The 144,179-nt window shown below is 47.5% G+C and overlaps 2 protein-coding genes and 2 long non-coding RNA genes across 4 annotated transcripts; 1 reads left to right on the plus strand and 3 right to left on the minus strand.

Annotated features, from left to right (window-relative positions):
• The first annotated feature begins 25,888 nt into the window (after window positions 1-25,888).
• On the plus strand, window positions 25,889-41,205 carry LOC128331794 (uncharacterized). Its single transcript, XR_008310430.1, has 3 exons — window positions 25,889-26,008; window positions 34,203-34,287; window positions 40,934-41,205. It is a non-coding gene; the product is annotated as an uncharacterized LOC128331794 (long non-coding RNA).
• Window positions 41,206-51,329: 10,124 nt separating this feature from the next.
• Window positions 51,330-65,338, minus strand: LOC128330775 (uncharacterized). The gene is made up of 5 exons (XM_053264094.1): window positions 65,304-65,338; window positions 64,031-64,167; window positions 62,571-62,660; window positions 58,244-58,514; window positions 51,330-51,507 (listed from the first exon to the last, which is right to left on the minus strand). Coding segments are annotated over exons 3-5 (330 nt in total). The 5' UTR covers window positions 62,573-62,660; window positions 64,031-64,167; window positions 65,304-65,338; the 3' UTR covers window positions 51,330-51,450.
• Window positions 65,339-66,137: 799 nt separating this feature from the next.
• LOC128331342 (leucine-rich repeat-containing protein 37A3-like) lies at window positions 66,138-68,723 on the minus strand. Its single transcript, XM_053264684.1, has 3 exons — window positions 68,238-68,723; window positions 66,704-66,808; window positions 66,138-66,191 (listed from the first exon to the last, which is right to left on the minus strand). Exons 1-3 carry the CDS (start codon window positions 68,715-68,717, stop codon window positions 66,138-66,140), a joined length of 639 nt encoding a protein of 212 aa, XP_053120659.1. The 5' UTR covers window positions 68,718-68,723.
• A 57,520-nt stretch (window positions 68,724-126,243) lies between these two features.
• On the minus strand, window positions 126,244-130,030 carry LOC128329006 (uncharacterized). Its single transcript, XR_008309499.1, has 2 exons — window positions 129,766-130,030; window positions 126,244-126,446 (listed from the first exon to the last, which is right to left on the minus strand). It is a non-coding gene; the product is annotated as an uncharacterized LOC128329006 (long non-coding RNA).
• Between the last annotated feature and the right edge of the window lie 14,149 nt (window positions 130,031-144,179).

Here is a 144,179-nt window from a genome sequence, read left to right on the forward strand (position 1 = left end):
GAGACCTCTTCTCATGGTGTGGGGTGGGGTGGGGGAAAGGACAGGACAGGTGCAATTCACTGTGTCTGTGCGCGTGTGGGGGAATTCCCCCCACCCCCAATGAAGATTGGGTCATATTGTGAGTTGTCAGCATTTTAATTCAAAGATTGCTTGCCTCTACATAGTTGTGCATTGCACAGTGATCACATGCCACTGGTTGCGGAAAAGAAATGTGCCAAAAACGTGCGTGCTGCCATTGTTGTCTGCCATCATCATCAATGCATCACTCTTCAAAGTTGTGTGGGCACTGGGCGCTGGAAGGGGGCAACATGCCAAGCCTTGCTGCTCCACTTGCAGAATGTTGTTTTGCGTCCTCCTCAACGGATGCGTGCTCTTTGCTGTGCCTCTCTGTTGACTGTGGTGGACAAAAAAAGTTTGGAAGAGGGTCAGGGCAGGACACTGTTGTTGGACTTAGGGCCTAGCTCATCTTCTGCTCTACTGCTGCATCTGCGTGACATCATCATGCTTACTGTTGGAATGGAAACCTTTTTGGTGAATTCCTGAAGTGTTGGTGTGTGTCTTGGTGGCAGAAAGTGGGATCTGGGGCAGAAGGGTGGGGTGGTAGTGCCCAATGGGTGGAGGCTATCACCCCAATTGCAGAGTGATTGGGCAGAGGGCTGATTTTTGGTGATTTTTTTAGAGTTTTAGTGTCTATGGGGCAGATTGGGGGCAGAAAGTGGGATCTGGGGCAGAAGAGTGGGGTGGGGTGGTAGTGTCCAATAGGTGGAGGCTACCATTTGGGCAGAAGGCTGATTTTTGGTGATTTCATTTGTTGGAGTTTTGTTGCTTCTGAGGCGTTCTGAGTGTGCATTCTGTGATAGCAAATGAGATTTTCAATGACACACCATGAATCCACTCTCATCTGCTATCATAGACTCTACTCCATTACACCTTATGAGGAAAAACCTAAAAGAAGTGTAAACTTCAGAAATTCACCAAAAATCAGCCCTCTGCCCAAATCCTTTGAAAAAATTCAGCTAGCTTCCTTGCCCTGACCCCGCACTACCACCAAACCCACACCTCTCTAGGCCACCCCTTTCCCCCGACGTGAAGCGATACACCCTCCATTATACCTAATGGGGAAAAACCTTAAAAACACGTAAAATTCAGAAATTCACCAAAAATCAGCCCTCTGCCCAATCACTCTGCAATTGGGGTGATAGCCTCCACCCATTGGGCACTACCGCCCCGCCCCACTCTTCTGCCCCAGATCCCACTTTCCGCCCCCAATCTGCCCCAAAGACACTAAAACTTCAAAAATTCACCAAAAATCAGCCCTCTGCCCAATCCCCCTGAAATTTGGGTGGTAGCCTCCACCCATTGGGCACTACCACCACACCCCACTCTTTTGACCCAAGGACCTGTTTTTTAATCCGAATCGATTTGGATTCGGGTTAATTCAGATCCGAATTGAATCAGGGGTGAATCGGATGGGCCCTATTCAGATACAAAACAGAACAGGGGTGTTTCGGTTCAGATCCTAATCGAAACACTGAAAATCCAAATTGCACACCCTTAGTTTAAATCACCACCCATCACCACAAATGCATTAGGAATGGAGAGGAGGAGATCTGCTATGTAGTTTTCCAGTTCAGTCCACATTGATCTGACCTGAGGCTTCCTCCGTATCGGAGAGAGATAGATGTTAATTTTCAGCAGACTGCAGCAGCCAAAATGAATCAAAACTGCCATAGCATATTGTTTGAGCGGTGGAAGCAGCTTCGAGGATGCGTGTAGAGAGGTAGCAACAAGCACACCCAGGCCACCTTTGCATCTGCCACAGCCTGCCCCAGGTACAGCTCCAACTGTATAAGAGTGAAAGCCATTGAGTAATATCTCCCCGGATGAGTCTGAATAGCAAGTCCTGGGGACAAACAACAGGGCAGGCCTGCGGTCTTAATGTCCTGCTTGTGGGCTTTCATGAATCATCTGGCTGACCACTGTTGGAAACAGGATGCTGGACTAGATGCATCTATGCAATCCAGCAAAGCAATTCTTATATTTGTGTTAAGATGATGAAAATGGTCTCTTTATCATTTGGCCACCTGCCTCTCTACCTAGTCTACAATTTCAAATTACAGAAAATTTAATCTACAATCCAATCTTCAGATGCAAAACAAAAGTACTTAAAAACAGAAATAACACCAGCATCCCTGCCAGCCTCTACTATTCAGCACCCCCAGTTTCCTACCCACACTTCTGAGATTTCACCAGGTACTAGACACACCTTTCAAGAACATCATTACAGCCTTGGGGACTATAGATCTTCTTTTAGACAAAAACGTCTCAGGACGTTGAATTTCTTTCAAAATACTGAGCGATTGGCCTGCTGGATCCAAACACAGCTTTGATGTGATGCCTCATATGACCTCTGTAGCACAAGATGGAGCCACACTCCAGTAGCTCCAATCAAGCAATCATGCATGCCCAAGCACACCCACATCCATGCCATGTTCCAGGCAGGATTGAAGCTCACCTTCCATCCCCACCCCTGAGAGAAGAGGTTTGTGCAAATCCTGTGCAAATACAGGATTCCCAACCTTTTTTAAAACAAGTATAGCCTTTCTGCTCACAGACCAGACCTTCAATTCAGATACCCAGTAGAGATTGTGTGTGTGTGTGGATTGATTGATTGATTAAGTGCCGTCAAGTCGGTGTCAGCTCTTAGCAACCACATAGATAGATTCTCTCCAGGGTGATCGCTCAGGTCTCTCAGTGATGCATTCATTGCTGTCATAATCGAGTCCATTCACCTTGTTGCTGGCTGTCCTCTTCTCTTTCCTTCAACTTCCCCCAGAATTATGGCCTTCTCAAGGGAGCTGGGTCTTCGCGTAATCTGTCTGTAGTACGATAGTTCGAGTCTGGTCATTTGTGCCTCGAGTGAAAATTCTGGATTGATTTGTTCTATGATCCATTGGTTTGTTTTCCTGGCTGACCATCGTATCCTCAAGAGTCTACTCCCGCACCAAAGTTCAAAAGCGTCAATGCTTTTTCTATCTTGTTTCTTCAAAGTCCGCCTTTCACATCCATAGAATGCCATGGGGGAAACCATTGTCCAAACGATTCTAATCTTTCTAGGTGTAGACTCCTCACGGCATCTAAATATCCTTTCTGAGGCCTTCATTGCAACCCTACCAAGTGCTTGTCTGCAGCGTATTTCTTGACTGCTGGATCCTTTACTGTTGACAGTCGATCCTAAAAGGGAGAAGCTATCCATCACTTCAGTGTCTTCAGTATCTATTCTGAGGCTGGTTGCTGTACCCCTTTCTTGTCTTTAGTTTATTCTTCTTTACATGTAATTGTAGTCCCATTTTTTCACTGTGCTCCTTCACTTTCATTACTAGAGCCACATTCTCAGCTCTCAGAGTGGTGTCATCAGTGTAGCGCAGCTTATTGTGTATCTATGCACACACAAATCTAAAAGTTACAGTGATGAAACAGCTTACTCCAGTCACTGGCTTACATCCAGACTCAGTTACTCAAGAGTACTCCCACTGAATTAATCAACTTGTCCCACTAATTTCAAGAAGACTGCTGATGACTAACTTTCTCTGGATGTAGGTCTGTGGCTGGAGTAGCCTGCCTCATGACTGTAGCATTAAAACCTGGCACTAATATTCCGTCGGTCAGAATGAGGGAAGGAGTACGCTGAGCTTCCGCACGTCGCCAGCCAGTCAGAAGCACAGGGAGAGAGGCTTCACCCTCCTCCCTCCCCTTCTACAATAGATACATCACTGAGAAAATGTTGGCTTCCAGCCGGCAGTCCTCAAATGAGGAACACATCGCGTGGCAGGAGGTCTCTGCATACCCCCGGGAGCCCTTCAAGTACCACTAGGGGTACTAGTACCCCCTGTTGGGAACCCCTGTTCCATATACAGAGAGTTCTTTTTTAATTCATATCCAGGTTTCCATCTGTACCAGAGAGAGTCCCTTTCCACAGCAAGTCTGCACAGCTACCAATGGCAAAACGTAACCAATCACTATCTTGGCTTCAAATTGTATATAACAAATGTGTTATATATATATATATATATATATATATATATATATATATATATATAAAAATATATATATCCCCCACAATGCACTACATGCACAATGCAAAGGGGGATTTGCCTGTCAGATTCTGTATCTCCTAGGGCTGAGCCCAACGAGACACACAATAACCGGCAGCCAGGTTAAGGGTGCGCTTGCAAAATCTTAGCTAACAGCCGGGTTGGTTTGAAGGGTCAGGGGCATATCTAGGGTAGGGCAGGCAGGGAACGTGCCCCGGGCGCCACTTGAAGGGGGGGCGCCATTTTGTAAAAAAAAAAATTTTTTTTTAAAAATTGCTGCCGAAAACAAAATTGCCACCGTGCATGCTCAAATGGCCTCTGTGAGGCTCTAGGCCATGCCAGTCCTTGCAGAGGCCATTTGAGCATGCATGGTGGCCATTTTGTTTTCAGAGGGCATTATTTTTTAAAAAATATTAATTTTAAAAATGGCTACCGCCAGCGGGGTAGGGAAAACCTTTGCAGACCCACCATGCCCCCATGGCCTTTAGAAAGCCCCGTGAAGGGGCTACAGGTAAAAAGTTTTTTTTATTTAAAAAAATTAATATAATATAAGACACTGTACACATATTCAAATTGGCACTATGTACAGAGAATCATGGCTTGTGAATACTGAGCTGAAGCTTATGAGTTAGGATTGTATTCATTTGCTCTTGTGATAAGTGAGTTAAATGTGATGTCTTAAGAATATGGCTATTAATGGTGAGTTTGTCTTTGAATCAGTGTGAAATCCTTAGTATTAAGGCCCACTGGGAGTTTCATGCTCTCTTTCTCTCATTTTAACTGTCTTTCTGAAATACTAGAATATATTCCAAGTAGTGACACAGTTTACTCTGCATATCCTTTAATTATTTTCAGAGTATCTGGGAAAAGTCCAATTCTCAATTTAATTTTAAAACTTATGTAATAGTGATGCTACAATGCATAGTAGAGAATTAGACAGGCACTTCTGTTTAGTTTTCCAAGTACACCTCCACATAGTATTTGGGTATTTCATGAGCCCCAGCATACTGAAATTTGTAGTTTTCTAGCATTTTTTGGTCTGGCTACATCCACTGCTGAATAGTTTTTGAAATATTAAAAGATTAACGAGCTTGACTTGCATTTTTGAGCTGATATTATGATAAAGTTATCTGAAAGATGAGTGTCAGATGTTTGGACAGGGGGCGCAATTTCAGTGTTCGCCCTAGGCGCTATTTTCACTAGATTCGCCTAAGTAGGCGAGAAGCATCGGGATCCACGGGGATCCTGCCCTAACATCAGCTGGGCTGCCCTTGCCCGCGTTAGGCTGGTCATGAGAACAGTCCCATTGATTCTCAGGCCCAAGATACAGCATTCTTTAGACATTCACCCAGCTAGCATTGATTATTAGCTCAATCATTTTCAGCAACAAATTGACATGCCTAGATCTTCCTGTCCAGTCTTCTAGATTCTTGGCTCGGTTAGGATGTTGGATAACAGCTATCTTTATATGCATTGACAGTAATAAACTCAACTCAACTAAAACTAAGACATGCCTATATATCTCAGACCAATCTCTTTTTCTTATAACAGAAAGATATTGTCTTTCAGAGTTTCTTATGGCCGCCAAGAGAGCCCAGAAGCTTGCAGCACATTAAGCACTCTTGGACGCATTTCAAAAGATCCTGCTTGTTGTTCTAGGCAAGGCCTTTTCCTTTAAAAAATAAAAACACATTTTTAAAATCCTGCTTCTCTCCCACTCCTACCTGGGGTTCCAAGTGGTTTCCATCCACAGGATGGATCAGATCCTCACCTGCTTAGCTGAGTTTCTCCCAGACCATTTTCTGAGTCCTAGGTGGAAGAGCAGAGACACAAGTTACTGGCTTTAAAGCTTTGGATCTTCTCCAACGATGGTGAGAATTGTGGAGGAGGAGACTCGCCATCCAGAAATGCATGGTGACGAAGGCCAAGGGCAGCAAAGAGTGGGCTAAGGCATTCTTCATCCAGATGAGATGGCTCCCCCATGAGGCAAGGTGAGGTGACAGTCTCAGGTGGCACTTATGCCCTAGGATGGCAAGTGTAGGCAACCTGCCCCCATGCAGGTGTAGTCTCACCTGCCTGCTACCACCGCCTCCCACCAGCTCCTCTACACTCTGTCACCCTTCTTTCAGGTGTCCTCCCCTTTATCCTGGCCCTGCTCCTGATGCAGACAGTGTTCTCGACTTCTTCTCCATTGCCCAGCTGCCTTATTTTTTTAAAATTTATTTAATCTATTTTAATTGATTTTGACATTTAGATCCCGCTCTTCCTCCAAGCAGCTTAGCGTGGTGTACATGCCTTTTTTTATCCTCACGACAACCCTGTGAGGTAGTTTAGGCTGAGAGATACAGGTGAAACTCGGAAAATTAGAATATCGTGCAAAAGTCCATTAATTTCAGTAATGCAAATTAAAAGGTGAAACTGATATATGAGACAGACGCATTACATGCAAAGTGAGATAAGTCAATCCTTAATTTGTTATAATTGTGATGATCATGGCGTACAGCTCATGAAAACCCCAAATCCACAATCTCAGAAAATTAGAATATTACATGGAACCAAGAAGACAAGGATTGTAGAATAGAACAATATCGGACCTCTGAAAAGTATAAGCATGCATATGTATTCAGTACTTGGTTTGGGCCCCTTTTGCAGCAATTACTGCCTCAATGCGGCATGGCATGGATGCTATCAGCCTGTGGCACTAATGAGGTGTTATGGAAGACCAGGATGCTTCATTAGTGGCCTTCAGCTCTTCTGCATTGTTTGGTCTCATGTCTCTCATCCTTCTCTTGGCAATGCCTCATAGATTCTCTATGGGGTCAGGTCAGGCGAGTTTGCTGACCAATCAAGCACGGTACACTGTATACTTTTCGGAGGTCCGATATTGTTCTATTCTACAATCCTTGTCTTCTTGGTTCCATGTAATATTCTAATTTTCTGGGATTGTGGATTTGGGGTTTTCATGAGCTGTACGCCATGATCATCACAATTATTTACACAAAAATTAAGGATTGACTTATCTCGCTTTGCATGTAATGCGTCTGTCTCATATATCAGTTTCACCTTTTAATTTGCATTACTGAAATTAATGGACTTTTGCACGATATTCTAATTTTCCGAGTTTCACCTGTATATGACTGGCCCAGAGTCACCCAGTGAGTTTCATGGTGGAAAGGGGATTCGAACTCGGGTCTTCCTGGTCCTAGTCCAACACTCTAAACACTACACTATGCTGGCTCTTCTGGGCATGTCACTGTATGAAATTGCAAGTCAGCGGTGGAGTACAATGACTTATAGCAATAGCAATAGCACTTACATGTATATACCGCTCTATAGCTGAAGCTGTCTAAGCAGCTTACAATGATTTTAGCATATTGCCCCCAACATTCTGGGTACTCATTTTACTGACCTCGGAAGGATGGAAGGCTGAGTCCACCTTGAGCCCCTGGTCAGGATCGAACTTGTAACCTTCTGGTTACTGGGCGGCAGTTTTACCACTGCGCCACCAGGGGCTCTTTTGTTGTATCTTCTCATGGATTTTTCACATTTAGCTGTTTTTGCAGGGTAAAAAATTAAAAATAAAATAAAAATAAAAACAAGCCTAGGGCTACAGTAATGCAAAGATGTTCCCGTCAAGATTTCTACAAGTTGCAGCTGTTAAAAGGCAGAGGACTCCTGCCGGGGGTGGGGGGACAAAACACACGGCAGGTAGGGGTGTGCATTTCGGGTTTTCGGTGATTCAGCTCGGGACCCGAGCCGAATGACCCTTGTTCTGTTCTGTGTCCGAATTTTGCTGACCCGAATCACCCCCGATTCGTTTCGGATTCGGATTTAATCCGAATCCGAATCGATTCGGATCAGCAAAAAGGACCCTGGAGCCAAAAGAGTGGGGAGGGGTGGTAGTGCCTAATGGGTGTAGGCTGCCACCCCAATTTCAGGGGGGGGGACAAAGGGCTGATTTTTTGTGAATTTCTGAGGGTTTTCTTGGGCGCAGAGTGCTAGATTCATTCATTCATTCATCAAGCAGCATAGTACTCTCAACTCTAAATGACCCTAACACTCTCACTTTCTCTCACTCTCTCCTTTATTACTATGACGAGTATGGGAATGAATCAATCTAGCACTCTGCTGCACCCAAGAAAACCCTCAGAAATTCACAAAAAATCAGCCCTTTGTCCGATCCCCCTGAAATTGGGGTGGCCGCCTACACCCATTAGGCACTACCACCCCACCCCACTCTTTTGTGGCAGATCCACTTTCTGCCCCCCCATCTGCCCCAAAGACACAAAACTTCAGAAATTCACAAAAAATCAGCCCTCTGGTCCACCCCCCTGAAATTGGGGTGGCAGCCTACACCCATTAGGCACCACCACCCCACCCCACTCTTTTGGGGCAGATCCACTTTCTGCCCCCCATCTGCCCCAAAGACACAAAAACTTCAGAAATTCACAAAAAATCAGCCCTCTGTCCCATCCCCCTGAAATTGGGGTGGCAGCCTACACCCATTATGTACTACCACCCCACCCCACTCTTTTGGGGCAGATCCACTTTCTGCCCCCCATCTGCCCCAAAGACACAAAAACTTCAGAAATTCACAAAAAATCAGCCCTCTGTCCCATCCCCCTGAAATTGGGGTGGCATCCTACACACATTATGCACTACCACCCCACCCCACTCTTTTGGGGCAGATCCACTTTCTGCCCCCCATCTGCCCCAAAGACACAAAAACTTCAGAAATTCACAAAAAATCAGCCCTCTGTCCCACCCCCCTGAAATTGGGGTGGCAGCCTACACCCATTAGGCACCACCACCCCACCCCACTCTTTTGGGGCAGATCCCCTTTCTGCCCCCCCATCTGCCCCAAAGACACAAAAACTTCAGAAATTCACAAAAAATCAGCCCTCTGTTCCACCCCCCTGAAATTGGGGTGGCAGCCTACACCCATTAGGCACTACCACCCCACCCCACCCCACTCTGCTGCCCCATATCCCACTCCAAGTCCAGCAACAGTGCCCTGCCCTGAACCTCACCTCATCCAAACTTTTTTGGCCCACTACAGTAAACAGACAGGCACAGCCAGGAGGGAACACGCATAGCATGTGGAGGACGCACGCAAGACAACAACACTCCGCAAGTTGAGCAGCAAGGCTTGGCATGTTGTTGTTGCCCCCTCCTAGCCCACACAGCTTTGAAGAGTAACGGATGATGATGGCAGATAAGAAGAGAATGGCAGCATGCACGTGTCTCTGGACATTTCTTTTCCTGTCTGACTCTGTGGCATGAGATCGCCGCATCTATGTATGGGCAAGCACAATCTTCAAAGAAAATGCTGTCAATCAACTCTCAAACATGACCCGATCTTCATTTGGAAACATAATACATCTCCCCACACACACGCACAGGCACAGTGTATTGCACCTGTCCTGTCCTTTACCGGGCCCCACGCGACCACACCACACCACATCACACAACAACACCACACACCACGAAGAGGTCTCTGCAACAAAGCAAGCTAGAATTTGCAGGCTTTTTCGGATTGCATCCCAATGCATACCGCAGATACTGGGCAGAAAGACTGTGTGCAATCACATGATACAACATTACCACTAGTTTGGAGTCTAGATGCCTTTATTCCCCTGTGTGTGTGCACTGTGCGGGTGTGCTGCTCACTCACTCTGCAAGAGGGTTAGGGCTGAAAGGGCTGTGTCGCCTCAGGTTGCAATGTGTGCTCTCTCTGTCTGCGTGAGACAGACATTTGTGTGAGGGCTGCACCAGCATCAAGCTCATCATTGGCGACACAGCTTTTGGGGGGGAGGGGAGGGGGGTGCGTGTGTGTGTGTGTGCTGCTTCAGGCACAGCAGTAGTACTACTCCCATTGTGGCCAGAAAAAGCAGGCAGCAGCAGAGCAGACCATCTAACTCGCTGGCGGCGGCGGCGACAACCTATAGCTCAGTAGACCAAGGCAAACCACATATTTGGATTTGAACAGAGGAGAGCATGAAGATTAAGAAAGAACATCACCTGACCAGCAAGCCAAAATCAGAAATAAGCACATCACATTGAGAAACGCAGCAGACAGACCTTTTTTAGATTTCAGCTTCAATGCAATTGTTCATGGGAGGAAGCAATGATGACAGTTTTAGCAGGCAAGCAAAAGCTAGCAATTAGCAGCAAGCCCTCTCAGTGACAGTGTGTGTGCCCCCTTCGCCAGGAGGCACAGGCCCATTGCACAGAGGCACTACTCTCCCCCAGGGATGTCCCTTCCAATCCTGACTGTGCCCCCCCCCCACACACACACGCACACGCAGCAGCCTGTCTCTTAGGTTGTGGATGGATGGTGCGCTGCCCTACGGCCCAGCCTTCAGCACTGGGCAAGTGGGTGCTCCCAGCATCGGGGGGGGGGGGGGCCACCACAGATTTCTTCTGCAGAGACAGCGACTACAGCTCCCATTGTCCCTAGTCTTGATGGTGGCCAGCCATCGAGACAGTGGGAAATGGGAGTTGTAGTGGGAGCCACATATGTGGTAACCCCTCCCTCATGCTGGGAGCACTCACCTGGCAGTCCACCATCCCAGGCTGACAGTGCAGCGGTGCCTGTGTATGCATGCGTGTCTGGATGTGCCGGCAGCACTAAGGGGCATGTTTTAGTGGCAGGGTGGTCTTAGAGGGATGGACTGTGACACATCTTCTGGCCGGGATGAACTGCCGTGGCGTGGGAGGCGCTGCATGGGGGGGTGACGCGAGTCACTTGCCCTCCACGGCCAGTTCGGGGTAGCCCAGCAGGGGGAGGTTGGCCTTCAAGAAGACGAGCTGCTCGACCAACTCAGCATCCAGGCGTGAGCGCAGAGGAGTCACCACGTCCCCGGCCATGGAGAACAACCTCTCGCTCGAGACGCTGGTTGGCGGGCAAGAGAGAAACCGGACAGCAACGGACACCAAGTCCGGCCAGACTTTGCGACGCGTTGCCCAAAAGGGGAACGGCTCACTCTCCTCGTCTTCCGTCGCCTCCTGCAGGTACTGCAGAACAGTCTGCTCAGCACGGCTGGGGCGAGGGACAGGCTCCTCCCGTCTCCCCAGCATGAGACTAGCATAGCCCCTGAGCCACCGGGTGGTCGTTCGAGGTCGCACTGGCTGCTCTGCTGGTCCCACTGCCGGAGAAACCACGCCGCTGGACTGGGAAGAAGTGGGGGGGGGGTGGCAGTGCTGCTGCTGCTGCTGGGGGTGGGATGCGCAGTGCCAGCCTGCGACCAAGACCCCTCCTCCTGGTCGTCTGCTGCATCACCTATCCCTAGCCTCCTTTCCTCTTCACGCTTCACATGTTCGACCAGGAGGTCCCTCCACCTGGGCAGCTCGCCAGGAGGCACAGCGCTGCCCTTCATCCTTGGGTCACAAATGCATGCCAGGACATGCCATGCAGATGCGGCCCATGGTGTCTTGAGCCGCTCAACTACCCCAGTCCTCAACCGACCTGCCAGGGCAATCGCAACCCCAGTGGTCAGAGTGGTCTGGAGATCGCTCATTGCCTTCTCCAGGAGAATAGCAGTGGGCAAAGCCAGGCTCAGCGTGGCGGTCTGAGTACACAAGTTGTTCGTAGCAGAATAGAACAGCTCTAGTACTAAGACCAGCTCGCGGATCACCGGCCAGTCATCATAGAGAGACTTGCACAGATCCAAGCAACCACGCGTCCCCAGGCTGTTGAGTGCTCCCTCTTGCTCATGCATGAGCCGGAGCAAGAGAAAAGTCGAGTTCCACCGGGTAGGAACATCCTGGGGGATTTGGTGTTCAGGCAGGCCCAGCTCGATCTGTCTGGCCTTGAGCTGGCGCCTTGCCTTTTCACTCCGGTGGAAATGGCCCGCTACCTGGCAGCAACGCTCCACCAGGGCGGCCACGGGAGCAGCAGGATCCTGACCTAAACTACTAGAAGAGCCCCGAACACGCTGGTGCTCCTTGGCCTTCTTCGGCGCCTCCTTGAGGCCAAGCGCACCCTTCACTACGAGGTTCAAGGTGTGTGCAGCGCAAGCGATGTTCACACTGTAAACTCGCCTAGCAGCCTTGGTGATGTTGGCACCATGAAGTGATGTCCGTCACCATGAAGCCTCGGCGGAGGGTTGGCTCCCCGGCCAGCCACGCCCCCACCTGCCGCTCCATGACGGCAGCCCACTCATCTGAAGTGTGGTCTGTGTCCATCGCCTCCACATGCAACACTTCCCAAGAAGGCGTGCATGCATGGGAGGAGCTGGATACAGCACCAGCAGCGCCAGATGTCCCCTCACCCCCATGCCCCCACCAATGGGCTGTCAGGGACATGAAGGCAGTGTGCAGCCCACTGCAGTTAGTCCAGATATCCGCAGTGAAATGCACACTGGTGTTTGGCCCAGCTGCACGCAGCTTGGCCAACACGGCCCCCCTGCACACACGGTACAGGGAGGGGACCACCCTCCTGCTGAAAGTGGTCCTTGAGGGGATCTTGTACTCCGGAGAAAGCAGCTGGAGCAGACGCCGGAAGCCGACATTGTCGACAATGGAGAACGGCTGGTCATCAAGAGCGATCATCTCACCAATGGCCCGAGTCACGAGATGAGGCTTTGGACGATCAGACCGCTTCCCAAGAGATTGCACCCACTGATGATCGGTCAGCTTTTCCTGCCTGTGGGCAGGAGCCGCTGGCCGCTTGCTGCTGCTGCTGTCACTACTACTGCTTCTGCTACCAGGTGAGGCACCGGGCCTACTGCCAGTGCCAGCAGAGGTCTCCACACCTGGGTGCCGCCGACGCATGTGCGACCACAGCCCCGAGGTTGTGAAGTGCATAGGGTCCCTGCCTCTGCTGACCAGTGCCTTGCAGTGGGTGCACACAGCATGGGTGGGATCACCAGGGCTAAGCTCAAAGTGATCCCAGACCACACTGCCAGACTCCCCAGCAACACGAGGTCGCTTTGTTGGTGGAACTTTTGCTGGTTCCTTCTTGGGCATACCACCACCGATGCCCTCAGTGCTGGCATGGGAAGGCCCAGGGGCAGGAGAAGATCTTCCCTCCTCCTGAGCCCCCTCAGATGCCAGACTGAGCCCCCACCAACCCCCATAGTGACCGTTTGGGGGGTCCGCAAGGTGGATCTGGCTGGACTGCCAACCTCCTCCACCAGCACCACCTCCTCAGCTGCCACAGGAAGATCTTCTTCCCTGGCAATCTGGGAGCCCCCCCCCCAAATCCTGCCTGGCCGCAGGCCCTGGCATAGGGCCAGGCTGACCCGAGAAGAAGTCAAGCCTGCGCGCCGAAGCAGGGCTGGGGGTGACTTGGGGAGTAGGCCCCTCTTGCTGCCCCCTGCCACGACCAGCTGTAGGGAAGACAAGCCTCCCACTTACTTGCGCCCTCCCTTTTCCTGCTGTCCTCCCAACCATTGCTTTTTAAAACATTTTTAAAATTTTCAAAATGTGAAGAAGGGGTAGTTGTCTCAGGGGGCAGCAGGTATACTAGAGGGCCAGAAAAACAGTGGATGTGCTGCGGCGCCGGTGACTTTACAATGCCTCCTTGCTTAAGGCTTGTTGTTGTTGGCACAAATGCTGTTGCTGCAAGATCCCAGTCAGAAGTTGCCGTGCAATGAATGTATCACGACACAGTCAGTCACAGAGGGACTGGGAGACAGTGGGAGTTACTTGATGCGCGATACAACAGAAGCAGGCTGTGCAACAAAAAAATATAAAAATTAAAAATTAAAATATTAGCTCAGCTGCTGTGCAGTGCACAGGTGCAGGAGGAGTTATTTAAGGCTGGAGCCTTGCGCACACAGTGTGCAGTGCACTTAGTCAGTAGAAGTGAAAGTAAGTTTAGTTATATTATCTTTCTCTGACTGTTGGTCACTTTGAATGGAATGGACTGGAGAATTTATTTGTTGCAAGTAACTTGTGTTGTTGTTACTAATGTATCGAACGCACTCCACCACAGGGGAAAGTTACTCTCTCTGTGGTCTGAAAGTAACACACAGTTACAAAAATGTTTCAAAAATTATCTCTGTGTCAATTTCACAGGCAAACACGATGGAAAAGTAACTGTGGGCAGATTAGGCCCTTAAAAAATATTTCTGCAAAATACACGAAAGCAGCAACAGAAATATAAAGTTGCAGCACTACTAGGCCAGGCCACTCTTACAGTCTACTGCTACTCTACAGTTGAACCTCCTCCTAATAGCTAGCTACCGGGGAAGGCTACACACAAATCCTAGTTATTTAAAACCCTATTTATTTAAAACCCTATTTATTTAAAACACTATTTATTTAAAACCCAATCTTACAACTATCACACAACACTTATAGAGAAAAGTGAAAACCCCAAAAACCTAAAAACAGGGAAAAATTAATAAACCCCAAACGCACAGTTAAAGGAACGGAACACTACAGATTAGAACGCCGTGTGTGACGTGCGTGTGTCTGTGTGTTGTGTGTGTGTGTGTAAAATATAAATGGCTGGGCCAATCTCACTCAGGTGTAGGCTTCTCCAACGCCGGGTCTCTGGCGTCCACCTCTGAGGGTCTGGTCTGGTGGTCACACAGGCGGGCCTGGAGTGCAGGCAGGCAGGCAGGGACAGGCAGCAGTGACTCTCCGCAGAAAAAAATTGCCAAAAAAGTGGTTTGGCAAAAAATAGGGTGGGGGGATTCAAAAGGAGAAAAAAACCCCTCCTTTCCCACCAAGGGCTGCAGGCTGGCAATGCTTGCAGCCAGTCAGATGTTTAAAAAAAAAATCTAAAATCTATTCCTCTTCTCTTCACAAAAAAGGATTTAAAAGAATGAGAAGAGGTTTGTCCTGCAAGGAAGAGGTTTCCTTTCCTTAAAAAAAATCTCCCCCTCTTCTAGCCCCAACAAGGATTAAAAAATGAGCAGAGGGTTTGCCTCTGCAAGGCAGAGGTTTAAAAAAAAAAATCTCACCCTCTTTTAATCCAAAAATGGATTAAAAATTGAAAACCGGTTTGCCCCTGAAAGGAAGAGGTTTCCTTTAAAAAAAAAAAAAAATTCTCCCCCTCTTCTAGCCCCAACAAGGATTTAAAAATGAGCAGTGGGAAACCTCTGCAAGGCAGAGGTTTCTTTAAAAAAAATTTCCACCCTCTTCTCTCTTTATTTAAAAAATTGCTTAAATAAAGCAGAAAACCAACCAACAAGGCAGAGCACTGGCGTAAATGCAGAAAAACAGCACCCACAAAAATCCAAAATCAAAATGGAGGCAAGACTTACTAAGCAAGGCAGCAGATCTCTCTCTTGTGTCTCTTCTCCCACACAAGGCAGCAGAAAGGAAGAAAATGGCTACTGGTGGCCCCTTAAATACCCTCCTGCAAAGCCCTCCAAAAATCACCCCCACACTTGACCCTACCTCCACCTGTACCTGGCCAATGGGAGGGTGTGATTTACTATCCAAACCTTATTTGGTCATTTTCCTCTGCAGGTAGGAACTTTTATTTTCAATGGAGGTGAATGGGGAAAATTTTTTGCATTGAAGTCAATGGAGAAAAAAAGGCGGGAAATTCAAAGAGCTGTCAGAATGAAAATGGAGGGGGAAGAAGAAGGCAATTCTGCAGCCACAAAATGGAGGCTGCAGACATGCCCAGGGAGGTCCGAATCACCCGAATCTTTTTTCACGAAATCGGGGTGATTCGGATCGGGCACCGAAAATTTCGGGGGTCCTCAGGGGTGATTCGGATCGGCTCCGAATCACCCGAAATTCGTTGTTTCGGGCACAGAACGATCTGTGCCCGAAACGAAATGCACATCCCTAACGGCAACCCTACTCTGCAGCCTCCCCAAAGTTCTGCAAAGGTTGCCTGGTTTCTCTGTGCTGGTCAGGATAGGGGGTGCCAGAGAGCCTAAGCGACACACGGAGCAGCAGCACCAGCTCCATCGGTTGTCATTCCAGGCAGGGCAAGGCAGGACATCTTGATGTGGCAGAGTATTCGGGGTCATGCTGCTCTCACTCTGTGCAGGAGGCTGGCCACCTCAGAAACAATGCAAGAGCCCTGGTTTGTACACTTCTTCCTGTGCAGGCACAATGCAAGTCGTGCTGCTCTAGGTGCATAGGCAGTACCGGGGGGGGGGGGGGGCAAGCAGGGCAGGTGCCCTGGGTGCCACTGAGGTGGGGGCGCCACACCAGTTCCTGCCAACCCCACCCCATTGCCCACCTGCCCAGCCCCAGGGCCCCCCAGCCACTTGCCTCCAGCTCCGGCCTAGGATCGGCAAGGCCTGCCAACTGCAGAGCTCTTCTCTCCCCGCCTCTCAGCTGATCGGCGGGTGGGCGGGGCTTCCAGAGAGGCCTCCCAGTAGACCTCCCTGAAGCCTGAACTCGGCAGGCCCCAAGCAAGGAAGGAAGGAAGGAAGGAAGGAAGGAAGCAGGCAGGCAGAGCTCTCTGCAGCAGCAGCAGCCCCCCTGCCCAGACCATCCAGAACAGCTATTGCTAGGTAGGCTGTGAATTCCTTTTTGGGGTCCCCCCACCCCTATAGGAATCTGCTTGCCATAGGGCTTTGATATGGGGGTGGGTGGGGCGAGACTGAGAAGTCTCTGAATATTTAATTGAAAACAGACTGGAAAATGTGCTGGCTTTAAAAACAAAAACTATCTAAAAGGGCCTATAAGTGGCTTGTTTCAGGGCAGAAAATTACAAAAACTTCTGGAACAAGTATATTTTATTTATTTTCATGCATTCATTCATAAATGCACTTATGTTCAAGTTGTTTTGCAACCCAGAAGGTCTGAGTGAGAACTGTGAAGCATGTGCTGTGGTTTTATTTTATTTTTCTTGTGTGTGAACTGCTCCCCAATAAATTGCAGGGACTTCAGGGTAAATCTGGCCAACATGTGAATGCAGCACCTCTATTCCAGAGGAGATGTGTGTTAAAGGGCTTTAAAAGCCTTCTGTGAAAAACCTCCTGAAATCAAACTTTTCTGAATGTGTTCAGAATTCTGAGAAAACAAACATTGGCTCACCCTGCAGGGTTGAAAGTCTCCTTTGCTAATCTGCAGCGAGGGGGCCATTTTAATCATTAGCATTGCTAGTGTGTTCTAGGCATTAAAAGTAGCACAAATATCTAGTACTCGATGTATATCACTATATACTGTGAAGTGTGCATGTGTGTATTCAGTGAAATGTATTTCCAGGCAGCATACGTATTTTGAAATATCCGACTTAAATCCTTGGGGGCCTGTGGTGTGTGGAGGCCCTGGACTTTGAGGGGCTCTGGGCCCATTTTAAAATCTCACCTTGGCCCATTCCAACCTTGCTATGCCTCTGAATGGCTCATGTTTTCAGGTTTGGATCAACAAACATATCTAGATGGTACAGTGTTCCTTTTAACAGGGATTTCCAGATATTGTTGACTACAAGTCCCATCATTCCTGTTTGGACAGGGGCGCAATTTCAGTGCTTGCCCTAGGTGCCATTTTCCCTGGTTAGGCCTCTGGGCCTGGGGGTGGGGTGTGTGTGGAAATTCTCTCTCACCAGCTCCTCAGTGAAAGTACACACTCCAGAGCTGCCTGGCTACCAACTTTCTAGCCTGCTGCTACCAGTCTGTGTGGAGAATAGTTAGAAGGATGGATTGGACCAATGGGCTGACTCGGGAAAAGGCAGCTTACTAGAAGGTTGCTAGATCTCTTGTATGCCTTTTCTTCGGTCTTCAGCACAGACAAGTGAGAGCATCAGAGCCCAGGGCAAGAGGGAAGGGGGGAGCTGGCAGGCTCAGGGCAATACACATGCCTCAGGCAAAGAATCTACATTTCCTCTGGCTCTGCTGGCTTTAAACAAAGATCAGCAGCTCTTTTCCTGTTGCACCCTGCTGGCTTTTCTGGTTTCTTTTTGTTTCTGGCTTCTAGCTAAGCTCAGTCTCTGACTAGTTTTACAATATGTGTTTAAACAAATGAGCACATGCAAAGTGCAACTCTCTCTCTCTCAAATCCCCTGGGAGAAGGTAGGAACATCCTTAATTAAACAGAGAGAGACAACAACAGACCTCCTTTGGAGAAAAAGTACTGAAGAAGAGTCTCCCTGTCTCTGGCCAGCAGCCCCACTCCCCAGGCTCCAGCAGCAGTCTCCGTCTCCAGCAGCTCTCCTCCTCCTCCTCCTCCTCCTCTCGCCTCCTGCCGGCTGCCTGCCTGCTTGCGCACCCCAATGTGATCACACCAGGCAGGCAGAGCGGTGTGGGCAGTCGCACGCACCCCCAACTGACTGAGTGGCTGTGAGAGAGAAGGGGAGGCAGAGCAGAGCAGCCCCCGTGTGCGTCCCAAACAACTCACCAGGCCAGGCAGGCTGAGCCAGAAGCCCCGGCGGTGGCTGCTGCTGCTGAGTGAGGGGAGAGCAGGCTGCTCTTGCCGCTCCGCTCACCTCGACCCCCCACCTGCCCAAGGTGTTTGTTTATGCAGATTTACACACACACATATACCCCACGGAGGGAGGAGAGAGAGAGAAAAATAAAATAAAACAAAGGTAGTACCACAAAGTCATTACAGACAAAGTTGGAAGGGGAAATCGCATTTGTCTATTTCCCCCTTCTGACCAAAGGCAACCCCCCCCCCACCTGCACACAATCTTCTTCTCTCGCGATCATCCTGCTGCCAAAAGCTCTGAGGGAAGGAGCCAAAGGGGAAAGAGTCACATGCTGTGGTGCAGGGCTAGGGTTCCCTAGTCATTTATGTTCCCAATTCCCCCCCCCCGCGAAGTTTATGTTAGCCATGGGGGTGCTCGGCAAAAGAAGGGTCTCATTTCTTCCCCCCCCCCACCTGCCCACCCACGTCTCCCTGTACAAGCAGCCTTGAGAACTGCTCCTGCTGAGAGGTGGCCGACTCCCTCCGCTCCAAATCTGCTTTTAGAGCCGCTCTGCACTGCAGGGTAGGGAGCGGAAGTAACTGAGGGACAGGAGTATTCTTCCTGCCGTAGAGATAAGCACGGTGCACAGGTCTCCCCATTTCAGAGCAGGAACCATAATGCTCTACAAAACCTCCGAAGCTTCCAAATGTTGTTCTGTACATAAGCAGAACACTTGCTGCAGAGACCATGGAGGAGGAGAAGAGGTGTGTCTTTCAGAAGTATGTATTTAATAATAATAATAGTAGTAACAGCAGCAATAGCAATAATAATAATATAGCACTATTTACAAAAATCACAAAGGTTGTTATTCTTCAGTTCCACTTCCTCCCCGCTCAGTTTCTCTTCTTCCATCTTCGCTTCCTCTCCCCTCACTTCCTGCACCCGAACTTCTGAAAAAATGATGTAGATAAAATAATTAAATTAAAATGCTCTCAGTAAATTGGGTTTCCCCCAGTGAATCGGGGAGACATTTCTTTGTTGCCATTACAATGGCAAACTAGAAACTCTGGGCTGGTTTTCACAATTGCTTTTCCATAACCTTCAAACCTTGCTTTGTGGTTTGCCAGCACAGCCCAATTCTGGCTCTCACAGATCTTTGACAGGATTGCAGGTACACATACAAGGTGTCTTGCAGCATTCCCACTCTAAACCTGGTCTCCTGCGGACTGAAATGGTTGCAAAACCATAATTCCTCATAGTGGGCTGGTTTATACAATTCTAATGAGAGTAGGAGACGGGTCCTACCCAGGTTTGGGAGCTGTGTGCGCTCCTGTTTCCCTTCATAACTAAAGACATGTCAGAAAAATGTTTTGCAAAAGCAGATGTCTTCTTCAGATCCCTTCCTAGATCTGGTGCTCAGGTCTGAAAAACGGAAGGCTGTTCAGGTGCTAGAAATGCAGCTCTGGATTCCACCCCACAAATTTTGTTTGAGAAGGAAATGGAGTAGGGGGGACTGCCCCTCGGCCATGGGCCCCACCCGGGTGCAGCCTCCCCCCAGGGAACCCTCCCCCCCAACTGCTACCTGATGCTACACCTGTCTCCTTCCCTGTTGTGACTTGGCCCCAGAGGCGTAGCTAGGGCAAATAGCGCCTAGGGCAAGCACTGAAATTGCTCCCCAGCCACCCCGCAAATATCTGACACTCCTCTTTCAGATTACTTCACCATAATATCACCTCAAAAATAAAAGTCAAGCTTGTTCATCTTTGAATTAACAAATGATGGCACTAACTGAACATTAAAACTGCACCTTACATGCTTTCACTGATGCAAATTGCTGAGGCAGCACAGATACAGCCTTCTTCAGAAAGCAGGAATCACCACACCTATCAGCTATTCAGAGAGGGACTGGAGACTGGATGGAGTCCTTACATTCCCTGATCAGCATGTTCATTGCATTCCAAATCCAGCAGTGTGTATTAGCAACCCCCCTGCCCTCCCCCCCCCGCCAGCTGCTATCTGCCACCAAGCAGCACCATTCACATTTTTTCTATCCCGCTCTACCTCCAAAGAGCCCAGAGCAGTGTACATACTTCAGTTTCTCCTCAAAGCAACCCTGTGGAGTAGGTTAGGCTGAGAGAGAAGTGAATGGCCCAGAGTCACCCAGCACGTCTCATGGCTGAATGGGGACTTGAACTCGCGTCTCCCCAGTCCTGGTCCAGCACTCTAACCACTATCAAGGCAGTGTGCGCACACCTGCATTCAGAGTGGGGCGTTACAGCCCCAGTGTCTCCTCCAAAACACAAGTCAGCGTACATGCACATACAGCTACAACATGCAATAAAACAAACAAAAACCCCACTCCATCTTCAGAGTAAGATACACAAAATGAGCAGGCAGGGCTATCGCTGGGGAATCTCAAGGTTAGGGCAAGGAAGAGAGAGAAACTAATACATTAATTCATAAGGGGTACACTTAGGAACAATTCTGGAATGTTAATCAAACTGTCCCCTCCTTTCCCCTTCCTATCAATCAGAGCAAACAGCATAGGAAGAGAGATTTTGTTCATCCATGTGCCCATTTTTTAAAATTTATATTTACACTTATATCCCGCTCTTCTTCCAAGGAGCTCAGAGTGGTGTACATCCGCCTCATTGAAGCGGTCTCTGCATATTAAGCTTTTTCAGGTTTCTTTTGGTGACTGCATTGTTTATGCACCTTAATACAAGTCTGTTTCTACATTGGTGTGCATGCCTGGCAGTAAATGAAAAACTTATTGTAAATTCTAGAAAGTGTCTTCAACTTTCAGATGTAGAACAACCTTTTCCACTTACATTTACAATTACAACCCTTTTTCAATTACACATGATTTACTGCACATTTTAATAGTCAACTCTGTTAAAAGACAAGACTTAAATCACAAATTCCATTTTTAACAAACTAAAAATGCTAACGTTAGCTTCCAGCATATTTCCTTTTTATGACCTTTATATTTAAATATATTTATTCTTCTCAACTTAACCATATTTTGATTTTGCATTTATTTTCATAAACATGCACCACCACAGGCTACTGCCAATTACTGAATAAGCCTCCCCTCCTTGATTGAATGGGGGCTGCCTTAATAAAGCACATAAAGGAATGAAGTTGCAGACAAGGTGCAGAACCCCAGAAAGCCATCTGTAGTCCATATGCCCCCCTCAGGGGCGTAACTACTATTAGGCAAGGGTAGGCAGCTGCCTGGGGGCCCCCACGCCTCGAGGGGCGCCCCAGAGGCAAGTCACATGACTATCTATTGTGAAGTGTGTGTGTGTGTGTGTGTATCAGTGAGGGGCCCATTTCAAAATGTTATCTCTGGGCCCACTCCAGCCTTCTTACGCCCCTGGCCCCCCTCATGGTTTTACCTTGTAGGAGAAGCCTTAGTCCTTTCTAATTGCCTCATAGAACTGGTGGAGTGGTAAACTACCCACTCAACACCCCCTGGAGTGTTGGGGCACATGTACCCCAACCTTAGACTCAGAGGTACCAACCCAAAAGTCTATGGAATTCAGGCCTGTGTCTGATTTCATTTTATATTAAGAGTTCAATTAAATGCCTGAACTTGAGGTGAACATGATGCCCAGATCTCATGACTGCCAGGTAAATGATTTGTAAAGGCAGGGGTAATCTAGCATTGGTTATCAGTGTTTGTGGAACTCACAAGAGACTCAATGGGTCAGGCTTAATGACCAGTCTCACACTGCTGAAATTATCCCTTTTCCTCACTGACAGGATGCTTCTGCCTCAGTCAAATGTATTGATTAACTCGTCTCACACATGTACCCCTTTTTATGTTACTTTAAATATTCTCTTGTTATAATGACACACTAGATAGAGGTACACAAGAAATAATGTCATTGCTGTCTCACACAAATAGAACTAATTCTCTCACTAACTCCTGACCTTTAACACCTTTTGGGATCAGGCTAGCAAATCTGGGACAAGAGAAGGGGCCCATTTGCAACTCAGAGATGCAGATTTGCTTTGGGCAATGTCCCCTCCTCAAGATAGCAGCTAACAGAAGATGAGCTTGAATGTGCAGAACCCCAGAAAGCCATCCATATTCTCCCATCATGATTTTACCGTGTAGGAGAAGCCTTAGCCCTTTCTAATTGCCTCATAGATCTTGTGGAATGGTAAACTACCCACTCAACACCCCCTGGAGAAAGCAGAACACAGTGCTACAATCCAAAAGGAAAAAAGAAAGCGTTGCAGAGCATCTATAAGTGTCAACAGTTGCACGCTGAGAACGGTTAGTTGCACTAACAGCACTACAGTGGAACAGTGAGGCAAATCAACATTATGCAATAGATGCAGGTACCAGTCCCCAGTCACCTCAACTGTTTTGCTTTTTAATTAAAATCAGCTAGTGAAAAACTATACATCTGAGCAAAGGGACAAAAAGCAAAGGATCATGATATTTCCCCCCAGCAGTTATTTTTTTCCTCCTTAATGTTGCCCTCTCAAGGCTCCTTTTCCATCCATGTGAGAAAAAAGCAGCCAGAGGTAAAAAAAAAAACACTCCACCCATCTCTCTGCTGAAACTCGCAACTGCCAGTGGCCATATGTAATTCGAATCACAACCACCCACACCCAAGAAAGTATTACATGTGTCTGTTGTAGAAGGCACATCTTAGCCCTGAGACAGCTTCTACAGCTAATCTGTGGAATGAAGATGAAAAAAGCCCTCTAGCATGTCACCATCAACTGTTGACTGTCTGGACACACACAGCATAAAACCCAGTGCAGACAACTTAATACAGTTTTATAATACATCACTAAAGATGAACCATGACCACTACTGGCATAAGAGTTATGCCTTCTACAAAATAATTCAAAGCAATTTATTTTTGCAAATCCCTATTCCACGAAAGCAGACAGCAAAGCCATTACTCATGAGCTGCTGGAAGGGCAAACCAGCACAGCTAAGGACCTACCCTCTTCCGCACCCCTCCCCTCTAACCCCCTCCAACAACTGAGCACAGAGAAAAGCCCACCCAAAGAAAGGAAGATTGGATTTGAGCTGGATGGGGAGAGGGGTTGCCTGCAAAATTTTGTTTACTGAATAAGGAGCACACCTTGGAGTGAAGAGGTGATTTCACGCAGCAAGCCTACCCTGAAATGTGACTGAAGAGCTCCCTCCGGCTCTTTAGAGCTCTAGGCCACGCCCTTTTGCATGTGAAGTATCACATGATGACATCACATGCAAAGGGGTGTGGCCTTGAGCTCTAAAGAACTGAAGCGAGCTCTTCAGTCTCATTTCAGGGCAGGCTTGCTGCCTGCAAGCATCTATTTTCCCTTTCTCTTCCTCTCTGGAGGGAGAGAAAGGGGAATAGACGCTTTCAGGCTGCAAATGCTTCCTGAAAATAGTTGGAAAGTCAGTGCTCAGGCAGGCTCTCCGCTGGGACTCAGATCTCTGTTGTGCGACTTATGCAGACACATAATCAGGGTGGGGCAGGCAGGGCACGTGCCCTAGGTGCCAGTTGCAGGGGGCGCCAAGTGCCTGCCATGCCCCACCCCCAACCACCACAGTTATGTTTTTTTTCCCCCAGGGTTGGTAAAAGGTTGTGCAAATTAGCTACCTTTAAAAAAATGTATCTGACAATCCTACTTTGTACTAGGCTGTCTTACAGACCAGCTCTAATATGACGAGGTTAATGAAAGGAAGAAGCAGGTCCAGATTACTCTACATTTCCTTACCCCATGTACAGACGGAGGTGCAGGCAGAGGTGCAGATGGAGGTACGCAGGGGCGTAACCACTTTAGGGCAGGCAGGGCACGTGCCCTAGGCGCCGTGGAGCAGGGGCGCAAAAGTGCCTGTCAGCCCCGCCCCCCACCCAAAACAAAACTGCCACAATTTTTTTAAAATTTTTATTATTATTATTATTTTCCCCTGCCACAAAGTCGTCCCAGCCAGCCTACCAGGGAGGACGGTGTTCCGTTCATAGAGCTGCGGCCGCAGGCCTGCACCCCACCCAGTTGCTGCTGTGCTGAATGCTCTCTGCTCTGCCTCAGCGCGCCGCCGCTGCGTGTACCAAACCCCGCCCCTCGCACAGGCTGAGCCTGAGGCACGTCGTCCACGAGTGAGTCCGAGTCCTCGTGAGATCTCTGGGTGGGCCTCGCGTTTGGGAAGCATCGCGGGGCCAAACAGCAGGCCTCAGCGTTGCTCTGAGATATCTGCCATGAGGGGAGGACATACACACACCCACACTCATCCCCGGGGCGTGTGGTGGCGTTGTTAAAAGTAATGGCAGTGATATTGCGAGGAGGAGGTGGGAGCAGGAGGCAGTGGCAGCAAGCCGCCCCACAAGGGAGCTTGGTGGCGGCGGGCCCTGGCAGAGAGGGAGCAGCTGAAAATGGCAGGGAGCCCGGCGGGCAGCAAAAGCGAGAAAAGTAACGGCAGTGGTGTGGGGAGGAGGAGGAGGCGGCAGCAAAAGCAGCCCCACAAGGGAGCTCGGCGGCAGCGGCAGGTTCTGACAGAGAGGGAGCAGGCAAAAATGGCAGGGAGCCTGGCCAGGAGCAAAAGCGTTGCCAGGGGACGGGGACTGCCTTTTGGTATGAGAAGCACGTTGATTTAAAGCACAGCAGAGTGGGGTGTGGGGAAGAACTTTTTTCCGCACAAGCAGTTGAAGGGTGTAATGTTTGCGCCTCTCCATCCCACCCCCGCAACAGCAAGAGTAAACCAGCTTTAAAGGGCAGCTGGGCGGGAGAAGTTCCTGGAGAAGGCTGATTCCATTGCTAAAGATATTGCTTTCGCTTTCTTCTCTGCACAGGAATCTCGCCGTCCACGATCCTTCCCCTAAAGCCCCCGCCATCCCCCACCCTGTATTTTATATGGTTCTCCTAGAACTGTGTGTCCTTCAAAAACAACCCCACCCTTTCCCTGCCACCTCCTTTCCCAGGGCTGGGGTTTTTGTTTAATTCAAGCGCTTGGATTCTGCAAGTCACGGCAGCTCTCCCTCCCTCCCTCCCTCCCTCCCTCCCCAGATAGCTACAGGAGATAAGTGGGTGGGAAGGAGGCTGAATTGTGCCTAAACTGGGGGCAGGAAGGAAAAACTGCAGCCAAAATCAAACCCTGAGCAATCAAGGGATAGTGCCATTTCCTCCGCCAAGAATCGTGCTGCTTGTCTTCCCTTTTGTATGCCTCCCACCTCCTCCTCTTCTTTACCAGCAACTAAAGAGCGCTGGCCCCCTCTCCAGGTAGCTCATCAAAAAATGGGGGGGACAGACGAACAGATTGTCCATCGCTGCCTCGCTTGGACGCCACACATGCTCCTTATCCAGATTGCAAAGTATTGTTAAGCACACCGGGAGCGAGTAGTAAGAACATAACAGATAGCTTTTTGCAAAGGGGTCTCACCTTCAGACCCTACCCCTTTTATTTATCCTATAATAAAGATAACTTAATTGCCAGAGAGCTGGTCCTTCTTTGCGCAAACTTTAAAAGTTTTTAAAAACACACAAGAGAGTGAGAACAAAATAAATAAAAGCAGTGTACCTTTAAGAGGAAAAAGAAAGCCGGAAGTAGCTCGAACGCGGCAAGAGACGTCTCTCACACAGTTTAGTGGATCGATGATTGAAGAGAGCTTGGAAGGAGATTGTTGAGGTATTGTGTTTTTGGGCAAGGTCACTTATATGCTCATTTGGTATCTAGTGCTGTTGGGAGGGAATTAGTGGTGGTTGTTTTTCAAGGAACTACCAAATTTAAGGGGAGCTCCTTTACTCTCCTCTAGATAGAACTACTGGTGCATTGGCAACTTCGTTAGCTTTACATTGCCATGCCTGTGGAAATTGTCCAAAGATAAGCTGAGGCTGCAATCCTAAACACACTTACTAGAGAGTAAGGCTCAGTGGGACTTACTTCTGAGTAAACATGCTTAGGATTGCACTGTGAATGATTTGTGCATTTCCTCCTTTTGTGGGTAGTGGTGCAAGTGCATAACTATTATGTTGTGATGTTTTAGGTTCCTTCCTGTAGGATGCTTTTGGATGCTTTACCGTGTGTGTAAAGATAAAAAAAGTACAAAAGTGGATGTGTTTCAGGGCCAGCAGGTACAATATGAAGCATTTGCTAAATTCATTTAATGGGATGGTGAGGATGTGTGTTAGCAATTGCTAACTTAAATGTCACACTCCTTGGTAATGTCACAACTTAACAATGAATGTTCACTTGCAATCCTTTTCCTGCTTCTAATCATTCTTCCTATATTAAGCATGTTAGTGTAATTTAGATTAAAAGAGGCTGTGCCTCCTGCCAAAAGATTGTCATTTGGATACTTCTGTTGCAAGGAAGGTGCTAATGCACCTCATCATAATCACATTCATTTGCAGTGCACCAAGTATTTTTAATTAATATAAATCCGCCTTCCTGTTGGGCTTGCACAAGAGGCTAAACATATTCTTAATATTATTTGTCAAATGGCCCTTTTAATGTGATGGCTGCTGGGATCCAATATGATCTGCACACATTGGAATCAAACATCCACTGTTGTGTGCTAAAATTGCTAATAGGTTCAGATTTCTCAAAGTACAGAATTCCTGAGAACCTTTTAATGTATACATTCAGAGTTTTGTTCCCCACCCCCTTTCTCTATGTGAAAATAACTCCAAAGGAGAACCCACAGTCAAGAGCCAATTACTCCTAGTGTACTTCTAGAGTAGTGTGAATGATAGAGCTTCTGCAACTCTGTGAGTGAGAGAGAGAGAGAGAGAGAGAGAGAGAGAGAGAGAGAGAGAGAGAGAGAGAGAGAGAGAGAGAGGTGTGAAACAGGGGCGCAATTTCAGTGCTTGCCCTAGGTGCTATTTTCCCTAGATATGCCTCTGGAGGTACGGATTGATGTACGGATGGAGGTGAGGATGGAGGAGCGGCTGGAGTTACGTATGGAGGTACAGATGGAGGTGCAGACATATTGAACCAGGATCTGACAGCGGGAGACCAGTGAGTCCTTTCTCTGTGGCTCCAAGCATCTAACATTCAGCCCAGCTATCTCTGGCTATCTTCAGTCTACCCGCCCATGAGGAACCTGTCCAACCTTGGTCTAAGCACCTGACGGGAGAGGAGAGCTGGTCTTCTGGTAGCAAGCATGACTTGTCTTCATAGCTAAGCAGGGTCTGCCCTGGTTGCATCTGAATGGGAGACTAGAAGTGTAAAGCACTGTAAGGTATTCCCCTCCGGGGATGAAGCCGCTCTGGGAAGAGCATAAGGTTTCAAGTTCCCTCCCTGGCTTCTCCAAGATAGGGCTGAGAGAGACTCCTGCCTGTAACCTTGGAGAAGCCACTGCCAGTCTGTGAAGACAATACTGAGATAGATAGACCAATGGTCTGACTCAGTATATGGCAGTTTCCTATGTTTCCTATGTTTCCTATAAACATACAGGTAGCCCATTGAATTTAAAAGTCCATGCATTGAAATGAGAGAGAATGCTCATTCCCTATTCACTCCTCCCAACTCATGAAGCTAAGATGTTCCAGAGCTGAGCTTGCTAGATCATAGCAACATGAGGCTCATCTGCGAATGATGAGATGAGGCTTAATTTACCTGGATGAGACCTTTCAGTTCCTCTTCTGTTAAACAGTCAATGGGGTCTTCCTGGGGAGAGCTATACTCCACTGCTACTTTCCCATTCTCTGAAACAGACAAGTTAACAAGGCCAAGTTTTAACAAATGAATAATTAGAAGTAAAATCCTTTTGTCTATTATTTTGTGACATTCCTCACCTTTATTAAAGGTTTGGAATGAAATGATGATTTTAATGTTAGTCTTTCTAAAGAGTCCATAACAGCTATTTGGTGTTCTACATGCAGCAAAAAGAAGACACGCGCCCTGATCTCAGGCTTACAATCCAGAGTCCAACTAGACAGGACACAAGAGATCTGGCAGCAGGAACTCCTATATCACATCTGGCTTGGCCCTCGGGAAGGCTAGGCACACAAGGGAAGGGGAGTAGAGGAGGGCAAAGGCAAATGTGCAACATCCATTACAAAATGTTGGTGTAGAAAAGAGTTTTTATTAGGAAGAAGGGCAGTCAGGAGGGCAGGAGTTTGAATAATAGGGTAGAACACAAGTTGATGGGCAGAGTCCTAGGAACATAGGGAGCTGCCTCTACCCGACCATTCTCCATCTAGCTCAGTATTTTCTACACTGACTTGCAGCCACTTTCCAAGGTTCCAGGCAGGAGTCTTTCCCAACTCTACCTGGAGATGCCAGGGATTCAACTTGAGAACTTGTACGTTTAAATTCTTCCTTTAAATGGGAAAGCATTTCTACATGCCAGCAGATGCTCTGTAGAGACGTAGACAGATGATCTACCACAGGACTACAGCCCCAACCCAAAGGGGAGTATTTGACCCTTACTAGGAAGCTGCCATATACTGGGTCAGACCATTGGTCTATCTAGCTCATTGTTGTCTTCGCAGTCTGGCAGCCTGCAGGCAGGAATCTCTCTCAGACCTATCTTGGAGAAGCCAGGGAGGGAACTGGGAACCTTCTGCTCTTCCCAGAGCGGCTCCATCCCCTGAGGGGAATATTTTACAGTGCTCACACTTCTAGTCTCCCATCCATATGCAAACAGGGTGGACCCTGCTTAGCTAAGGGGACAAGTCATGCTTGCTATCGGTTCAGCTCTCATAATGCTCACTCATCCAAATACAAACCAAGGTCAACCCTGCTTAGCAAACAGGACCATTCATGCATGCTACCACAGGACCAGCTTTCTACCCCAAAGAGTTGGGACATGGGGGATTTTATGGAGACTGAAGGTATCAGATGAGTGAAGAGAGCATGGAGGGAGAACAAGCAACTGAAGGCATCTGAAAGTCAAGTCAATGGAAGAAGTTTGGTATCATCTGCAAATCTGGTCACCTCATTGTTTACCCCTACTTCTAGATCATTTATGAATCAATTAAAAAGCCCCAGTCCCAGTACAGATCCCCAGGGGACCCCACTTCTTACTTCCCTCCATTGTGAAAACTCTCCATTTATACTTACCCTGTTTCCCATCCATCAACCAGTTAGCAATCCACAGATCTACTTGTCCCCTTATCCCATGACTGCTAAGATTTTTCAAGAGTCTTTGATGGGGAGCTTTGTCAAAAGCTTTTTGGAAGTCCAGGTATACTATGTCAACTGGACACTCTCAAAGAATTCCAAAAGGTTTGTGAGGCAAGATTTCCCTTTGCAGAAGCCATGCTGGTTCTCTCCAAACTGGGCCTCTTCTTCTATGTGCTTTACAATTTGATCCTTGAGGATGCTTTCCATCGAATTGCCTGGAACGGATGTTAAGCTAACCAGCCTGTAATTGCCAGGATCACCCTTGGATCCCTTTGTGAAAATCGGTGTTACGTTGGCGACTTTCCAATCCTCCGGTACAGAGCCCGATTGCTGGGATAAGTTATATATGTTAGCAAGGAGGTGGGCAATTTCACATTTGAGTTCTTTGAGGACTCTTGGATGGATGCCATCCAGCCCTGGCAATTTGTTCGTTTTTTGTTTTTCCAGTCAGTTTAGAACATCATCTCTTGTCACTTCTATCTGACTCAGTTCTTTTGCCTCCATCCCCGAAAAGCCTGGTTCAAGAACAGCTATATGCTCAGTATCCTCTGCCATGAAGACGGACGCAAAGAACTCATTGAGCTTCTCTGAAACCTCCATATCCTCCTTAATAATCCCTCTCACTCCCTCATTGTCTAATGGGCCAACCGCCTCCCTGGCAGGTTTCCCGCTTCTGAGATATTGAAAGACATTTTTCCTATCCCCCTTGATACTTCTAGCTAAATGTTCCTCAAACTCTCTTTTTGCCTCCCTTATTGTCACCTTGCATCTCTTTTGCCAGAGTTTGTGTTCCTTTCTGTCCTCTTCGTTTAGACAGGCCTTCCAATTTCAAAAGGAAGTCTTCTTCCCTTTGATGGCTTCCTTGACGGTACCTGTTAGCCATGCTGGCATCCTCCTGGACATACTCCTCATTTGGGAGAAGTTTCCTCTTCTGAAATGCAAAATGTCTGTGTTAGACTTCCTTGGTGATTCTCTCCCGGCACATAGGCTGAATTTGATGGCACTATGGTCACTGTTCCCTAAAGGATCGATGACACTGACATCACACACCAGGTGCTGCGTGCCACTCAGGATTAAGTCCAAGGTCGCCTTCTCTCTGATTGGTTTCAAGACCAACTGTTCTAGGGCACAGTCATTGAGTGTATCTAGAAATTTGACCTCTCTGTCATTACCTGACTGAATTTAGCCAATCTATGTGTGGGTAATTGAAGTCACCCTTTATTACAGCCCCGCCTCTCCTTGACGCCCCCCGGATTTCCTCCAGCAACTCCCAGTCACTGTCAGCATTTTGATCCGGAGGGCAATAGCATGTCCCCAGTAGCACGTTTCTTTTCAGGCCTTGTATTGTCACCCACAGGGTTTTTGTGGAGGACTCCAGTCCACCTCGGGTTTCTAGCTTGTTAGATTCTATCCCTAACATACAGTGCTACTCCACCTCCAAGGCATCCCTCCCTGTCCTTTCTATGGAGGACGGGATGGCATTTGCCGAACCAGATACTGCCCAGCTCCCGTCAGCATCATGCTGTGTGATGTACGCAACCTTCACACCAGGCAGGCAAGTCACCGTGCAGTCAACACGTGGTCAAAAACCCATCTATCTATCCCTCTAATGATTGACTCACCCACTACAAAGAGGCCCCCGCCCCGCAGGAGTATCCCCTGTGCGAAAGGATATGAGTTCATGTTCCAATGAAGGGGGTCCCTCCTAAAGGAGCATTTCCCTCTTCCTCAGACCAATGTCTTCCTTGCCAGAGACCTTCATTCTCCCTGACAGCAGAGGAGCTATCAGCCCTGGAGTGGGATGCCTCTACCGCGTCCCTGAAGGTCTCGTCCGCATGCCTCTCTGTCTCTCGGAGCTTCTCCAGATTCACCACCTTGGTCTCAAGGGAACAAATTTGTTCCCTGAGAGCCAGGAGCTCATTGCACCGAGCACACACCCATGACTTCGGCCCATGGGGCAAATAGTCATACATGTGGCACTCTGTGCAATACACTGGAAAGTGCCCCCTCCCCTGCTGACCTTCTGTCTCCATACCGCTTTTGTTGGCTGTTTGCAGTGTTTAGAGATAGTTTATTAGGATAGGTCTCAGCAGTACTAGTGGTCAGCTATTTAACTGTCCAAACAGCCTTTCTCAAGAATATGATGGAGGGATTCGTACTTACATTCTCTTCTCCTCTGCGCTCCTTGTGATCACAGGAGCTTGTTCTTTTTTGGGGGGGCGTATACTTTTTATTCAATTTTCACAACACCAAAAGACAAACACAAATAGTACAAACACTCACAAACACACACAATAAGGACTTCCATCTCATCCTTGGAACAAGTGTTGTTAACAATAACCGGATCTTGCCTATAGGTTAATCATTCTCTCCCCAATAGTTCATATAATGATATCTTTAATTGTTATCAACACGTCTGCATTGGCCCAAATCACATCTATTCTCATATGCGTTTTATGTCTATCTAAAAAGAAAGTATACTCCCTCGCATCTAAGTTTTGATTCTCCATATGTCATGTAAACCAAAGTGCTCAACCATATTGAAGAAAAACTCTTGGTGATTTCCCATCATTTCCCCTCAAATCTATTGTATCTCTATCACCCTGCGTTGAGACAATTCCATTAAAGTCTCCCATTAATATAATCTGTTGCCAATCTTATCTCTGTTAGTTGTTTTTCCAATTTTCTTTAGAATTCTGCTTTTGCCTCATTGGGGGCATACATGCCCACTACTATGTACTTTGGATATCCAACCTTCATTTCTACCACCAATACTCTTCCATAATCATCTTTATATAACAATTTTGGCTCTAAAAGGTCTTTTGTATAAGAGACTACGCCCCTTCTTTTTCTTAATATCTAGGGTTTCGAATTGCTAACCTAGTGCTTTATTTTGTAAATACTTTCTATCTCTCCTTCTTATATGCACTTCATCAAATCCAGTTTTCTTTTTCTCAAATCGTGAAATATTTTTGGTGTTTTGTTTTTATGTTTAAACCATTTACATTTAAAGAAAAAAGTTTTAATTCCATACTATTTGTTTATATTGCTAATTCCTCCCTTATTTAATGCCTTATGTCTTTTGGACGTCCTCTGAGATCTGAAGATCATTCCTATTCCTACGAAGAAATTGTTTTACTTTTAGGTCTTCGGTTAGTCTATGTTTCTTATCTTTAAAAGTAAAGACAACCCCTTGAGGGAACTCCCATCTAAAGGGGATTTTGTTTTGTTTTAAAATATCAGTCAAATCTTTGTAATCTTTTCGTTTCATAAGAAATCTCCTTGGGATTTCGTTCATCACCATTATAATTTGACCGTTAATTTTCCATTTATCTTGAAAATGGGCTTGTATAATACGATCTCGAGTAGATTTGGAATTGAGTTGGATTATGGAGTCTCTGGACACTTTATGGGAGACTGCAAAAGCGTTATTTACTCTGTAGGTAGGCATCTTCAACCAGTCCTTCTATGTTAGATATATCCACCTGCAAAATGCCAACGTCCTGTTTGCTATCCCTGTTCACTATGCTCTGTTCGCTATGTTCTTGGGCCTTCACCTCTTATGTCGGGAGTAGGCTTCCAACTGAGACACAGGATGTGGGTCAAAGAAATGTCAAAGGAATGTGGGGTCTCTTACAGCCCTAGCTGACTGTGCCCCCTCCAGGTAGGGACAAACAAAAACACTGGACAAGTGCTAGCTCTGGCAAATCACACACACACATACACACACACACACTAATTCCTTAAATAGAAACCAGCCCCTCAAAATCTCCCCTCCACCTGTTAGTTGGTTTGAAGGGGGGAAGGCTAGTTGTTCTGTTTAGAAAAGCCTGCTCACCTCCTCAAGCTGTGTCTGCTCCTCACAGAGTAGGCTTCTGACTTTTTGTTGCCACTGCTTCTCTTGCTCCAGTAGCTGGATCTGTTTCCTTCTTGTTCTCTTCTTCCTATGCACAAGTCTCCCCTGCTGATGGGGTTGGGGGTAGAGAACCAGCTACTGTAGCTAGCAAAGCAGAAGCAATGAGGAGAGGCCACCACTCTATGCTAGAAGCACCATTTTCTTTGTCTCCACTGCTGACTTGCAGTTTCATACAGTGACATGCCCAGAAGAGCCAGCAGAGTGTAGTGTTTAGAGTGTTGGACTAGGACCAGGAAGACCCGAGTTTGAATCCCCTTTCCACCATGAAACTCACTGGGTGACTCTGGGCCGTTCATATATCTCTCAGCCTAAACTACCTCACAGGGTTGTCGTGAGGATAAAAAAAAGGCATGTACACCACGCTGAGCTGCTTGGAGGAGGAGCGGGATCTAAATGTCAAAAACAATTAAAATAGATTAAATAAATTTTCAAAAGATAAGGCAGCTGGGCAATGGAGAGGAGGTCAAGACCACTGTCTGCATCAGGAGCGGGGCCAGGATAAAGGGGAGGACACCTAAAAGGAGGGTGACAGAGTGTAGAGGAGCTGGTGGGAGGCGGTGGTAGCAGGCAGGTGAGACTACACCTGCAGGGGGGCAGGGTGCCTACACTTGCCATCCTAGGGCATAAGTGCCGCCTGAGACTGTCACCTCACCTTGCCTCATGGGGGAGCCATCTCATCTGGATGAAGAATGCCTTAGCCCACTCTTTGCTGCCCTTGACCTTCGTCACTATGCATTTCTGGATGGCGAGTCTCCTCCTCCACAATTCCCACCATCGTTGGAGAAGATCCCAAGCTTTAAAGCCAGTAACTTGTGTCTCTGCTCTTCCACCTAGGACTCAGAAAATGGTCTGGGAGAAACTCAGCTAAGCAGGTGAGGATCTGATCCGTCCTGTGGATGGAAACCACTTGGAACCCCAGGTAAGAGTGGGATAGAAGCAGGATTTTTAGAATGTGTTTTTATTTTTAAAAGCAAAAGGCCTTGCCTAGAACAACAAGCAGGATCTTTTGAAATGCATCCAAGAGTGCTTGATGTGCTGCAAGCTTCTGGGCTCTCTTGGCGGCCATAAGAAACTCTGAAAGACAATATCTTTCTGTTAAAAGAAAAAGAGATTGGTTTGAGATATACAGGTGAAACTCGAAAAATTAGAATATCGTGCAAAAGTTCATTAATTTCAGTAATGCAAATAATGAACTTTTGCACGATATTCTAATTTTTCGAGTTTCACCTGTATAGGTATGTCTTAGTTTTAGTTGAGTTGAGTTTATTACTGTCAATGCATATAAAGATAGCTGTTATCCAACATCCTAACCGAGCCAAGAATCTAGAAGACTGGACAGGAAGATCTAGGCATGTCAATTTGTTGCTGAAAATGATTGAGCTAATAATCAATGCTAGCTGGGTGAATGTCTAAAGAATGCTGTATCTTGGGCCTGAGAATCAATGGGACTGTTCTCATGACCAGCCTAACGCGGGCAAGGGCAGCCCAGCTGATGTTAGGGCAGGATCCCCGTGGATCCCGATGCTTCTCGCCTACTTAACCCAGAGGCGAATCTAGTGAAAATAGCCCCTAGGGCGAACACTGAAATTGCGCCCCCTGTCCAAACATCTGACACTCATCTTTCAGATAACTTTATCATAATATCAGCTCAAAAATGCAAGTCAAGCTCGTTAATCTTTTAATATTTCAAAAACTATTCAGCAGTGGATGTAGCCAGACCTAAAAATGCTAGAAAATTACAAATTTCAGTATGCTGGGGCTCATGAAATACCCAAATACTATGTGGAGGTGTACTTGGAAAACTAAACAGAAGTGCCTGTCTAATTCTCTACTATGCATTGTAGCATCACTATTACATAAGTTTTAAAATTAAATTGAGAATTGGACTTTTCCCAGATACTCTGAAAATAATTAAAGGATATGCAGAGTAAACTGTGTCACTGCTTGGAATATATTCTAGTATTTCAGAAAGACAGTTAAAATGAGAGAAAGAGAGCATGAAACTCCCAGTGGGCCTTAATACTAAGGATTTCACACTGATTCAAAGACAAACTCACCATTAATAGCCATATTGTTAAGACATCACATTTAACTCACTTATCACAAGAGCAAATGAATACAATCCTAACTCATAAGCTTCAGCTCAGTATTCACAAGCCATGATTCTCTGTACATAGTGCCAATTTGAATATGTGTACAGTGTCTTATATTATATTAATTTTTTTAAAAAAAAACTTTTTACCTGTAGCCCCTTCAGGGGGCTTTCTAAAGGCCATGGGGGCATGGTGGGTCTGCAAAGGTTTTCCCTACCCCGCTGGCGGTAGCCATTTTTAAAATTAATATTTTTTAAAAAATAATGCCCTCTGAAAACAAAATGGCCACCATGCATGCTCAAATGGCCTCTGCAAGGACTGGCATGGCCTAGAGCCTCACAGAGGCCATTTGAGCATGCACGGTGGCCATTTTGTTTTCGGCAGCAATTTTTTTTAAAAAAAAATTTTTTTACAAAATGGCGCCCCCCTTCAAGTGGCGCCCGGGGCACGTTCCCTGCCTGCCCTACCCTAGATATGCCCCTGACCCTTCAAACCAACCCGGCTGTTAGCTAAGATTTTGCAAGCGCACCCTTAACCTGGCTGCCGGTTATTGTGTGTCTCGTTGGGCTCAGCCCTAGGAGATACAGAATCTGACAGGCAAATCCCCCTTTGCATTGTGCATGTAGTGCATTGTGGGATATATATACACACACACACACACACACATTTGTGTTAAATAGCACAGATTCTTCAGACATTGGCTTCTGAGTGAAGACCTCAGATCCTCCTCTTTGTTCTCCTCCTCTTCAAAACTAGATATTTTCTGAAACTGTTCAAATTGGGATTTTGAGAGCAATAGAGGGAAAGGCAGAGCCAGCATGGTGTAGTGGTTAGAGTGCTGGACTAGAACCGGGGAGACCTGAGTTCAAATCCCCATTAAGCCATGAAACTAGCTGGGTGACTCTGGGCCAGTCACTTCTCTCTCAGCCTAACCTACTTCACAGGGCTGTTGTGAAAGAGAAACTCAAGTATGTAGTACACCGCTCTGGGCTCCTTGGAGGAAGAGCGGGATATAAGTGTAATAATAATAATAATAATAATAATAATAATAATAATAGAAGTCCCACTACTTCCATCCATCCCATGCTTCCTTTCCCACCCTCATCCCCCTCAAGGTACTCTGTGAGGCAGTTCACATGGCTCTGATTAGAACAGACATATGTTTCTTCCTGCCTGGGTAAACTGCTGGGTATGCGAGCAGGGTAGGAAGGCACTCTCTGGCTCAGCTCCTCTCCCCCAGAAATCACTTCTCTCTCTCCAGCCTTTCCCTTGCACACAATCCTAAAACAGGAGCATTGTGTGAACTGCCTTTATATCTCAACGTTTTGCAGGTCACCATGAGTGACTAGGAATGTTTCCGGCAACAATACTGTAGGCGAGCACAAAATGAGAGACTCCTCTCAACTCCTGAGTTCTCCACACACTGGGAATTGGGAGGGAGGAGGAGTCTGGCTTTGTGTCGGGCAAGCAGACATCCCTGGGGAGGAAGTTGGCAACTATGAAGAGCTGGCTACCAAAGCCACTCCACATCTGTAGACCCAGTACATTTACAGTGGACAGCTTCTTACATATTAGATCAAACTAGTTCATCACTTCTCCGAGGTAGTGAATTCCCAGACCATTTGGTTTTAGAAGTGATTAGCAATTGGCAGACTTCTGTCTACGCTCAGCACACAATAGCTACTGGTTTGCTCTCTCACCTACCCATGGAGGGAAGTCAGGACACTTAAATGAAGCATACCTGCAGACTTGGTATGAAAGCTTCTTCTCACTGAAATGACCGTGAAAACAGCAGGTCATCCTTACCGTGATGAGGCAACTAGACAAGCCATTGAAGCCAAGATAGTGATTGGTTACGTTTTGCCATTGGTAGCTGTGCAGACTTGCTGTGGAAAGGGCCTCTCTCTGGTACAGATGGAGACCTGGATATGAATTAAAAAAGAACTCTCTGTATATGGAACAGGGGTTCCCAACAGGGGGTACTAGTACCCCTAGTGGTACTTGAAGGGCTCCCGGGGGTATGCAGAGACCTCCTGCCACGCGATGTGTTCCTCATCTGAGGACTGCCGGCTGGAAGCCAACCTGTTCTCAGCGATGTATCTATTGTAGAAGGGGAGGGAGGAGGGTGAAGGCTCTCTCCCTGTGCTTCTGACTGGCTGGCTACGTGCAGAAGCTCAGCGTACTCCTTCCCTCATCCTGACCGACGGAATATGAGCGCCAAGTTTTAATGCTACAGTCATGAGGCAGGCTACTCCAGCCACAGACTTACATCCAGAGAAAGTTAGTCATCAGCAGTCTTCTTGAAATTAGTGGGACAAGTTGATTAATTTCAGTGGGAGTACTCTTGAGTAACTGAGTCTGGATGTAAGCCAGTGACTGGAGTAAGCTGTTTCATCACTGTAACTTTTAGATTTGTGTGTGCATAGATACACGATAAGCTGCGCTACACTGATGACACCACTCTGAGAGCTGAGAATGTGGCTCTAGTAATGAAAGTGAAGGAGCACAGTGAAAAAATGGGACTACAATTACATGTAAAGAAGAATAAACTAAAGACAAGAAAGGGGTACAGCAACCAGCCTCAGAATAGATACTGAAGACACTGAAGTGATGGATAGCTTCTCCCTTTTAGGATCGACTGTCAACAGTAAAGGATCCAGCAGTCAAGAAATACGCTGCAGACAAGCACTTGGTAGGGTTGCAATGAAGGCCTCAGAAAGGATATTTAGATGCCGTGAGGAGTCTACACCTAGAAAGATTAGAATCGTTTGGACAATGGTTTCCCCCATGGCATTCTATGGATGTGAAAGGCAGACTTTGAAGAAACAAGATAGAAAAAGCATTGACGCTTTTGAACTTTGGTGCGGGAGTAGACTCTTGAGGATACGATGGTCAGCCAGGAAAACAAACCAATGGATCATAGAACAAATCAATCCAGAATTTTCACTCGAGGCACAAATGACCAGACTCGAACTATCGTACTACAGACAGATTACGCGAAGACCCAGCTCCCTTGAGAAGGCCATAATTCTGGGGGAAGTTGAAGGAAAGAGAAGAGGACAGCCAGCAACAAGGTGAATGGACTCGATTATGACAGCAATGAATGCATCACTGAGAGACCTGAGCGATCACCCTGGAGAGAATCTATCTATGTGGTTGCTAAGAGCTGACACCGACTTGACGGCACTTAATCAATCAATCAATCCACACACACACACAATCTCTACTGGGTATCTGAATTGAAGGTCTGGTCTGTGAGCAGAAAGGGTATACTTGTTTTAAAAAAGGTTGGGAATCCTGTATTTGCACAGGATTTGCACAAACCTCTTCTCTCAGGGGTGGGGATGGAAGGTGAGCTTCAATCCTGCCTGGAACATGGCATGGATGTGGGTGTGCTTGGGCATGCATGATTGCTTGATTGGAGCTACTGGAGTGTGGCTCCATCTTGTGCTACAGAGGTCATATGAGGCATCACATCAAAGCTGTGTTTGGATCCAGCAGGCCAATCGCTCAGTATTTTGAAAGAAATTCAACGTCCTGAGACGTTTTTGTCTAAAAGAAGATCTATAGTCCCCAAGGCTGTAATGATGTTCTTGAAAGGTGTGTCTAGTACCTGGTGAAATCTCAGAAGTGTGGGTAGGAAACTGGGGGTGCTGAATAGTAGAGGCTGGCAGGGATGCTGGTGTTATTTCTGTTTTTAAGTACTTTTGTTTTGCATCTGAAGATTGGATTGTAGATTAAATTTTCTGTAATTTGAAATTGTAGACTAGGTAGAGAGGCAGGTGGCCAAATGATAAAGAGACCATTTTCATCATCTTAACACAAATATAAGAATTGCTTTGCTGGATTGCATAGATGCATCTAGTCCAGCATCCTGTTTCCAACAGTGGTCAGCCAGATGATTCATGAAAGCCCACAAGCAGGACATTAAGACCGCAGGCCTGCCCTGTTGTTTGTCCCCAGGACTTGCTATTCAGACTCATCCGGGGAGATATTACTCAATGGCTTTCACTCTTATACAGTTGGAGCTGTACCTGGGGCAGGCTGTGGCAGATGCAAAGGTGGCCTGGGTGTGCTTGTTGCTACCTCTCTACACGCATCCTCGAAGCTGCTTCCACCGCTCAAACAATATGCTATGGCAGTTTTGATTCATTTTGGCTGCTGCAGTCTGCTGAAAATTAACATCTATCTCTCTCCGATACGGAGGAAGCCTCAGGTCAGATCAATGTGGACTGAACTGGAAAACTACATAGCAGATCTCCTCCTCTCCATTCCTAATGCATTTGTGGTGATGGGTGGTGATTTAAACTAAGGGTGTGCAATTTGGATTTTCAGTGTTTCGATTAGGATCTGAACCGAAACACCCCTGTTCTGTTTTGTATCTGAATAGGGCCCATCCGATTCACCCCTGATTCAATTCGGATCTGAATTAACCCGAATCCAAATCGATTCGGATTAAAAAACAGGTCCTTGGGTCAAAAGAGTGGGGTGTGGTGGTAGTGCCCAATGGGTGGAGGCTACCACCCAAATTTCAGGGGGATTGGGCAGAGGGCTGATTTTTGGTGAATTTTTGAAGTTTTAGTGTCTTTGGGGCAGATTGGGGGCGGAAAGTGGGATCTGGGGCAGAAGAGTGGGGCGGGGCGGTAGTGCCCAATGGGTGGAGGCTATCACCCCAATTGCAGAGTGATTGGGCAGAGGGCTGATTTTTGGTGAATTTCTGAATTTTACGTGTTTTTAAGGTTTTTCCCCATTAGGTATAATGGAGGGTGTATCGCTTCACGTCGGGGGAAAGGGGTGGCCTAGAGAGGTGTGGGTTTGGTGGTAGTGCGGGGTCAGGGCAAGGAAGCTAGCTGAATTTTTTCAAAGGATTTGGGCAGAGGGCTGATTTTTGGTGAATTTCTGAAGTTTACACTTCTTTTAGGTTTTTCCTCATAAGGTGTAATGGAGTAGAGTCTATGATAGCAGATGAGAGTGGATTCATGGTGTGTCATTGAAAATCTCATTTGCTATCACAGAATGCACACTCAGAACGCCTCAGAAGCAACAAAACTCCAACAAATGAAATCACCAAAAATCAGCCTTCTGCCCAAATGGTAGCCTCCACCTATTGGACACTACCACCCCACCCCACTCTTCTGCCCCAGATCCCACTTTCTGCCCCCAATCTGCCCCATAGACACTAAAACTCTAAAAAAATCACCAAAAATCAGCCCTCTGCCCAATCACTCTGCAATTGGGGTGATAGCCTCCACCCATTGGGCACTACCACCCCACCCTTCTGCCCCAGATCCCACTTTCTGCCACCAAGACACACACCAACACTTCAGGAATTCACCAAAAAGGTTTCCATTCCAACAGTAAGCATGATGATGTCACGCAGATGCAGCAGTAGAGCAGAAGATGAGCTAGGCCCTAAGTCCAACAACAGTGTCCTGCCCTGACCCTCTTCCAAACTTTTTTTGTCCACCACAGTCAACAGAGAGGCACAGCAAAGAGCACGCATCCGTTGAGGAGGACGCAAAACAACATTCTGCAAGTGGAGCAGCAAGGCTTGGCATGTTGCCCCCTTCCAGCGCCCAGTGCCCACACAACTTTGAAGAGTGATGCATTGATGATGATGGCAGACAACAATGGCAGCACGCACGTTTTTGGCACATTTCTTTTCCGCAACCAGTGGCATGTGATCACTGTGCAATGCACAACTATGTAGAGGCAAGCAATCTTTGAATTAAAATGCTGACAACTCACAATATGACCCAATCTTCATTGGGGGTGGGGGGAATTCCCCCACACGCGCACAGACACAGTGAATTGCACCTGTCCTGTCCTTTCCCCCACCCCACCCCACACCATGAGAAGAGGTCTCTCCAAAAAAGCCAACTAGAAATGGCAGGCATTTTGGGATTGCATTCCAATGCATACTGCTTGGACTGGAGAGAAAGACTGTGCAGTCACATGACACTTTACTACTAGTATACCATATTATTTATTACCTGTGTGTGCGGGTGTGCTCGCTCTGCGAGAGGGCTAGTGGATTCAGGGCAGAAAAATAGGCTGTGTCACCTCAGGTTGCAATGTGTGCTCTCTCTGTCTGCGTGAGACAGACATTTGTGAGGGCTGCACCAGCATCAAGCTCATCATTGGCAACACAGCTTTTGGAGAGTGTTGGGGGGTGCGTGTGTGTATGTGCTGCTGCTTCAGTCACAGTACTCCTCATGGGCAGAAAAAACAAGCAAAACATATAAGCAATTAAAGTCTCAGACAGCAGCAGAGCAGACAATGTTACTGACAACTTAGTTAAGTAATCCAAGCCACATTTTTTAATTTGAACAGAGAAAAGCATGAAGAACACCAGCAAATCAAAATCAGAATCACATTACATTGAGAAATGCATCAGACAGACATTTAGAATTCAGCTTCAATTCAATTGTTCACAGTAGTTGGGAGGAAGCAATTGGCAGTTTGGGGACAAGCACAAGAAGCAGGCAAGCAAAGCTAGCAATTAGCAAACCCTCTCTGTGACAGTGTTCCCCCACCCACCCATATGTGTGTGTGTAAGAGAGATGTAATCCACACATATGAGCGCATGCCATTGCACACAGGTACTCTTTATACTATAGACTCCCAGGGATGTTCCTGACTGGGCCCCCCACACACGCAGCAGCAGCCTGTCTCTGAGACGGATGGTGTGCCGCCTTCTGGCCCTCGTCAGGACCGGGCAAGTGGGTGCTCCTGCCAAAGGGAGGGGGTCCACCACAGATTTCTTCTGCAGAGACAGCGACTATAGCTCCAATTGTCCCTAGTCTCGATGGTGGCCAGCCGTCGCAACAGTGGGAAATGGGGGTTGTAGTTTCTCTCAGCAACATCTGTGAGAACCCCTCCCTGATGCAGGGAGCACTCACGTGCCCTTGCCCTGATTGCCAGGACAGAAGCAGTCCACCATCCCAGGCTGACAGTGCAGCGGTGCCTGTGTGTGCATGCGTGTCTGGATGTGCCAGCAGCACTAAGGGGCAGGGAGGGATGGACTGTGACACATCTTCTGGCCGGGATGAACCGCCGTGGCGTGGGAGGCGCTGCATGGGGGGGGGGTGACGCGAGTCACTCGCCCTCCACGGCCAGCTCGGGGTAGCCCAGCAGGGGGAGGTTCGCCTTCAAGAAGACGAGCTGCTCGACCAACTCAGCATCCAGGCATGAGCGCAGAAGAGTCACCACATCCCCGGCCATGGAGAACAACCTCTCGCTCGAGACGCTGGTTGGCGGGCAAGAGAGGCACCGCACAGCAACGGTCGCGAAGTCCGGCCAGACTTTGCGACGTGTTGCCCAAAAGAGGAACGGCTCACTCTCCTCGTCTTCTGCCGCCTCCTCCAGGTACTGCAGAACACTCTGCTCAGCACGGCTGGAGCGAGGGGCAGGCTCCTCCCATCTCCCCGACAGGATACCAGAAAAGCCCCTGAACCACCGGGTGATGGTTCGAGGTCGCACTGGATGCTGCGCTACTGCCACTGCCAGAGAAACCACGCCGCTGGACTGGGAAGAAGTTGGGGGGGGAGGTGGCAGTGCTGCTGGGGGTGGGATGTGCACTGTCAGGCTGCGACCCATCCCCCTCCTCCTGGTCGCCTGCCAGCAGAGGTCTCCACACCTGGGTGCCGCCGGCGCAGGTGCGACCACAGACCGGAGGTAGTGAAGTGCTTAGGGTCCTTGCCTCTGCTGACCAGTGCCTTGCAGTGGGTGCACTCGGCATGGGTGGGATCACCAGGGTGAAGCTCAAAGTGATCCCAGACCACACTGCTGGACTCCCCTGCGACACGAGGTCGCTTGGTTGGTGGCAGCTTTGCTGGTTCCTTCTCGGGTATACCACCACCACCGCCCTCAGAGCTGGCCTGGGAAGGCCCAGGGACAGGAGATCTTCCCTCCTCCTGAGCCTCCTCAGATGCAACCCTGGGGCCCCCACCCCCCACAGGGACCGGTGGGGAGGGCGGCAAGATGGATCTGGCTGGACTGCCAGCCTCCTCCACCAGCACCATCTCCTCAGCTGCCACAGGAAGATCTTCTTCCCTGGCAAGCTGGGAGCCCCCCCCCCGCTAAATTCTGCCCGGCCACAGGCCCTGGCATAGGGCCAGGTTGACTTGAGAAGTCTAGCCTGCGCGCAAGAAGCAGGGCCGGGGGTGACTCGGGGAGTAGGCCCCTCTGGCCGCCCCCTGCCACGACCAGCAGGGAAGAAAAGCCTCCCCCTTCCTTGCACCCTCCCTCTTTCTGCTGCTCTACCAGTCCTCCCAGCCATCGTTTTGGGGCTTCTTTTTAAAACGTTTAAAAGGGTGGGGGGGCGGAGTTGTCTCAGGGGGCAGGTAGACTCAGAGGGCCAAAAACAGGGGCTGCTGTGCTGTGATGACTTGTGGAATGTGGACTGGAGTGGAGTGCCTCCTTGCTTAAGGCTTGTTGACACAAATACTGTGGCTGGCTAAATCTCAGAAGTTGCCGTGTAATGTATCACACAGAGTTTAGCTAGAGGGACTGGGAGTTAGGGGTGTGCACGGAACCGTGGAGCTGCGGTCCGGCACTGGGGTGGGGGGTTCCAACAAGAAATGGGGGGGGGGGCGTTACTCACCCCGGAGACAACCACACCGTAATTCACTGAGCAATCGGGCGGCAGGATATCTCCCTGCCACCCGCTTCATTCCCCGCTCGGCGGCTCCGTCCTCATGTACTCTAAAGAATCCTCCTCCTTAAGCATTTAGACCCTTCAAAGCCCCGCTGGCGCTCGGCTGGCGGCCGCCCCAAGAGGACCCCTGCTGCCCCCAAGAGGACCCCTGCCACCCCCATCCTTAAGAAATAACCTCCCATTGCAAGGGGACGGCAGGAGAGCTGCCTGCCGTCTCCTTCCGCTTTGCCGGTCTGGCTGCAAAGGGCTTCTAAAAAGCCTTTCACGCACGCGCGCAAAGGGCTTCTTAGAAGCCATTTGCAGCCAGACCGGCAAAGCGGACGGTAGGGAGTTCTTCTCCCGCCGCCCGACTTAAAAATCGCGTGCGCGAAAGGCTTCTTAGAAGCCCTTTGCAGCCAGACCGGCAAAGCGGAAGGAGACGGCAGGCAGCTCTCCTGCCGTCCCCTTGCAATGGGAGGTTATTTCTTAAGGATGGGGGTGGCAGGGGTCCTCTTGGGGGCAGCAGGGGTCCTCTTGGGGCGGCCGCCAGCCGAGCGCCCGCCAGCCGAGCGCCAGCGGGGCTTTGAAGGGTCTAAATGCTTAAGGAGGAGGATTCTTTAGAGTACATGAGGACGGAGCCGCCGAGCGGGGAATGAAGCGGGCGGCAGGGAGATATCCTGCCGCCCGATTGCTCAGTGAATTACGGTGTGGTTGTCTCCGGGGTGAGTAACGCCCCCCCCATTTCTTGTTGGAACCCCCCACCCTATCCTCCCGAACCAAAACCACCCCGTGTCCGGACCGGTCTGGAGGCCTTTAGAATGGCCTCCGAACCGGTCCGTGCACATGACTATTGGGAGTTAGGGGTGTGTGTGATACAACAGAAGCAGGCTGCCACAGAACAAGAAATAAAAAAATAATGCCACTTAGCTTGTGGCGCTGCTGCGCACAGCTGCACAGTGCAGTGACTGTGTGGAGGAGTTCTTCAAGGCTGGCACAGTGCAGTGCACTCACCAAGAATAACAGGGAATTACAGTTATTCTCTGTCTGTGGTTCTTGGAATGGAAGTTAGTTACAAATGTATCAAAATCTAATTACATAGATTAGGATGTCTGTCAATGTCACAGGGACAGAAGAGGAAAAAACTAAGTAACTGAATTGTACACACAAGTCAATCAAACAATGTGAGTTTCAATTCACAAATGATGGGCAAAGAAATGACTGGGTGGGCACTGGGCAGGCTAGGGGCTTTCAATATTTTTGAAAAAGCAGCAACAACAAAGTTTAATATGCGCAGGACTCAGGATAGGAGGAGTCAGTGCTGAGACAGCTGAATAATATCCTATCCTTTATTTGCGCAAGCACTGGAACAGGCTCAGGCTCCTTTCCTCTTTGAAAAGAATTTATTGGGAGGGGAAAAAGAATAATTTATTGAAAGCACTACTAGGCTATGCTTCCAGTCTACTCTACAGTTGAACCACCACCTACTACCTAGCTAATGGGGATCCAGCCTATAGACTCTAAGGCTACACACACTGAAGAACCCCTATTTAAAACCCAATCTTCCAAATATCACAAAACTTTTAGAGATCAGTTAGACCCCAAAACCTTGACCTCCCTCCAAACAGGGATAAACTAATAGACCCCAAATACACCATTCAAGGGAGACTAGAGAAAGCCGTGTGTGACACGTGTGTGTGTGTGTGTGTGTGTGTGTGTGTGTGTGTGTGTGTGATGGTGTGGTGTGTGTGTGTGTGTAAAATATAAATGGCTGGGCCACTCTCACTCAGTTGAAGGCTTCTCCAACGCTGGGTCTCTGTAGTCCACCTCTGAGGGTCTGGTCACAGGAGGATGGCACACTGGGCCTGGAGTGCAGGCAGGCAGTGTAGGCACAGGCCACAGTGATGATGATGGATGATTTTCTCTCTCCACAGCAGGAAGAAGTTACAAAAAATCAGGGGGGGGGATTTAAAAGGAGGAAAAAAACCCCTCATTTTCTACCAATATTCTCTCTTGCTCAATTTTTTAAAAAGGCAGAAAATGCAGGAGAGAGAGAATGGCTGCAGGCTGGCGTTGCAGCAAGGCAGAGGTTGTTTAAAAACAACAACTCCTCCTCTTCTCTTTTTCTCAAAAAAAAGGATGAAAAAGGCAAGGCTGGCAAAGCAGATTTTTTTTTTAAAAAAATCTCCTCCTCTTCTCCTTTTCTCAAAAAAAGGGCTGAAATCAAGCAGGAAAGGCAGGCAACCGGCAAGGCAGAGCAATGGCATAAATGCTAAACAATAGCACCCACACGAATTGCTGAGCAAAATGGAGGCAAGGCTGAGTAAGCAGGGCAATAGAGCTCTCTCTTCTCCCACACAAGGCAGCAGAAAGGAAGAAAATGGCTACCGGTGGCCCTTTAAATACCCTCCTGCAAAGCCCTCCAAAAATTGCCCCCACCCTTGACCCTTCCTCCACCTCCCCCGGCCAATGGGAGGGTGTTATTTACTAATCAACACCCTATATGATCATTTCTCTGCAGGTCGGACCTTTTCAATTAAAGTGAATGGGAAGCCATTTTTGCATTGAAATCAATGGAGGCAAAAAGGCAGGAAATTCAAATAGACGTCATTCTGAAAATGGAGGGGGAAGAAGAAGGCAAGGCTGGCACTTTCTGGGACACAAAATAGAGGTCCGAAACACCCGAATACTTCAGATCTGAAACAGGGGTGATTCGTTTTGGATTCGAAATTTTTTGGGGTTCATCGGGGGTGATTCGGTTCGGCTCCAAATCACCTGAAATTGGTCGTTTCGGGTACAGATCGTTCTGTACCCGAAACGTTTCGCACATCCCTAATTTAAACGCTAGGCTGGGCCCTGATGACCATACTTCATACACTCCACAGAGGGCTTATCCACCCAGTCCCGAGGCAGACGGGCTCCCTCTTATCCGTCATTCAAAGGACCAAAGGTCAAGTTATGCAGGTCTCTGCTTGAGTCTAATGACCACCAGACTTAATCTCTTCATTCTGAAGGACTCGCTTGAAAACGACCATCCTGCCAACTTCACCTATCTGGCCGGCTCTGGGATGTGTCTGATTGACTACTTTATCGCCTCAGGGAACCTTCTCCCTCTGGTGGAGAGTTTTGAGGTTGTCCCCAAATTTGACAGTGATCATCTCCCCATCTCGCTCCTTCTAAAGCCTTTCATCTACCAGTCCCTTATGGAGAACCATGATCATCCCACCATATCCTTGGCGGGAGGAGCATATTGCCATGCTAAATGGTCTCCACAACTGCATCAAGCACTAAGTGAGCTACTCGCCTCTGACCACCTGCAGCATATTCAATCATCCTCACTAACTAACGACCCTACTTCTGCACCTTTGGAGTCCTACAATGCCCTCGTCCAGGAATAACAGCAGCTCCTCTCTCGCAAGATCTGTGAGCTATGTGCACAGTGCCAACAGGCCTCCAGGCATTGGTTGCATAAGGACTGTGCTAAAGCCCCCAAAGCCCATCCCTACACCTATCAAGTCTATAAAGCTAGTTCTGGACAGTTGGCTGCACAGAATCTCCTTCTGCAGAAAAGACAGCACAAACTTCTGCTGCTTCGTAAGAAAAGAGATGCCATGAAAGATGCCTGGATGGGTTTCATTCAGGCCATTAGAGCCAATGATTCTGCCATGTTCTGGCATCTTTACAAAGCACTCTCCCACTTATGATCCAAATCACCTGGACTGTCATCTTCATCCAGAGATCTGGGAGAACGATTTTCATGACCTATAAAAAGAGCCTGCTGCTGTTTGCAGAAGCTCCACCTGTGCCATTGAAGACACTCCAGCGTGGACACCAGTGTCAACCTCAGAGATTCACCGTCTAGTCACCCAATTAAGACTGGGGAAGGCTCCAGGCGAGGACCTTATTCCACCAGAGGCTGTTAAAAATAATCTAGACTGGTGGGCCCCTGTCCTGGCTTCACACTTCGCCTATGTTGACACGAGTGGCCAAATTCCCAGGGACTGGGGGGGCAGTGATCATTGCCTTATATTTAAAAGGGGCAAGAAGGATGACCCTGCCAATTACAGACCCGTCACTTTGCTCAATACCATCAGCAAACTTAATGAGAGACACCTATCCGGGAAGCTTAAAGATGGATTGGAACAGGAAAATCTTCTTCTTGAGGAACAAGCGGGCTTCAAGGAAGGGCGCTGCACTTTTGACCAGTCCCTAGTTCTACAGCACCTTATGGGGAAATACTCTTCCTGCCGGGTGACCTCCCTCTATGCCGCCTTCATCGACCTTAAGGCAGCATTCGACTCCATCTCACGAGTCAAATGAAGGGAGAAGCTGGAAGCCTCCTCCATTGAACGGCGCCTTCTTTAACTTCATCGCACCCTGCACGCGAACACATCACTCCAGGTGAGATGTAGCCCCCAAGCCCACCTCACAAGAGCTGAAGGGCATCAAACAAGGATGCATTCTGGCTCTATTCCCCTTCAACTTCTACATTAACTCTATGATGGGCCAGCTCAGCAACCCAGATTTCCACCCTCCAAAGCGCGCTGGGAGATACATTGCCATCCTGTTATACGTGGCTGATGCAGCCATCCTCTCAAGGACCCCCATTGGCCTTAGAATAAGACTGAGGGCCCTGACCCTGCACTGCAGGGAGAAGTGCCTGGAAATCAATGATCACAAAACTAAAATGATGGCCTTTGTCAGGAGGCCCAAGATCCACTCTTGGCACATTGAGGGGCATAAGATTGAGCAAGCTGCACGCTTCAAAGACTTGGGAGTAGTTTTCCATTCTGGTGGCTCTAGGAAAGGCCATGAAGAACACCTGGATTTAAATGTCCAGAGAAGTGCCTCTGCCATTCTCAAATGCCTGCCGACAAGAGGAGGCCATTCTGTATCCACAGCCCTTGAAGTGTTCACAGCCAAGTCACTAGCTAGCTTCTCGATGGTGCCCAGTTGGGCCCCTTCCCCAACATTGTGGCTCTGGAACTTGTACAATCTAAATTCCTGCGGGCAGCGCTCCAAGTACCGAGATGTGTCTCCAGTGCCACTCTGTTATGCTCCAGTTAGTCACTCAGCAGGCCAGAAACTGGGAAGAAACAAAGCCCTGGTAACAGACAGTCTATTACTGACTTGGCATGATGAAGTCCTATCCAACTAGCACGAGAAAGCATGTTTCATGTTTAGCATGTGCCAGACTCTCCTTTTGATCCTGTGGCAGCAGGGCGGGTCAAGGCATGGCTCTATGGGATAACTCTGAGGGACAAATTACTCGGCCAGTGGTCAGAGGTGTTGTGAACACTTGATACCTCTAAGGCAGACCTGCTCAACTGAGGCCCCCCAGCTGTTTTGGGATGACAACTCTCATAATCCCCTGGCACAGTAGCCAATAGACAGGGATTATGGGAGTTGAAAGCCAACTTCTACAGGAGGACCAGAGTTGAGCATCCCTGATCTAAACTCAGCTTACTCTTCCGGGACTTTCTCCCTGCCAAGTAGGAGCAGACCCAGGTTCTTGTTCACCTGAGGAAAGCTATGACAGCCTCACACCCTCCACAGCATTTAAAGGGGCACAGGTTGAGGAGACCGTTTCCTAGTTGGCAGCCTTTTCTCATTACCTTGGCCACCTTTCTGTTGGAAGTGAAGGACTTTGCACAGTCTCTTGTCTCAAAGACAGTGGAGGACAAACTAGTGAGTCAGAGGGCTAGAGGGTCAAGACACTGGTCATCCCTTCTCTACTGCTCTGACACTATCCCATTGGAATGTAGATTGCTACTCTCAGGGACACTTCTTTCCTTCCAGCCACTTCCTTTCTCTCCCCCTTCTCTTCCTTTTCCTTCTACCTTGCAACATGCAAGCTCTTCTCCCTGCTCCATGTGTGCAGAGATGCAGAATCCATCTGTATCCAGCTAGCTAGCTAGATTAGAGATCCTAACCCCTCACTTTCCTATCTAGAATGGAGTTCGTTAATAAATGCCATATATATTGACTTGAAACTATGAACTGGCTCCAAGTTACTTTATTCTCAGCATACACGCATGCCTAACCAAATTCCGCTGTGTTGTGCCTCTGTGCACTCTGCTGTAATGAAAAAGGGATTCTCTTACCAGAGAGAATTCCCAACACTTTCAAGACTGGCCACTGGGGGCTGGGCAATGAGAAACTGCTGCCACCAAGCAGCCTCCTCTCCTTAAGCCCGTACACCAAAGCCTTTCACAGGTTACGTGGGGGTCTCCCCACTGGATCTTCGCAAGGTGCTGGAAGTGCGCTGCTAAGGAGGGGAAGCTGCTATCAGCCTTCTCTTCCTTCATGGTGCCTCTCTCTAGACACTGCGCAAAGGTCCCTATGGGACCTTTGCAAAGCTCTGCAAAGACTCCCCCTGAGGAGGGAGGATTGGCAGCCCCCACCATATCACACCTTTGCAAACGGCTTTGCAAAGTTGGGATGGGAAGCTCCCAATCAGAGCCTTACCAAGCCTTTTGTAAAGGCACCCCGCACAGAGGGAGGGTTGCCAGCACCGCCCCCACATCTCATAGTGCCTTTCGGAGGCTTGGATGGGAAGTGTCAGCAGCCGGTCCGGCCGGCCGGCGTTGGAGTCTAGCTGGCACCGTGCAAAGCGGGTTCAGGATCCATCAGCCCTATTAAGGAGACGTTTGCTCCTTCTCCAGCTGGTGTTAGCGTCTTGTAATTCTCCTTTGTAGTGGAGTCAGAGGGGCTTCCCCGTGGCCACGATCACTGCCACCACAGCCCGCCCACCTGCCACTGGCCTCTGCTCACCACTACAGTCGCAGCCACTTTCCTTTCCTTCGCTGGCTGTAACATGATATCACTCTGGTATGAGCCCATCTCAGGGATAACAGGTGCTGGGCAGTGACATTATTATACTGTGTTGCAGCTGGCAAAGAGAAGCCAGCAAGCCTTAACAGTGGCAGTGAGCAGAGGTCACAAAGGCCAGTGGCGGGTGGGGGCCTGCAGCAGAGGCAGCGAATGGTGGGTGAGCAAGTCCTCAGGCGGATCTGCCCCTGCTGCTGCTAGAGTTATGCTGCTAGAGTTATGATTGTCAAGTAACTGAGGGACAGGAGTATTCTTCCTGCCCTAGAGGCACGCATGGTGCACAGGTCTCCCCATTTCAGAGCAGGAACCAGAATGCTCTACAAAACCTCCGAAGCTTCCAAATGTTGTTCTGTACATAAGCAGAACTCTTGCTGCAGAGACCATGGAGGAGAAGAAGAGGTGTGTCTTTCAGAAGTATGTATTTTTAATTATAATAATAACAACAATAACAGTAACAACAACAACAATAATAATTTACAAAAATAACAAAGGTTGGTCTTTTCAATATCTACTTTCTCCCTCCTCAGTTGCGCTTCTTCCACCTTCGTTTCCTCCCGCCTCGCTTCCTGCACCCAAACTTCTGAAAATATGAAGTAGATAAAATCATTAAATTAAAATGCACTCAGTAAATTGGGTTTCCCCCAGTGAATCGGGGAGACATTTCTTTGTTGCCATTACAATGGCAAACTAGAAACTGTGGGCTGGTTTTCACAATTGCTTTTCCATAACCTTCAAACCTTGCTTTGTGGTTTGCCAGCACAGCCCAATTCTGGCTCTCACAGATTTTGACAGGATTGCAGGTACACATACAAGGTGTATTGCAGCATTCCCGCTCTAAACCTGGTCTCCTGCAGACTGAAATGGTTGCAAAACCATAATTCCTCATAGTGGGCTGGTTTATACAATTCTAATTCGAGTAGGAGACGGGTCCTACCCAGGTTTGGGAGCTGTGTGCGCTCCCGTTTCCCTTCATAACTAAAGATATGTCAGAAAAATGTTTTGCAAAAGCAGATGTCTTCTTCAGATCCCTTCCTAGATCTGGTGCTCAGGTCTGAAAAACGGAAGGCTGTTCAGGTGCTAGAAATGCAGTTCTGGATTCCACCCCACAAATTTTGTTTGAGAAGGAAATGGAGTAGGGGGGACTGCCCCTCGGCCGTGGGCCCCACCCGGGTGCAGCCTCCCCCCAGGGAACCCTCCCCCCCCACTACCTGATGCTGCACCTGTCTCCTTCCCTGTTGTGACTTGGCCCCAGAGGCGTAGCTAGGGCAAATAGCGCCTAAGGCAAGCACTGAAATTGCGCCCCCCACCCCCCAAATATCTGACACTCCTCTTTCAGATTACTTCACCATAATATCACCTCAAAAAATAAAAGTCAAGCTTGTTCATCTTTGAATTAACAAATGATGGCACTAACTGAACATTAAAACTGCACCTTACATGCTTTCAGTGAAGCAAATTGCTGACGCAGCACAGATACAGCCTTCTTCAGAAAGCAGGAATCACCACACCTATCAACTATTCAGAAAGGGACTGGAGACTGGATGGAGTCCTTACATTCCCTGATCAGCATGTTCATTGCATTCCAAATCCAGCAGTGTGTATTAGCAACCCCCCTCCCCCCCCCCCCCGCCAGCTGCTATCTGCCACCAAGCAGCAGCATTCACATTTTTTCTATCCGGCTCTTCCTCCAAAGAGCCCAGAGCAGTGTACATACTTCAGTTTCTCCTCACAGCAACCCTGTGGAGTAGGTTAGGCTGAGAGAGAAGTGAATGGCCCAGAATCACCCAGCAAGTCTCATGGCTGAATGGGGACTTGAACCCGGGGCTCCCCAGTCCTGCTCCAGCACTCTAACCACTATCGAGGCAGTGTGCGCACACCTGCATTCAGAGTGGGGCCTTACAGCCTCAGTGCCTCCTCCAAAACACAAGTCAGCCTACATGCACATACAGCTACAACACGCAATAAAACAAACAAAACAAACCACTCCATCTTCAGAGTAAGATACACAAAATGAGCAGGCAGGGCTATTGCTGGGGAATCTCAAGGTTAGGGCAAGGAAGAGAGAGAAACTAATACATTAATTCATAAGGGGTACACTTAGGAACAATTCTGGAATGTTAATCAAACTGTCCCCTCCTTTCCCCTTCCAATCAATCAGAGCAAACAGCATAGGAAGAGAGATTTTGTTCATCCATGTGCCCATTTTTTAAATTTATATTTACACTTATATCCCGCTCTTCTTCCAAGGAGCTCAGAGTGGTGTACATGGGGTTTTTTTTTATCCTCACATCAGCCCTGTGAGGTAGGTTAGGCCGAGAGATACATGACTGGTCCAAAGTCACCCAGTGAGATTCATGGTTGAATGAGGATTCAAACTCAGGTCTTCCCAGGCCTAGTCCAACACTCTAACCACTACACTATGCTAGCTCTCAGGAAAAGTCACAAAGAAATCCATCAATTACACCTGTATTCATCCGGCTCATAGAAGCGGTCTCTGCATATTAAGCTTTTTCAGGTTTCTTTTGGTGACTGCATTGTTTATGCACCTTAATACAAGTCTGTTTCTACATTGGTGTGCATGCCTGGCAGTAAATGAAAAACTTATTGTAAATTCTAGAAAGTGCCTTCAACTTTCAGATGTAGAACAACCTTTTGCACTTACGTTTACAATTACAACCCTTTTTCAATTACACATGATTTACTGCACATTTTAATAGTCAACTCTTTTAAAAGACAAGACTTAAATCACAAATTCCATTTTTAACAAACTAAAAATGCTATCGTTAGCTTCCAGCATATTTCCTTTTTATGACCTTTATAGTTAAATATATTTATTCTTCGCAACTTAACCATATTTTGATTTTGCATTTATTTTCATAAACATGCACCACCACAGGCTATTGCCAATTACTGAATAAGCCTCCCCTCCTTGATGGAATGGGGGCTGCCTTAATAAAGCACATAAAGAAGAGCCCCTGGTGGCGCAGTGGTAAAACTGCCGCCCTGTAACCAGAAGGTTACAAGTTCAATCCTGACCAGGGGCTCAAGGTTGACTCAGCCTTCCATCCTTCCGAGGTCGGTAAAATGAGTACCCAGAATGTTGGGGGCAATATGCTAAAAATCATTGTAAACCGCTTAGAGAGCTCTGGCTATAGAGCGGTATATAAAAGTAAGTGCTATTGCTATTGCTAAAGAAATGAAGTTGTAGACAAGGTACAGAACCCCAGAAAGCCATCTGTAGTCTATATGCCCCCCTCAGGGGCGTAACTACTATTAGGCAAGGGTAGGCAGCTGCCTGGGGGGCCCCACGCCTCCAGGCGTGCCCCACAGGCAAGTCACATGACTATCTATTGTGAAGTGTGTGTGTGTGTCAGTGAGGGGCCCATTTTAAAATTTTGTCTCTGGGCCCACTCCAGCCTTCTTACGCCCCTGCCCCCCCTCATGGTTTTACCTTGTAGGAGAAGCCTTAGCCCTTTCTAATTGCCTCATAGATCTGGTGGAGTGGTAAACTACCCACTCAACACCCCCTGGAGTGTTGGGGCACATGTACCCCAACCTTAGACTCAGAGGTACCAACCCAGAAGTCTATGGAATTCAGGCCTGTGTCTGATTTCATTTTATATTAAGAGTTCAATTAAATGCCTGAACTTGAGGTGAACATGATGCCCAGATCTCATGACTGCCCGGTAAATGATTTGTAAAGGCAGGGGTAATCTAGCATTGGTTATCAGTGTTTGTGGAACTCACAAGAGACTCAATGGGTCAGGCTTAATGACCAGTCTCACACTGCTGAAATTATCCCTTTTCCTCACTGACAGGATGCTTCTGCCTCAGTCAAATGTATTGATTAACTCGTCTCACACATGTACCCCTGTTTATATTACTTTAAATATTCTCTTGTTAGAATGACACACTAGATAGAGGTACACAAGAAATAACGTCATTGCTGTCTCACACAAATAGAACTAATGCTCTCACTAACTCCTGACCTTTAACACCTTTTGGGATCAGGCTAGAAAACCAGGGACAAGAGAAGGGGCCCATTTGCAACTCAGAGATGCAGATTTGCTTTGGGCAATGTCCCCTCCTCAAGACAGTAGCTAACAGAAGATGAGCTTGAGATCTCTCTGGACTGGCTGAATAATTAAAAGATGATATCCAGAAGGTAACAGCAAGTTATCACCTTTTTGGGGACCCAGAAAAAGGTGAGGAGATTTGAATAGACTCTATGAGAGATCAAAGGAAAATACCACTATAAAGAACAGGCTTACTGGAAAGAGAACTAGCAGTCTTTTGCCTACAGGCAGTCTTGTGCCTACACACAATCTTGTGCCTACAAGCAATATCTGCTCATGAGCAATCCAAGGGTTTGCTGCCCAAGCTGCGGGGCTAGAGGCAGGAACTCTGTCTATGGGCAGGAACTGTCTGTGACTTCCACTGCGCAGTGAGAAGTCAAGACTTCCCCAGCCATGGTGCTCTGACTCTCAGCCATGCTCTGAGCAAACTGCATGCTTGATCCAAAAGTTCTTGTCTCCAGCCAACAGCTTCTCTCCTTCAGCTGAAAGATCCACCACTCTCAAGCCTCTGATCCTGGTAATATGCTGCCTCTACAAGCCTTGGATCCCTCCATCCTTTCCCCTTCTTCTCCTTTCCCCTCGTCCCTCTACTAATTCCTGATCTCCCCAAACCATGCCAGCCCTCAGCCTTCATTACCTCCACCCCCCACACCTTTTTCCATCTGTATCTGAGTTGTATTAGGCTCTAGGAAGATTTGATACACACACATATGTTAGTTAGGAACACTGGGTGAATATTGTTGCTGGTTAGGGTTGAAATACTGTTAGTAATATTGATAGAATGTTCTGCTTTCTGCTCAGTTAGATTGATGTTGTTATTCTTTTATACTCAATAAAGCATATTAAATTATTTAGGTTTGGTTTGATCTCCTTTCTTCCTTGCGTCCAGATCCCACATGGTCACTATATAAAAGAACTTGGTCACTTGGTGACACTATGAGACAGGCCTCATTTTGTATGCTAGCTAATGAGCATATTCAGTATATAAATCAGCCTGGACCACAACAGGAGGAAGCAGAACACAGTGCTACAATCCAAAAGGAAAAAAGAAAGCGTTGCAGAGCATCTATAAGTGTCAACAGTTGCACGCTGAGAACGGTTAGTTGCACTAACAGCACTACAGTGGAACAGTGAGGCAAATCAACATTATGCAATAGATGCAGGTACCAGTCACCTCAACTGTTTTGCTTTTTAATTAAAATCAGCTAGTGAAAAACTATACGTCTGAGCAAAGGGACAAAAAGCAAAGGATCATGATATTTTCCCCCAGCAGTTATTTTTTTCCTCCTTAATGTTGCCCTCTCAAGGCTCCTTCTCTATCCATGTGAGAAAAAAGCAGCCAGAGGTAAAAAAACACTCCACCCATTTCTCTGCTGAAACTCCAACTTCCAGTGGCCATGTGTAATTCGAATCACAACCACCCACACCCAAGAGAGTATTACATGTGTCTGTTGTAGAATGCACATCTTAGCCCTGAGACAGCTTCTACAGCTAATATGTGGAATGAAGATGAAAAAAGCCCTCTAGCATGTCACCATCAACTGTTGACTGTCTGGACACACACAGCATAAAACCCAGTGCAAACAACTCAATACAGTTTTATAATACATCACTAAAGATAAACCATGACCACTACTGGCATAAGAGTTATGCCTTCTACAAAATAATTCAAAGCAATTTATTTTTGCAAATCCCTATTCCACGAAAGCAGACAGCAAAACTATTACCCATGAGCTGCTGGAAGGGCAAACCAGCACAGCTAAGGACCTACCCTCTTCTGCCCCCCTCCCCTCTAATCTCCTCCAACAACAGAGCACAGAGAAAAGCCTACCCAAAGAAAGGAAGATTGGATTTGAGCTGGATGGGGAGAGGGGTTGCCTGCAAAATTTTGTTTACTGAATAAGAAGCACATCTTGGAGTGAAGAGGTGATTTCACGCAGCAAGCCTACCCTGAAATGGGACTGAAGAGCTCCCTCTGGCTCTTTAGAGCTCTAGGCCACGCCCTTTTGCATGTGAAGTATCACATGATGACATCACATGCAAAGGGGTGTGGCCTCGAGCTCTAAAGAGCTAAAGCGAGCTCTTCAGTCTAATTTCAGGGCAGGTTTGCTGTCTGAAAGCATCTATTTTCCCTTTCTCTCCCTCTCTGGAGGGAGAGAAAGGGGAATAGACGCTTTCAGGCAGCAAACGCTCCCTAAAAATAATCGGAAAGTCAGTGTTCTGGGGGGGTAGGGTCGGGGGCGCAGGCTCTCCGCTGGGACTCAGATCTCTGTTGTGTGACCTGTGCGGCTGCGTGAGTGGGGTGGCAGTAGGCACCCAGCAGGGGGGATTTTCCAAAACAAACAAACAAACAAACAAACTCTGGAAAAAAACCACACACAACTGTGGTGCTTGGGTGCGGGGCATGGCAAGCACTTGGCGCCCCCCTGCAACTGGCGCCTAGGGCACGTGCCCTGCCTGCCCCAACCTGATTACGTATCTGCATGGCCCGTTCAGTTGGCGAGTGCTTTTTGCGCCGGCCCTGTAGGGTTCTTCCTTCCTCTCCCTGGCAAGCAGGGCAAAGAAGCCCCCAGCTGGGCCAACACAGAATGCACTCTCCAGTTGGATGCGCCACACATGCTGCTCAGCCCCAGAAACGCCTCCAGCATTGGCGTCCTGACACAGGGTGGAAGGGGTATGGCCGGCCGGGGACAGCACAGCCGGGGACAAGCCTGCCATCAGAGGAGGAGGCAGCGGCAGTAGCAGTATGTGTGTAGGGAGACCCGGTGCTGGCAGAGGAGACCTCGTCGGGCGGCGGGGGGACAGGCCTGGCAGCATTGGCAGGAAAAGGGCAGGCACCTGCCTGTCCAGGATTGCTGCCAGCCTTCCTACAGTACATTCCGGACAGAGACTGGGAGTGGGTGAAGTACTCAAAACAACTTTCTCTGGCCCACCTTTAACAAGCAGAGATTCCATTTCTTTTCTGACTATGTCTTAGTGGGAACTGATTCATTTGTGATTGTTTTAAGCCTAAGTATATTGCAATGCATGCAGAGCATATTAAGTCTGCTCAAAGGGGGAGTGGATGGTTCATGTAGGGTAGAGTCAACTGGCATGAATAAAAGGTTGTGCAAATTAGCTACCTTGAAAAAAATGTATCTGACAACCGTACTTTGTACTAGGCTGTCTTACAGACCAGCTCTAAAATGACCAGGTTAATGAAAGGAAGAAGCAGGACCAGATTACTCTACATTAACTTACCCCATGTACAGGCGGAGGTGCAGGGGGTGGTGCAGCTGGAGGTACGGACTGATGTACGGATGGAGGTGTGGATGGAGGTGCAGGTGGTGGTGCAGATGGAGGTAAGGACCGATGTACGGATGGAGGTGAGGATGGAGGTGCAGATGGAGGTACAGGTGGAAGTGCAGACTGATGTACGGATGGAGGTGCAGATGGACGTACAGACCGATGTACGGATGGAGGTGTGGATGGAGGTGCAGATGGAGGTCCAAACAGGGGTGGTGTTGTGGACCTGACAGAATGAAAACAGACATTAAAGAGAATCTGCTGCATCTAGGCCAGCCTGAGCACATTTGCTTACAGCACTACACAAACCAACCAGATACACCTTTACTCCAAACAGTCTGTGCTCTATCAGAGGCAAAGGTGCACCTAGGTAATTTTGGAGCCTGGACCTAAAGGTTTCTGGAGCTCCCAACCCCTCACCCCCACCCTGCAATTTAAGCATCATCCCCCCTACACACACACAAACACACACACACACACACACACACACACACACACACACACACACACAGTGACACATGCAATATTTTTAATATGTGGGTTCTTGAGGGCACAAACATCAACTGAACTCACAAGAATGTAAGAATATAAAACAGATACACTTATGCAGATATGCACTAGCAGAAATGTTTCAACACACAACTTAACATATTCCCATCCCACATATCTCTCCCCCATCTCTCTCTAAAGCACCTGAAACAGGTCACAGTTATACTTGAGTGCCTGGTCCATTGAGGGCCAGTGGAGACCACACCACCCAAAACAAACTAGAAAGGATTTGGGGGCCCCCAAGGGGTGTGGAGGCCAGTGTTGCCTCTAGCAGGGATTTCCAGATACTGTTCACTACAACTCCCAGCAATAGCCTTTGGCTGCAATGGCCTTTGGCTGGGGATTCTGGGAGCTGTGGTCAACAACATCTGGGAATCCCTGTTAGAGAGAACACCGGTGGAGGCCCTGGACTTCGGCCCCAAAGTTCAAAGTGCCTTGCTCCATATGTCCCAACCAGGACCTTAAGTTCTTCTTCAGAGGCCCTCCTCTGAGTGCCCTTGCCAAAGGAGGTGAGGCGGGTGGCTACTAGGGAGAGGGCCTTTTGGCTGGTGACACCCCATTTATGGAATAGCTTCCCGAGTGAGCTTCGCCTGGCTTCCTCACTTTCTTCTTTTAGATGCCACTTAAAGACCTTTTTGTTCTGTCGGGCTTTTAAAATTTTGATTTTCAAATTTGATTTTTTAAAACTGATTTTAAAAGAGTTTTAAAATGTCTTTGTATTGCATTTTGTATTTCCTCTCCCCACCCCCACCCCTGCCCCTTTTGGTCTCTTATGATTTAATGTGTTATATGTTTTCATTTCATGTTGTGAGGCGCCCAGACAACAATTTGTTATGGGATACCTAACAAAGTTCTTCATCACCATCATCATCATCATCTTCATCACCACCTTAAATTTATTACAGGCTGATATCCAGAGCAGCAACCAGAAAATCTGCTCCTAACTCAGCCAGATTGTTCCGGAGCGGAGGGCAGAGGCGGATCCAGGGTGGGGCAGCCAGGGCACGTGCTCTGGGTGACACCTGAAGGGGGCGCAATTTCCATGCCCCACCATCACAAGATTCAACCAGCGGGCGCCGCTGGGGGGTCCCGGTATCTCCGGATCCCAGGTGGCCGGCGAGCGGACCAGTGGCACCCGCACCCCTCCACTCACTTGCACAGGCTGAAGCAGCAGCACACTCACACGAGATCTCTGGGCAGCGTGGGACGGGGGCGGCGGGTGGGTGCTCCCATTGGATGGTGGAGAGCGCAGGCCAGGCCCGAGAGCTGTCTGGGCCGCCCGCAACAAGCTGGGTCCACGTGGCAGGGAGACTCGCAGCAGCAATTGCTGGGTGTTTTCATGCTGCTGTTCCGTAGTTTGTGTTCTGCTGCTGTGTGCTTCTGTTTGTTGCCCAGCAGGCCACACAGCGTCTGCCTGCCCTGCTGGCTGGCTGCATTCTTGCATCAACTGCATACAGATTCGTCATAGGAAGGTAAAGAGCACTGATGGGGGCAGGAAAGAGCAGCCAGAATTGCTCCCCTCCCCCAGGGGCGTATCTAGGGCAAAGAGCGCCTAGGGCAAGCACTGGAATTGCGCCCCTGGGGTTGCCAGGAGTCAACACCGACTTGACGGCACACTTTACTTCTCAGCAAGGTTCAGAAGTCACATGAGGGAGAGACATCCATGGATGGCAGAATGTCCATCAAGTGTTTTGAAATATGAATCTCAAAGTTGAGACATACCTACAATCCGGAAAGTACATCCTTCCAGAAATCCCTCAGGGACCTCTTTTTGCAGGCAATGGATAATGACAGAGGCAGGGAGAACAGTGAACATCACTCCTCCCTCCTGCTGCATGCGCACTCTGCTGCTTGGGAAGATTCTGGATGAGTTAGGAGCAGCCTCTTGCTGCTCGGGATGTCAGCCACTCTTTTCCATTTGATTGGCTGCGGTGCTTTCCCACTGCGCCCTCTCCTCCCTCTTAAAGAGAGGCCTAAACATAGTTACATAGGAAGTTGCCTTCCACTGAGTCAGACCATTGGTCCCTCTAGTTCAGAAACTTAATGGGGTTCGAGGCGGCATTCTTCTCCTCCCTCTTCATTTGGTCATCACTTGGCAATTACTTCTCAAAGACAGAAGCTTTTCCAAAGTCGCTCAGCTGTAGCGCTAGATCCAGTGTCAGCTCCAGTGCCGATGCTGCCCGAGGTGAGGTCCATGCGCTGCCGGCCACACCCTTGACACTGACAGCAGCATCCGGGGACAAGGCCAGAACTGCCTCTTTCATGCACCCATTCCTCTTCACTGCCATGCGGAGGGACTTTGAACTGCAGATCAGCAGTGTGGGAGGAACCAGCTCCCTTTTCACCCTCCTCACTGCTGAACCTGCAGTTCAAAAACCCATCCCCAATGGGGAAGAGCGAAGGAGGTCATGGAGACAGGGAGGGAGGGTGGCGGGGAGCCAGGAGTGGCTGGCAGGTGAAATGACATCTGGCCGGCAAAGGGCAGGGCACTCAAACGGGACTGTTATTCTGCAAGCAGAAGCCTTTGCTGTCATTGTGCTTGAAATGCAGAACTGATTCCAAGTGTGTGAACAGGGCGCTTTCCGGATTGCACGCTATCACACTGTCACAAAGGGTCCCTTCAGTGTGCTTCTGTGGAGCCTGTGTTTTGACATCACAGCCCCTGTGTTGTAAGGAAGGTGCCTTTCCTATTTCCGACGCCGCCTTTTGGATTTTATTGCTGTGTCACAGCCCTATAATGTTGCGTCTGCATTGCAAAAATAAAATAAAATAATAGCTGTGTCTGCCCGTTGTAGGAGGCTTTCCCCCTTATAATGGCTCTCTAATGTCGGTTGAATTTGGCGCCACAAAACGTTGCAGTTTACACCGCTTTTTGCGGTGCACGGCTCACAATCTGGAAAGCGCCCTGGTGAGCAAATGATGGCCAACCTGCACATGACATGAGAGCCATCATGAGAAGACAAGTGCAACCTGGAAGCAGACCCTTTGAACTCTGTCACAGGGGGCCCCAATCTGGGAATGTGTTGTGCAGCGAGGGGCAGAGTCAAGACTTTCCTACTGTGCTCTATCCATGTGAAAATTTGCCCCACCATACCAAAGCGGCCATTTGCCCCCAAAGTAGTGATTTGGCATTCAAAACGTATTCAAAATGGCATTCAAAATGTAAAGAACGGGGGAGCAGTCTCACAAAAATAAAAGTAAAGTAAAGTGTGCCGTCAAGTGGATTTCGACTTCTGGAGTCCACAGTGTCCTGGGGTTTACTTTGGCTAAAATACAGGAGGGGTTAACATTGCCTCCTACCACGCAGTATGAGATGATGGCTTTTCAGCATCTTCCTATATTGCTGCTGCCCCATATAGTACCTGCGGGGATTCGAACCAGCAACCTTCTGCTTGTTAGCAGAATGAGCCACGCGAGTGTATGGAGGAATACTGGAGAGAACCCCGGGATCAGGAGGCTTGTTTGAGCCTCCCGGCGGAGGTCTCCTTGTGTGTGGCCGTGGCACGGAGCCATGCCAAGATGCCACTCGATCAGAAAACCCGGGTTAGTGGAGCACTCACTCAGCTGGGTTGAAAGGAGGGCTACATTGGCGGGCTAGCTGCCAGAGAATCACTGGGCTCACCCGCGAGCCTGGTGAGTCTCACGAGGATGGAAAACAGGGCCGGGCTCCTTTCGCCCGGTTTTCCTCCATCGTGAGAATAGCCTCATTGGATAGAATACCACCATTACTTACATTCTTCTTGAGCTGGGCCTTCTTGGAGGCGATTGTTCTACTGCTGGCGGGCTTGGTGGACCTGGCAGGCTAGGTGGTGCTGGTGGCACTCTGACAAAGAGAGAAGAGCCAAAGTTATGTGGCACTTGCAGAGCAGTAATAGGGTCTCCAATGGTTTCACAACTGGGTATCATGTCTCCAAGACTGTTTGGCTGTTATGAACCTGGCTGTATTGGCACAGCGACACTGCAATAATTTGCCCTGCAAAAGTGGTTCGCATCATGGCCAAGATTGTGTTAGTGGTCGAAAAGAGATAGCCTTAGCGATGAACCGCTTGTATCGAGAACAGGGTACTGGCTACACTTTTAGAAAGAGCAAATCCAAATGGTGTGCTAAGTAAGGCGAAATCCTGCAACTGGAATCAATGACGTACATGAAAGAGTATGGCATCATGTCTTTCCAGGTTTGCACAATTCCTTCTGCTTCTACAAGCCAGGGGGAGGGCACAAAGATCTATGCCCAGTGCCGAAGTCCCACATTTGATTCAGCTTTACAGCTGAATGACAGGCAAACGGTTCCAATGGGGAAGCCATTAACTGTCTCTTGAAGCGAAGAGAATACTAGGGCAAAACAACATGAACGGGGTGGGGGCTTAATTGTTCTTGTCTTCTCGACAGTGTCTCCCGCCCTCTTCCAGCTCCAGATCCAGCCTGGGCAATAGAAGGCAGATAGAATCGCCCCCCTCCCGCAACAACAGGACAGAGCTCAGCAGCGATCCAAACCATTCTTCTCAGCGGCCTCAGCCTGTCGGGGAGGAGGAAGCTTCGCCAAGGGGAAGTTTGCTTCTCTCCCTCCTTCCATGACCTCGGGCTCCCAGCAGCTCCCTCTCGCTCTCGCAGGCATGCTGCATGGGCGAGGGAGCAGGGAGAGAGATGGCAGGCAGGCAGGCAGCTACTTTTGCACTCCCTTGCAGGCATGCTGCACGGCAGAATGGAGAGGGCGAGGACTGGGCGGGTGGCGGGGGGCCCTCCGAGGCTGTGGGCCAGGAGGCATTCATCTCCCTTTCCCTATTAGCGGGACGCCCCTGGACATCAGAAACGAGAACGCCACCTTGCTGACAGCGCAGGGACCGCGATGCCGAAACACAGGCAGGACGGAAGCACACTGAAGGGGCAGTAGTGACACGGTTGTAGCATGTAATCTGGACAGTGCCCAGGCTATGAAAGCGGATATTAAGCACAGCCCATTCCCACGCACAGCCTCAATAATGCAATGCCTGTCCACCGGGGGGGGGGGAGGACAGGAGAGGGATGCTGAAAACATCGGAACGCAACAGGCTAGAAATGACGTCATCTAGATTCTCTGTAACAAGTGAGTGACTGAAAGAGAGTGATTCTGAAGGAAAGGGCTAGTGTGGGAGCAATCAGAGATAGGATGTTCTGTAACTCATGCAGATCTGAGAATATTCCTTTCGTTTATACCTCTCCCAGCTGAATATAGCCTTGTCTCCTGAGGATTCCTCATCATGCTGTTCCTTTCCCCCGACTTTATCCACACTCTGATACAAATCCTTGAGCCGAAGAGGCTTATCGAGCCCTGGAGAACCTGCACTGGAAGACTGAGCAGAAGAAGGGGTCCGTGGGTCACAATCTCGTGACAATGAGTCACAACAAACCAACTTCAGGGTTTGGGGTGGCTATCATGCCATTATTTAGAGGTTTTCTAGATGACAGTAAAATATGCTACAAACGGAGCTTGCCAATGAATATCAGCTGAGAGTTTACAGAGAATCCAGAGCCTCCTGCAGATGGTTGCTTTTTTCTTCTGGCATCTGATGGGGAGGTCACATGGGAAGGAGGCTGCTGGTGCGATTTTCACTGCGCCCCCTGCTGGCCACCTCTTGCTTCTCGTTATTAACCCACCCCTTTTCAAATTCATTTGCTGGTGAATGTGAGCTAATCACCAAAAGCAAGGAGTGGCCAACAGGGGGGTGCAGCAAACATTGCACCAAGGGCCTTTTCCCCACGTGACCTCCCCATCAGATCCCAGGAGAAAAATCAGCACCAATCTTGGGGAGGGTCTGGATTCTCTGTAAACTCTCAGCTTGTATTGATTTGCAGGTTCTATACAGAGCATCTTTGACTGCCGTCTAGAAAACATCCTGGATATATGATAGTAATGCCCACCATTTCTTGACATTAGAATGCCAAAGGGAAGAACCCAGATTGGGGCCATACAGAGGAAGAAATGTGCCTCTGTGGGCAGGAGGAGGAGTCTTCATCGCGGGGACAAGGAGCAGCTTTAGTTCTCATCATCAAATAGTTTCTAAGTGGACATAACATTCACTTTCACAGAAAAGTGAATGGAAGATCGCCTCCTTCAGAAAAAAGGTCAAGTGAAGAATACTGCTGTGGTGAGGACAAAAATGTCTATTTCTAAAATTTCTGTTTGGATACTTGAAAATCATATGAGGTACAATGAAGGGAAGTTAAGATGGTGTAGAGTGGTTGGTTTTTTAAATCAAGAACTTGCATAATCAGATCAAATAACTTGCAAAATGAGATCTCAGTCTATTTAGGGAATCAGGAAAATTTCTACAGTATTTATTGGCTTTTGGGGCAAAACCACCCCCACAAATATTCAGCAAATGAGGAGAAATTTGCTTGGGAAATTTTTTCAGATGAATTGCCAACAAAGGTTTCCAGAAAATCCATATCTCTGTTGACGATGGGAGAACATAAGCTATCTCCTTACCTGTTTTGCACCTTTCTTCTTTCTGCCTAGAAAGGGCCTTTGAATGAGAATAAAAAGAAGAAATTGATACCCAGGCCTGATCATTGCCTTGGAATGCTTATTTATTTAGTTATTATTCATTTGATTTCTATACTGCCCTTCCAAAAATGGCTCAGGGCGGTTTACGCAGAGATAGAACAAACAAATAAGATAGATCCCTATCCCCAAAGGGCTCACCATCTAAAAGAAACATAAGACAGAGACCAGCTACAGTCACTGGAGGCACTGTGCTGGGGGTGGATAGGGCCAGTTACTCTCCCCCTGCTAAATAAAGAGAACCATCATGTTAAAAGGTGCCTCTTTGCCAAGTTAGCAGGGGAGATGGAGGAGGGAGAGAATGGAACAAACTGAATGAAACGTTCTCTCAAAGAAATGGGTGATATGTGTTTTTTAGTGGTAGTCACAGCTGGCGTACCAATTTCCCCCTACATGAAAAGGGTTGTGCAAATGGTGCACATGGGATAGATTTGTACCCTGAAATGTCAAAAATGGAGAAGGCATAATGACACTAGGAGGAGAGGTTTTGGAATATGAAGTCTGGGAGTGTGTGGGTAGCTGAAGAACATGGCCAGAGACTTCTGCAGCACACAGAAGTTCTGCCCACTGAACACTGGAGGATCTGACAGACACTGTTTGCATCCTTTCAACTTTTCATCCACTGCCTTAAGGCCTAAAAAATGGTTTTCTTTTTTTAACATGGAAGTGGACACCCAAATCCTGAGCTTGAGACCAGGTCCTGTGCGTAGAGTCCCAAGACTGCAGAATCACAGAAGACCAGGCATTCCTGCGCAAGGCTTACCGTTTCCTTTGAGTGGTGCCATCCTTAATTGCAGAAAGCTGAGAACAGATCTGTTTGTCAAGAAAAAGAGAGGAAAGACCATGAGCAACCAACCACCACGTAAAGATTTCCTGCAGCTGGCCAGAGCCAATGATTTGGGTGGTCAACCAAGAAATTGGTTTGTTAGCATTCCTGTCATGATAGTGCTCCTAAAAAAGAGAGGTGTTGGAGCTCATTGTTGATTGGATCTCCCAACTCTAATCCTTGTTGTGAGGACATGCCTGTTGGTATTCAGGGGTGAGGGAAAGACACTGAACGTGCTCAGAGGCCCTGCTGTCTTTGCACGCTTCAGGTCGGAGCTCTGGGATTAGAAACAGCAGCTGAGTTCACCAGAGGTAGAGGCAGGATGAACTCTGGCTCAAATGAAAGCTCTCTACAATGTATGAGTATTTGGCATATCCCGTGTGAAAGTAGTTCTTCCTCAGTTGGAGGGGACTGTGTCTTTGTGGGACATTCGCTTCCCACCCCAAGCCCTTGGATATGGCAGTTCATAAATCCAACTTAAAAATGCATTTTAGCTTACCTCAAACAGGCAAATTACTGCCATGATCATCGTTATCATTGCAATCACTGAAAAAGCAAATAGCCTTTTGCCATAGCCATATTCTGAGATTCCCTTTCTTGCAATCTGCAAGGTGGGACAAAGGAAAGGGAAATGGAAAACGGGCTTTTTTGTCTTTCTACTTTTTCTCCCCACAACCCGCTCAGAATAAAAAACACCACTTGTACTGCTCTCTGTTGAACTTGCTCTCATATGGACATACGCAATTGTCTTCTACCAAGTCAAACATTGGTTCATTCAGCCCAGTACTGTCTGCTCCTTTTTACAGCTGCTCTCAGCCCTGAAGCCTTAACTAAGATGCTAGAGATTAAGCCTGGACTCTCCTGAATGCAAGACATGGGGTATATTGCCAAAGAGAGAACAACTCTATTTGAAAATGGAAGTTTACACAATTTCTCCAAGGGGTGATCTGACGGGTTTGTTGGCCATTGTGAAATTTGACAGCATTACCTGCTGACCATTTGCTACCAATCCATGGTGGGAATCAAGTCTTTTGAGACCATCAGAGATTGGTAGCAAATGGCCAGCAGATGGTGCTGTGTAATTGTGTGATGGTTAGTGACATCATCCGAATGCATCATGGAGAAATGGTAACAACCTCCATTCACATCACAGATTGGTAGCAAATGGCCAGCAGATGGTTTCACCTCATCACCTCCATTCCCTCCCAACCTTGCCATTCATCTCCCCACCCACATGATCGCCACTGCGATGAGCAGCAGCGCAGCAATCTGGAGGCTGGGGAAGCAAAGCCTGGCCTCCAGGAATCCCACAATGCAGCACCACACCAGCAGCATTGTGCAAGGAGAAACCCTAGAGGCTGGGTTGCTCCTTCCCTTGGCATCTATCATTAAAATGGTTGCCAGCAGCCTGAAGGGAGCTGCCAGCACCCCAGCTGCCCACATGACCAGATGGTGAGGGAGGAGGCTGCATGTACACCCTCCTACCTCACCTGGACTACCCAGTCGAGGAGTGCCGGGATTGGGACCGATCCTGGCAGTTCTCATGAGCAGCTCTGCCCAGGTGGGGAGGCACTAGCATGGCTAGTACTGGTCGTGAGAACGAATGCATTGTCGTTCTCAAGTGCAATGGATATCGTGGGACTTATTTTACAGATAGAAGTGAGAGATTGATATTATTCTGCATGAGATATATTCTGCAAAAGAGTGTGATCTTTTCTGCGTGAAATATATTTAAATTAATTCAAAACCAATTCAAATGGCCTGAATCGGTTACCCAACCACTTTTTAAAGGCCGTGTCTCAATCAGAACAGAGTTTATTGCAATTTGAAAAGAAAGCATGAACGACAAACCCAAATGTTTCATGGCTTGACTCTATGCTTTCAAGAAGCCAGTGCCAGGTGAACTCCCATTGCCTCCCCTTGTTCACGCCCAGTGAGCCACATCCAGGTCAGCTGATCGTTGCCCAAGCTCCTCCTGACAATGCATTAGTAGGCTTGACAACCCCTCAGGCTTGACAAGGTTTGCCCCTTACCTCAGGATTCACCCGTTTTCTTGGATTTCCTGTGGCCAGGTTGGCGACATTCTTCATAGGCCAGCAGTATGACTTCCACAGGGAGGACGTCTCCTTGACGTATTCTCTCTCACTGAAGAGGTTCAGCAGCATCGTGAGCCTGGAAATCATCTTAGCACAGGCCAGCTGGACCTTGGACTCTGTGCAGTCTACTTTGAGCCTATGGATCACGTGGGCTAAGCGGCTCCTCACTAGCGTGACTGGGATAAGGGAAGATCGCCACTTGTTGAGGTCAGCCTCATCATGGTCTCCCTCAAGCCAGGGAGTTTCACCATGAGCTCCGCCATCCAGGATGATGGTAGCTGTCGACCAGGGGATGCTAGGTGTGGACTGCATAACAGCTTGGTCGGACCTGTGCAGCGACGCTGTCCTTGGCCTGCCCCGTGTACTGCTGGTCTTCAGCTTCCTGATTCCCAACACCCTCATTACTTCTTTTTGCATCCTATTCAAAGCCTCATCTTTCTCTGCTTAGAAGCAAGAAGAAAAGAACAGGATCATCCAATGTCCAAAAGCACCTGATGCTCAGATCATTAGCAAGTTGCAAGAAGAGAAGTTGTAAAGGGACAAATGTGTGACTGCATTTCATCCTGTCAAGGACATGCAGAGCAAAGATGCACCAGTTAGCAAGATAGCAACCTAAGGTGGCGCTGAGAAAATAGCACAAGGTCTCTGATCAGTGCGTGGCCAGAGAAGAAGCAGCAGCATGGAAGCCGATGGGAGTCTGTGTAAGCAAGACTCCACTGAAACTTGCACAATTTATTGCTGCTGGAAGCACCATACATCTCAGCTTTATTTTTTGTAAGGAAGTTTCTAGCTGTTTGAAAGTCTATAAGTGTGACTGACAAAATCACAGCAACAAAGAGCCTTGTAGCTCCATTAACACAATGTCCTGAGTTTTTGTAGGCAAGAATCTACTTCATCGGAGGCATGAGGTAGAGGCTGAAGGATATTTGGCAACACTGTGTTGAAGGACTAATTACAGTCTCCAGTAGAGGCATTTCCTGATCTATCCCCAAGGCTTTCTCCTCGTGACAAACTTGTATCCGTTTGTACCACCTGAACTGTCGATTGGAGACCCTTAGCTTCCACCCACTTTTCAAAATTCTATCAGGGTTCCCTCAGAAGGGGGAAAGTGACTCTGCTTGAAACCACTTTAAAGTTGTGCCGTCGAGTCGGTGTCGACTCTTGGCGACCGCATAGCCCTGTGGTTTTCTTTGGTAGAATACAGGAGGGGTTGACCATTGCCATCTCCCGCGCAGGATGAGATGATGCCTTTCAGCATCTTCCTCTCTCGCTGCTGCCCGATATAGGTCTTTCCCATAGTCTGGGAAACATACCAGCGGGGATTCAAACCTGCAACTTCTTGCTCCCGAGGCAAGTTGCCTCCCCACTGCGCCATTAGGTGGCTTGAAACCACTTTAAAGGTGTAGACCAATAAAATAGAATAAGCAAGCTTAGACCACGTTCAAGGCACAATGAGCCTCTTTTTATAATAAGTACATGGGCCTGTAGTAGAGCAGTGAATCACACACAGGTCTATCCCTCTTGCTCCACTGGCAAGCAATCCCATCGCCTCTGCCCCCTCCTCTCCCTCTTTCAGGGCCATGAATTCATCTCAGGCACTTGGCTGCAGAGTCCCTTTCTTCTCTCTCCCCACTCCTGTCCCTTGCTTTCCCAGCAGGCAGAAAAGGAGGCAGCAGCAAAAGGAGGCAGGTGAGCCAAGGTGAGCCCAAACTGCACCAAGTGTCCCCGAGAGAGAAGAAGTCCAGCCTTCCTTCCCGCTGCATCTCAGGCAAGGGGCTGCAGCAGGTGGTTTAGTCCCTACCCAGGAGGAGGGAAGGAGGAAGTGGCAGTGGCAGGACTGCCTGCCAGCGCAGAGGAGCAGGATGATAGACCAGTATTCTGGCATGCTCCTTCCACACATCTATTAAGAAGAGGAACCCGTTTAGAAATTGCCTCTGTATGGCTCCCGCTCTGTTGTGTGGTTATGCCTGAAAGTCAAGAGCAGTCAGAGCCACCTTAAGTGGCGCAGCGGGGAAATGCTTGACTGACAAGCAGAAGGTTGCCGGTTCGGATCCCCGCTGCTACTATATTGGGCAGCAGCGAGAGAGGAAGATGCTGAAAGGCTTCATCTCACACTCCACTTTCTACCAAAGAAAGCCAGGAGTCAAAAAAGTGGCACACTTTACCTTTAAACGACAGTTACTGATATGCATTTCTTCAGTTTCCCCACAAACATCTCTTGCTCTAGGGATGGGATCTTCCTCCTGTAACCCTTTTAGGCAGCTCTCATTCCAGTAAACCAATGAGGGAGCTAGAATTTGAGCTGGAATTTGAAAAGAGCCCACCTTCCATGGGAGGGGGCCAACTAAAATTCAGAGGCACTTGAGGGGGAGAGTGAGAAAGAAATGAGGCTGCTGCTTAACAGTCTAAGTGACAAACTGTACGCTATGTTTTCTGCAGGAAAGGCAAGCTGCTTAAGCATTCTCCGTTCTCCGCAAGGTCTGTTCCTGAAGATTCCCAGTTGCGTGCTCTTTCAGCCACCCCTCTTGTGGATGCCAGGATCCCACCCCATCCAACCCTGTGGGCCTTTGTAAAGGAGGGATTTTCTCCCCCCCTCCCCCCGCCCCATTGTCAGTTATGGTCCAGCTGCTGCTGAAGGGCAGCAGCCCTTGGGAGGCCGGAGTCCCACTGGCCTGTGTGTCGCAGTAAAGGGGAAAGGAAAGATGGTTCGAGTCGGTGTCGACTCCTGGCCACCACAGAGCCATGAGGTCTTCTTGGAAGAATACAGGAGTGGTTGGCCATTGCCTTTCTCCCGCACAGTGCGAGATGATGTCTTTGCTGTTGTCACTGAAGTGAGCATCTGCCTACCGCACCTGCCTATATCGCTGCTGCCTGATAGAGGTGACTCCAGTTCTATGGACTAGGCACAGTCTGGGAAGCACATCGGCAGGGATCTGAACTAACAGCCTCTTGCTCCATATGCAGCTGCTGTGAGTCCCAAAAGCAGACCGGGGGATGGAGACGGACAGGAAGCCCCCAACCAGACCAGCAAACAAGGAGACAAAGTCCCAGGGCACTGTGTAGCATTTCTTGAAGGCCAAGGCGTTCCAGCCTCAGAGGCCTTCTTCAGGCCTCTTTCAAAAAGACCTTGAGCAAGTAGCTTGTAACCAGGCAAAGGCGTTTCACTCAAGCTCTTTTTGAAAGATGACTAATGATTGCCCCTGAAGAGCTCTGAGGCTGAAAGACATTGGGCTTCAATCAATGCTACACAGCGAGCCCCGTGAGATGCGGTCTCCTTTTTTGCTTGTGTGTCCCAATAGCCACACTCCTCCTCAGAGGGCAGGCAAGGAAAGGAGGCAGCTTCTCCTGACTCTGGAGAATGGGGGCCGTGCTGTCTCCTGGAGCTTGTTCCTCCTCTCTGTCTCTCCAAGATGCCTGACAGGGAGTCTTCAACCCCATGGAACTGCTCAGAAAGCGCAAGCCGAGTCACCGCTGTCCATTCGCTCGCCCTCCCTCCTCTCTGGGTGGTGCAGCAGGAGAACATGGGGACTTTGGAAGCTGCCTTTGAGGGAGTCAGACCCTTGGCCCATCTAGCTCAGTATTGTCTACACTGACTGGCAGCAGCTCTCTGAGGATTCAGGCAGGAGTCTTTCCCAGACCTATCTGGAGAAGCCAGGAAGTGAACCTGAGCATGCAGATGCTCTTCCACTGAGCTATGACCCCATTCCCTAAGGGGAAGATCTCACCGTGCTCACATGTAGTCACCCAACCAAGTCCAAGCCCTTCTTAACAATGGGGACAATTCATGCTCACTACCTGAAAACCAGCTCTCCTCCCCCATCCCTACCACTGTGATGACCAAAGTTGGAGTGTGCAAGTGGCCTGCTCATGCAAGGAGCCGTTGCCTCGATTGCTTGCCTGCTCCCTCTCCCTCTCGATGAAGCCCCATTTCTCCTACTGCATGAAAGAGAGAGAGAGAGAGAACAGGAACAGGAACAAGCAGAGGCGATCTCTGCCATCCGCCCCAGCTTCCTTTCGGTCAGTTGTTCATTCAATCTGTGAGGGAGCAGATAGAGCCTTCAAGAGGGAAAGCGTAAGTGAGTGCTTGGAAGCAGCGGTGGCTGCTCATTCGCTTGCCTTCCATGCTGCTTAGGGACAGAGTGGCAGGGAGGCACTCCTGATGGCTGCTCCTGCAAGGTGATTGTTACCAAGAGCAGCTGCCATAGTTTCTGATCCGAGGGAGAGTACACAAGAGTGGGTGAAAAGATGAGGTTGCTCCTTCTACAAGCCGCTGCCTCTATTGCAGGGCTGCTCAACTTTGGGCCTCCTGCAGGTGTTGGCCTACAAATCCCATAATCCCTGACTCTTGACCACTGTGGCTGGGGATTATGGGAGTTGTAGTCCAAGAACAGCTGAGGGCCTAAGTTGAGCAGGCCTGATCTATTGGCATATCTGTCTTTTCTCTCTAGACAACATGTGGCGGGGATTGGGTCCAGCAAGCCCAATCTTCCCCACTGCCCCACCCAACAGGCAAGGGGGTAGAATTTGGTAGCTTGCATTCTCTCTAGGGGCAGCGCCAGTAGTCCAATCCTTCTCACCATCACAGAGAGAGAGAGAGAGAGAGGGCGCCACCTGCCATCTCTTCCCCAGTTGCTCAGTCTCTCTCTCAACAGCATAGTGGGAAAGACGGTTTTCTCTCCGGGAAAAGAGAGGGCAGGAGTGTGGTCAAAGGAACCTACTCTTACTCTCTGCAGTACAATTCCTGGTTTGGCAATCAAAGCTGAAAAATAATGAGAGTCCCAGGAAGCTGACCCCCCCCCCCCCGAAAAGGATAGTAAGGGCCTCTAGAAAGTATTACCCTTACACTTTCAGAGGTCACTCTGCACAAATTAGAATCATGGAGGAAGGATACATATTTTGGACCAAGGGAAGGACTCCAGAAATCAAAGCAAAGGTCCAAAAATCACTTTATCCCCAAAAGGAGACATTTGCAGACCTACTTTGATTTCTGTGCAGTTTGCATCATTGGCATTTGAGGTGTTCTTTCTTAATACATTCTGCCGATGAGCTCATTTTGCAACAGGTTTTCCCCTGCTTAGAGGGGAAATTGTGAAATGCTCTTTAACATTCAAAACAATACAGAATTTCATCAACTACTACTAGCCTACCGCAGAGATTTTCCTTTGTGGTACACGTGTCGGTGCAGTCCAACTTCATCGTATCAGACAAAACTTCAATGTCATCCTTCAGATGGCAAAGACAGCAGAACACCTTGTTAGGCAAGATGCTGTGAAGGAAAAAGACAGAACTCCTCACAGCTTCTTGGCATTTCTTGCAGGAGAGGACAGTAACTGGCAACCCCCACAACCAATCCAGTCCTTTCAGGAGGGTGCCATGCCGACCCACACTTTGGGGGCTCTCCACATATCCCCCACATCTCTTCAGAAAATGTTTCTAACTCAAAACTGTCCTATGAAGGGATATTCCCATCTCCATATACTGAGGAAGATTGAGCTGACTTTGCTGTGAGGGAGATAATGGATATTATCTTCCTCCCTTTGCTGTGAGGGATAATAATTTCTGATGAAATTATTACTTGCCGAAGAAGTAGGAAGCTGCTTGATACTGTGGCAAATCCTTGGCCCCTTGAGTTCAGTGCTTTCTAACTCTTACTGGCAATGGTTTTTCAGTGCTTCAGAGGGAGGTCTTTCCTAGCTCTGTTCCCTGAGGTTATTTTAACTGGAAATGCCAGAGAGTGAATCTGGGAGCCTGCATGTGCAGAGCACTGTCATTAAGCTATGGTCCCACTCCATTTGTGTTTGAGTGCTGGTGAGGGAAAGCATACAGCCTGTGAAGGAAAAGAAGGAAGAAAGAAACCCTTTTTCAATGAAGGGCTATTTCCGGAGAAGATGGAACTGGGAGATGTCTCAAAATGATGCCCAAAGATACTCATGACTCTAGCTAAGTGGTTTTCAGACTTTTTACCATCAGGGAATCTTTTCCGTGTTTTTTGTCTCCTGCAGACTCCCTGCATATCTGCCACTTCCTGTCTCTTGCAGAGGATTCTGGGGGATGTTCCTGCACTCCTTCAACCCACACAGGGGGCATGCCCTCACCATTGGTCCACACGAACTGAGCGTACAGCTTGGAACACACCCAACAGTCCTGTAGCTCCATATTTCAGTGGGAAGTTGGGTAGTGGTAGACAAGCTTCAGGCAGTGATGTCACTGCAAATGCAGAAGTGCAGCCACTCTCCATGGCAGCCCCCATGGCCATGCACACCCCAACAGTCAGAGAAGCCGAGAAGTACCTGCGCTCCGTCTTTGCGCTCCGTCCCCTCCTTGTCTGTCATTTCTGACCACCTCGCTGAGAAGCCCCTGTAACGGGTCTGAGGAATGCCTGTTCCCTCAACCACCACTCTAGCATGACTTCCATTCCCACAGCAAAGCCTGATAGCATGTTGGGCAAGAAGTGTGGATTGGCTAGCAACTTGGTCGCAGTGTGAGTATTGGTCAACCGTCCTCCTGTCCTCCTCGCAGGGAAAACTACAGCCTCTGAAGTTGCCCCTATCGACCTACTTAGAGGGCTGAGGAGGAGGAGGGGGTTAGAACAAGGCTGACTCCCCGTTTCCACTTGTCTCTTTTCTTCTCTCCTTTGGCAACCAGCAAAAGGAAAAGGGTGTACATAGTACTTACAGAGTCTTCAATTGCAGGGAGGTCTGGATCAGGTCCTCCAATATCTTTGGGGTCATTTCTGTAGAACTAAGGTTTCTGAAATAAGGAGAGAGACTTTTTGCAATGCAGGATACCAAAGAGAAAGAGAAAGCCAGTGTGGTGTAGCAGAAATAATGTCTAGGGAGACCCAATTTCATGAAGCTTGTTGGGTTTGCTGCTTTCGAACCACACAACTCCACATCAGGCAGAATAGAAAAGGGAGAAAGCATCATGGCTTAGCTCTGGAGTCTTAGCTCTGGAGTATTGTTTATGTTGGAAAGTTAAAGGACTTTGCGCTGTCTCTTGCCTCAGACAGTGGAGGACAGACTAGTAAGTCAGAGGTCTAGAGGGTCAAGACATTTGTCATCACTTCTCCACTGCTCTGATGCTATCCCTTTGATGTGTAGATTGCTAATCTCAGGGACTTCCTCCTTCCTCTCTCTCTTGCTACCTGCCCGCCTACCTTGCAACATGGCAAGGTTCTCTCCCTGCACCATTTGTGCAGAGAGGATGCAGAATCCATTTGCATCTAGTTAGATAGATAGATTAGAGATCCTAAATCCTCACTTTCCTATCTAGAATGGAGTTCCTTAATAAATGCCTTTTATATTAATTTGAAACTATGAATTGGCTCCAAGTTACTTTACTCTCAGCACATACGCATGCCTAACTAATCTACCGCTGTGTTGTGCCTCTGTGCACTCTGCTATATTGAGAAAGGGATTCTCTCACCACAAGAGAATCTCCAACAGTTTAGTCAACAGTACAGTTTAGTCAACAGTGTATTTTTCTCACCACTGAGTAACTAGCTTCAGCCTGCCCTGAAATCATGCCTCCGACCAGCAAGCTGGACCTCCAGTACCAAATGCATGAGGACTGATCAAGTTTATTCAGTGATGACACAAAAGCAGCCTGCACATGATCAAAGGAGCTTAATTCGTTATCATTCATTCTTATCTTCCAGGCACAAAATCTTGGCTTAAAACACACTTGGCAATCTGCACATACTCCAAGAAATTCTCTTCTTCTTCTTCTAATTATATCATGCATTTTAGAGTTGAAGCCCTGCATTAAAAACAGGATACAGGGAAATGCCCTATACTCTGCATATACTCAGAGGCACTTTCACATAGTCAGAAATGTACCCTCAGAGTTTACCATCACCAAAAAGAAGAAGAAGAAGAAGAAGAGGAAGAAGAGGAAGAAGAGGAAGAAGAAAAGGGGAAAGTCTGATGAGTTCTTCTGGACCACCCAGTGGCCCTGAAGAAGAGTGTCCGTCTAAGATGCAGAAAAACCAGTGATCACGGTAATAACTAATTCATTTCAGGTACTTACAGAAGCTTCAGTGAGGGAAGCCTGTAAAAACTGGCATCATCAGTGACTTTCAGCGGATGATGGTTGAGAAGCCTGCCGTGGGGAGGAATTAGACCCACTGGTTACAAGCTGAGCAAAATGCAGGAAGAAGCTCCAGGAGGCAGGGGCGGATTAAGCTATTTGCCACCCCCTCCTTCCGCGCAGGAGAGAGGAAGAAAGCACCCAGCTGACAAAGAAAGTGCAGCCTGGGAGCAGGCAAGGCACCACATGCCACCCCCCCCCAGCCACATGCCCCCGCCCTTCCAAGAGCTAGCATGGTCCCTGTGTCAGTGTGCATCTGACGCTGATACAGGGGGCAGGGCTGGCACATGTGCAAGGGCAGCATCCTGTCCCTGAGCCACCAGCAAGCCTCCAGCTCTACTGATCGTCCCAATCTGGATTGCACTATACACACACAAACACACACATGGTATTTGCCTCCCAGTGTCTCTGAAGACACTGAGGAGAGATGTTTGACCTGCACAGTGCATCAAATTTCCAGCCCTGGCATCAGCGGTTAATAACTTCTCAAAAGAGAGAAGCACTGGAGGAAGCCTCCTTCAAAGCCGTAGCTTCTTTTCATTACACACCACCTAGAGATAGACATATCTCTATCTTATCTATCTATCTATCTAATATCTGTATACCTGGAGATATACATATCAGGCAGTATAAAAATATGATAGATGAATGAATGAATGAATGGATGAATGAATGAATGAATGAATGAATGAATGAATGAATATAACCATATGCTACATCTTCTAGGGTTGAACTCTGCCATTCAAAAGAGTTGGGGGGTGGGTTGAACCTTCCCGGGGGTCAAAGAAAGTACCTTACTCTGCAATAACAGGTTGACTATTTTCACATTTGCATTCACTTACGTCTTGATAAACTGTGTTCCATTCCTGACCTCGAATGACCCATGAGTGAGATTCTCAGTGAGATTGCTGCTGAGGTCTCTGGAAACAAGCATTGTGCACAGGATTTTGCAGGGTACAAAATAAGCATTACATTTTAATATGTTTTTTAAAGGTAGATGGGATAGGAAAAACTATCTTTCCTTTGAGATTCCTGTCTGATGGTGGGAGTCGAATTGCCACATGAAGCCCCTGCAGCAAAGTATGAAGGTGGTGTCCTTTCCAGTGGGGCAGCTGTTTCCAGGATGTTATTCAAACAGCAAGCTTTACCATGAGGCTTTACTGTGAGTTTAAGGTTGCCCCTCAAAAGGTGCAAAAAGTGGATTGATTTTTTCATGTCCAAAGACTCTTTCCTAACTCCCTCATCTAGTGGTGCTAATTCATCTCTTGTCTGAAGCTCCAGTGCCTATTTCTAAGATGAAGAAGAGTGCCATTGTTTAAGCTGGCCTGGAAGCCACGCTCTCAGACTCTGGCAATCTTGGGCTCACGCCACGCTCTTTCAACCCTATCTTGGAGATGCCAGGGAGGGAACTTGGAAGCTTCTGCTCTTCCCAGAGCGGCTCCATCCCCTGAGGGGAATATCTTACAGTGCACACACTTCTAGTCTCCCATGCATATCCAACCCTGCTTAGCTAAAGGGGACAGGTCATGCTTGCTACCACGAGACCAGGTACCAAGTGAGCCTTCTTGCAGAGAGATTTCTAGAAACAAGGCATCACATATGAGAATCGATTCCAGGACTGAGATCTGGCTCAGCCTTGCTTTGAGAACTCTGTGTGCAGTCCAGAAAAATGGAAAACAGTTCTAAAGAAGCACATGCACAGTACACATCGCTCAGCAATGAATAACCCAACCCCATACACACCCGGAATTATGGGTCAAAGCTCCCACACTCAGAAACGGTGGCCCCTAGCAGCAGGCCTGACTCCCAGAACCCTCTTGGAGGGAAACTGCTTCTAGGGCAGAAGCTTGGGAGATATAGGACCAGAACCACAGGGTGGAAACTTAACCCATCCGTGCTCCCCCACCCCATCCCCATTGATGGTTTTGATGCTTAATGACTTACATAAACTGCACAAACAGGACAGCTTCACATGAATTCGTCTCAATGGTCTGGATTGTATTACTTGACAAGTCCCTGTTTAAAGGAGCACATAGCAATGATGAAATTAGGGAGACTACAAAGGTGTGTCCAACCCCACCTTTCTCTCTCAGCTTATCTGTTTTGTCTTTTCTCAAGCTTGGGAGATGTAGGGCCAGAACCACAGGGTGGAAACCGAATCCATCTGTGCTCCCCCACCCCATCCCCATTTATGGTTTTTATCATGGATGTAATTGGGGGCGGGGGCAGCCAGGGCACGTGCCCTAGGCGCCACTGGGGTGTGCCATGCCAGTGCCCGCAACCCCCACCCCATTGCCCACCTGCCCAGCCCCAAGGCCCCTCAGCCACTGGCCATCTTGCTTGCCTTGCCCTCCGGCCTAGGATCGGCCATAGGGCTTGGATATAGGAGGTGGGGGGGAGACTGAGAAGTCTCTGAATATTTAATTTTTAAAAGACTGGAAAATTTGCTGGCTTTGAAAACAAAAACTATCTAAAAAGGCCTATAAGTGGCTTGTTTCAGGGCAGAGAATTACAAAAGCTTCTGGAACAATACTACATTCATTTATTCATTCATGCATGCATGCATTCATTCATAAATGCATTTATGTTCAAGTTGCTTTGCAACCCTGGAAGGGGCGGAGCCACCACTGGGCCAACGGGTTCAAAGGAGGCAGGGAAGAGTCGCTCCTGGCTGCGCGCTGCAAACGCAGGGCCAGCATCACTAGCTCCCGAAGGGGCTGCGCGGCCCTTTCAGGAGCTAAGACTGGTGCTGCGTTCGCAACACAGCCCAGGAGCAGCTCTTCCCTGCAGGGAAAGAGAAAGCAGCACCAGCCTTCTTCTAACTGCCGAAGGGGCCGCGCGCCCTATCTAGAATGGAGTTGTCTAATCAATGCCTTATATATTGATTGGAAACTATGAACTGGCTCCAAGTTACTTTCCTCTCAGCATACACGTATGTCTAACTAAATCCGCTGTGTGGTGCCTCTGTGCACTCTGCTAGAATGAAAAAGAGTTTCTCTACCAGAGAGAATTCCCAACACCCCATCATAAGCCCAGAGTCATCACAAGACAAAGACTGAAAGGAATCATTCACTGGTTTATAGGCTCCCCCACCCCCACCCTGTCATCTTCTTCTCTCCCCCCCCCCCCCCGCCCTATTTTGCTAGTGCCTATTTGAGCAGGTGATCCTCTAGGACAAAGTCATGTTTTTTAAAAAGCATGAGATGAGAGGGAGAAAATGACACTTGGAATCTTCACATAACTCCTGACTGTTGTTCTAAGTCTTGAATAGAGATGGCTCATGTTTTCAGGTTTGGATCAACAACCATGTCTAGATGGTACAGTGTTCCTTTTCAGAGGGATTTCCAGATATTGTTGACTACAAGTCCCATCATCCCTGTTTGGATAGGGGCACAATTTCAGTGCTTGCCCTAGGCGCCATTTTCCCTAGATACGCCTCTGGTTTGGATGCTTAGTGACTTACATAAACTGCACAAACAGGACAGCTTCACATGAATTCGTCTCAATGGTCTGGATTGCATTACTTGACAAGTCCCTGTTTAAAAGAGCACATAGCAATGATGAAACTAGGGAGACTACAAAGGTGTGTCCAACTCCACCTTTTGCACTCAGCTTCTCTGTTTTGTCTTTTCTCATCCAGTGCCCCTGGCCTGGCCTGGCCTGGTCAGCTTGAAGAGAAGACAAGAATCTACCAGCAATGGCTCGTGAAGCGCCATTGGGGGGAAGGCGGGAGGCGTCTTTAAGGGGAAAGAAAGTCACTGCTTCCCTCCACAGTGTGCCTCCCAGCAGCCCCTGCGGCAGGGAATCGCCACCACCACTCACCTGGCTGCTGGCGGGGGCGCGGCTCCATTTACGCCAGGTGAGTGGTGGCGGCGATTCCCCGCCGCAGGCGGTGATTACCCTGCTGGGAGGCACGCTGCCGAGGTAAGCAGCAACTTTTTCTCTTAAAGATTCCTCCCGCCGCCCCCCTCCCAGGGGCGCATTCACGAGCCGCTACTGGAATCTACACAACCCCAAACGGAACAGATCTTCCATGCTCCTGCTCAGAACTGCATGTATGGGTGTCCAGTTTGGCTCTGAGGCTCAGCAAACAAGGCATTGCTAGAAACTTGGGAGCTTGGCGTGAGAATGTAATTCTCCCTGAGTTTGTTTCCATTCTGCTCTGTAGCCTCAATCCAAATAAAACGATTTGCACACCTCAGTAGTGCTGAAATCCTCACTGCCAACTGACCTTGGCCTCCTCTCATACTCTCAATAGCAGCTTGGTCTGCAGAAATTAGCAGGTGAAGCATTTAATGGCATGGGGACAAACAGCATTACCTGCAAGGTCAGCAGTGCAAGCACTGAGGCTCTTCACACGGGCTGGTGAGTTCGGGGGCCACGTGGCCCATGGAAGCTCCAGCATGCCCGGCGCGAGCTGGCAGGGCATGCTGGAGGGACCCCCGAGCCGGGAGGCTGCTTTTCAGCTTCCCAGTGGGGGGTCTACTCACGATTTTAAAAACCGGGTTTGCGGAGCACTCGCTCCGCAAACTCGCTTGAAGGGGAGGGTTGTTTTGGTGGGTTAACCGCCTGGAGGCCACCGGGCTCGCCTGCCCACCTGGTGGTTCTCACGGTCAGGAGAAATCGGGCTAAGTTCCCCTAGCCCGATTTCTCCTGATCCTGGGAATAGCCTCACTGTTCAAGGCATAGGAGCAAGGGCCACCAAGAAAGCTGTGCACTCTCTCAGATATCATTTGGAGTAGAGTTAGACCCACTGTTTTCAAATAGCCCCCGCACCGGCGGGGGTAGTCCTTTAAGGGCGGGGGAGGGTGCACTCACCCATCCCACCGCATTTCCCCCACCGGCAGCGTTCCTCCCTGCCGTCCCGTTGTCGTCGGCGGCCGGAAATGGCCGGAAGTAGCAAGCGCGTGTGCGCACGCACCCATCTGCCTTGTACGCGTGCGCACACAACAGGCGCATGTACACTTGCTACTTCGGGCCACTTCCGGACCATGACGACAACGGGGCGGCAGAGAGGAACGCTGCTGCCCCGATGGGCTTAAAAATAACAGAGCGCCTGTGGGGGAAATGCAGCGGGAGGGGTGAGTGCACCCTCCCCCGCCCTTAAAGGATTACCCCCGCCGGTGCCGAAGCAACTTTGTGCACAAGCCTTGTATGTATGGTCTCATTTACCCTCATGATGACCATGTCAGGGTGGGTCACTGGCAATCCCATTTGCTGACTCCATTGAACTAGCAGGAAAGCCAAGCCAAGAGTAACTTGCCCAAGGTCAAACAGTTCATTTGTGCCAGAGCTGCATTTTCTAGATGGAAATCCAGAGTTCTACAATGCAGGATTACTCTGTCTAAGCGGGAAGGGACCAACTTCTATATTCTCAAGGGCCAATCTATTCTCCAGGTGGCGGTCAGTATGGTTGGGGAAAATATGAAAGTTGGAGTGTATTTTCCTGCACAACCTGATCCCATCATGAGTGGGCAGACTCCAAAATAAAGCTGATGTATCTATCAGAAGAGGCTCCCTAGTTATGAAACCGATGCATTCAGACACAATCTTGCAATCTAACACCTTGCAATGTAACATTCATGCACACAAGAACTGCACAAAGGTAGCTGCACAAAGTGGAAAGAATGGTTGTCAATTGCACAACCGTGTTTGCACAATTCATGCATTTAGTGCTCAAGTGCTCTTGTGAAACTGCTCAAACATTACACAGGAAAAGCACATAAATCAAAATAATAATAATAATAATAATAATAATAATATAACCTTGTGCAGTATGTCAACTACTAACGTGTTCTAGACATGCTACATCCAAGATCAGAGACAGATGTAATTGCATAGAAGAATTCTGTTCCTTATGAGTTGGAAATATTGTTATTTTCGTTATACACGAAACTGTCAGCAAACCTTTTATCACCCATTGATTAAAATATTGTAAGGCCACATAAAAATTGCCCTGGGAACTGGCAAGAGTTCCAGTTGGCCATCCTTGGTCTAATAAGTATAGTCAACATATTAGCCACTTTACATGACATTTTGAAATAGCTGTGTCCTGAGCTGGATCAAGACCACAGTAAGGGAGGGGACTTAGCCCATTCCCCCTATGCTGACAAAGATCTGCCCCGCCGCCATTCACCCCGGGGAGAAAATCACATATGGGTGCGCAGTTTTGACCCAGAGAGTCAGCAATCACCGTACTCCTGGAAACGAGAACTTACCGCCGATGCGTAAGTGAAAGTGAGCCCTCCTGAAGTTTGCTCAAACTGTTGCCATGGAAAGTCCTGGAGAGGTGAAGGGAAGTTCGAGAACATCGCACAGCCAGGATCACAGCCTCTCTTTCTATCTTAATGGATTGGGCATAAGCATGATACTTTCATCCTGCACTCCAATTCCAGTCCAGCTGCAGTCATGAGCAACAAGTCTGGACAGAGATGTGCATCCCCTTCCACAGACAACAAAAGGCATCTAACCAGTACCAGTTCAATATCCAGCCTGAGTAAGTGTCACAGTGTGAATGCACACCTCCTTCCATGTCAATTACGCATGCAGAAGGCTGCTTACAGGGATCAATCTCCTTTGCTGAATTGTGATGACAATCTTTACCACCCATCCATATATCTGAGGTCTTGGAAATTGCATGCTTACATAATAACACCCCATACAAAATCTGAGATTTAAGCTTCTCCATCTCATCTTGAAGTCCCTACCCCTGTCCCATTTTGAATGTATATCTAATTCAAAATGAACAAAGATATTTAAGAATCTGCATTCATTCTTAAGGTATTACCAAATGTATCCCCCACCCCAAGCTCAAACTCTCTGTGTTGCCCATGCTTTGAAAACTTTATCAATCTACTTGGCAGATGTAGATCTAGTCATCTCCTCAGCAATCTGGCAAGAAAATATTAGTTCTGAGCTATCTGCCCACTTAGGTTTAGCAAAAGTTATCATGGTGAACTTACAAAATTGTTGATAATATAAAAGGAGTTCTCCCAACAGTCCAGCTTTGTTTTCCAATCGAAACAAGGTTCCCAGTGGAATCCCTAGGGGGGAGAAACAGACGGGGGCAAGGGAATGATGTTGAAATCGATATTCCTAAGTGGGATGCCTTCAAGTGGTGATTCCCAAGAGTCAGAAAAAGTTTGATTTTGTGCTTCTGTGCATCTTATGTGTTTCCACCAGCCTCTAACAGCCCCGCATTCCTCTTGAGGAAGGTCATCTGTGCCAAGGGTCTCCACCCTTAGGTCTCTAGATGTTGTTTGACTACAACTCCATTGTGTTGGCCATAATGGCCTTCACCATGGTGGCCTGGGGACGATGGGAGACAACATCTGGGGACCCAAGGGTGGGAACCCCTCGATTTAGGCTGCCCTGGTTTGTTTTCTCTTCGAGGATTCTGGGAAGGAAGCCCTCATAAGGCACGGACGCCATAAGCCAGGGCTCTTCAATTTTGGCCCTCCAGCAGATGCTGGCCTACAATTCCCATATCCCTTGGCTATTGGCCACTGTGCCTGGGGATGATGGGAACTGTAGTCCAAAAACAACGGCGGGGGGTGGGGCCCTAAGGCCTACCATAAGCCAAGCGGCCACCACAAGGTTGAGGGATGAGAGTGCTGAAGTAACATCTGAGAGACTCCCTCCCTCCCCACCATCTCCAGCAACTGCAACTGCCAGCACCAGCTTCTCAGTGTCCCCCCCCCCCAGGCCCTAACAGCCACACAATCCCTCTTGAGAGGAATGATCTGTGCTGCCTAGTTCATTTTGTGTAGCAGTGTGTGTGACCCCAAATGGAAAAGCAGCTAGCACCCACCACCAGCTAGAAGACTGGCACGAGAGTGGTGGACTAAAATGTGTAGACCAAACAAGGCAAGGCATTCAATGTGTCTTCATCAAGTTAGGGGCTTACATCTATTCACAAAGAGCAGCTTTGTGGAGCTGCAAATTGTATCAGGACCATGGCTCAGAGCTAGGGGTGTTTCACCTATTCTTTCTGCACTAACAAAAATGCACCCCCATGGCTACCTAACTCTGAAAACAGCCACTGAGATATATCATTTTAGACCAGAAAAGGGCACAGAAAGGGTTAAACACCCTCTACATCCACATCCTGGTCCCAATACACATTATGGCCCTGCAGAGCTGCTACTTGTGAGTAAATTCAAGCCCCTATCTAGACAACGATGCCTTAAAGGACATCAAGCTGATAAAGTCCTGAACGTTGCCCCCTCCCCTCCCCTCACCGCACACGCGCGCGCACACACACACACACACACACACAATTACAATGACTTATGTTGTATCTTCTGATGGATTTTTCACATTAAGCTGTTTTTGCAGGGTAAAAAATAAAAAATAAAATAAAAATAAAAACAAGCCTAGGGCTACAGTAATGCAAAGAAGTTCCCGTCAAGATTTCTCCCAGTTGCAGCTGTTAAAAGGCAGAGGACTCCTGCCAGGGGTGGGGGGACAAAACACACGGCAACCCTACTGTGCAGCCTCCCCAAAGTTCTGCAAAGGTTGCCTGGTTTCTCTGTGCTGGTCAGGATAGGGGGTGCCAGAGAGCCTAAGCGACACACGGAGCAGCAGCACCAGCTCCATCGGTTGTCATTCCAGGCAGGGCAAGGCAGGACATCTTGATGTGGCAGCGTATTCGGGGTCATGCTGCTCTCACTCTGTGCAGGAGGCTGGCCACCTCAGAAACAAGACAAGAGCCCTGGTTTGTACACTTCTTCCTGTGCAGGCACAATGCAAGTCGTGCTGCTCTAGGCGCATAGGCAGAACCGGGGGGGGGGGCAGGCAGGGCAGGTGCCCTGGGCGCCACTGAGGTGGGGGCGCCACACCAGTTCCTGCCACCCCCACCCCATTGCCCCCCTGCCCAGCCCCAGGGCCCCCCAGCCACTTGCCTCCAGCTCCGGCCTAGGATCGGCAAGGCCTGCAAACTGCAGAGCTCTTCTCTCCCCGCCTCTCAGCTGATCGGTGGGTGGGCGGGGCTTCCAGAGAGGCCTCTCAGTAGGGAAGGAAGGAAGGAAGGAAGGAGGAAGCAGGCAGAGTTCTCTGCAGCAGCAGCAGCAGCAGCCCCCCTGCCCAGACCATCCAGAACAGCTATTGCTAGGTAGGCTGAGAATTCCTTTTTGGGCCCCCCCCACCCCTATAGGAATCTGCTTGCCATAGGGCTTTGATATGGGGGTGGGGGGGGGGCGAGACTGAGAAGTCTCTGAATATTTAATTGAAAACAGACTGGAAAATGTGCTGGCTTTAAAAACAAAAACTATCTAAAAAGGCCTATAAGTGGCTTGTTTCAGGGCAGAAAATTACAAAAACTTCTGGAACAAGTATATTTTATTTATTTTCATTCAACCATTCATAAATGCACTTATGTTCAAGTTGTTTTGCAACCCAGAAGGTCTGAGTGAGAACTGTGAAGCATGTGTTGTGCTTTTATTTTATTTTATTTTATTTTTCTTGTGTGTGAACTGCTCCCCAATAACTTGCAGCGACTTCAGGGTAAATCTGGCCAACATGTGAATGCAGCACCTCTATTCCAGAGGAGATGTGTGTTAAAGGGCTTTAAAAGCCTGGTGTGAAAAATCTCCTGGGATCAAACTTTTCTGAATGTGTTCAGAATTCTGAGAAAACAAACATTGGCTCACCCTGCAGGGTTGAAAGTCTCCTTTGCTAATCCGCAGCGAGGGGGCCATTTTAATCATTAGCGTTGCTAGTGTGTTATAGGCTTTAAAAGTAGCACAAATATATAGTACTCGATGGATATCACTATATACTGTGAAGTGTGCATGTGTGTATTCAGTGAAATGTATTTCCAGGCAGCATACGTATTTTGAAAGATCCGACTTAAATCCTTGGGGGCCTGTGGTGTGTGGAGGCCCTGGACTTTGAGGGGCTGGGGGCCCATTTTAAAATCTCACCTTGGCCCATTCCAACCTTGCTATGCCCCTGGCGGTCACTACACATGGGTTTCTGCACAGCACCTGCACAGAAGAAACTTCCATGTAGAAAATGTGTCTCTTGTAAATTGACCCTGAATTTTCCATCCATGACTGGGATATCTGAGAGTTAGAGTCAATAATAGAGTCAACAGCACACTGCTTGTGACAGGAAGGGGCAAATTACAAGGATTTCTTAGTCTGGCAGGGGCTGGTTTGGGCCCTGGCAGAACTTGGCTGTCTGCTCCTGTTGCACATTCCTCTGTCTAGTGTGGCAAACTAATGTATCCTCCTCCCTCTTGGTGTCAAAGTAAGCACTAGTGTGGTGAATGGACATATACCCCATCATGAGCCAACAGTTATCATAAGACAAAGGCTGGCAGGATTCACTGGTTTATACACACACACACACACACACACACACACACACACACACACACCACCAGCTTCTTCTTCCCCTATTTTGCTAGTGGCTATTTGGGCAGGTGATCCTCTAGGACAAAGTCATGTTTTTTTAAAAAGCATGAGATGAGACAGAGAAAATGACACTTGGAATCCTCGCATAACTCCCAACTGTTGTTTGAAGTCTTTTACTGAGATGGCTCATGTTTTCAGGTTTGGGTCAACAACCATGTCTAGATGGTACAGTGTTCCTTTTCAGAGGGATTTCCAGATATTGTTGACTACAAGTCCCATCATCCCTGTTTGGATAGGGGCGCAATTTCAGTGCTTGCCCTAGGCGCCATTTTCCCTAGTTACGCCTCTGTCTAGGCGAGTGCCTAGTCAACGTGTATGCCTGAATCAACCTGGGCAAAGGAAGGGGTGACGTTACTTGTTAGAATCCCTGTTGTACCTTTTTCCCCATTGCCTGCTCGTTTGGCTATATGGTTCTGCTGAATGCTCTTTCGGGACACATCTGAAGTGCCTGTTCAGTGGCTATGAAACACTCTAGGCATTGGGTCCTTTCCCCCCTTTTTAAACAGAGCAGTGGGATCCCTGTTTCCTTCACCCCTTTGGCTCCCCTTCCCCATCTATGGCCCTTTTTGTGCTTCATACCATTTATACGGCTGTTCCCATTTCTTTCTTTTTCGAAATTGTTATTATTGAGTTGTAAACTGCTCTGGTTCCTTTGGATGAAAAGAGGGGTATCAAATCTTTTTTTTAAAAGGCATCAGCTAAGCTTCCTCGAAATAAGAAGTATCTTATCCCACCTACATCACTCCTAATGAAAGGCTCTCCCTAAAAGGGTTCGATCCCCCGAGTTCTGGAAGTGAGGTTGAAGTACTCACAGGTGGAAAGCCGCACTGGGAGGTGGCACACGGTGGAGTCTAGGAGGTCTGGTGACTTTCCAAAGCTTGAGGACTTCTACGGTGCTACGGCACGGGTTGGAGTAATTCCCTATGGCTGCTGCACCCAACCTATGGCTGCGGTGCCCAACTCCCATAAATAAGTCCAAAAAGATCATGAGCAGCAAATTGCAGTTGCTATTGCTGTTGCTTGCAACAGGGACCATACTACAGAGCTGATCCATTCCTGCCATCTTTTGATCTCCAACGTCGGTTGGACATCAGAGTCTGCACCCTGAGCATTCCACGGCAGTGACATCATTTTTGCAGAACTCCGAGCATGACTGCTATGGCAACAATGTAGGCCCAAATGCACAGACAATCAGTTGATGGGCTTGAGCTATTTGGAGCTGTTGGCTCTGTGGAGAACTGAATGTGAAACTAACACTTGTTGACTGACATACAGGGATCTGGATTGCATAAAGTGATTAGTGCGGTTGCCATAAAGTGATTAGTGTGGTTGCCTGTGGAGCTGGTTTTGAGAATGCAGATTTCCTAGGCAATTCTGGTCAACCCACTGTGGTTAACTCACATTGAACCAGGATCTGACAGCGGGAGACCAGTGAGTCCTCTCTCTGTGGCTCCAAGCATCTAACATTCAGCCCAGCTATCTCTGGCTATCTTCAGTCTACCTGCCCCCGACGAACCTGTCCGTCCTTGGTCTAAGCACCTGACGGGAGAGGAGAGCTGGTCTTGTGGTAGCAAGCATGACTTGTCTTCATAGCTAAGCCGGGTCTGCTCTGGTTGCATCTGAATGGGAGACTAGAAGTGTAAAGCACTGTAAGGTATTCCCCTCAGGGGGTGGAGCCGCTCTGGGAAGAGCAGAAGGTTTCAAGTTCCCTCCCTGGCTTCTCCAAGATAGGGCTGAGAGAGGCTCCTGCCTGCAACCTTGGAGAAGCCGCTGCCAGTCTGTGAAGACAATACTGAGATAGATAGACCAATGGTCTGACTCAGTATATGGCAGTTTCCTATGTTTCCTATGTTTCCTATAAACATACAGGTAGCCCATTGAAGTCCATGCATTGAAATGAGAGAGAATGCTCATTCCCTACTCACTCCTCCCAACTCATGAAGCTAAGATGTTCAAGAGCTGAGCTTGCTAGATCATAGCAACATGAGGCTCATCTGCGAATGATGAGATGAGGCTTCAATTTACCTGGATGAGACCTTTCAGTCCCTCTTCTGCTAAACAGTCAATGGGGTCTTCCTGGGGAGAGCTATACTCCACTGCCACTTTCCCATTCTCTGAAACAGACAAGTTAACAAGGCCAAGTTTTAACAAAGGAATAATTAGAAGTAAAATCCTTTTGTCTATTATTTTGTAACATTCCTCACCTTTATTGAAGGTTTGGAATGAAATGATGATTTTAATGTTAGTCTTTCTAAGGAGTCCATGACAGCTATTTGGTGTTCTACATGCAGCAAAAAGAAGACACGTGCCCTGATCTCAGGCTTACAATCCAGAGTCGAACTAGATAGGACACAAGAGATCTGGCAGCAGGAACTCCTATATCACATCTGGCTTGGCCCTCAGGAAGGCTAGGCACACAAGGGAAGGGGAGTGGAGGAGGGCAAAGGCAAACGTGCAACAACCATTACAAAATGTTGGTGTAGTCAAGAGTTTTTATTAGGAAGAAGGGCAGTCAGGAGGGCAGGAGTTTGAATAATAGGGTAGAACACAAGTTGATTGGCAGAGTCCTAGGAACATAGGGAGCTGCCTCTACCCGACCATTCTCCATCTAGCTCAATATTTTCTACACAGACTTGCAGCCACTTTCCAAGGTTCCAGGCAGGAATCTTACCCACCTCTACCTGGAGATGCCAGGGATTCAACTTGGGAACTTGTACATTTAAATTCTTCCTTTAAATGGGAAAGCATTTCTACAGAGCAGATGCTCTGTAGAGATGTAGACGGATGATCTACCACAGGACTACAGCCCCAACCCAAAGGGGAGAATTCGACCCTTACTAGGAAGCTGCCATATACTGAGTCAGACCATTGCTCTATCTAGCTCATTATTGTCTTTGCAGTCTGGCAGCGGCTTCTGCAAGGTTGCAGGCAGGAATCTCTCTCAGACCTATCTTGGAGAAGCCAGGGAGGGAACTGGGAACCTTCTGCTCTTCCCAGAGCGGCTCCATCCCCTGAGGGGAATATCTTACAGTGCTCACACTTCTAGACTCCCATTCATATGCGACCAGGGCGGACACTGCTTAGCTAAGGGGACAAGTCGTGCTTGCTAACACAAGACCAGTTCTCCTCTCATAATGCTCACTCATCCAAATACAAACCAAGGTCAACCCTGCTTAGCAAACAGGACAATTCATGCACGCTACCACAGGACCAGCTTTCTACCCCAAAGAGTTGGGGCATGGGGGATTTTATGGAGACTGAAGGTATCAGATGAGTGAAGAGAGCATGGAGGGCGAACAAGCAACTGAAGGGATCTGAAAGTCAAGTCAATGTTCGTTTGTTTTTCCCCCCCAGACAGTTTAGAACATCATCTCTTGTCACTTCTATCTGACTCAGTTCTTTAGCCTCCATCCCCGAAAAGCCTGGTTCAAGAACAGCTATATGCTCAGTATCCTCTACCATGATGACAGACGCAAAGAACTCATTGAGCTTCTCTGAAACCTCCATATCCTCCTTAATCATCCTTTTCACTCCCTCACTGTCCAACCGCCTCCCTGGCAGGTTTCCCGCTTCTGATGTATTGAAAGACGTTTTTCCTATCCCCCTTGATACTTCTAGCTAAATGTTCCTCAAACTCTCTTTTTGCCTCCCTTATTGTCACCTTGCATCTCTTTTGCCAGAGTTTGTGTTCCTTTCTGTCCTCTTCGTTTGGACAGGCCTTCCAATTTCAAAAGGAAGTCTTCTTCCCTTTGATGGCTTCCTTGACAGTACCTGTTAGCCATGCTGGCATCCTCCTGGACTTAGTGGTACCTTTCCTCCTTTGGGATATACAATCTAACTGGGCTTCTAGTATTGTGGATTTCAGTAAACTCCATGCATTCTGGAGCAAAGTGACTCTCCTGATTTTCCCTTTCAGTTTTCTTTTCACCATACTCCTCATTTGGGAGAAGTTTCCTCTTCTGAAATGCAAAATGTCTGTGTTAGACTTCCTTGGTGATTCTCTCCCGGCACGTAGGCTGAATTTGATGGCACTATGGTCACTGTTCCCTAAAGGGTCGATGACACTGACATCACGCACCAGGTCCTGGGTGCCACTCAGGATTAAGTCCAAGGTCGCCTTCTCTCTGATTGGTTTCAAGACCAACTGTTCTAGGGCACAGTCATTGAGTGTATCTAGAAATTTGACCTCTCTGTCATTACCTGACTGAATTTAGCCAGTCTATGTGTGGGTAATTGAAGTCACCCATTATTACAGCCCTGCCTTTTCTTGACGCCTCCCTGATTTCCTCCTGCAACTCCCAGTCACTGTCAGCGTTTTGATCCGGAGGGCAATAGCATGTCCCCAGTAGCACGTTTCCTTTCATGCCTTGTATTGTCACCCACAGGGTTTTGTGGAGGACTCCAGTCCACCTCGGTTTTCTAGCTTGTTAGATTCTATCCCTAACATACAGTGCTACTCCACCTCCAAGGCGCCCCTCCCTGTCCTTTCTATCGAGGATGGGATGGCATTTGCCGAACCAGATACTGCCCAGCTCCCGTCAGCATCACGATGTGTGATGTACGCAACCTTCACACCAGGCAGGCAAGTCACCGTGCAGTCAACACATGGTCACAAACCCATCTATCTATACCTCTTATGATTGAATCACCCACTACAAAGAGGCCCCGCCCCGCAGGAGTATCCCCTGTGCGAAAGGATATGAGCTCATGTTCCAATGAAGGGGTCCCTCCTAAAGGAGCATTTCCCTCTTCCTCAGACCAATGTCTTCCTTGCCAGAGACCTTCATTCTCCCTGACAGCAGAGGAGCTATCAGCCCTGGAGTGGGATGCCCCTACCGTGTCAATGAAGGTCTCGTCCGCATGCCTCTCTGTCTCTCGGAGCTTCTCCAGATTCACCACCTTGGTCTCAAGGGAACAAATTTGTTCCCTGAGAGCCAGGAGCTCATTGCACTGAGCACACACCCATGACTTCGGCCCATGGGGCAAATAGTCATACATGTGGCACTCTGTGCAATACACTGGGACGTGCCCCCTCCCCTGCTGACTTTCTGTCTCCGTACCGCTTTTGTTGGCTGTTTGCAGTATTTAGAGATAGTTTATTAGGATAGGTCTCAGCTCTACTGGTCAGCTATTTAACTGTCCAAACAGCCTTTCTCAAGAATATGATGGAGGGATTCGTACTTACATTCTCTTCTCCTCTGCGCTCCTTGTGATCACGGGGGCTTGTTCCAGGCTCCTCCGCACACTTCCCGCTAAACAACTGCAAAATGCCAACGTCCTGTTTGCTATCCCTGTTCACTATGCTCTGTTCGCTATGTTCTTGGGCCTTCACTTCTTATGTCGGGAGTAGGCTTCCAACTGAGGCACAGGATGTGGGTCCAAGAAATGTCAAAGGAATGTGGGGTCTCCCACAGCCCTAGCTGACTCTGCCCCCTCCAGGTCGGGACAAACAAAAACACTGGGGTTTGCTAGCCTTGGCAAATGCTAGTTCTGGCAAAACTCACACACACACACACACACACACACACTCCTTAAAGAGAAACCAGCCCCTCAAAATCTCCCCTGTTAGTTGGTTTGAAGGGGGGAAGGCTAGTTGTTCTGTTTAGAAAAGCCTGCTCACCTCCTCAAGCTGTGTCTGCTCCTCACAGAGTAGGCTTCTGACTCTTTGTTGCCACTGCTTCTCTTGCTCCAGTAGCTGGATCTGTTTCCTTCTTGTTCTCTTCTTCCTATGCACAAGTCTCCCCTGCTGATGGGGTTGGGGGTAGAGAACCAGCTACTGTAGCTAGCAAAGCAGAAGCAATGAGGAGAGGCCACCACTCTATGCTAGAAGCACCATTTTCTCTGTCTCCACTGCTGACTTGCAGTTTCATACAGTGACATGCCCAGAAGAGCCAGCAGAGTGTAGTGTTTAGAGTGTTGGACTAGGACCAGGAAGACCCGAGTTCGAATCCCCTTTCCACCATGAAACTCACTGGGTGACTCTGGGCCAGTCATATCTCTCTCAGCCTAAACTAGCTCACAGGGTTGTCGTGAGGATAAAAAAAGGCATGTACACCACGCTAAGCTGCTTGGAGGAGAGTGGGATCTAAATGTAAAAATCAATTAAAATAGATTAAATAAATTTTCAAAAGATAAGGCAGCTGGGCAATGGAGAAGAGGTAGAGACCACTGTCTGCATCAGGAGCGGGACCAGGATAAAGGGGAGGACACCTGGAAGGAGGGTGACAGAGTGTAGAGGAGCTGGTGGGAGGCGGTGGTAGCAAGCAGGTGAGACTACACCTGCAGGGGGGCAGGGTGCCTACACTTGCCATCCTAGGGCATAAGTGCCGCCTGAGACTGTCACCTCACCTTGCCTCATGGGGGAGCCATCTCATCTGGATGAAGAATGCCTTAGCCCACTCTTTGCTGCCCTTGGCCTTCGTCACCATGCATTTCTGGATGGCAAGTCTCCTCCTCCACAATTCCCACCATCGTTGGAGAAGATCCCAAGCTTTAAAGCCAGTAACTTTTGTCTCTGCTCTTCCACCTAGGACTCAGAAAATGGTCGGGGAGAAACTCAGCTAAGCAGGTGAGGATCTGATCCGTCCTGTGGATGGAAACCACTTGGAACCCCAGGTAAGAGTGGGACAGAAGCAGGATTTTAAAAATGTGTTTTTATTTTTTAAAGCAGAAGGCCTTGCCTAGAACAACAAGCAGGATCTTTCGAAATGCGTCCGAGAGTGCTTGATGTGCTGCAAGCTTCTGGGCTTTCTTGGCGGCCATAAGAAACTCTGAAAGACAATATCTTTCTGTTATAAGAAAAAGAGATTGGTCTGAGATATATAGGCATGTCTTAGTTTTAGTTGAGTTGAGTTTATTACTGTCAATGCATATAAAGATAGCTGTTATCCAACATCCTAACTGAGCCTAGAATCTAGAAGACTGGACAGGAAGATCTAGGCATGTCAATTTGTTGCTGAAAATGATTGAGCTAATAATCAATGCTAGGTGGGTGAATGTCTAAAGAATGCTGTATCTTGGGCCTGAGAATCAAAGGGACTGTTCTCATGACCAGCCTAACGCGGGCAAGGGCAGCCCAGGTGATGTTAGGCCAGGATCCCCGTGGATCCCGATGCTTCTCGCCTACCTAATAATAATAATAATTCGATTATTAACCCTTCAAACCAACCCGGCTGTTAGCTAAGATTTTGCAAGCGCACCCTTAACCTGGCTGCCGGTTATTGTGTGTCTCGTTGGGCTGAGTTCAGCCCTAGGAGATACAGAATCTGACAGGCAAATCCCCCATTGCATTGTGCATGTAGTGAATTGTGGAATATATATATTTAACACATTTGTGTTGAATAGCACAGATACTTCAGACATTGGCTCCTGAGTGAAGACCTCACTTCCTCCTCTTTGTTCTCCTCCTCTTCAAAACTAGATATATTCTGAAACTGTTCAAATTGGGATTTTGAGAGCAATAGAGGGAAAGGCAGAACCAGCATGGTGTAGTGGTTAGAGTGCTGGACTAGGACTGGGGAGACCTGAGTTCAAATCCCCATTCAGCCATGAAACTAGCTGGGTGACTCTGGGCCAGTCACTTCTCTCTCAGCCTAAACTACTTCACAGGGTTGTTGTGAAAGAGAAACTCAAGTATGTAGTACACCGCTCTGGGCTCCTTGGAGGAAGAGCGGGATATAAGTGTAATAATAATAATAATACTACAGGTGAAACTCGGAAAATTAGAATATCGTGCAAAAGTCCATTAATTTCAGTAATGCAAATTAAAAAGTGAAACTCATATATGAGACAGACGCATTACATGCAAAGCAAGATAAGTCAAGCCTTAATTTGTTATAATTGTGATGATCATGGCGTACAGCTCATGAAAACCCCAAACCCACAATCCCAGAAAATTAGAATATTACATGGAACCAAGAAGACAAGGATTGTAGAATAGAACAATATCGGACCACTGAAAAGTATACAGTGTACTGTGCTTGATTGGCCAGCAAACTCTCCTGACCTGACCCCATAGAGAATCTATGGGGCATTGCCAAGAGAAGGATGAGAGACATGAGACCAAACAATGCAGAAGAGCTGAAGGCCGCTAATGAAGCATCCTGGTCTTCCATAATACCTCATCAGTGCCACAGGCTGATAGCTTCCATGCCACGCCGCATTGAGGCAGTAATTGCTGCAAAAGGGGCCCAAACCAAGTACTGAATACATATGCATGCTTATACTTTTCAGAGGTCCGATATTGTTTTCAAGAGCTGTACGCCATGATCATCACAATTATAACAAATTAAGGCTTGACTTATCTCACTTTGCATGTAATGCTTCTGTCTCATATATCAGTTTCACCTTTTAATTTGCATTACTGAAATTAATGGACTTTTGCACGATATTCTAATTTTCCGAGTTTCACCTGTATATTGATTGGAAACTATGAACTGGCTCCAAGTTACTTTACTCTCAGCATACACGCATGCCTAACCAAATTCCGCTGTGTTGTGCCTCTGTGCACTCTGCTGTAATGAAAAAGGGATTCTCTTACCAGAGAGAATTCCCAACACTTTCAAGACTGGCCACTGGGGGCTGGGCAATGAGAAACTGCTGCCACCAAGCAGCCTCCTCTCCTTAAGCCCGTACACCAAAGCCTTTCACAGGTTACGTGGGGGTCTCCCCACTGGATCTTCGCAAGGTGCTGGAAGTGCGCTGCTAAGGAGGGAAAGCTGCTATCAGCCTTCTCTTCCTTCATGGTGCCTCTCTCTAGACACTGCGCAAAGGTCCCTATGGAACCTTTGCAAAGCTCTGCAAAGACTCCCCCTGAGGAGGGAGGATTGGCAGCCCCCACCATATCACACCTTTGCAAACGGCTTTGCAAAGTTGGGATGGGAAGCTCCCAATCAGAGCCTTACCAAGCCTTTTGTAAAGGCACCCCGCACAGAGGGAGGGTTGCCAGCACCGCCCCCACATCTCATAGTGCCTTTCGGAGGCTTGGATGGGAAGTGTCAGCAGCCGGTCCGGCCGGCCGGCGTTGGAGTCTAGCTGGCACCGTGCAAAGCGGGTTCAGGATCCATCAGCCCTATTAAGGAGACGTTTGCTCCTTCTCCAGCTGGTGTTAGCGTCTTGTAATTCTCCTTTGTAGTGGAGTCAGAGGGGCTTCCCCGTGGCCACGATCACTGCCACCACAGCCCGCCCACCTGCCACTGGCCTCTGCTCACCACTACAGTCGCAGCCACTTTACTTTCCTTCGCTGGCTGTAACATGATATCACTCTGGTATGAGCCCATCTCAGGGATAACAGGTGCTGGGCAGTGACATTATTATACTGTGTTGCAGCTGGCAAAGAGAAGCCAGCAAGCCTTAACAGTGGCAGTGAGCAGAGGTCACAAAGGCCATTGGCGGGTGGGGGCCTGCAGCAGAGGCAGCGAATGGTGGGTGAGCAAGTCCTCAGGCGGATCTGCCCCTGCTGCTGCTAGAGTTATGCTGCTAGAGTTATGATTGTCAAGTAACTGAGGGACAGGAGTATTCTTCCTGCCCTAGAGGCACGCACGGTGCACAGGTCTCCCCATTTCAGAGCAGGAACCAGAATGCTCTACAAAACCTCTGAAGCTTCCAAATGTTGTTCTGTACATAAGCAGAACTCTTGCTGCAGAGACCATGGAGGAGAAGAAGAGGTGTGTCTTTCAGAAGTATGTGTTTTTTAATTATAATAATAATAATAATAACAACAGTAACAATAACAATAGCAGCAATAATAATAATACTAATAATTTACAAAAATAACAAAGGTTGGTCTTTTGCAGATCACCATCCTCCCCGCTCAGTTGCGCTTCTTCCAGCTTCTCTTTCTCCCCCCTCGCTTCCTGCACCCGAACTTCTGAAAATATGAAGTAGATACAATCATTAAATTAAAATGCACTCAGTAAATTGGGTTTCCCCCAGTGAATCTGGGAGACATTTCTTTGTTGCCATTACAATGGCAAACTAGAAACTGTGGACTGGTTTTCACAATTGCTTTTCCATAACCTTCAAACCTTGCTTTGTGGTTTGCCAGCACAGCCCAATTCTGGCTCTCACAGATCTTTGACAGGATTGCAGGTACACATACAAGGTGTCTTGCAGCATTCCCGCTCTAAACCTGGTCTCCTACGGACTGAAATGGTTGCAAAACCATAATTCCTCATAGTGGGCTGGTTTATACAATTCTAATGAGAGTAGGAGACGGGTCCTACCCAGGTTTGGGAGCTGTGTGCGCTCCCGTTTCCCTTCATAACTAAAGACATGTCAGAAAAATGTTTTTCAAAAGCAGATGTCTTCTTCAGATCCCTTCCTAGATCTGGTCCTCAGGTCTGAAAAACGGAGGGCTGTTCAGGTGCTAGAAATGCAGCTCTGGATTCCACCCCACAAATTTTGTTTGAGAATCCCATCACAGAGACCAGGTGTGTAGGGATGAAATGGAGTAGGGGGGACTGCCCCTCGGCCGTGGGCCCCACCCGGGTGCAGCCTCCCCCCCCCCCCACTACCTGATGCTGCACCTGTCTCCTTCCCTGTTGTGACATGGCCCCAGAGGCGTAGCTAGGGCAAATAGCGCCTAGGGCAAGCACTGAAATTGCGCCCCCCCCACCCCCAAATATCTGACACTCATCTTTCAGATAACTTCACCAGAATATCACCTCAAAAATAAAAGTCAAACTTGTTCATCTTTTAATTAACAAATGATGGCACTAAAAATTAAAACTGCACCTTACATGCTTTCACTGATGCAAAGTGCTGAGGCAGCACAGATACAGCCTTCTTCAGAAAGCAGGAATCACCACACCTATCAGCTATTCAGAGAGGGACTGGAGACTGGATGGAGTCCTTACATTCCCTGATCAGCATGTTCATTGCATTCCAAATCCAGCAGTGTGTATTAGCAACCCCCCTGCCCTCCCCCCCCCCGCCAGCTGCTATCTGCCACCAAGCAGCAGCATTCACGTTTTTCCTATCCGGCTCTTCCTCCAAAGAGCCCAGAGCAGTGTACATACTTCAGTTTCTCCTCACAGCAACCCTGTGGAGTAGGTTAGGCTGAGAGAGAAGTGACTGGCCCAGAGTCACCCAGCACGTCTCATGGCTGAATGGGGACTTGAACTTGGGTCTCCCCAGTCCTGGTCCAGCACTCTAACCACTCTCAAGGCAGTGTGCGCACACCTGCATTCAGAGTGGGGCCTTACAGCCTCAGTGCCTCCTCCAAAACACAAGTCAGCCTACATGCACATACAGCTACAACACGCAATAAAAACAAACAAAAACCCCACTCCATCTTCAGAGTAAGATACACCAAATGAGCAGGCAGGGCTATTGCTGTAAGGCTAGGGCAAGGAAGAGAGAGAAACTAATACATTGATTCATAAGGGGTACACTTAGGAACAATTCTGGAATGTTAATCAAACTGTCCCCTCCTTTCCCCTTCCTATCAATCAGAGCAAACAGCATAGGAAGAGAGATTTTGTTTATCCATGTGCCCATTTTTTAAATTTATATTTACACTTATATCCCGCTCTTCTTCCAAGGAGCTCAGAGTGGTGTACATGGGTTTTTTTTATCCTCACAACAGCCCTGTGAGGTAGGTTAGGCCGAGAGATACATGACTGGCCCAAAGTCACCCAGTGAGATTCATGGTTGAATGAGGATTCAAACTCAGGTCTTCCCAGGCCTAGTCCAACACTCTAACCACTACACTATGCTAGCTCTCAGGAAAAGTCACAAAGAAATCCATCAATTACACCTGTACTCATCCGCCTCATAGAAGCTGTCTCTGCATATTAAGCTTTTTCAGGTTTCTTTTGGTGACTGCATTGTTTATGCACCTTAATACAAGTCTGTTTCTACATTGGTGTGCATGCCTGGCAGTAAATGAAAAACTTATTGTAAATTCTAGAAAGCGTCTTCAACTTTCAGATATAGAACAACCTTTTCCACTTACATTTACAATTACAACCCTTTTTCAATTACACATGATTTACTGCACATTTTAATAGTCAACTCTTTTCAAAGACAAGACTTAAATCACAAATTCCATTTTTAACAAACTAAAAATGCTAACGTTAGCTTCCAGCATATTTCCTTTTTATGACCTTTATAGTTAAATATATTTATTCTTCTCAACTTAACCATATTTTGATTTTGCATTTATTTTCATAAACATGCACCACCACAGGCTACTGCCAATTACTGAATAAGCCTCCCCTCCTTGATTGAATGGGGGCTGCCTTAATAAAGCACATAAAGAAATGAAGTTGCGGACAAGGTGCAGAACCCCAGAAAGCCATCTGTAGTCCATATGCCCCCCTCAGGGGCGTAACTACTATTAGGCAAGGGTAGGCAGCTGCCTGGGGGCCCCCACGCCTCGAGGGGCGCCCCAGAGGCAAGTCACATGACTATCTATTGTGAAATGTGTGTGTGTGTGTGTGTGTGTATCAGTGAGGGGCCCATTTCAAAATGTTGTCTCTGGGCCCACTCCAGCCACCTTACACCCCTGGCCCCCCTCATGGTTTTACCTTGTAAGAGAAGCCTTAGTCCTTTCTAATTGCCTCATAGATCTGGTGGAGTGGTAAACTACCCACTCAACACCCCCTGGAGTGTTGGGGCACATGTACCCCAACCTTAGACTCAGAGGTACCAACCCAGAAGTCTATGGAATTCAGGCCTGTGTCTGATTTCATTTTATATTAAGAGTTCAATTAAATGCCTGAACTTGAGGTGAACATGATGCCCAGATCTCATGACTGCCCGGTAAATGATTTGTAAAGGCAGGGGTAATCTAGCATTGGTTATCAGTGTTTGTGGAACTCACAAGAGACTCAATGGGTCAGGCTTAATGACCAGTCTCACACTGCTGAAATTATCCCTTTTCCTCACTGACAGGATGCTTCTGCCTCAGTCAAATGTATTGATTAACTCGTCTCACACATGTACCCCTTTTTATGTACTTTAAGGAATATTCTCTAGTTAGAATGACACATTAGCTAGAGGTACACAAGAAATAATGTCATTGCTGTCTCACACAAATAGAACTAATTCTCTCACTAACTCCTGACCTTTAACACCTTTTGGGATCAGGCTAGCAAATCTGGGACAAGAGAAGGGGCCCATTTGCAACTCAGAGATGCAGATTTGCTTTGGGCAATGTCCCCTCCTCAAGATAGCAGCTAACAGAAGATGAGCTTGAGATCTCTTTGGACTGGCTGAATAATTAAAAGATGATATCCAGAAGGTAACAGCAAGTTGTCACCATTTTGGGGACCAAGGGAAAGATGAGGAGATTTGAATAGACTCTATGAGAGATCAAAGGAAAATACCACTATAAAGAACAGTCTTACTGGACAGAGAACTAGAAGTCTTTTGCCTACAGGCAGTCTTGTGCCTACACACAATCTTGTGCCTACAAGCAAGATCTGCTCATGAGCAATCCAAGGGTTTGCTGCCCAAGCCGCGGGGCTAGAGGCAGGAACTCTGGCCATGGACAGGAACTGTCTGTGACTTCCACTGCGCAATGAGAAGTCAAGACTTCCCCAGCCATGGTGCTCTGACTCTCAGCCATGCTCTGAGCAAACTGCATGCTTGATCCAAAAGTTCTTGTCTCCAGCCAACAGCTTCTCTCCTTCAGCTCAAAGATCCACCACTCTCAAGCCTCTGATCCTGGTAATATGCTGCCTCTACAAGCCTTGGATCCCTCCATCCTTTCCCCTTCTTCTCCTTTCCCCTCGTCCCTCTACTAATTCCTGATCTCCCCAAACCATGCCAGTCCTCAGCCTTCCTTACCTCCTCCCCCCACCTTTTTCCATCTGTATCTGAGTTGTATTAGGCTCTAGGAAGATTTGATACACACACATATGTTAGTTAGGAACAGTGGGTGAATATTGTTGCTGGTTAGGGTTGAAATACTGTTAGTAATATTGATAGAATGTTCTGCTTTCTGCTCAGTTAGATTGATGTTGTTATTCTTTTATACTCAATAAAGCCCATTGAATCATTTAGGTTTGGTTTGATCTCCTTTCTTCCTTGTGTCCAGATCCTACATGGTCACTTTATAAAAGAACTTGGTCACTTGGTGACACTATGAGACAGGCCTCATTTTGTATGCTAGCTAATGAGCATATTCAGTATATAAATCAGGCGTGGACCACAACAGGAGGAAGCAGAACACAGTGCTACAATCCAAAAGGAAAAAAGAAAGCGTTGCAGAGCATCTATAAGTGTCAACAGTTGCACGCTGAGAACGGTTAGTTGCCCTAACAGCACTACAGTGGAACAGTGAGGCAAATCAACATTATGCAATAGATGCAGGTACCAGTCACCTCAACTGTTTTGCTTTTTAATTAAAATCAGCTAGTGAAAAACTATACGTCTGAGCAAAGGGACAAAAAGCAAAGGATCATGATATTTCCCCCCAGCAGTTTTTTTTTTTCCTCCTTAATGTTGCCCTCTCAAGGCTCCTTTTCCATCCATGTGAGAAAAAAGCAGCCAGAGGTAAAAAACACTCCACCCATTTCTCTGCTGAAACTCGTAACTGCCAGTGGCCATGTGTAATTCGAATCACAACCACCCACACCCAAGAAAGTATTACATGTGTCTGTTGTAGAAGGCACATCTTAGCCCTGAGACAGCTTCTACAGCTAATCTGTGGAATGAAGAAGAAAAAAGTCCTCTAGCATGTCACCATCAACTGTTGACTGTCTGGACACACACAACATAAAACCCAGTGCAGACAACTAAATACAGTTTTATAATACATCACTAAAGATGAACCATGACCACTACTGGCATAAGAGTTATGCCTTCTACAAAATAATTCAAAGCAATTTATTTTTGCAAATCCCTATTCCACAAAAGCAGACAGCAAAACTATTACCCATGAGCTGCTGGAAGGGCAAACCAGCACAGCTAAGTACCTACCCTCTTCTGCCCCCCTCCCCTCTAATCTCCTCCAACAACAGAGCACAGAGAAAAGCCCAGCCAAAGAAAGGAAGATAGGATTTGAGCTGGATGGGGAGAGGGGTTGCCTGCAAAATTTTGTTTACTGAATAAGGAGCACACCTTGGAGTGAAGAGGTGCTTTCACGCAGCAAGCCTACCCTGAAATGAGACTGAAGAACTCCCTCCGGCTCTTTAGAGCTCTAGGCCACGCCCTTTTGCATGTGATGTATCACATGATGACATCACATGCAAAGGAGTATGGCCTCGAGCTCTAAAGAGCTGAAGCGAGCTCTTCAGTCTCATTTCAGGGCAGGCTTGCTGCCTGAAAGCATCTATTTTCCCTTTCTCTGCCTCTCTGGAATAGACGCTTTCAGGCAGCAAACGTTCCCTAAAAATAATCGGAAAGTCAGTGCTCGGGGCGGGGGGTAGGTGCGGGGGCGCAGGCTCTCCGCCGGGACTCAGATCTCTGTTGTGCGACTTGTGCGGCTGCGTGAGTGGGGGTGTCAGCAGGCACCCAGCAAGGAGGGATTTTCCAAAAACAAACAAACAAACAAACAAACAAACAAACCCTGAAAAAAAAAAAACACAACTGTGGTGGTTGGGTGCGAGGCATGGTAAGCTCTTGGTGCTCCCCTGCAACTGGCGCCTAGGGCACGTGCCCTGCCTGCCCCACCCAGATTACGTGTCTGCATGGCCCATTCAGTCGGCGAGTGCTTTCTGCGCCGGCCCAGTAGGGTTCTTCCTTCCTCTCCCTGGAAAGCAGGGCAAAGAAGCCCCCAGCTGGGCCAACACAGAATGCACTCTCCAGTTGGATGCGCCACACATGCTGCTCAGCCCCGGAAACGCCTCCTGCATTGGTGTCCTGACACAGGGTGGAAGGGTTATGGCCGGCCGGGGACAGCACAGCCGGGGACAAGCCTGCCATCAGAGGAGGAGGCAGCGGCAGTAGCAGTATGTGTGTAGGGAGACCCGGTGCTGGCAGAGGAGACCTTGTTGCGTGGCGGGGGGTCCGGCCTGGCAGCATTGGCAGGAAAAGGGCAGGCGCCTCCCTGTCCAGGGTTGCTGCCAGCCTTCCTACATCCCGGACGGAGACTGGGAGTGGGTGAAGTACCCAAAACAACTTTCTCTGGCCCACCTTTAACAAGCAGAGATTCCATTTCTTTTCTGACTATGCCTTAGTGGGAACTGATTCATTTGTGATTGTTTTAAGCCTAAGTATATTGCAATGCATGCAGAGCATATTAAGTCTGCTCAAAGGGGGAGTGGATGGTTCATGTAGGGTATAGTCAACTGGCATGAGTAAAAGGTTGTGCAAATTAGCTACCTTGAAAAAAATGTATCTGACAATCGTACTTTGTACTAGGCTGTCTTACAGACCAGCTCTAATATGACGATGTTAATGATAGGAAGAAGCAGGCCCAGATTACTCTACATTCACTTACCCCATGTATATACGCAGGTGCAGGCAGTGGTGCAGATGGAGTTAAGGACCGATGTACGGATGCAGGTGAGGATGGAGGTTCGGACTGAAGTATGGATGGAGGTGCGGATGGAGGTACAGACTGATGTATGGATGTAGGTGCGGATGGAGGTACAGACTGATGTATGGATGGAGGTGCGGATGGAGGTACTGACGGAGGTGCCAACAGGGGTGGTGTTGTGGACCTGACAGAATGAAAACAGACATTAAAGAGAATCTGCTGCATCTAGGCGAGCCTGAGCACATTTGCTTACAGCACTACACAAACCAACCACATACACCTTTACTCCAAACAGTCTGTGCTCTATCAGAGGCAAAGGTGCACCTAGGTAATTTTGGAGCCTGGACCTAAAGGTTTCTGGAGCACCCCACCCCTCACCCCCACCCTGCAACTTAAGCATCATCCCCCCTACACACACACACACACACAGACACTGTGACACATGGAATATTTTTCATACGTGGGTTCTTGAGGGCACAAACAGCAACAGAACTCACAAGAATGTAAGAATATAAAACAGATACACTTATGCAGATATGCACTAGCAGAAATGTATCAACACACAACGTAATATATTCCCATCCCACATATCTCTCCCCCCTCTGTCTCTAAAGCACCTGAAACAGGTCACAGTTATACTTGAGTGCCTGGTCCATTGAGGGCCAGTGGAGACCACACCACCCAAAACAAACTAAAAATGATTTGGGACCCCCCAGGGGTGTGGAGGCCAGTGTTGCCTCTAGCAGGGATTTCCGGACACTGTTCACTACAACTCCCAGCAATAGCCTTTGGCTGCAATGGCCTTTTGCTGGGGATTCCGGGAGCTGTGGTCAATAACATCTGGGAATCCCTGTTAGAGAGAACACTTTTGGAGGCCCTGGACTTCGGCCCCAAAGTTCAAAGTGCCTTGATCCATATGTCCCAACCAGGACCTTAAGTACTTCTTCAGAGGCCCTCCTCTGGGTGCCCTTGCCAAAGGAGGTGAGGCGGGTGGCTACTAGGCAGAGGGCCTTTTGGGTGCTGACACCCCATTTATGGGATAGCTTCCCAAGTGAGCTTCGCCTGGCTTCCTCACTTTGTTCTTTTAGATGCCACCTAAAGACCTTTTTGTTCTGTCGGGCTTTTTAAATTTTGATTTTCAAATTTGATTTTTTAAAACTGATTTTAAAAGAGTTTTAAAATGTCTTTGTATTGCATTTTGTATTTCCTCTCCCCACCCCCACCCCTGCCCCTTTTGGTCTCTTATGATTTAATGTGTTATATGTTTTCATTTCATGTTTTCATTTCATGTTTTGAGCCGCCCAGACAACAATTTGTTATGGGATAGCTAACAAAGTTGTTCATCACCATCATCGTCATCATCATCATCATCATCATCATTGCCACCTTAAATTTATTACAGGCTGATATCCAGAGCAGCAACCAGAAAATCTGCTCCTAACTCAGCCAGATTGTTCCGGAGCAGAGGGCAGAGGTGGATCCAGGGTGGCCGGCGAGCGGACCAGTGGCACCCAACCCCCACCACCACTCACTTGCACAGGCTGCAGCAGCACACTCGCACGAGATCTCTGGGCAGCGTGGGACGGGGGCGGCGGGTGGGTGCTCCCATTGGATGGTGGAGAGCGCAGGCCGGGCCCGAGAGCTGTCTGAGCTGTCTGCTGCTGCTGTGTGCTGCTGTTTGTTGTCCAGCAGGCCACACAGCGTCTGCCTGCCCTGCTGGCTGGCTGCATTCTTGCATCAACCGCATACAAACACACACACACTCTCCAGACAAAGTAAACTGCTCCTCTGCTCTAATCTCTCTCTCTCTCTCTCTCTCTCTCTCTCTCTCTCGTGTGTTTGTGTGTATGTCTCGCACGCGCCCTACCCTGCAGTGCAGAGAGCCTCGAAAAGCAGATTTGGAGCGGAGGGAGGCGGCCACCTCTCAGCAGGAGCAGTTCTCACGGCTGCTTGTACAGGGAGACATTGGTGGGCAGTTGGGGGGGAGAAATTAGACCCTTCTTTTGCCAAGCACCCCCATGGCTAACATAAACTTCGCAGGCGGGGGCCCTGCACCACAGCATGTGATTCTTTTCCCTCTTGGCTCCTTCCCTCAGAGCTTGTGGCAGCAGGATGATCACGAGAGAAGAAGATTGTGTGCAGGTGGGGGGGAGGTTGCCATTGGTCAGAAGGGGGAAATAGACAAATGCGATTTCCCCTTCCACCTTTGTAATGACTTTGTGGTACTACCTTTGTTTTATTTTATTTTTCTCTCTCTCTTCTCTCTCCGTGGGGTATATGTGTGTGTGTGTAAATCTGCATAAACCAACACCTGGGGCGGGGGGGGGATCGGGGTGAGCGGAGAGGCAAGAGCAGCCTTCTCTCCCCTCACTCAGCAGCAGCAGCCACCGCCTGGGCTTCTGGCTCAGACTGCCTGGCCTGGTGAGGTGTTTGGGACGCACACGGGGGCTGCTCTGCTCTGCCTCCCCTTCTCTCTCACAGCCACTCAGTCAGTTGGGGGTGCGTGCAACTGCCCAAACCGCTCTGCCTGCCTGGTGTGATCACATTGGGGTGCACAAGCAGGCAGGCAGCCGGCAGGCATGCTGAGGAGGCGAGAGAAGGAGGAGGAGGAGGAGGGCAGCGGCTGGAGACGGAGACGGAGACTGCTGCTGGAGCCTGAGGAGTGGGGCTGCAGGCCGAGACGGCGGGGTTCAGTGTGTGTGTGCTGCTGGCCAGAGGCAGGGAGACTCTTCTTCAGTACTTTTTCTCCAAAGGAGGTCTGTTGTTGTCTCTCTCTGTTTAATTAAGGATGTTCCTACCTTCTCCCAGGGGATTTGAGAGAGAGAGAGTTGCACTTTGCATGTGCTCATTTGTTTAAACACATATTGTAAAACTAGTCAGAGACTGAGCTTAGCTAGAAGCCAGAAACAAAAAGAAACCAGAAAAGCCAGCAGGGTGCAACAGGAAAAGAGCTGCTGATCTTTGTTTAAAGCCAGCAGAGCCAGAGGAAATGTAGATTCTTTGCCTGAGGCATGTGTATTGCCCTGAGCCTGCCAGCTCCCCCCTTCCCTCTTGCCCTGGGCTCTGATGCTCTCACTTGTCTGTGCTGAAGACAGAAGAAAAGGCATACAAGAGATCTAGCAACCTTCTAGTAAGCTGCCTTTTCCTGAGTCAGCCCATTGGTCCAGTCCATCCTTCTAACTATTGTCCACACAGACTGGTAGCAGCAGGCTAGAAAGTTGGTAGCCAGGCAGCTCTGGAGTGTGTACTTTCACTGAGGAGCTGGTGAGAGAGAATTTCCACACACACCCCACCCCCAGGCCCAGAGGCCTAACCAGGGAAAATGGCACCTAGGGCAAGCACTGAAATTGTGCCCCTGTCCAAACAGGAATGATGGGACTTGTAGTCAACAATATCTGGAAATCCCTGTTAAAAGGAACACTGTACCATCTAGATATGTTTGTTGATCCAAACCTGAAAACATGAGCCATTCAGAGGCATAGCAAGGTTGGAATGGGCCAAGGTGAGATTTTAAAATGGGCCCAGAGCCCCTCAAAGTCCAGGGCCTCCACACACCACAGGCCCCCAAGGATTTAAGTCGGATCTTTCAAAATAAGTATGCTGCCTGGAAATACATTTCACTGAATACACACATGCACACTTCACAGTATATAGTGAAATCCATCGAGTACTATATATTTATGCTATTTTTAATGCCTAGAACACACTAGCAAGGCTAATTATTAAAATGGCCCCCTCACTGCAGATTAGCAAAGGAGACTTTCGACCATGCAGGGTGAGCCTATGTTTGTTTTCTCAGAATTCTGAACAAATTCAGAAAAGTTTGATTCCAGGAGGTTTTTCACACCAGGCTTTTAAAGCCCTTTAACACACATCTCCTCTGGAATAGAGGTGCTGCATTCACATGTTGGCCAGATTTACCCTGAAGTCCCTGCAAGTTATTGGGGAGCAGTTCACACACAAGAAAAATAAAATAAAAGCACAGCACATGCTTCACAGTTCTCACTCAGACTTTCTGGGTTGCAAAACAACATGAACATAAGTGCATTTATGAATGAATGTGATGTGTTTTAGAAAACCAAAGAAACTCCATTTTACTTAGAATACCTCACTCTAACTTAAAGTAACCCCAGGCCAGCTCAAGGACACGGCCTCACATGATCAACATCATTTCTCCACTAAATTGTATCTAAAGAAACTTGGTTCTCACCAGATGAATGCTCACTGTTCTTTGCTGACAGTTAAAGAAAACAGGATGTAACCAAATAAGGAGTGATCACCAGATGAACAATGAATCTTTCGCATGCGTACTAGATACTTAGTCCACCATTTTGTTGCCAAGTATACTATGTCTAGGGTGTCAACATCATTCAGATTGTCTGTATAAATGTACGATGCACCTGTAACCAATTTATATTTCAATGCAGAGCAATAGCCCATTGATTTACCTTGCTGCCTGCAGCAGCAAATAAAATTGCCTCTAATTGATCCCCACTGAGTCTGTTTGATTGGCAAAAAGGCGGACCCAGGGACGAACCGGTATTCACATCAACTTGGTGCCGTGACAGTCGGATGTGACTCTGGGTGGACAATCTGACCCGTCACGGGACAATGAGATCCAGCGCGCCTCATAGCATTTTGTCTGTGGAGGATTCTCATGGGCCCGGGATGCACCAGTCGTCACAACGCACCACATCTGGGAATCGAGGCAAGAGTGAATGAAAGTGTGAACAGAGAGAGTGAGTGAGTGAGAGAGTGAAATCCAAAGACATCTTTTGGTTCTCCTCAGCCCAAGAGGGGCAAAGGGGAAAAAGCCCAGGCAGGGGCAATCTTCAGCCCAATCAAGGGGGGAAATCTTACAGCTGAAGAAGGGCTACCCAACAGCCGAAGAAGGGCTGCCCAAGAGGGGCAATCTTAAGCTTACTGCCCAAGAGAGGGGCAACAAGCCAAAAGCCCAAGGGAGGGGCGACTTTGAGTCAAAAATAAACGGCCCAAGCACGAGCAAACGAGGGGGCGGGGGACTATGGGAAGTAGAAATAGCAAGTGCCCCAAGCAGCTTCTCCTTTCCAACATGCTATGGAAAACAAGGGGTCTGGGGAAATTATTAAAGAGGGGAAAAATGATTGTCTTTTGCTAAAATCATGTCTCTGTGTTCTGTTTCCAAACTTTGTCCTTGTGTTGCAAACAGTCTGCAAACAGTCTCTGCCATTGTCCTGTTGTAACCAAGCCAAAAGATAACAGTGTTCTAGCTGCAAAAGTTTCTCTGAACAAAAGGCTGCTTTTGTTCTCTTTTTCTTTTTTTCTATCTCTCTTCAACTACTTGAGTTGGAAAAGAGGAAAGAAAATGGAGTTTTGAATGCATATGGGAATTGCAGACAAAAGGGGGAAAAAACTAGAAGGAGACACGTAAAAGGATTTTGGTTAGAGGTTGTTAACAACAACAAAAAGAAAAATGCTTGAAAAGCACCAGTAAGTTATAAGATTGTGATGTGGAAAGGTAATATAGAATTACAGGTTGTTTTTATGGATGGCTGTGATAAGTTTGTTCTATTTAAGCTACTTTCTTAACTGAGTTTATGGCTAACATATTGAAAATGTTATAAAATTCTTTGTGACTCATACGGAGTTTTCTTTTGTTTAGTCCTTTGTTCTGTGAAATACACAAGACAAGCCTCTCTGTGTGTGCGTGCGCGCATGTTTCTGAGAGGGAGCCCAAAGCTCTGGTTCTGTATAGGAATTCAACCCACATCAATCTTATAGCTCATCTCTGTGAAGATGAGGTTTCTGTTGTATTTATTCTGTTTATTCTGTTGTATTTGTGAATGTATTTATTCTAGTGACATGTGTTTTTTTTCTGTAAACTGCTCCAGACCAAACTTGCTCTGCTCTGACATTGAATTCCAAAATTAGCAGTTATGCAGCAGGGGGAGCTTTCAGCGGTCAGCTGGCCAACTGAGGGCTGAATCTTCCCACCTCTGCAGAAGTGCTGCTTATGGCTAAATGCATTAGGCATGAGAGCAAGCTCTATTTCATTCATTCTTATGTTAAGTTGATTGTTATATTTCTGCCACTACTGAGTATCATAAGCCTTTATATGTTATGTTTACTGATTTCCTTGGCGTGGTCTGTCTTACCTATTTTCTGAAGAAGGGGGGAAAAACAAAAAAACAAGAAACTTTTCTCTAAACCGGAAGTTTCCCTTCCAAATTCTTCCTCACAAATGAAAGCTGATCCCTGATGAACAATGTCAACTCCGCCCATTTCCGGATGGGAGGGGGAAAGAGGTTCTCTGAACAGCAGTTTGTAATTGTGGGTGAGAAGGAAAAATGGATTTTAAGATAAATTAGTCTAATTGTATTACTGTCATGTTTTTGCAAAATCTATGCAACATTTCTGCTAGCTGAATTTGATGTAAACTGAGAACTAATGATCAAATGGTCTAAGGTTCAAAAATTTTTTAATTTGACTCATCCACCAGCCCTGCTTTGCCTTCACAGCAGCTGAATCCTAAAACCCCAGACATGAGATTTAATGAAAGGAATTTTGTTTTGCCAATCCTGCAAGTGACAAGGAGTTCCAAAGCACCGGTTTGTAATTCACCTTGGAAATTTCCCAGCTAAAAGGGATTAGTCTGGGGCAGTAGATGGCTGACTCCCTCACACATGACCGAATATCATGTGACTTTGTTGGGGAATTCTGGGGTTTCCATGGCTACTACTTTATTCTTAATCCAGCTACTTTACTTCCTTTTGAGCCTACAGAAGACCAAGAACATGATTGCTTGCAAGCTGTGGACTGCATCTATGCCAAGCCATCCTGATCTTAAAGATGAACTGTACACAGATGGAGGCAGCTTCATGTAAGATGGACAACGTAAGCTGGCTATGGAGAAGTGACTGACCATGCTCTTTCTCCAGGTATCTCAGCACAGCTTGCAGAGCTCATCACCTTCAAGGTAATTTTTACACAACTCATGGAGCCACTTGGAAAGAAAGAAGATTTTTAACGGTGGGAAACAAGGAAGTATAATATGGGACACAGATATCAGAACTCTAGACTGCTGTTACACTACTAGAAGAGGTTGCAGTCATCCATACCAGAGGTCACCAGAGGGAAATGACCCAGTGACAAAGGGTAATTGGATGGCAGATGCTGCAGCTAAAACCGCTGCTCCTTCTATTTCTGTTTCCAAGCATCTTAGATTCCTGTGCTAACTATCTTGGCACAACCCCCCCCCATATTCAGAAAAAGGACATCGACTTTGCACCACAGCGGGGGGGGGGCGCATTTAGAAGAGGATGGCTGGTAAAGAACAGCAGATGGATGTGGAATTCTTGCAGAACCAATCCTTTGGTTTTTCCTAGTCAATACAAAGACACTTTTGTGCCTCTTGGATGTACCCTTTTGCAGAACATGTGGCAACAGCCTGTGTAATTTGTGTAGTAAACAATCCTACTTTACCAAGGTATAGTATCTCACTGGACATACCAAGTCAGGTAATGCCCAAGCTGTGGGTAGACAGAGGGCAGGGATTGACTTTACCTGTGTGGGCAATCTTTTTCCTTGTCTCGAGAGGTTGTTTTCGCTTTACAGAAATGTCAAACCCAAACTTGAATCCATCAGTGACTTGTTAATTATGAGGCTAAAGATGAAGAACTGGGACACCACAACTATCTACACGTGACCTAGATGAAGATCCCAAAGCCAGATGTTACTGACGGTGGAGAATGAAGTCAGTTATACTGGATGGAGATTGATTGCCCTGACAAAGGACTGTAAGTATGATTGTCAGCCAACGTAGTGCAGTGATTAGAGTGCTGGAATAGGACCGGGAAAACCCGAGTCCAAATCCTCATTCAGCCAAGACACTTGCTGGGCAACACAGAGCCTACAACTCAAATGATTTGGCCTGCCTCACAGGGTTGTTGTAAGGAGGAAGAACAGGATGCAGAAGAGAATGTGAGATGCCACATGGAAACTGGACTTTGTTAGCAGTGACTATGCTTGACCTGAAAGGCTTTAATGCCTCCTCAAAACCCCAAACTCACAAGGGGGGTGAAAAATGTGAATGCCTTTTTCTTTTTGATTTTATTGCTTTGCTTTTGCCCAGGATTGCTGTTTTGTTCTCGTGATCAGAAACCAGCCTACAACACAAGCCACCAAGCCTTAAATGAAGACATCATCCCCTGTTCTGGTCTTCAGGGAAAGGGGCCCCCAAGGCAAACAGGGAAACAAAAATATAAATCGGGAAAAAGGGGGGGAAAATTGCCAAAAGACCAAATTGAATTAGCCTCAGGTTTTGTCCATCCTTTGTATTATTTGCCTTGAAAACTTGACTTTTCCTTTTGTGCTAATGGTTGGCACCCAGAGACTTAGTCTCAGGATGCTGTCCCTACATGGGGGGGGGAGGGAATTGGCAACTCACTTGCCTGTCTTTCTCTCAAGTAAACAGGTTTGCAACCAACAATGCCTTGAATTGTCTTTCCAAGAAGGATTGGTCCTTCCCAGATCGAAGGAATACCTGGATCCATCACCAGAATGTGATCCCAAGGGAGTCTCCATCAACAGTGACCCAGGGAAACCAACCATCAGCAGCAGCAGCTACCAGAGGGCAGTCCCTATCTGCATTTCCAGTCCAACCCAATGGTGACAGGACGTCCATCTACTACCCTGTCCTGTGTTCGAGGAAGAAGGCCTAATGCACAGTTCATCTTCCTGCTCCTAAGTGCTACAGGAGAGGAATAGACAACAAACAAGCAAGCCAATTTGTGACATGCCCAGAAGAGCCAGCAGAGTGTAGTGTTTAGAGTGTTGGACTAGGACCAGGAAGACCCGAGTTCGAATCCCCTTTCCACCATGAAACTCACTGGGTGACTCTGGGCCAGTAATATCTCTCTCAGCCTAAACTACCTCACAGGGTTGTCGTGAGGATAAAAAAAGGCATGTACACCACGCTGAGCTGCTTGGAGGAAGAGCGGGATCTAAATGTAAAAATCAATTAAAATAGATTAAATAAATTTTCAAAAGATAAGGCAGCTGGGCAATGGAGAAGAGGTAGAGAACACTGTCTGCATCAGGAGCGGGGCCAGGATAAAGGGGAGGACACCTGAAAGGAGGGTGAGAGAGTGTAGAGGAGCTGGTGGGAGGCGGTGGTAGCAGGCAGGCGAGACTACACCTGCAGGGGGGCAGGGTGCCTACACTTGCCATCCTAGGGCATAAGTGCCGCCTGAGACTGTCACCTCACCTTGCCTCATGGGGGAGCCATCTCATCTGGATGAAGAATGCCTTAGCCCACTCTTTGCTGCCCTTGGCCTTCGTCACCATGCATTTCTGGATGGCAAGTCTCCTCCTCCACAATTCCCACCATCATTGGAGAAGATCCCAAGCTTTAAAGCCAGTAACTTGTGTCTCTCCTCTTCCACCTAGGACTCAGAAAATGGTCTGGGAGAAACTCAGCTAAGCAGGTGAGGATCTGATCCGTCCTGTGGATGGAAACCACTTGGAACCCCAGGTAAGAGTGGGATGGAAGCAGGATTTTAAAAATGTGTTTTTATTTTTAAAAGGAAAAGCCCTTGCCTAGAACAACAAGCAGGATCTTTTGAAATGCGTCCGAGAGTGCTTAATGTGCTGCAAGCTTCTGGGCTCTCTTGGCGGCCATAAGAAACTCTGAAAGACAATATCTTTCTGTTATAAGAAAAAGAGATTGGTCTGAGATATATAGGCATGTCTTAGTTTTAGTTGAGTTGAGTTTATTACTGTCAATGCATATAAAGATAGCTGTTATCCAACATCCTAACCGAGCCTAGAATCTAGAAGACTGGACAGGAAGATCTAGGCATGTCAATTTCTTGCTGAAAATGATTGAGCTAATAATCAATGCTAGGTGGGTGAATGTCTAAAGAATGCTATATCGTGGGCCTGAGAATCAATGGGACTGTTCTCATGACCAGCCTAACGCGGGCAAGGGCAGCCCAGCTGATGTTAGGCCGGGATCCCCGTGGATCCCGATGCTTCTCGCCTACCTAACCCTTCAAACCAACCCAGCTGTTAGCTAAGATTTTGCAAGCGCAACCTTAACCTGGCTGCCGGTTATTGTGTGTCTCGTTGGGCTGCGTTCAGCCCTAGGAGATACAGAATCTGACAGGCAAATCCCCCATTGCATTGTGCATGTAGTGCATTGTGGGGGGGAGATCTATCTATCTATCTATCTATCTATCTATAACACATTTGTGTTAAATAGCCAGGATACTTCAGACATTGGCTCCTGAGTGAAGACCTCACTTCCTCCTCTTTGTTCTACTCCTCTTCAAAACTAGATATATTCTGAAATTGTTCAAATTGGGATTTTGAGAGCAATAGAGGGAAAGGCAGAGCCAGCGTGATGTAGTGCTTAGAGTGCTGGACTAGGACTGGGGAGACCCGAGTTCAAATCCCCACTCAGCCATGAAACTAGCTGGGTAACTCTGACTTCTGGTTGGGACCGCCAACGCAGTGGCTGCCTCTCTGACAAGGGAGGACTGAGCAGGAAGAAAAAGAGGATTTTGAGTCTTCAAAATCCTCCCTTCATCATCCTAGATCAAAGGCTTGATTCAAGATAACCCACGTCTTCTCATATGCTGGTAATTTGATATATGGATTGGGCTGAAGAGCACGATTTATTGTCTCAAGTTCACCAGCAGGGAAAAGGGGGTCCATCTTTGCTAATCTCCTGCTCAGGAATTTTAAAGCTGCCGAGCGGACAGTGTCTTTGGCTTGGATATAATTAATGTGAAAAGTTCAAAGAAGTTCACCTTTTTAGTGACTCAGTGATTGATGAATTCTCCTGCGTTTCTGGGAAAGCTGTCGCAGATAAGCCTGTAAGTTCTCTTTTGGATTACAATTAAAGAAAGGACTTTCTCTCTTCCCCCCCCCCTTCCTTCTTCTTCTGTTTGTTAACTACTAAGATTGGAAACTTAAGTTGCTGGTTTTAATATCTGGAAAGAATTCTATCAGTGGGGATTGTTGTTCTTCAAGTTTAAAGAAGAGATGTTCTGCTGTCTTTTTTTTTTTTTTTTTTTGATACTCCACGCTACCGTGAGAAAGTTTTGACGGCCACTGATATGCTGCAGAATTGTTTATATTTGAGTACAAGCTCAGGTTTTTACTTTCTGTTTTGAGATCAAGGACAAACATACTTGGGCAAAGAATTTTCTTCTTTAACTCCTTCATGTCATTATGAAAGGCAGGGAGAAACCTCATCTAAGCCAGACACATCTACAAGCAAGGAAACTTTCACTTCCCGATACAAGTGCAGGGGAAGTTAAAGTAGCTGCAGCCATGGACCAGACGTTGATTGAGATGAAACAAATTTTGCAGTCAAACGCAATTGCCTTGGCATCAAATGCCACCGACCTCAAACAGGTCATTTCTGATGTAACCTAAATGAAGCAAAATCTGGCTGAGATAAGAGATAGGACCTCAAATATTGATGAGACTGTCAAAAAATTGGCACAGGACAATAAAGAATTTAAATTAAGGGTTGATGTTGTAGAAAAAGATGTGCAATCACTGAAAAATGACAGAGAAAAATTACTGGATCAAATGGCTTTGTTAGAATTAAGACAAAAAGAGAGATTTTTAAAGTTCAGAGGAATTCCTGAAATTCCTAATGAGAACATTAGGAAATTACTTGGAGTGGAACTTGCATCACTTTTGGGAATTACGGTTGATGAGATGGATGCCCAGATTGAGACAGCCTTTCGTGTAAACTCGGATTTTGCAACAAGAAATAAATTAATCAAAGACTGCATAGTACATTTCCCCACCAAATCAATAGCAGAGAGAATCATTCAGGCTCACTTTACTACAACCTTAACAATTCAAACTCATCAGATAAAATTTTTGAAAGAGATTCCAGCCAGAATTCTAAGAAAACGTAAGGATTACAAATTGTTGGTTGATGCATTAAATGCTAAAGGAATACGTTTTAGATGGGAATTACCAGAGGGAATCTTCTTCTTCTACAAGAGCAAGAGGAATAGATTCACTGAGCTCCTGAAAGCACAAGAATTCTGGCGGAAATACAAAACAGACTTATCTTCTGAACATTCTGCTTCATAAACATATAACTTAAGTCACTCTATATGGATTATAAACGAACTTACAGATTTTTATCTTGGAATATAAATGGAATATAAAAAGAGGAGTAGTATTTTATGTCAAACAACAATTTGAACCTAGATTGATTTTTAAAGATGAAGAAGGTAGGATATTAGCATTGGAAGTTTTAATATCTGGAATTAAAACAGTGATAATTGGAATCTATGCCCCTAATGAAAGGAAAGTTGAATTTTATAACTATTTGGATCAAAAGATGGCAGATCTATCAAATGCTAATTTGCTTTTATTGGGAGATTTTAATGGAGTTGTCTCGACAGTTTTGGACAGAAAATCTGATTTATCAGAAAAGAATTTACAAGGTAAACTTCCTAAAGCATTTTTTGAATTAGTAGATCATATGGATCTCTATGATCTATGGAGAATTAAAAAATCAAATGCAAAAGAATATACCTACTTTTTGGAAAGATATCAGTCACATTCCTGGATAGATATGGTCTGGACATCCCAAACCATTATAACTCATATGAAAACAATGGACATTCTACCTAGGACATTTTCAGATCATAATCCGATTTGTTTTGCATGGAAGAAGGAAGGAGCGACCTCATTTAGGTGGAGACTGAATCAATATCTTTTGAAAAAACCAGATGTGGTTGAGAAAGCCAAAAAGAAGTTAAAAGATTATTTTGAATTGAATTTAAATCAAGGATTGGACAACAAAATTGTTTGGGATGCAAGCAAAGCGGTTATGAGAGGTTTTTTCATACAGCAAAATGCATATTTTAAAAAACAAAGAGGATCGAAAAGAGAGGTACTACTGATGCAGATTTCCAAAAAGGAAAGAGAATTGATATGGACTAAAGATAAGAAGAAGATCTCTCAAGCTATTAAGATCTTACAGCAACAACTCTCTATGCTAATAGCAAATGAACTTGAGCAAAATCTGAAGTATATCAAGCAAAGATCATTTGAATTTGCAAATAAACCAGGCAAGTTGCTGGCTTGGAAAATTAGACTTGAGAGGAAGAAAAAAAAATTATCTAAAATATTTACTAAAAATGGGCTCTCTTATAATGGAAAGGAAATAAGGATGGAATTTTTAAAATATTACTCGGAATTATATCAAGGCAAAATAGTAGAAGATAAAAAAATTAAGCAGTTTCTTAGAACTAAAAATATTCCAAAACTTTCTCTTCAACAAATAGAAATCATGAATGCTCCAATAACAGTTATGGAAATAATAGAAGCAATAAATCAAGCTAAATCCAACAAGGCCCCTGGGCCAGATGGACTCTCAGCTTTGTATTACAAGTCACTCAAAGATCAAATTTTACAACCTCTTCAATGGACTATGAATGACATTTTACAAAAAGGGATTATGCCAGATTCGTGGAAATATGCAAATATTACAATAATCCCAAAGCCAGATCAAGACTTAACATTAGTCAAAAATTATAGGCCAATATTACTTTTAAATAATGATTATAAACTTTTTGCTGCGGTTTTGGCAAGAAGACTGAAAGTGGTACTACGAGACTTTATTCATGAGGATCAAGCTGGCTTTTTGCCAAAGAGACAACTGAGAGACAATGTTAGAACAGTTTTGAATGTATTGGAGTATTATGAAAAACATAATGAAAAACAGATGGCGATGATTTTTTGGGATGCAGAGAAAGCTTTTGACAATATTTCGTGGCAGTTTATGTGGGGTTTATTAGAGGAAATAACGGCCGGTGAACATTTCATTAGAACAATTAAAACTATCTACTCGGAACAATATGCCAAGATTATTGTAAATGGAGAATTATCAGACAATTGTAGAATACAAAAAGGGACTAGACAAGGTTGTCCACTTTCTCCATTGCTTTTTATATTGGTTTTAGAAGTGCTTTGTAGATCTGTTAGGGAAGATGATGAATTACATGGTCCCAAAATCGGGAGACAAGAATACAAACTGAGAGCCTTTGCAGACGACGTTGTGTTATTTTTAGAGAATCCAATCGATAAGATTGAAAGACTTTTGGACAAGATACAGCAATTTGGCCAGTTGGCAGGATTTTACATAAACAAGACTAAAACTAAGGTTCTGACTAAAAATATTGATCAGGAAAGTAAAGATAGATTTGGTGAAATAAGTGAGTTAAAAGTGGAGAAGAAAGTGAAATATTTGGGAGTTTGGTTAACAAATAATAACTCTGTGCTGTTTTCAAATAATTATGTTCAAACATGGAACTCAATGAAAAGAGATTTGCAAAGATGGTCTAAAATGAATTTATCTTTGATGGGAAGAATTTCAGTGGTGAAGATGAATGTTTTGCCTAAAATGTTATTTCTCTTTCAGACTATTCCTATAATTAATAACTTGACTTGTTTTAGGCAATGGCAGAAGGATATAGCTAAATTTGTTTGGCAGGGGAAAAGACCAAGAATAAATTTTAAGAATTTAACAGATGCAAAGGAAAGGGGTGGTCTTACCTTGCCAGACCTAGGGTTGTATTTTGATGCTGTATGTTTGACATGGCTAAAGGAATGGATAACATTGAGAAACCCTAGAGTCCTTGATCGGGAGGGATTTGATAGAAGGTTTGGATGGCATGCTTATCTATGGTATGAAAAAACTAAAGCACATAAAGATTTTTTGAATCACTGTGTAAGAAGGAGTTTAATGAGGGTATGGTTAAAATATAAAAATTGGTTGGAACCAAACACTCCGTTATGGATATCCCCAATTTAAGCTTTATCACGTAAAGAAGTAAATTTGCAGATGTCTGGGGGTACATATAGAGATCTGTTGTATTTTCAGGGAAACGGTTGTAAGTTAAAATCTTTAACTGAATTACAAAACTTGGTTAGAGATTGGTTTCAGTACTATCAGCTAAATGAGGTGTATAAGGAAGACCTTAAAGTTGGATTTGAAGATCAGATTTCGAATTTTGAGAAGGGATTATGTCAAGACGATGAAAAATTAATCTCTAAAATGTATAAATTACTACTTTTGGAGGAGACTAGAGAGGAATTGGTTAAAACTACTATGATAAAATGGGCTCAAGATGTTGGACTTAATATAGAAATGGCAGCGTGGGAGAAGCTATGGAAAAGTGATTTAAAATTTACTGCTTGTTATGCTTTGAAGGGAAATTATTACAAAACGATGTATAGATGGTATCTAACGCCTAAAAAACTGGCATTAATGTATAAAAATGTTTCAAATAAATGTTGGAAGTGTGGGCATACTGAAGGTACTTTTTTCATATGTGGTGGAACTGTGGGAGGGCCAAGGCCTATTGGGACATGATATATAATGAATTGAAGAAGATATTTAAAGTGACATTCCCTAAGAAGCCAGAATTCTTCCTGCTAGGAATAACACAAGGAGCAATTTCTACAAATTTTTATGTATGCTTCTACGGTGGCCAGAATATTATCTGCACAGAAATGGAAGACTAACGAACTGCCTTCAAAAGAAGATTGGCTGATAAAAACTTTAGAATATGCAGAAATGGCAAAACTTACAACACTGATCAGAGACCAAAGTTTAGAACGCTTCAAGGAAGATTGGAAACCTTTTTTGGTTTATTTAAAGAATTATTTTCCTACTATGGATCTTAACAGCAGGATTTGAAATTTGAAGTGCAGGTTGGGCAGATTAATGGTGGTGGAAGGTTTAAATTTGTGTTTTTCCTTTTTAATTAATATTACAATAAGGGTAAAATTTATAGTTGGTATCACGAAAAGAGGTGCGTGGGAAGTCAACTTGTAACTGTGTTTATTATGATTGTTATGCTTACTATTATTGTTAAAAGTTAATAAAAAAATTGAAATGAAAAAAGAAAGAAAGAAACTAGCTGGGTAACTCTAAGCCAGTCACTTCTCTCTCAGCCTAACCTACTTCACAGGGTTGTTGTGAAAGAGAAACTCAAGTATGTAGTTCACCGCTCTGGGCTCATTGGAGGAAGAGCGGGATAGAAGTGTAATAATAATAATAATAATAATAATAATAATAAATAATAGAAGTCCCACTACTTCCATCCATCCCATGCTTCCTTTCCAAACCTCATCCCTCTCAAGGTACTCTGTGAGGCAGTTCACATGGCTCTGATTAGAACAGACATGTGTTTCTACCTGCCTGGGTAAACTGCTGGGCATGCGAGCTGGATAGGAAGGCACTCTCTGGCTCAGCTCCTCTCCCCCAGAAATCACTTCTCTCTCTCCAGCCTTTCCCTTGCACACAATCCTAAAACAGGAGCATTGTGTGAACTGCCTTTATATCTCAACGTTTTGCAGGTCACCATGAGTGACCAGGAATATTTCCGGCAACAATACTGTAGGCGAGCACAAAATGAGAGACTCCTCTCAACTCCTGAGTTCTCCACACACTGGGAATTTGGAGGGAGGAGTCGTCTGGCTTTGTGCTGGGCAAGCAGACATCCCTGGGGAGGAAGTTGGCAACAATGAAGAGCTGGCTACCAAAGCCAATCCACATCCGTAGACCCAATACATTTACAGTGGAGAGCTGCTTACATATTAGATCAAACTAGTTCATCACTTCTCCAAGGTAGTGAATTCCCAGACCATTTGGTTATAGAAGTGATTAGCAATTGGCAGACTTCTGTCTACACTCAGCACACAATGAGCTACTGGCTTACTCTCTCACCTACCCATGAAGGGAAGTCATGACACTTAAATGAAGCATACCTGCAGACTTGGTATGAAAGCTTCTTTTCACTGAAATGACAGTGAAAACAGCAGGTCATCCTTACTGTGATGAGGCAACTAGACCAGCCATTGAAGCCAAGATAGTGATTGGTTACGTTTTGCCATTTGTAGCTATGCAGACTTGCTGTGGAAAGGGCCTCTCTCTGGTACAGATGGAGACCTGGATATGAATTTAAAAAGAACTCTCTGTATATAGAACAGGGGTTCCCAACAGGGGGTACTAGTACCCCTAGTGGTACTTGAAGGGCTCTCGGGGCTATGCAGAGACCTCCTGCCACGCGATGTGTTCCTCATCTGAGGACTGCCGGCTGGAAGCCAACATGTTCACAGCGATGTATCTATTGTAGAAGGGGAGGGAGGAGGGTGAAGCCTCTCTCCCTGTGCTTCTGACTGGCTGGCGACGTGCGGAAGCTCAGCGTACTCCTTCTCTCATCCTGACCGACGGAATATTAGTGCCAAGTTTTAATGCTACAGTCATGAAGTAGGCTACTCCAGCCACAGACCTACATCCAGAGAAAGTTAGTCATCAGCAGTCTTCTTGAAATTAGTGGGACAAGTTGATTAATTTCAGTGGGAGTACTCTTGAGTAACTGAGTCTGGATGTAAGCCAGTGACTGGAGTAAGCTGTTTCATAACTGTAACCTTTAGATTTGTGTGTGTATAGATACACAATAAGCTGCGCTACACTGATGACACCACTCTGAGAGCTGAGAATGGGGCTCTAGTCATGAAAGTGAAGGAGCACAGTGAAAATATGGGGCTACAATTACATGTAAAGAAGACTAAACTAAAGACAAGAAAGGGGTACAGCAACCAGCCTCAGAATAGACACTGAAGACACTGAAGTGGTGGATAGCTTCTCCCTTTTAGGATCGACTGTCAACAGTAAAGGATCCAGCAGTCAAGAAATACGCCGCAGACAAGCACTTGGTAGGGTTGCAATGAAGGCCTCCGAAAGGATATTTAGATGCCGTGAGGAGTCTACACCTACAAAGATTAGAATCGTTTGGACAATGGTTTCCCCCATGACATTCTATGGATGTGAAAGGCGGACTTTGAAGAAACAAGATAGAAAAAGCATTGACGCTTTTGAACTTTGGTGCAGGAGTAGACTCTTGAGGACACCATGGTCAGCCAGGAAAACAAACCAATGGATCATAGAACAAATCAATCTAGAATTTTCACTCGAGGCACAAATGATGAGACTCAAACTATCGTACTTCAGACAGATTACGCGAAGACCCAGCTCCCTTGAGAAGTCTATAATTCTGGGGGGAGTTGAAGGAAAGAGAAGAGGACAACCAGCAACAAGGTGGATGGACTCAATTATGACAGCAATGAATGCATCACTGAGAGACCTGAGAGATCACCCTGGAGAGAATCTATCTATGTGGTTGCTAAGAGTTGACAGCACTTAATCAATCAATCCATCCATCCATCCATCCATCCATCAATACACACACACACACACACACACACACACACACACACACACACACAATCTCTACAGGGTATCTGAATTGAAGGACTGGTCTGTGAGCAGAAAAGGTATGCTTGTTTTTAAAAAGGTTGGGAATCCTGTATTAGATGATTTGCACAAAGTTCTTCTCCCAGGGGTAGGGATGGAAGGTGAGCTTCAGTCCTGCCTGAAACATGGCATGGATGTGGGTGTGCTTGGGCACACCCATCGGAGATGCTTTGCTTGCATGATTGGAGCTACTGGAGTGTGGCTCCATCTTGTGCTACAGAGGTCATATGAGGCATTACATCAAAGCTGTGTTTGGATCCAGCAGGCCAACCACTCCTCTGCCAGAAGTCTATGTGCTCCCTGATTCTACCGTTGCATTGCACAAGCACAGTATTTTGAAAGAAATTCAATGTCCTGAGACGTTTTCTTCTAAAAGAAGATCTACCGTCCTCAAGGCTGTAATGATGGTCTTGAAAGGTGTGTCTAGTACCTGGTGAAATCTCAGAAGTGTGGGGAGGAAACTGGGGGTGCTGAATAGTAGAGGCTGGCAGGGATGCTGGGTGTTATTTCTGTTTTTAAGTGCTTTTGTTTGCATCTGAAGATTGGATTGTAGATTAAATTTTCTGTAATTTGAAATGGTAGACTAGGTAGAGAGGCAGGTGGCCAAATGATAAAGAGACCATTTTCATCATCTTAACACAAATGTAAGAATTGCTCTGCTGGGTTGCATTGATGCATCTAGTCCAGCATCCTGTTTCCAACAGTGATCAGCCAGATGATTCATGAAAGCCCACAAGCAGGACATTAAGACCGCAGGCCTGCCCTGTTGTTTGTCCCCAGGACTTGCTGTTCAGACTCATCTGGGGAGATATTACTCAATGCCTTTCACTCTTATACAGTTGGAGCTGTACCAGGGGCAGGCTGTGGCAGGTGCAAAGGTGGCCTGGGTGTGCTTGTTGCTACCTCTCTACACGCATCCTCGAAGCTGCTTCCACCACTCAAACAATATGCTATGGCAGTTTTGATTCAATTTGGCTGCTGCAGTCTGCTGAAAATTAACATCTATCTCTCTCCGATACGGAGGAAGCCTCAGGCTTCCAGTCCCGAGGCAGACGGGCTCCCTCTTATCCGTCTTTCAAAGGACCAAAGCTCAAGTTATGCAGGTCTCTGCTTGAGTCTAATGACCACCAGACTTAATCTCTTCATTCTGAAGGACTCGCTTGAAAATGACCATCTTTCCAACTTCACTTATCTGGCCGGCTCTGGGATGTGACTGATTGACTACTTTATCGCCTCAGGGAACCTTCTCCCTCTGGTGGAGGGTTTTGAGGGTTGTCTCCAAATTTGACAGTGATCATCTCCCCATCTCGCTCCTTCTAAAGCCTTTCATCTATCAGTCCCTTATGGAGAACCATGATCATCCCACCATATCCTTGGCGGGAGGAGCATATTGCCGTGCTAAATGGTCTCCACAACTGGATCCAACACTAAGTGAGCTATTCGCCTCTGACCACCTGCAGCGTATTCAATCATCCTCACTAACTAACGACCCTACTTCTCCACCTTTGGTGTCCTACAATGCCCTCGTCCAGGAATAACAGCAGCTCCTCTCTTGCAAGATCTGTCAGCTACGTGCACAGTGCCAACAGGCCTCCAAGCAGTGGTTGGATAAGGACTGTGCTAAAGCCCCAAAAGCCCATCCCTACACCTATCAAGTCTATAAAGCTAGTTCTGGACAGTTGGCCGTACAGAATCTCCTTCTGCAGAAAAGACAGCACAAACTTCTGCTGCTTCGTAAGAAAAGAGATGCCATGAAAGATGCCTGGATGGGTCTCATTCAGGCCATTAGAGCCAAAGATTCTGCCATGTTCTGGCATCTTTACAAAGCACTCTCCCACTTATGAACCAAATCACCTGGACTGTCATCTTCATCCAGAGATCAGGGAGAACTATTTTCATGACCTATGCAAAGAGCCTGCTGCTGTTTGCAGAAACTCCACCTGTGCCATTGAAGACACTCCAGCGTGGGCACCAGTGTCAACCTCAAAGATTCACAGTCTAGTCACCCAGTTAAGACTGGGGAAGGCTCCAGGCGAGGACCTTATTCCACCAGAGGCCGTTAAAAATAAGCTAGACTGGTGGGCCCCTGTCCTGGCTTCGCACTTCACCAATGTTGACACAAGTGGCCAAATTCCCAAGGACTGGGGGGGCAGTGATCATTGCCTTATATTTAAAAGGGGCAAGAAGGATGATCCTGCCAATTACAGACCCGTCACTTTGCTCAATACCATCAGCAAACCTAATGCGAGACACCTATCTGGGAAGCTTAAAGATGGATGGGAGGAGGAAAATCTTCTTGCTGAGGAACAAGCGGGCTTCAGGGAAGGGCGTTCCACCATCGACCAGTGCCTAGTTCTACAGCACCTTATGGGGAAATACGCTTCCTGCCGGGTGACCTCCCTCTATGCCGCCTTCATCGACCTTAAGGCAGCATTCGACTCCATCTCACGTGTCAAATGAAGGGAGAAGCTGGAAGCCTCCTCCATTGACCGGCGCCTGCTATAACTTCATCGCACCCTGCACGCGAACACATCACTCCAGGTGAGATGTAGCCCCCAAGGCCACCTCACAAGAGCTGAAGGGCATCAAACAAGGATGCATTCTGGCTCCACTCCCCTTCGACTTCTACATTAACTCTATGATGGGCCAGCTTAACAACCCAGATTTCCACCCTCCAAAGCGCGCTGGGAGATACATTGCCATCCTGTTATACGTAGTTGATGCAGCCATCCTCTCAAGGACCCCCCATTGGCCTTAGAAGAAGACTGAGGGCCCTGACGCTGCACTGCAGGGAGAACTGCCTGGAAATCAATGATCACAAAACTAAAATGATGGCCTTTGTCAGGAGGCCCAAGATCCACTCTTGGCACATTGAGGGGCATAAGATTGAGCAAGCTGCACGCTTCCAAGACTTGGGAGTAGTTTTCCATTCTGGTGGCTCTAGGAAAGGCTATAAAGAACACCTGGCTTTAAATGTCCAGAGAAGTGCCTCGGCCATTCTCAAATGCCTGCCGACAAGAGGAGACCATTACGTATCAGCGGCCCTTGAACTGTTCACAGCCCAGTCACTAGCTAGCTGCTCGATGGTGCCCAATTGGGCCCGTTCCCCAACATTGTGGCTCTGGAACTTGTACAGTCTAAATTCCTGCAGGCAGCGCTCCAAGTACCGAGATGTGTCTCCAGTGCCACTCTGTTATGCTCAAGTTAGTCACTCAGCGGGCCAGAAACTGGGAAGAAACAAAGCCCTGGTAACAGACAGTCTATTACTGACTTGGCATGATGAAGTCCTATCCAACTAGCACGAGAAAGCATGTTTCATGTTTAGCATGTGCCAGGCTCTCCTTTTGACCCTGTGGCAGCAGGGCAAGTCAAGGCATGGCGCTAGGGGATAACTCTGAGGGACAAATTACTCTGCCAGTGGTCAGAGGTGTTGTGAACACTTGATACCTCTAAGGCAGACCTGCTCAACTTAGGCCCCCCAGCTGTTTTGGGATGACAACTCTCATAATCCCCTGGCACAGTAGCCAATAGACAGGGATTATGGGAGTTGAAAGCCAACTTCTACAGGAGGACCAGAGTTGAGCATCCCTGATCTAAACTCAGCTTACTCTTCCGGGACTTTCTCCCTGCCAAGTAGGAGCAGACCCAGGTTCTTGTTCACCTGAGGAAAGCTATGACAGCCTCACACCCTCCACAGCATTTAAAGGGGCACAGGTTGAGGAGACCGTTTCCTAGTTGGCAGCCTTTTCTCATTACCTTGGCCACCTTTCTGTTGGAAGTGAAGGATTTTGCACAGTCTCTTGTCTCAAAGACAGTGGAGGACAGACTAGTGAGTCAGAGGGCTAGAGGGTCAAGACACTGGTCATCCCTTCTCTACTGCTCTGACACTATCCCATTGGAATGTAGATTGCTACTCTCAGGGACACTTCTTTCCTTTCAGCCACTTCCTTTCTCTCCCCCTTCTCTTCCTTTTCCTTCTACCTTGCAACATGCAAGCTCCTCTCCCTGCACCATGTGTGCAGAGATGCAGAATCCATCTGTATCCAGCTAGCTAGCTAGATTAGAGATCCTAACTCCTCACTTTCCTATCTAGAATGGAGTTCTTTAATAAATGGCTTTTATATTGATTTGAAACTATGAACTGGCTCCAAGTTACTTTACTCTCAGCATACACGCATGCCTAACCAAATTCCGCTGTGTTGTGCCTCTGTACACTCTGCTGTAATGAAAAAGGGATTCTCTTACCAGAGAGAATTCCCAACACTTTCAAGACTGGCAACTGGGGGCTGGGCAATGAGAAACTGCTTCCACCAAGCAGCCTCCTCCCCTTAAGCCCGTACACCAAAGCCTTTCACAAGTTACTACCAGAGGCAGTGGTTGGTGGGGTCAGTGGGGGGCCTGCAGCAGAGGCAGCGAAAGGTGGGTGAGCAAGTCCTCAGGCGGATCTGCCCCTGCTGCTGCTAGAGTTATGCTGCTAGAGTTATGATTGTCAAGTAACTGAGGGACAGGAGTATTCTTCCTGCCCTAGAGGCACGCACAGTGCACAGGTCTCCCCATTTCAGAGCAGGAACCAAAATGCTCTACAAAACCTCCGAAGCTTCCAAATGTTGTTCTGTATATAAGCAGAACTCCTGCTGCAGAGACCATGGAGGAGAAGAAGAGGTGTGTCTTTCAAAATTATGTTTTTTTTTAATAATAATAATAAAATAATAATAATAATAACAATAAAAACAACAACAATAATAGGAATAATAATAATAATTTACAAAAATAACAATGGTCAGGCTTTTCCAGTTCATGTTCCTCCCCGCTCAGTTTCTCTTCTTCCGGTTTCGCTTCCTCCCCCCTCGCTTCCTGCACCCCAACTTCTGAAAATATGAAGTAGATAAAATCATTAAATTAAAATGCACTCAGTAAATTGGGTTTCCCCCAGTGAATCTGGGAGACATTTCTTTGTTGCCATTACAATGGCAAACTAGAAACTGTGGGCTGGTTTTCACAATTGCTTCTCCATAACCTTCAAACCTTGCTTTGTGGTTTGCCAGCACAGCCCAATTCTGGCTCTCACAGATCTTTGACAGGATTGCAGCTACACAGACAAGGTGTCTTGCAGCATTCCCGCTCTAAACCTGGTCTCCTACGGACTGAAATTATTGCAAAACCGTAATTCCTGATAGTGGGCTGGTTTATACAATTCTAATTCGAGTATGAGATGTGCCACGCAATCTTGTGCCTACAAGCAAGATCTGCTCATGAGCAATCTAAGGGTTTGCTGCCCAAGCCGTAGGGCTAGAGGCAGGAACTCTGGCCATGGACAGGAACTGTCTGTGACTTCCACTGTGCAATGAGAAGTCAAGACTTCACCAGCCATGGTGCTCTGACTCTCAGCCATGCTCTGAGCAAACTGCATGCTTGATCCAAAAGCTCTTGTCTCCAGCCAACAGCTTTTCTCCTTCAGCTGAAAGATCCACCACTAACAAGCCTCTGATCCTGGTAATATGCTGCCTCTACAAGCCTTGGATCCTTCCATCCTTTCCCCTTCTTCTCCATTCCCCTCGTCCCTCTACTAATTCCTGATCTCCCCAAACCATGCCAGTCCTCAACCTTCCTTACCCCCCCCCCCTTTTTCCATCTCTATCTGAGTTGTATTAGGCTCTAGGAAGATTTAATACACACACACATGTGTTAGTTAGGAACACTGGGTGAATATTGTTGCTGGTTAGGGTTGAAATACTGTTAGTAATATTGATAGAATGTTCTGCTTTCTGCTCAGTTAGATTGATGTTGTTATTCTTTTATACTCAATAAAGCCCATTGAATCATTTAGGTTTGGTTTGATCTCTTTTCTTCCTTGCGTCCAGATCCTACATGGTCACTATATAAAAGAACTTGGTCACTTGGTGACACTATGAGACAGGCCTCATTTTGTATGCTAGCTAATGAGCATATTCAGTATATAAATCAGGCCTGGACCACAACAGGAGGAAGCAGAACACAGTGCTACAATCCAAAAGGAAAAAGAAAGCGTTGCAGAGCATCTATAAGTGTCAAAAGTTGCATGCCGAGAACGGTTAGTTGCACTAACAGCACTACAGTGGAACAGTGAGGCAAATCAACATTATGCAATACATGCAGGTACCAGTCACCGCAACTGTTTTGCTTTTTTAATTAAAATCAGCTAGTGAAAAACTATACGTCTGAGCAAAGGGACAAAAAGCAAAGGATCATGATATTTCCCCCCAGCAGTTATTTTTTTCCTCCTTAAATTTGCCCTCTCAAGGCTCCTTTTCCATCCATGTGAGAAAAAAGCAGCCAGAGGTAAAAAACACTCCACCCATTTCTCTGCTGAAACTCGCAACTGCCAGTGGCCATGTGTAATTTGAATCACAACCAGCCACACCCGAGAGAGTATTACATGTGTCTGTTGTAGAAGGCACATCTTAGCCCTGAGACAGCTTCTACAGCTAATCTGTGGAATGAAGAAGAAAAAAGCCCTCTAGCATGTCACCATCAACTGTTGACTGTCTGGACAAACACAGAAAAAACCCAGTGCAAAAAACTAAATACAGTTTTATAATACATCACTAAAGATGAACCATGAACACTACTTGCATAAGAGTTATGCCTTCTACAAAATAATTCAAAGCAATTTATTTTTGCAAATCCCTATTCCACGAAAGCAGACAGCAAAGCTATTACCCATGAGCTGCTGGAAGGGCAAACCAGCACAGCTAAGGACCTACTCTCTTCCGTACCCCTCCCCTCTAACCTCCTCCAACAACAGAGCACAGAGAAAAGCCCACCCAAAGAAAGGAAGATTGGATTTGAGCTGGATGGGGAGAGGGGTTGCCTGCAAAATTTTGTTTACTGAATAAGGAGCACACCTTGGAGTGAAGAGGTGCTTTCACGCAGCAAGCCTACCCTGAAATGAGACTGAAGAGCTCCCTCCGGCTCTTTAGAGCTCGAGGACACACCCTTTTGCATGTGAAGTATCACATGATGACATCACATGCAAAGGGGTGTGGCCTCTAAAGAGCTGAAGAGAGCTCTTCAGTCTCATTTCAGGGCAGGCTTGGTGCCTGAAAGCATCTATTTTCCCCCTCTGGAGGAAGAGAAAGGGGAATAGATGCTTTAAGGCAGCAAACGCTCCCTAAAAATAATCGGAAAGTCAGTTCTCTGTGGGGGTAGGGGCGGGGGCGCAGGCTCTCTGCCGGGACTCAGATCTCTCTTGTGCGACTTGCGCGGCTGCGTGAGTGGGGGTGGTAGCAGGCACCCAGCAGGGGGGATTTTCCAAAACAAACAAACCAACCCTGAAAAAAGCACACACACCTGTGATGCTTGGGTGCGGGGCATGGCAAGCACTTGGCGCTCCCCTGCAACTGGCGCCTAGGGCATGTGCCCTGCCTGCCCCACCCAGATTACGTGTCTGCATGGCCCATTCAGTCGGCGAGTGCTTTCTGCACTGGCCCAGTAGGGTTCTTCCTTCATCTCCCTGGCAAGCAGGGCAAAGAAGCCCCCAGCGGGGCCAACACAGAATGCACTCTCCAGTTGGATGCGCTACACATGCTGCTCAGCCCCAGAAACGCCTCCAGCATTGGTGTCCTGACACAGGGTGGAAGGGGTATGGCCGGCTGGGGACAGTACAGCCGGGGACAAGCCTGACATCAGAGTAGGAGGCAGCGGCAGTAGCAGTATGTGTGTAGGGAGACCCGGTGCTGGCAGAGGAGACCTCGTTGCATGGCGGGGGGTCCGGCCTGGCAGCATTGGCAGGAAAAGGGCAGCCACCTGCCTGTCCAGGGTTGCTGCCAGCCATCCTACGCCCCGGACAGAGACTGGGAGTGGGTGAAGTACTGAAAACAACTTTCTCTGGCCCACCTTTAACAAGCAGAGATTCCATTTCTTTTCTGACTATGTCTTAGTGGGAACTGATTCATTTGTGATTGTTTTAAGCCTAAGTATATTGCAATGCATGCAGAGCATCGATTATTAAGTCTGCTCAAAGGGGGAGTGGATGGTTCATGTAGGGTAGAGTCAACTGGTATGAGTAAAAGGTTGTGCAAATTAGCTACCATGAAAAAAATGTATCTGACAATCGTACTTTGTACTAGGCTGTCTTACAGACCAGCTCTAATATGACGAGGTTAATGAAAGGAAGAAGCAGGCCCAGATTACTCTACATTTACTTACCCCATGTAAAGGCAGAGGTGCAGATGGAGGTACGGACTGATGTACGGATGGAAGTGCAGATGGAGGTACAGACCGATGTCCGGATGGAGGTGAGGATGGAGGTGCAGATAGAGGTACAGGTGGAGGTGCAGATGGAGGTATAGACTGATGTACGGATGGAGGTGAGGATGGAGGTGCAGATGGAGGTACAGACTGATATACGGATGGAGGTGTGGATGGAGGTGCAAATGGAGGTATAGACGGAGGTGCAAACAGGGGTGGTGTTGTGGACCTGACAGAATGAAAACAGACATTAAAGAGAATCTGCTGCATCTAGGCCAGCCTGAGCACATTTGCTTACAGCACTACACAAACCAACCACATACACCTTTACTCCAAACAGTCTGCTCTATCAGAGGCAAGGTTGCACCTAGGTAATTTTGGAGCCTGGACCTAAAGGTTTCTGGAGCACCCCACCCTGCAACTTAAGCATCATGCCCCTACACACACACACAAACACACATGCAATATTTTTAATACGTCGGTTCTTGAGGGCACAAACAGCAACTGAACTCACAAGAATGTAAGAATATAAAACAGATACACTTATGCAGATATGCACTAGCAGAAATATTTCAACACACAACTTAACATATTCCCATCCCACATATCTCCCCCCACTCCCCCCTCTGTCTCTAAAGCACCTGAAACAGGTCACAGTTATACTTGAGTGCCTGGTCGATTGAGGGCCAGTGGAGACCACACCACCCAAAACAAACTAAAAAGGATTTGGGGGCCCCCAAGGGGTTTGGAGGCCAGTGTTGCCTCTAGCAGGGATTTCCAGATACTGTTCACTACAACTCCCAGCAATAGCCTTTGGCTGCAATGGCCTTTGGCTGGGGATTCTGGGAGCTGTGGTCAACAACATCTGCGAATCCCTGTTAGAGAGAACACTTTTGGAGGCCCTGGACTTCGGCCCCAAAGTTCAAAGTGTCTTGCTTCATATGTCCCAACCAGGACCTTAAGTTCTTCTTCAGAGGCCCTCCTCTGAGTGCCCTTGCCAAAGGAGGTGAAGTGGGTGGCTACTAGGGAGAGGGCCTTTTGGGTGCTGACACCCCATTTATGGAATAGCTTCCTGAGTGAGCTTCGACTGGCTTCCTCACTTTGTTCTTTTAGATGCCACCTAAAGACCTTTTTGTTCTGTCGGACTTTTAAAATTTTGATTTTCAAATTTGATTTTTTAAAACTGATTTTAAAAGAGTTTTAAAATGTCTTTGTATTGCATTTTGTATTTCCTCTCCCCACTCCCACCCCTGCCCCTTTTGGTCTCTTATGATTTAATGTCTTGTATGTTTTCATTTCATGTTTTAATTTCATGTTGTCAGCCGCCCAGACAACAATTTGTTATGGGATAGCTAACAAAGTTGTTCATCACCATCATCGTTATCGTCATCATCATCATCATCATCATCATCATCATCATCATCATCGCAACCTTAAATTTATTACAGGCTGATATCCAGAGCAGCAACCAGAAAATCTGCTCCTAACTCAGCCAGATTGTTCCGGAGCGGAGGGCAGAGGCGGATCCAGGGTGGGGCAGCCAGGGCATGTGCTCTGGGCGCCCCCTGAAGGGGGCATAATTTCCATGCCCCACCATCACAAGATTCAACCAGCGGGCGCCGCTGGGGGGTCCCGGTATCTCCGGATCCCAGGTGGCCGGCGAGCAGACCAGTGGCACCCGAACCCCCCCCCCACTCTCTCGCACAGGCTGCAGCAGCACACTCACACGAGATCTCTGGGCAGCGTGGGACGGGGGCGGCAGGTGGGTGCTCCCATTGGATGGTGGAGAGCGCAGGCCAGGCCCGAGAGCTGTCTGGGCCACCCGCACCAAGCAGGGTCCACGTGGCAGGGAGACTCGCAGCAGCAACTGCTGGGTGTTTTCATGCTGCTGTTCCGTAGTTTGTGTGCTGCTGTTTGTTGCCCAGCAGGCCACACAGCGTCTGCCTGCCCTGCTGGCTGGCTGCATTCTTGCATCAACTGCATACAGATTCGTCATAGGAAGGTAAAGAGCACTGATGGGGGCAGGAAAGAGCAGCCAGAATTGCTCCCCTCCCCCAGGGGCGTATCTAGGGCAAAGAGCGCCTAGGGCAAGCACTGGAATTGCGCCCCTGGGCTTGCCAGGAGTCAACACTGACTTGGCGGCTCACTTTACTTCTCAGCAAGGTTCAGAAGTCACATGAGGGAGAGACATCCATGGATGGCAGAATGTCCATCAAGTGTTTTGAAATATGAATCTCAACGTTGAGACATACCTACAATCCAGAAAGTACATCCTTCCAGAAATCCCTCAGGGACCTCTTTTTGCAAGGCAACGGATACTGACAGAGGCAGGGAGAACAGTGAACATCGCTCCTCCCTCCTGCTGCATGCACACTCTGCTGCTTGGGAACGTTCTGGATGAGTTAGCAGCAGCCTCTTGCTGCTCGGGATGTCAGCCACTCTTTTCCATTCGATTGGCTGCGGTGCCTTCCCACTGCGCCCTCTCCTCCCTCTTAAAGAGAGGCCTAAACATAGTTACATAGGAAGTTCCCTTCCACTGAGTCAGACCATTGGTCCCTCTAGTTCAGAAACTTAATGGGGTTCGAGGCGGCATTCTTCTCCTCCCTCGTCATTTGGTCATCACTTGGCAATTACTTCTCAAAGACAGCCGCTTTTTCAAAGTCGCTCAGCTGTAGCGCTAGATCCAGTGTCAGCTCCAGTGCCGATGCTGCCCGAGGTGAGGTCCATGCGCTGCTGGCCACACCCTTGACACTGATGGCAGCATCCGGGGACAAGGCCAGAACTGCCTCTTTCATGCACCCATTCCTCTTCACTGCCATGCGGAGGGACTTTGAACTGCAGATCAGCAGTGTGGGAGGAACCAGCTCCCTTTTCACCCTCCTCACTGCTGAACCTGCAGTTCAAAAACCCATCCCCAATGGGGAAGAGCGAAGGAGGTCACGGAGAAAGGGAGGGAGGGTGGCGGGGAGCCAGGAGTGGCTGGCAGGTGAAGTGGCAGTGTGGAATGAGGGGGAAATGCCTTTTCTGAAAGCTGCTTTGTAATTACTTTGTTCTCATGGAATGGGAAAGTGTCTTTGCGAAAAGAGTGAGACAGAACTCAGGTTTGCACTGGTCAAGAAATGGTTAATAGAGTTTGCAAGTGTGGAATGGAAAATTCCTTGCTGAGTTACTTATCTGCCAAGGACAGACAGGGTGGGGGAAGAGGGTACGGGTGTTGCAAACTTCATTAGCATAGGCATCGAATGATCGGCTTATTCCAAACTGCCCTGCTTCTTAGAATGTGAAAGAATCTTCTCTTAATTTGCTTATCTGTCTGCTGAAGAACCGAAACTTAGGGCAAAGTCCAGCCTCAAGGCAAACACATGTGTAAATGTAATGAATTAATTGGTCCCTCGGGCTGAATGGGGGACGCCCAGCTGTGTAACAATGCCAAGGTATAAAACCCCAAGGCACTGGGTATTTGGCGCGTCTTTCCTGGTAGGCCACGAGGCACAGGAAAGAGCCACCAGCGCTGGTTTTGGTTCAATAAATGGTGACTATTGCTTCCTTCAATCATCCTTGTCTGTCTGGTTTGTGGTAACTGGGGTCTCCCAGGTAACATAAACTGGTGCCGTGACTCGGATGGTCTGCTGGTGATTTACCTGCCCATCGGTGGCTACTTGGGGGTCCCTTTCTCACGTCGTGGGAGAGCAACCCTTCGGCGCCACTTCTCCCATTGTAAGAAGGAAGGTTTTGACCCCCGCGGCGTGAGACCCAGACTCCCAAGTCCACCGAAGACGGGCGCGGAACGAGGCACACCAACGCAAGGGGTCCGGACAGGTGAAGTATTGGGAGTCCCGGGACGGGTAGGAGACCAAGGGAGTAGCCCACCCTAGGTCAAGAGCCGCTGTGGGCAGAGGGCACTGCCTAAAAGCAGGACAGGCTCTGGGAGGAGGAACAAGGGAGGAGTTGGTGTGAATGTGTGCAGTTTGAAAGTTTGGTGAGTGCAGAGGGGGACCCCAAAGGGGGAAACCCACCCCGAGTGTGGCCCTGCACTGGCAGAGGCGGGACTCCTGAGTACGTTTTCTGTCCCGGCGACGGGAGGAGAGCGGAAACTGGAGGTGCGAAGTGTGAATTTGTCTGTCTAAAATCCTTTTGTGCCTCACTGCGTGGATCCCTTACCCGCAGTCCCCCCCCCCACACTTGTCTGTTTGTTCAGAGTGTAAGAGAGCACGCCTCTGGGAAAACAATGGGAGGGGAAGGGTCGATGCTGAAGAGCTTCAAGCCAGGCTTGGGGGGGCTCTGAGGGACTTCAGGCTACAAGAGTCCCGAGAGCCAGAGGCCCAAGCCTGCCAGGACCGTGTGAAGCACTTGGGGTTCTGTATCCCCAAGGCCAGTGGGAATTAGGAACACGGTAGGAAGGAGGCAGTTTGCTCTCTCCCCCAACTCAGAAATCAGGAAGGCAGGAGATTATGGGATCATCATGATCCTGGCCAACTGAAGATGTTAGTAACCCAGAAGGTGTGGAATATAGTACAGGGGACCCAGGCTAAACCCCTACATAGGTACCAGGTTGGCCCTGAGACCAAATGCCCTCCCCCATGGCTCAGGAGCTGTTGCAAGCAACAGGCAACCCTCTGAGTAGCCATGAGGGCAGAGGCCCAGGCAAGCAGGCTGGGACCATTTGCCCAGCAGAGATGGAGGTAAATCTCAAGAGGAGAAGTGCAAGTTGCAGGAGATTGGCACAGATTCACTTGGAAAGGTGCAGAGAGGTAGAGACGTTTCCGGAGGTTTATTTGGTGCATGTGATGTAAAGGTTGGTTAATTGTTGAAAGGCAGATGGAAAGAGGCTGGTTTAAGGAAAGGAAAAGGAAAAGTGTGAAGTACTGAAGGTTTGGCATGTTGTTTGGAGTTGCTTGTTGTGAAGCCAGGAAGGTAGTGTTTGGGTGGTTGTAGGACAAGGAGGGACAGACAGAAGGTGGAGAAGCAGGGTTGTAGGAGAGCAGAGAAGGAAAGCAGCAGATAGGGGAGAGGAGATAGAAAGGAAGTTGAAGGCGTGGTGGGACGGGAAACCGGAGGCCACCAAAGTCCTGATAGCGCAGGACGAAGCCAGGAGCCTTTCAGTAGGCTTGGGCAGAGAATGCCCAAGGAAAGGCTCATGGCCAGAGACAAAAGGTTAACTTTTGGCGGCCACCACTTCAGAAGGCATGGGTAAGTTGAGCAGGAGAAGGAACAGGTCAGGATAGAGAGGAGGGTCACAGGGAAGGGAAGGAATGCCCCACGAGAAACCGGAAACTCCTGCCTGGGAGGTCGGTGGTCACAACAAGTCTGGCAGAAGGATGCCACAGGGACAGGTGTTGGAAGACCACCATCACAGGGGCCCCCGAGAGGCAGGAGCCAGGAGACTTTGTCAGCCTGGCCTCCCCAAGGAGGGCGAGGACAAACCAGTTACCATCAGCACAGGGGGCCAGAAGATGAGACACAGTAAGGAGATCTTCTGCCTGCCCAAGGTTGTTTGGTGTACCCAGCAAGTGGCTGTTATGCACTGCAGGGGCTACCAAAGGGGGGATGGCAGGAAGGCACAAGGCAACAGGAGGGCTGACCAGGCAGCCCAAAGAGTGGCTGAGGGTCTGCAAGCAGATCCAGCCCGACAGGGGATCCTGTTGTCCAAACTCACAGATCTCTGGGACTCACAGCACCCAGAACACCCAGAGGATGAAACCAGGATGGCTGAGTCACCAGCCAGGGACCAGGGCTGGTCCTTTCAGCCAGACAGCAGGCAGGCAATGCCCAGAGGGTTGGGACACACTTTGGTAGAACACTACCATCAGTCCACCCACAGGGGAAGAAATGGCCCCGCAAGGCTACTGCAGGAATCCCTACATGTCTGCAACATGTCTACTTAGGAGAAAAAAGCTTGTGCACGTTACGTGATATGTGCCAGGATAGGAGCCCGTTATGCTCCTTGGGGCTCAGGTAGTAGAGGCAGGCCTAATTGAGTATATCCAAATTGACTTACTGATTTCCCGGGGCAGGGACAGTTCACCAAGTCCCTGCATCTGCTCACACCAACCCGGGGTGTTGACAAAAGGGAAGTTTTCAACGGAATGAAAAGAATGTTGATTTATAGACCAGTTTGCTAGTGACTGTGTTTTCTTGGGGTTTCTTTGTTCCGCTTGACTGGTTAACTTGCTCATGGGTTAAGCCCTAAACAGACTTAAATGTTATATCACAGTTTATTTTGTTTAAATGCAGTTTGAAATATGTAGCTGTTTATTTTGTTGTGTTTTTAAAATGATATTTAAAATGTGAACTTCCCTGTTTTCCATCAAAAATGTTTGTTTAAATGTTAACTGTGACTGATGCTAATTTCAGGGGAGCTGTGGGTGTGTATATGTGTGTATGTTTCTATGGGTGTCCAGAGATGCTTCTGTGAAGATTCTGTTCCTGAGAACTTTATTTCTGTTCAGTTCTGTTTCTATTAGGCTTTGTGTGAAATTCCACGTTTTGATAAAATGCAGAGGGTATTCTGCCTTTCTGCCTATTTGTTTTGCTGATGGGTGTTTTTTTGTCATATATGTGAGAGTGTTTTGGTAATTTGCTATATAGAGGCTAGGTTGTATATATATGCTGAAGAAAGGGCGAGTTCTGTCCACTCCATTCTCCCAAATGTCTGATTGTGTGTGTCCTTGTCATTCAGATGCAATTGTTTTTGCCAAATGTGATTTTATACTGTAGTATTGGCTTATGGTGATTTCCTTATTACAAACTTGTAATACTTTCTTGAGCTAAAGGGAGCTTGGAGAAAAGTTCTGTATTAATGTATACTTTTAATTTTCTTTACATTTTCTGTATGGCCTATGGCTGTAATGAAATTGCTTGACTAAAAAGAGGGGGCTCTTAGATTCCTCTAACTCTGTTTCAGTTGTTTTTGTATAGACTGTACATGGAAAAGTGTTTCCAACATGCAAATGCTAAATTATGACTGGAGTGTAGTCTCCTCACTCCCAATATTGAGTGAAAAGGAAGATCTCTGAACAGCAACTTGTCATTGTGGGTAAGAAGGAAAAGAGATTTTAAGTCAGATAGTCAAATGCAGTTATTGTTTTATATTTTTGTAATATGTATGAAATGTTTCTGCTAATTGATTTTGCTGTAAACTATTATCAATGGGTCTGAGGCTTCAAAATTTATAAATTTGTCCCACCGCCAGCCCTGCTTTGCCTTCACAGCAACTGGATCTTGAAATTCCAGATCCCAGACATGAGATTTGGTGAAAGGAATTTTGTTTTGCCACTCCTGCAAGTGGAAGGGAGTTCCACAAGACTGGTTTGCATGTTATCTGGAAAACCTCCCAGTTTAATAGGAATCAAGTTTGTGTGTTGTCGTACAATCCGTACCCTGTTTTCACAGCTCCTGACTAGAGATTGGATAATGACTGTGTTTATCACAGGCTTCACTCCTCGGCGAAACTATGGACATTTTTCTTGATGCTATCTTTTAACTAGGAAGCCTGTTTGTTTCATGAGACACTGGACCTCACGTAAGGGGTTTTGATCCTGTTTCAATAGGTATAGTATTTTTCTTGGGGGGCAAGGACTGTTTCTTTTATAGGTTTTTCTGAGGATATTGTTGCCCTACCAAGCTTGCTAGTGATGAGGCTGAAGATGGAGAGCTGGAACACTACCTACACGTGGCTTAGATGGGGGCAGTTAAAATCCCAAAGGCCAGATGTCACTGACGAATAATGAAGTCAGATACACTGGATGGAGATTGATTGCCCTGACAGAAGTCTGTAAGTATGTAGGCAGCCAACGTAGTGGTTAGAGTGGTGGACTAGGACCAGGGAGACCTGAGTCTGAATCCTCATTCGACCACACTGCTGGGTGACACTGGGCCAGCTATTTAAACGGCCTGGCCTGCTTCGAAGGGTTGTTGTGAAAGAGCAGACTTATGCAGTACACCGCTCTGGACTTTTTGGAGAAACAGCTGGATATTCGAGCACTGGAGCTTATGTTGTGGCCTCTCGAGAGACAAGACTGTTTGACCTGTCGGATTTTAATGCCTTTACAGTCAACAAACCCACAAGGGGGTATGGATGTGAACATTATTATTTTCTCTTTTTGATTTTCATTGTTTTTGCCTCCTGCTCAGGATTGCTCATCAGGTGAAGTAAATGAGGACATTATCTTCTGTTTTGGACTTCGGGGGGAGAAAAGAGGGCAAGCAGGAAAACAAAAACATAAATTGGAAAGAAAATGCCAAAAGATCAAATTGAAAATAGCCTCAGGTTTATTTATTGTATTGGGCTACTCAGGAACTCAGTTTCAGCATGTTGTCCCTACCCAGGGGAGGGAAATTGGTAAAACATGCATCTGTCTTTTATTTCTAGCATAAGCAGGATTGCCTTGAAGTGTCTCTCCCGAGAGGGATGTCTTTCTGTTACAGACCAAAGCAGTGGTCAAGTGAAAGGAAGGGGAGCCTTCACAGGATCGGCAGTGTGACAGACTGGGACTTATGGAATTGGCTCACTGGATCTAAACTGGTTGAAATCTGCATTTATGATCTTTCCTATTGTTGTGTTAATACTGCTACTGTTGCCCTGCATAATACTATGTATAACCAGTGCTTTGCAATCCACTATCTCAGCGATAGTAAGAAAAGAAACTGCTCCCCATATAATGGCTATGTACCTCAGGAAGAGAAGCCATAAAATGGCTTCTAAGGGGGGAAATGTGGAATGAGGGGGAAATGCCTTTTCTGAAAGCTGCTTTGTAATTACTTTGTTCTCATGGAATGGGAAAGTGTCTTTGCGAAAAGAGTGAGACAGAACTCAGGTTTGCACTGGTCAAGAAATGGTTAATAGAGTTTGCAAGTGTGGAATGGAAAATTCCTTGCTGAGTTACTTATCTGCCAAGGACAGACAGGGTGGGGGAAGAGGGTACGGGTGTTGCAAACTTCATTAGCATAGGCATCGAATGATCGGCTTATTCCAAACTGCCCTGCTTCTTAGAATGTGAAAGAATCTTCTCTTAATTTGCTTATCTGTCTGCTGAAGAACCGAAACTTAGGGCAAAGTCCAGCCTCAAGGCAAACAAATGTGTAAATGTAATGAATTAATTGGTCCCTCGGGCTGAATGGGGGATGCCCAGCTGTGTAACAATGCCAAGGTATAAAACCCCAAGGCACTGGGTATTTGGCGCGTCTTTCCTGGTAGGCCACGAGGCACAGGAAAGAGCCACCAGCGCTGGTTTTGGTTCAATAAATGGTGACTATTGCTTCCTTCAATCATCCTTGTCTGTCTGGTTTGTGGTAACTGGGGTCTCCCAGGTAACAGCAGGGCACTCAAGCGGGACTGTTATTCTGCAAGCAGAAGCCTTTGCTGTCATTATGCTTGAAATGCAGAACTGATTCCAAGTGTGTGAACAGGGCGCTTTCCGGATTGCACGCTATCACACTGTCACAAAGGGTCCCTTAAGTGTGCTTCTGTGGAGCCTGTGTTTTGACATCACAGCCCCTGTGTTGTAAGGAAGGTGCCTTTCCTATTTCTGACACCGCCTTTTGGATTTTATTGCTGTGTCACAGCCCTATAATGTTGCATCTGCATTGCAAAAATAAAATAAAATAATAGCTGTGTCTGCCCGTTGTAGGAGGCTTTCCCCCTTATAATGGCTCTCTAATGTCGGTTGAATTTGGCACCACAAAACGTTGCAATTTACACTGCTTTTTGCGGTGCACGGCTCACAATCTGGAAAGCACCCTGGTGACCAAATGATGGCCAACCTGCACATGACCTGAGAGCCATCATTAGAAGACAAGTGCAACCTGGAAGCAGACCCTTTGGACTCTCAGTCATAGGGGGCCCCAATCTGGGAATGTGTTGTGCAGCGAGGGGCAGAGTCAAGACTTTCCTACTGTGCTCTATCCATGTGAAAATTCGCCCCACCATACCAAAGCGGCCATTTGCCCCCAAAGTAGTGATTTGGCATTCAAAATGTATTCAAAATGGCATTCAAAAGGTAAAGAACAGGGGAGCAGTCTCACAAAAATAAAAGTAAAGTAAAGTGTGCCGTCAAGTCAATTTCGACTTCTGGAGTCCACAGTGTCCTGGGGTTTACTTTGGCTAAAATACAGGAGGGGTGTACCATTGCCTCCTACCACGCCGTATGAGATGATGGCTTTTCAGCAACTTCCTATATTGCTGCTGCCCCATATAGTACCTGTGGGGATTCGAACCAGCAACCTTCTGCTTGTTAGCAGGATGACCCACGCGAGTGTATGGAGGAATCCTGGGGAGACTCCCGGGATCAGAAGGCTTGTTTGAGCCTCCCGGCGGAGGTCTCCTGGTGTGTGGCTGTGGCACGGAGCCATGCCAAGGCGCCACACGATCAGAAAACCCGGGTTAGTGGAGCACTCACTCAGCTGGGTTGAAAGGAGGGCTACATTGGCGGGCTAGCTGCCAGAGAATCACTGGGCTCACCCGCAAGCCTGGTGGGTCTCACGAGGATGGAAAACAGGGCTGGGCTCCTTTCGCCCGGTTTTCCTCCATCATGAGAATAGCCTCATTGGATAGTATACAACCATTACTTACATTCTTCTTGAGCTGGGCCTTCTTGGAGGCGATTGTACTCCCACTGGCGGGCTTGGTGGACCTGGCGGGCTTGGTGGCGCTGGTGGCACTCTGACAAAGAGAGAAGAGCCAAAGTTATGTGGCGCTTGCAGAGCAGTAATAGGGTCTCCAATGGTTTCACAACTGGGTATCATGTCTCCAAGACTGTTTGGCTGTTATGAACCTGGCTGTATTGGCACAGCGACACTGCACCAATTTGCCCTGCAAAAGTGGTTCGCATCATGGCCAAGATTGTGTTAGTGGTCGAAAAGAGATAGCCTTAGCGATGAACCGCTTGTATCGAGAACAGGGTACTGGCTACACTTTTAGAAAGAGCAAATCCAAATGGTGTGCTAAGTAAGGCGAAATCCTGCAACAGGAATCAATGACGTACATGAAAGAGTATGGCATCATGTCTTCCCAGGTTTGCACAATTCCCTCTGCTTCTACAAGCCAGGGGGAGGGCACAGAGATCTATGCCCAGTGCCGAAGTCCCACATTTGATTCAGCTTTACAGCTGAATGACAGGCAAACTGTTCCAATGGGGAAGCCATTAACTGTCTCTTGAAGCGAAGAGAATACCAGGGCAAAACAACATGAATGGGGTGGGGGCTTAATTGTTCTTGTCTTCTCGACAGTGTCTCCCGCCCTCTTCCAGCTCCAGATCCAGCCTGGGCAATAGAAGGCAGATAGAATCGTCCCCCTCCCGCAACAGCAGGACAGAGCTGAGCAGCGATCCAAACCATTCTTCTCGGCGACCTCAGCCTGTCGGGGAGGAGGAAGCTTCGCCAAGGGGAAGTTTGCTTCTCTCCCGCCTTCCATGACCTCGGGCTCCCAGCAGCTCCCTCTCGCTCTCGCAGGCACGCTGCATGGGCGAGGAAGCAGGGAGAGCAATGGCAGGCAGGCAGGCAGGCAGCTGTCTTTGCGCTCCCTTGCAGGCATGCTGCACGGCAGAATGGAGAGAGCCAGGACTGGCCGGGGGGCCCTCCGAGGCTGTGGGCCAGGAGGCATTCGTCTCCCTTTGCCTCATTAGCGGGACGCCCCTGGACATCAGAAACGAGAGCGGCACCTTGCTGACAGCGCAGGGACCGCGATGCCGAAACACAGGCAGGACGGAAGCACACTGAAGGGGCAGTAATGACACGGTTTTAGCATGTAATCTGGACAGTGCCTAGGCTATGAAAGTGGATATTAAGCACAGCCCATTCCCACGCACGTCTACTCAGATTGAAGTCAATCCCCTTGCGTTCGATGGCATGGACTCCTACATATATGTAGGGAGGGGATTAATGCAGAGGGCAGCTGTTTAAATTCAGCATGAGTTCGGGAGTCAGGAAAAGCTCATTTGCAGGCTCATTCTGGGAAATGGTGGGAGAGAGGCATGGCAATCCACCCTATCAACCCCATCATTTTGTCCTCCATTTCCCAAGTTTATTTATGTTCTTGCACATTAGAGAAAGGTTTCATTTAAAAAACAAAAAATAAAACAATACCAAGCTGCCCAAGGAGTCCCTCAATGCAACTTCCCACATCAGCACCTCAAAGCTGGCAAACCTCTATTGAAAAACAATTGTGGAAGAGACATTGCAGGACATATAGTGGCCACCAGGGCCAGGAAATGGCAGAGCATCATAATCAACCACGTTGTCATCAAACCACTCCTCATGTGCCTCAATAATGCAATGCTTGTCCACCGGGGGGGGGGAGACAGGAGGGGGATGCTGAAAACATCGGAACGCAACAGGCTAGCAATGACGTCGTCTAGATTCTCTGTAACAAGTGAGTGAATGAAAGAGAGTGATTCTGAAGGAAAGGGCTAGTGTGGGAGCAATCAGAGATAGGATGTTCTGTAACCCACGCAGATCTGAGAATATTCCTTTCATTTATACCTCTCCCGGCTGAATATAGCCTTGTCTCCTGAGGATTCCTCATCATGCTGTTTCTTTCCCCCGACTTTATCCACACTCTCCTTGAGCCGAAGAGGCTTACCGAGCACTGGAGAACCTGCACTGGAAGACTGAGCAGAAGAAGGGGTCAGTGGGTCACAATCTCGTGACAATGAGTCACAACAAACCAACTTCAGGGTTTGGGGTGGCTATCATGCCATTATTTAGAGGTTTTCTAGATGACAGTAAAATATGCTACAAATGGAGCTTGCCAATGAATATCAGCTGAGAGTGCACAGAGAATCCAGAGCCTCCTGCAGATGGTTGCTTTTTCCTTCTGGCATCTGATGGGGAGGTCACATGGGAAGGAGGCTGCTGGTGCGATTTTCACTGCGCCCCCTGCTGGCCATCTCTTGCTTCTCGTTATTAACCCACCCCTTTTCAAATTCATTTGCTGGTGAATGTGAGCTAATCACCAAAAGCAAGGAGTGGCCAACAGGGGGGTGCAGCAAACATTGCACCAAGGGCCTTTTCCCCACGTGACCTCCCCATCAGATCCCAGGAGAAAAATCAGCACCAATCTTGGGGAGGGTCTGGATTCTCTGTAAACTCTCAGCTTGTATTGATTTGCAGGTTCTATACAGAGCATCTTTGACTGGCGTCTAGAAAACATCCTGGATATATGATAGTAATGCCCACCATTTCTTGACATTAGAATGCCAAAGGGAAGAACCCAGATTGGGGCCATACAGAGGAAGAAATGTGCCTCTGTGGGCAGGAGGAGGAGTCTTCATCGCGGGGACAAGGAGCAGCTTTAGTTCTCGTCATCAAATAGTTTCTAAGTGGACATAACATTCACTTTCACAGAAAAGTGAATGGAAGATCGCCTCCTTCAGAAAAAAGGTCAAGTGAAGAATACTGCTGTGGTGAGGACAAAAATGTCTATTTCTAAAATTTCTGTTTGGATACTTGAAAATCATATGAGGTACAATGAAGGGAAGTTAAGATGCTGTAGAGTGGTTGGTTTTTTAAATCAAGAACTTGCATAATCAGATCAAATAACTTGCAAAATGAGATCTCAGTCTATTTAGGGAATCAGGAAAATTTCTACAGTATTTATTGGCTTTTTGGGCAAAACCACCCCTAGGGATGTGCATAAAACCGGTTCTCCCGGTTCGGTTCGGATCCGAACCGGGTCCGAACCGGACCAGGGTGGTTCGGTTTTGGTTTTGCCGAACCACCCCCCCGGTTCGGTTCGGATCCGAACCGGTTCGGATCCGAACCGAACCGGTTCGGATCTCAAAAAATAGCTGGTTTGAAAGGGGACCTTGAGTTCTACCTGCCACCCAAATTTCAAGTCGATTGGACCTTCCTCTGATTTTTGGCGATTTTTAAAAGTTTTAGTGACTTTGGGGCAGTTCGGGGGCATAGCATGGGATCTGGGCAAAAGGAGTGGGGTGGGGTGGTAGTGCCTAATGGGTGCAGGCTACCACCCCAATTTCAGGGGGATTGGGCAAAGGGCTGATTTTTGGTAAATTTCTGAAAATTTCATGTCTTTGGGGCATATTGGGGCATATTGGGGCAGAAAGTGGGGTCTGGGGCAGAATAGTGGGGTGTGGTGGTAGTGCCTAATGGGTGGAGGCTACCACCCCAATTTCAGGGGGTTTGGACAAAGGGGTGATTTTTTGAGAATTTTTGAAGTTTTAGTGACTTTGGGGCAGTTTGGGGGCAGAAAGTGGATCTGCCCCAAAATAGTGGGGTGGGTTGGTAGTGCCTAATGGGTGGAGGCTACCACCCCAATTTCAGGGGGATTGGGCAGAGGGCTGATTTTTTGAGAATTTTTGAAGTTTGGGTGTCTTTGGGGCAGATTGGGGGCAGAAAGTGGATCTGCCCCAAAG

The sequence above is a fragment of the Hemicordylus capensis genome, chromosome 6 (genome assembly GCF_027244095.1).
Source record: "Hemicordylus capensis ecotype Gifberg chromosome 6, rHemCap1.1.pri, whole genome shotgun sequence".
NCBI classification, from domain to species: domain Eukaryota; kingdom Metazoa; phylum Chordata; class Lepidosauria; order Squamata; family Cordylidae; genus Hemicordylus; species Hemicordylus capensis.

Coding starts and splice junctions, on each gene's coding strand:
- LOC128330775 (XM_053264094.1), bottom strand. Junction 51,508..58,243: donor CACCTCCGCCTGTACATGGG/GTAAGTTAATGT, acceptor TCATATTTTCAG/AAGTTTGGGTGCAGGAAGCG.
- LOC128331342 (XM_053264684.1), bottom strand. CDS start 68,717: ATGCAAAAAGAAGTAATGAGGGTGTTGGGAATCAGGAAGCTGAAGACC. Junction 66,809..68,237: donor GAAAACGGGTGAATCCTGAG/GTAAGGGGCAAA, acceptor CCCACCTTGCAG/ATTGCAAGAAAGGGAATCTC. Junction 66,192..66,703: donor CAGTAATTTGCCTGTTTGAG/GTAAGCTAAAAT, acceptor CTTGACAAACAG/ATCTGTTCTCAGCTTTCTGC.